The 144,179-nt window shown below is 36.5% G+C and overlaps 2 protein-coding genes and 1 long non-coding RNA gene across 3 annotated transcripts; 2 read left to right on the forward strand and 1 right to left on the reverse strand.

The window, feature by feature from the left end:
- Window positions 1–38,037: 38,037 nt before the first annotated feature.
- LOC308654778 lies at window positions 38,038–99,039 on the reverse strand. Its single transcript, XR_014023312.1, has 3 exons — window positions 98,872–99,039; window positions 55,931–56,023; window positions 38,038–38,124 (listed from the first exon to the last, which is right to left on the reverse strand). It is a non-coding gene; the product is annotated as an uncharacterized lncRNA (long non-coding RNA).
- Window positions 45,654–75,087, forward strand: LOC308654777 (alcohol dehydrogenase 1-like; the record flags this gene model as incomplete). The annotated part of the gene is made up of 9 exons (XM_081304426.1): window positions 45,654–45,692; window positions 46,714–46,815; window positions 59,140–59,278; window positions 60,681–60,768; window positions 61,192–61,411; window positions 61,613–61,873; window positions 62,588–62,723; window positions 66,203–66,341; window positions 75,063–75,087. 9 exons carry the CDS (start codon window positions 45,654–45,656, stop codon window positions 75,085–75,087), a joined length of 1,149 nt encoding a protein of 382 aa, XP_081160552.1.
- A 28,300-nt stretch (window positions 99,040–127,339) lies between the features above and the next one.
- LOC308654854 (all-trans-retinol dehydrogenase [NAD(+)] ADH4-like) lies at window positions 127,340–141,579 on the forward strand. The gene is made up of 9 exons (XM_081304546.1): window positions 127,340–127,416; window positions 128,789–128,890; window positions 130,031–130,172; window positions 130,622–130,709; window positions 132,305–132,536; window positions 134,324–134,584; window positions 137,405–137,540; window positions 138,898–139,036; window positions 141,181–141,579. Exons 1-9 carry the CDS (start codon window positions 127,399–127,401, stop codon window positions 141,203–141,205), a joined length of 1,143 nt encoding a protein of 380 aa, XP_081160672.1. The 5' UTR covers window positions 127,340–127,398; the 3' UTR covers window positions 141,206–141,579.
- The last annotated feature ends 2,600 nt before the right edge of the window (window positions 141,580–144,179 follow it).

Genomic DNA, 144,179 nt, shown 5'->3' on the forward strand with positions numbered 1-144,179 from the left:
GTTTATTAAAAAAAATGAAATTGATAAATCCTTAGCCGTGCTAACAAAGAAAAAGAAAACACAAATTACTAAAATTCATGATTAAAAAGGAAATATCACAACAGAAACTACTGAAATATAGAATAAAATCAGAAAATACTTTGAAAATTTGTACTCCAATAAAGTGGAAAATCTTTATGACATTGACAAATTTCTAGAGATATATGACCTACCCAAACTGAATCAGAAGGATACACAGAATTTAAAAAGATCAATCTCAAGCAATGAAATAGAAAAAAGACACCATCAAAAGCCTATCAAGAAAACCCCAGGACCAGACAGTTTCTCAGCTGAGTTCCACAAGACAAATGAAATAGAAAGGAGGGGGGGACCCTCCAAACTCATTCTATGAAGTTAGCATCACCCTGATATCAAAACAAAACAAAGACACATTAAAGAAAGACATTCAGACCAATTTTGCTAATGAACATCGGTGCAAAAATCTCAATAAAATCCTGACAAATAACATGCAAAAACATATTAAAAAGATAATGCACCATGATCAAGTGGGGTTCATCCCAGGGAGGCAAGTTTGGTTCAACATATGGAAATCAATAAATGCAATTCATCACATCAATAGACTTAATGGCAAAAATCATATGATCATCTCAATAGATGCAGAGAAAGCATTTGACAAAATACAGCACCGTTTCGTGTTCAAACAGTAGAAAAACTAGGGATAGTAGGAACATACCTCAACATTACAAAAGGTATAAATGCTAAACCCAAGGCCAACATCATTCTAAATGGAGAATAATTGAAAACATTCCCTCTAAGAACTGGAACAAGACAAGAATGCCCTCTTTCACCACTCCTATTCAATATATTTCTTGAGACTTTAGCCAGAACAATTACGTAGAAAAAATAAATTAAAGGGATACAAATAGGGAAAGAAGAACTAACACTAATTGCTGATGATTTAAAAGATCCAAAAAAATCCACCAGAAAATTTCTAGAACTAATAAATGAATTCAGCAAAGTAGCAGGATATAAAATTGACACCATAAACCTCATGCATTTCCATACATCAGTGATGAATACACTGAAAAAGAAACTAGGAAAACTACCCACATTCACAAAACTCTTAAAAAATATTTAGGAATCAATTTAACAAAAGTGGTGAAAGAACTCTACAATGGAAACTAAAGAAAGAAATTGAAGAAGACCTCAGAAGATGGAAAGATCTCCCATGTTCTTGAATAGGCAGAATTAACATTGTCAAAATGGCCATACTACCAAAAGCATTATAAAGATTTAATGAAATTCCTATTAAAATTCTAATGAGATTTTTCATAGAAATGGAAATAGCAATCATGAAATTTATTTGGAAAAATAAGAGACCCAGAATAGCCAAAGCAATTCTTAGCAAGAAAAGTGAAGAAGGAGGCATCACAATACCAGAACCTAAATTATAATACAGAGCAATAGTAACAAAAACAGCATGGTATTGGCACCAAAACTGATACATAGATCAATGGTGCAGAAAGAAGACATAGAGACAAACCCACATAGAATTATTTCATACTACACAAAGGCACCAAAAATATTCATGGGACAAAAGACAGCCTCTTCAACAAACGGTGCTGGGAAAACTGGAAATCCATTTGTAACAAAATTAAATTAAAACACTATCTCTCACCCTGCACAAAACTCACTCAAAGTGGATCAAATACTTAGGCACTAGAACAGAGACCTTGTGTCTACTAGAAGAAAAAGTAGGCTCAAATCTCCACCATGTAAGCTTAGGAACTGATTTCCTTAACAAGACTCCTAAAGCCCAAGAAGTGAAATCATGAATCAATAAATGAGGGGCTGAGGCTGTAGCTCAGTGGCAGAGTACTTACTTAGCATGTGTGAGGCCCTAGATTTGCTCATTGGCACCACATGAAATTAAACAAATAAAACAGGGGCATTCCGTTCATCTAAAACTACAAAAAAAATTAAAGAATCAATAAATGGGATAAAATTAAACTAAAAAGCTTCTTCACAGCACAGGAAACAATCAAGAATGTGAAGAAAAAGCATACAGAATGGGAGAAAATCTTTACTACACACACCTCAGGATAAAGCATTAATCTCCAGGATATACAAAGGGAACAAAAAAACTTAACACCAAAAAAAAAAAAACAAAATAATCCAATCAATAAATAAATAAATGGGCTAAGGAACTGAACAGACATTTCACAGAAGAAGAAATACGAATGGTCAAATAAATATATTAAGGAAATGTTCAACATCTCTAGCAATTAGAGAAATGTAAAAACTACACTGAGATTCCATCTCACTCCTTTGGGAATGGCAGTTATCAAGAATACAAGCAACAAAAAATGTTGTCAAAGATGCGGGGGTTGAGGCACACTCATACATTGCTGGTGGGACTGCAAATTGGTGCAACCACTATGAAAACCAGTGTAGATTCCTCAGAAAACTTGAAATGGAACCACATTTTCACCCACTCATCCCACTCCCAGTTTTATACCCAAAGGACATAAAATAAACATACTACAGTGAAGGCAGCCAAATCAATGTTTACAGTAGCTCAATTCACAATAGCTAAACAATGAAATCAATCTAGGTGCCCTTCAACAGATGAATGGATAAATAAAATGTGCTATGTATACACAATGGAATATTATTCAGCCTTAAATAAAAATGAAATTATGACATTTGCCAGAAAATGGATGATGGAGCTGGAGAATGTAATGCTAAGTGAAATAAGACAATTCCAAAGAACCAAAGGCCAAATGGTCTTGGTGATATGCAGATGCTAATATACAAAACATAGGGGAGGGATAAAGGTACTTTGGACTAGACAGGGGGGAGTGAAAAGGGAGGAGGAATATAGGATAAGGAATGATAGTAGAATGAATGGAACATTATTACACTATGTGCATACATGATTACACAACTGTGTACTCTACATGATGTACAACCAGAGAATGAAAAGTTATACTCCATTTATGTACAATGTGTCAAAATGCATTCTACTATCATGTATGACTAACTACAACAAATTTTTAAAATTTTAAAAAAGAAACTCTCAACAAATAAAGAATGTAAGGGAATTTCCTCAAACTGAAAATTTATCTATGAAAAACCTAGAGTTAACACTACACTTAATAGTAAAAGACTATGCTTTTTCCATCAGATGAGGAGCAAGACAAAGTTGTATAATTTGCTCCTTTTATTCAATACTTCCTGGAGGTTCTATCCAGTGCAATTAGTCAGGAAAATGAAATAAAAGACTTTGGACTGGAAAGGAAGAATTAAAATTATTTATATTTAACATGAAATGATTCTGCATACAGATAATCCAAATGAATTCACTTAAAAAACTATTAGAACTAACAAGGTGGTAAAAAAAAGTTGAAAGATATATAATCACTATGCAAAAATCAGTTGTGCTTCTTTACACTTGCAATTAAAAGTCTGTAAGAAAATTGAGACAATAATTCCATTTACAATAGCAACCAAAACTAACATTTTAGAAATTAACAAAAGAAGTGCAAAATTTATTAACTGAAACTACAAAGGATGCTTTAAAGATACTAAACATATATGTAAGTTGAAAGGGACTGGAGGTATAGCTCAGGGGTAATGTACTTGGCTAGCATATGCAAGGCTTGGGTTCTATCCCCAGAACCACTAAATATATACATACTTATATGCATACACACAAACATAAAAAATAACAGCCCATAATTAATGCAACAAAAACTTTGAGGCTTGTTTTTTTTTTCCAAGATAGAATCTCTGTTTCTCAGGCTGATCTCAGGCTTAAGCAATCACCTTGCCTCATTTATACCTTTTGATTGAGAAGTTTCATGTCCTTAAGTATTACATAACTTTCTTATACACAGTACATAGTTGTGCCTTTGAAATAAAGGCCATTCAGCCAATTTACACTTTTTAAGTGAAAAGTTTCATGTATTTACTGTTAAAATAATTATTGATGGGGATTTTTGTGTCATTTAAAATTTATTTCCTATTTTGTACTTCTTATGTTTTCTTTTTGTACTTTGTGATTTAAGGATTATTTTTTGTAATGACATGCTTTAATTCTTTCCTCTTTATCTTTTGTATATCTACTATGATTTTACTTTTGCAATTACTATGGGGCTCACATCAAATATTTTAAGTTGATAAAAACTTCACTTCAAGCTGGGCATGGTGGTACATGCCTCACCTCCATCATCATACAAAGAAATCGCAAGCCAACTCCACCATTGTACAAAGAAAGGAAATTGTTATCAGGAACTGAAATCCTGAAGAGCACCTGGTTCAACATGAAACAGTGACCACCTCAAAAAATGGAGGTGATGACCACAAGGACCCTTCCCTGACAATCCCCAAGAAACAACTTAACATAAAAAATGTCTCCCACTCCCTCAGGCCCCTGTATCTACCTCAGGCTGTAAGCGGAAGATGGGTGTCAGTCTCCACTGGGTCTTCCTCTGCAGGTTTGTTCCAAATAAACCTGTGTTACTGTTGAGCTGCCTCTCCTACTTCTTTCACTGGATATGTTTTTTGCAGCACAGACTAGTGTTTACCCCAACATATGATAAAATTATCCATGTGCACAATCATGGAACAACCCAGGAGGGCCCATTGACCACAACCAATAACCTTGTTTACCTACTAATTAAGCAATTTTGGAAGTTGGAGCTGCAGCAGGAAGGAAAGAGATAAATGCCCTGGAGTCTGTATATCTCCAGGCAGCTATGGGAACTTCCCCATCACTCCAACTGTAGTTTCAACTTGTTGCGAGAACATCTCAGCTCTGAATTCTTTTCTCCTTAGAGATCATTGCCAGATTGAGCAAGGATAGGACAATGTTCCTGGCTAGAACTCAACAAAACTATTACCATGCAATGCCAACACCACCCTGGGAGATGAAGGATTGGCTAGAGCATTTGCTGCTCCAGAAATATTCTGAGTCAAATTGGCAGAAAAATATGTTTTATTCAAAGCCAGCTTTCGAGGAAGACTGAAGAAATTTAATTATGTCTAAGGTTCAATTTCAAAAAGCTCTGGGATGAGGAAAGCTTTTAAAATGGGAAAGGCAAATCCATTTCAACGTTTCTAAGGAATCTTCATATTGCTTTCCATAGTGGTTGAAACAATTTGCAGCCATACCAGTAATGTATGCCTGTATCTTTTTTTCCACATCCATGCCCACATTTATTGTTACTTGTATTCTTGATCATTGCTATTCTGACTAAAGTGAGATGAAATCTCAGTGCTGTTTTAATTTGCATTTCTGTAAGAGCTAGAGATGCTGAACATTTTTTTACATAAATTTGTTGACCATTCATATCTCTTCTGTGAAATGCCTGTTCAGTTCCTTTGCCCATTTATTGATTGGGTTGGCGGGGGAGGCGTTGTGTTAAGTTTTTTGAGTTCATTGTATATCCTGGAGATGAATGATTTATTAGAGATGCAGATGGTAAAGATTTTCTCCCAATCTGTAGGCTCTCTCTTACTTTCTTGATTGGTTCCTTTGCTGTGAAGTAGCTTTTCAGTTTGATACCATCCATTTATTGATTCTTGATTTTACTTCTTGTGCTTTAGGAGTCATGTTGAGAAAGTTGGTTCCTAAGCCAACAACATGGACAGTTGGGCCTACTTTTTCTTCTAGTAGGCACAGGGTCTCTGGTCTAATGCCTAGGTCCTTGATCCACCTTGAGTTGAGTTTTGTGCAGGGTGAGAGATAGGGGTTCAGTTTCATTCTACCACATATGGATTTCCAGTTTACCTGCACCATTTGTTGAAGAGGTCATCTTTTCTTCAATGTGTATGTTTATAGCACCTTTGTCTACTATGAGATAACTCTATTTATGTGGGTATGTTTTTGTGTCTTCTGTTCTGTTCCATAGGTCATCATGTCTGTTTTTGTGCCAATACCATGCCATTTTTGTTACTAAATCTCTGTAGTATAATTTAGTGTCTGGTATTTTGATGCCTCTGCATCACTTTTCTAACTAAGGATTGTTTTGGCTACTCTGAGCCTCTTATTTTTCCAAGACTTCTTTTTTCATGGCTTCTTTTTCTATTTCTATGAAGAAAGTCATTGGGATTTTAATAGGAATTACATTAAATATATATATATATATATATATATATATATATATATATATATATATAGCACTTTTGGTAGTATTCCCATTTCAACAATGTTAATTCTGCCTATCCAAGAACATGAAAGATCTTTCCATTTGACCCAGTTATCCCACTCCTCAGTTTATACCCAAAGGACTTAAAATCAGCATACTACAGTGATGAAGCCACATCAATGTTTATAGCAGCTCAATTCACAATAACTAAGCTATGGAACCAACCTAGGTGCCCTTCAAAAGATAATTGGATTTTCTAAAATTGTGGTATATATAAACACAATGGAATAGCCATAAAGAAGAATGAAATGATGGTGTTTGCCAGTAAATGGATGGAACTGGAGACTATCATACAAAGTAAAAATAAGCCAATCCCCGAAACAATAAAAGCCAAATGTTTTCTCTATATGTGGGTACTTACAATAAAAAGAGACAGGGAGAGAAGAATAGAAGTTCATTGAATTAGACAAAGAGGAATGAAGGGAAGGGGGGATGGGAATAGGAAAGACAGTAGAATGAATCACACAAATGTTCAGATCCTAATTAGAGTAAGTTAGAGTACATGGATGTATAATATGTCAAAATGCACTCTAAAAAGAACAAATAAAAAGGGGTAGGGTGCATTCGGGGGAAAAAAGGCAGAGTTTCATAGGTTTTGCTTCCTTCCAAGACCATGGAGCCTCCTTATCACATTAAAAGGAGCTACAAATTCCTAGTGATTGCATCTGAATCTTCCTTTTAGATAAAAATGTTATCTTTTAAACTGAGAAGAGGAAAAAGTATTAAAGAGGACTTTCTTTAGGATTTAAAATACCAAAAACAGGGATTTTAGAGATGGAGGAATAGATTGAAGAAACAGTTGGGAAGGAAGAAGGCCATCTGTCCAAAAAAAATTAATTTTATTAAAGAAAAAATGGGCCTCCCTAAACTGCTCTGTTACAAGACTTGCTTATTTATTTCTGTCCAACAAGAACTGTCAGCAACTGCAGATATTCCTGCCTGTTTAGCTAGGAGGTTGCAATTTTACCATCTCATATTCCAGGAATGGTAAAATTAAAACAAAGTGTGCTAACTATAAGAAACATCACTAGTACAATTTGAACACTTGGAAATGGGAGTTTTGAGATAAAACTAGATTCCCCACTTCTGCCAGCAGATGGTGTTTGTGCGGGCTGCAGGCCTTGCCAATTCCTTCTGCATTCACAAATTTGACAAAGAAACTCCATGGACAATAACGAGAGGGAGTAGAACTGAGTAAATGGAGTAGAATTTATTCAAGTGAGAAGAGATAGAATTCCTGTGATGTGTCAGGGGACCTGATAGTGCTATAGGTCTGGGTGGGGGGTTCCAGGAGACCGAAACTGCATGAATAACCCTTCTTCAAACTTCAATTCTTGTGATCAAGTCAGAAAGATTTCAGGCTTATTGCTCAGAGAAATAGGTGTCAACCTATTAAGAAATGGGAAAATGGAAAAGGGGACGCTCTCAAGGGAGAAAATGGGTCCTCTCAGAGAGGAGAGGGATAGTGTGCCTCTCATGCACTCCAGTTTTGTTTTCAGAGAGTTCTGCCCAGATTCACCTCTTAACTTTTGACTGACAGCAGGATGACATAGACTTTCAAGTCCCCACTGCCATGACTAGGTCACTTTGGCCCACACTGACAGGTTCTAAGTGGATTCTTAGCTATAAATTCTTACAGATTTTATGGGTAGGAGGAATTATCCTTCTCTCCCTGAGTTTCAGAATCTGGTCTTGAAAGGGTCACAAAAGTCTTCCCCTGCAGGGTCACTTGGATTTCTCTTATCAACATTATTTTGCACCTGCATTTCACTTGCAGGTAATAGTAGTTTGTTGAGGAGTGTGACATATTCTGTCCACTTAAGCCCAGAGGGCTGCAGGTAGATTGCTTCTTGGAAAAGAAAGCATGTGGTAGCCAAGACGTGGAGCCAGAATAATCACATAGGCTCCTTGTGAATTTGTTTTGTTGAAAATTTGAAAAGGAATCTCAAATTGAAAGTTTTAAAACTTGGAGGCCAAGGCAAAGCAAACTTCAGACTTTATTTGTAGTATTTAATATCTTCAGGTTCATGAGCCTGCCAGGAAGTGACAGTTTTTAATCACTCACTCTAAGATTGGGAAACCTTGAAGCCAGGTATTCAATGTAAATTCTCAAATATGATGTTCCAGTCAAAGCCAATAATTCCAGTTATATACTGTTATAAAAGAGCAGATTTTTATTTGCCATAAAAATAAGAATATTAATTAATAGTTTCCAAATTCTGGAGAGATCCATTTTCCCAAATTACTTTAAATAATAGATTTTTAAAGTTTTCTTAAATTGGAAAACAAAATATTAAAAGAACCAGCACAAAGGGGAAGAAATGGGAGGAAGGGGAATAGGAAAAAGAAGACAGCAGAATGAATCTGAAATAATTTTCCTAAGTACTTATATGAATACAACATAGTAAATCATGTACACCCATAAGAATGGGGTCCTATCTAGAATAAGATTCATTCCATGCTTGTACAATTGTATGGAAATGAATTATACTGTCATGTATAAATACAAAGAACCAAAAAAAAAAAAGAACCAGCAATGTATAAATTAAAATGCTGCAAATAAACAGAATTCTTTTGTATCATTTTCTTCAGCCTATGCAATTAATTTTTATTCTGCCTGATCTCGGCCAGCAATTTCATAAATCCATCAGTTTTATTTTTTTTTTATTGGTTGTTCAAAACATTACAAAGCTCTTGACATAGCATATTTCTTACATAAGCTTTGAGTGAGTTATGAGCTCCCATTTTTACCCCCAACGCAGATTTCAAAATCATATCAGTTACATATCCCCATTTTTACAAAATGCCATATTAGTAACTGTATTAGAATACATATTGAAAACATATTCATACACAGCTACTCTAGTACTTTAGCTTTTGCTAAAGTAGTAGAGAAAACTATCTAGTATCCTCCTAATCCCTAAATTGCAGCAGATGTTCAGAAAAACAAAAGTTTTGCTCAAGAGACAAAGATGAGCATCTCTGCATTTGAAAAACAATAAAAGGGAAACAATATATTCTGTTAGAAATTTTAAACTTGGATCCCAGCACAGAGGCCCATTCCTATAATCCCATCGGCTCAGGAGGCTGAGTCAGGAGGATCCAACCTCAGTAAAAGTGAGGTGCTTAACAACTCAGTGAGATCCTGTCTCTAAATAAAATACAAAATAGGGCTGGGATGTGGCACAGTGGTTGAGGGCCCCTGAGTTCAATCCCCAGTACCAAAACAAAAAGAAAGAAAGAAAGAAATTTTAAAATTTAAACTTCAACAGACTGGATACTACAAGGAGGAGCTCCTGATTAACAGGAGGGTGGGGAATCCTGTGCACAATTTCACCTTCTGTGCTCTTTCACTCAGCTAAGATTATTTTATGTTACACGTAGGTACCTTCCTCAAGCATCAGGAAAGTCTGAGTTTCCCGAAAATGTGAAACAACCTGGCCTAGTAATTACCTGACTGCACATAAAACTCAGAATCCAGCCTCTTGATCTGCCCATTACTCACATACCTTTGTGTTTGACACATTAAGAATTATGACCAGAACCTTCCATTCTTAATATTTTCATTGTGGCAAGAGCACAAGGAAGTTATCATAACTACAATAGTTAGGGTATGTTTTCAGGGTTTGTGTCAATTTGTGTGCTTACTTCTTCACCAGCACCTCATCACCTATTAGTCTCTAGGCTTCCACATTTGGGAGGCTATTTAATCTGAGTGCTACCTGTAAAAGCTCAATCTGCTTACTGCACAACTGAAAACACACGGCAGTGAAGAGGCAAGGTGGTGGTAAAGAACTGTGTTGGCATGAGCTAGCTGATTGGAACATGGGGGGTTACAAAAGCTATCTTGGCTAACAACCACAAGCAAAGGGCTTCTATGGGAAATATAAGGAAGTATATTTTTAGCCACAGACAGGTGGACACCAGAGTAATCATTAGTCCTAAAGTGATCCATTTCTTTGATGTGCATTCTGAGGTTATCTGAAGGTCATCAAATGTTCTGGGTTCTATAAGTCTAAAGAAAGATTATTGATTAGGAGGTCTTATGATTAATGTTTCTTGTGTTCCTTTTTCCTGGAATAGCTGGCTCTGCTAGCTAGTATCATAATCATTCATGTGCATCTTTCCTTTAGACTTTAGAATGCCAGGCAAAGGTAAAGAAAACAAAAAGCAAACTTGCAAAGGACAATTTGCTAGGGACAAGTTAACCCATGAGGTTGCTTCATTAGGACCTCTCCCTCTCTTTTCCCTTTTCTTTTCTTCCCTTTATTTGATTTGCCTTTCCTCTTATTTTTTAACGCCTTTGGTAGTAAAGTTCAAGACTTATATCAGATTTTCCAGAGTCAAAGTTATCCCCTCCTTCAAAGATCTCACAAGGCAGATAATTTAAAATATGCAAAGAGAGTAAAACAGAGCAAGATGGGATCCTCAAGAAAGACATTTAACTTGGGTTGTTTCCCAGAGGAAGTGATAACTAATGAAACTCCTAAGAAAAAAGAATTCACCAGGCAAAAGAGGAAAGGAATGTGCAGGCAGGATGAAAAAAAAAAAAGGACAGGTGAGGAAAAAATCCCATTTGATAATTTCCAGAATGTTCTTTGTGGCTGGGGAGTAAACTCTGAGGCAGAAAGTGACAGGAAATATGTTTGGAGAGACTAACACATAGGGGATCAATGATATTATGGATCCTATTAAGCAATTGATAGCAAAATCATTTTTAGATAGATTAGCATGATTAAGATTATATTTCAGATGGCAATGATTGATAAGGGAGAGGGGATTCAAAGGTGATGGCACTGAGCCAGGGGAATCAGAAAGCTTTTTCAATAGCTCAGGTGGTATTTAGTAGGAAAGGAGAAGACGGGACAGATTCCAGAAAAATTAGGCCGAGTGGTTGAGGGACAGAGAAAAATTAAATCTACTTCCTAAATTTCTATCTTGGATGAATGAATAGATTTTCTGACTTTTTCCAAGAAAACAGAGGGAAAAGCAGATATGTGTTTTGTTCTCTGGAGGGTAAGGACAGAGGGAAGATGGGAGAAAGAAATAATGGTGTGTTCACATTTTAACAGGTTGAGTTTCAGATGCCTCTGGGACATTCAAATAGCAGGTGAATATGTGAGTCCAAGGCTTCAGGAGAAATCTGACTGATATCTATGGGCTGTGAAAATCTTCAACATAAAGACAGTGGCTGAATCTATAAAAATAGGTGAGTCCACACAGAAAGATAATTTACAATAAGAACAATGATAAGTTGAAATCAGACTCTCTAAGAACTACTTGCCATCAATTACTTTTCCAACCTCAGTCTCCAATGACCACCATCTGATAATTGCCACTACTAGATGATCTCCATTCCTTGCTCCATAACTCACATCACCATCTCCAAACTAATTCTTACACCTAGTGTCACCAAAGAATCCCACACTGTGCTATGGTATTCCATTCCTGAAACAGCCACCAGCCAACTTCATTCATAGCAACATCAAAAGTATGACATCTATTCTCTTGGATGCATTCCTTTTTTTAACATATGACTGATCATTGCAAAACTAATTTGAATACAGAGACTGACAAGACAAGAAAATTGTATTGGGGTTGGAGAGACTACTTTGATCATATATTTATTTATTTTGTGTTTGATTTTGTAGTGTAGAAGAAATGAACATTTTCTAGTTAGTAATCATTAAGATTTTCCAACTCACAAGCCTCATAAGTTTCCCTTCCTTATCCAGGTTTTTTCCCTTCTCAGGTAATCAGATGCAAAGCAGTACTACTCTGGAAACCTGATACACCACTTGCCTGAGGAGATAGAAGTGGCCTTACCAAAGGCAAAGATATTTCACATAAAGGTTTTTTTAAAAAAAAAGGTCCACATTTCCCCATCTAAACCTAGAGAGGTTCACTGTGAGATATGTAATTTTTTTTGGAACATTCAATTCAGAAAGAAACTACATACTCATATATTTCTTCTTCATTAAATGTTTTCATTAGTCTTTAAACCAAACCACAGAAAAGGTCAGGGAGATATAGCACTTGTTCACACAGCTGAGTAGAATAGAATACAGACTTGTACAGTTTTTCTCAGCTTGGGTTACATATTTGGAAATACTTAGGAGCTATGGAAAATGTTGAAAACTGAATCCTATTGCCAAAAATCTGAAATTATGATTTAATTGGTTTGGGATGCAGCCTAGGCATAGAAAATCTTTAAATCTTCTCCAGATAATTCTAATGGGCCCCATACATTAGAACTTAGTACACCCAATTTATAGTCTAGGTTTTTAAATTATTTTAATTACAACAAGGAAGAATAAGTACCACTTATTAATGGATTACAAAGAGAGAATTACTTCTAAGTCACCTTAGTGACACAGCTCATACCTCATACCCTCTTCCCAGAGAGCCTTCTCTGGTCTCTATCCTCTATGGATTGAGCAGTGGACCATTTGACTATCCCCATCTCTGCACCACCTACAGGGTCACTACCCATACAACCAAGTTTGAACACTGATTTAAAGGCATTCAATCATAATGTGACAATCAACAAAACTGAATCTCTATGTATTTGAACCAAGATACAGAGATACTAGCAAGACACTGGAGAGGTTGAATGGACTCAGGACCTGGTAGCCATTTTTAATCATGTGATCATGATAAATAAATGGAGAAAGAATTTCTGCAGAGTACTATAAGACAACACAGTTATGACCATGTTGAATCAAAGTGGAGAGATGAACAGAATGGTGGATTATTTGGTGTATTTCTAGCTCCATGAGATCTGACTGAACTTTTCTACAATTGAGTTGCAAGCAACTTATGCTATTCTTCTAAGAATCCCCTTTTATATTTGATGTTCAAAGTTCAATAGGTTTTCTTTCATTCTTTCTTTCTTTATTTATTTTTATTGTTGGTTGTTCAAAACATTACATAGGTCTTGACATATCATATTTCACATTTTGATTCAAGTGGGTTATGAACTCCCATTTTTACCCCATATACAGATTGCAGAATCACATCAGTTACACTTCCATTGATTTACATATTGCCATACTAGTGTCTGTCGTATTCTGCTGCCTTTCCTATCCTCTACTATCCCCCCTCCCCTCCCCTCCCCTCCCCTCTTCTCTCTCTACCCCCTCTACTGTAATTCATTTCTCCCCCTTGTATTATTTTTCCCTTTCCCCTCACTTCCTCTTGTATGTAATTTTGTATAACCATGAGGGTCTCCTTCCATTTCCATGCAATTTCCCTTCCCTCTCGCTTTCCCTCCCACCTCTTATCCCTATTTAATGTTAATCTTCTTCTCATGCTCTTCACCCCTACTCTGTTCTTAGTTACTATCCTTATATCAAAGAAGACATTTGGCATTTGTTTTTTAGGGATTGGCTGGCTTCACTTAGCATAATCTGCTCTAATGCCATCCATTTCCCTCCAAATTCTATGATTTTGTTATTTTTTAATGCAGAGTAATACTCCATTGTGTATAGATGCCACATTTTTTTTATCCATTCATCTATTGAAGGGCATCTACGTTGGTTCCACAGTCTTGCTATTGTGAATTGTGCTGCTATGAACATCGATGTAGCAGTGTCCCTGTAGCATGCTCTTTTGAGGTCTTTAGGGAATAGACCGAGAAGGGGAATAGCTGGGTCAAATGGTGGTTCCATTCCCAGCTTTCCAAGAAATCTCCATACTGCTTTCCAAATTGGCTGCACCAATTTGCAGTCCCACCAACAATGAGCAAGTGTACCCTTTTCCCCAAATCCTCACCAGCACTTGTTGTTGTTTGACTTCCTAATGGCTGCCAATCTTACTGGACTGAGATGGTATCTTAGGGTGGTTTTGATTTGCATTTCTCTGACTGCTAGAGATGGTGAGCATTTTTTCATGTGCTTGTTGATTGATAGTATGTCCTCCACTGAGAATTGTCTGTTCAGGTCCTTGGCCCATCTGTTGATTGGGTTATTTGTTATCTTATTGTCTAATTTTTTGAGTTCTTTGTATACTCTGGATATTAGGGCTCTATCTAAAGTGTGAGGAGTAAAGATTTGTTCCCAGGACGTAGGCTCCCTATTTACCTCTCTTATTGTTTCTTTTGCTGAGAAAAAACTTGTTAGTTTGAGTAAGTCCCATTTGTTGATTCTAGTTATTAACTCTTGTGCGATGGGTGTCCTATTGAGCAATTTGGGGCCCGACCCCACAGTATGTAGATCGTAGCCAACTTTTTCTTCTATCAGATGCTGTGTCTCTGATTTAATATCAAGCTCCTTGATCCATTTTGAGTTAACTTTTGTGCATGGCGAGAGAAAGGGATTCAGTTTCATTTTGATGCATATGAATTTCCAGTTTTCCTAGCACCATTTGTTGAAGATGCTATCCTTCCTCCATTGCATGCTTTTAGCCCCTATATCAAATATAAGATAGTTGTAGTTTTGTGGATTGGTTTCTGTGTCCTCTATTCTGTACCATTGGTCCACCCGCCTGTTTTGGTACCAGTACCATGCTGTTTTTGTTACTATTGCTCTGTAGCATAGTTTGAAGTCTGGTATTGCTATACCGCCTGATTCACACTTCCTGCTTAGCATTGTTTTTGCTATTCTGGGTCTTTTGTTTTTCCATATGAATTTCATAATTGCTTTATCTCTTTCTACAAGAAATGCCGTTGGGATTTTGATTGGCATTGCATTAAACCTATAGAGAACTTTTGGTAATATCGCCATTTTGATGATGTTAGTTCTGCCTATCCATGAACAGGGTATATATTTCCAATTTCTAAGATCTTCTTCTGTTTCTCTCTTTAGGGTTCTGTAGTTTTCATTGTATAAGTCTTTCGCCTCTTTTGTTAGGTTGATTCCCAAGTATTTTATTTTTTTTTTTTTGAGGATATTGTGAATGGAGTATTTTTCCTCATTTCCATTTCAGAGGATTTGTCGCTGATATACAGGAATGCCTTTGATTTATGCGTGTTGATTTTATACCCTGCCATTTTGCTAAATTCATTTATTAGCTCTAATACTTTCTTTGTAGACCATTTTGGGTCTGCTAGGTATAGTATTATGTCATCTGCAAATAGTGATAATGTAAGTTCTTCTTTTCCTATTTTTATGCCTTTAATTTCTTTCGTCTGTCTAATTGCTCTGGCCAGTGTTTCGAGAACTATGTTGAACAGAAGTGGTGAGAGAGGGCATCCCTGTCTTGTTCCAGATTTTAGAGGGAATGCCTTCAATTTTTCTCCATTCTGAATGATGCTAGCCTGAGGCTTAGCATAGATAGCTTTTACAATATTATGTATGCTACTGTTATCCCTAGTTTTTCTAGAGTTTTGAACATAAAGGGATGCTGTACTTTGTCGAATGCTTTTTCTGCATCTATTGAGATGATCATATGGTTCTTATCTTTAAGTCTATTGATGTGGTGAATAACATTTATTGATTTCCGTATATTGAACCAGCCTTGCATCCCAGGGATGAATCCTACTTGATCATGATGTACCATCTTTTTGATATGCTTCTGTATCCGATTTGCCAGAATTTTATTGAGGATTTTTGCATCTATGTTCATTACAGATATTGGTCTGTAGTTTTCTTTCTTTGAATTGTCTTTGTCTGGTTTAGGAATCAGGGTGATGTTGGCCTCGTAGAATGAATTTGGAAGTTCTCCCTCTTTTTCTATTTCCTGAAATAGCTTGAAAAGTATTGGTATTAGTTCTTCTTTAAAGGTTTTGTAAAACTCTGCTGTATACCCATCCGGTCCTGGGCTTTTCTTAGTTGGTAGTCTTTTGATGGTTTCTTCAATTGATATTGGTCTGTTTAGGTTGTCTATATCCTCCTGACTCAATCTGGGCAGATCATATGACTTAAGAAATTTATTGATGCCTTCACTATCTTCTATTTTATTGGAGTATAAGGATTCAAAATAATTTCTGATTATCTTCTGTATTTCTGAAGTGTCTGTTGTGATGTTGCCTTTTTCATCCCGTATGCTAGTATTTTGAGTTCTCTCTCTTCTTCTCTTTGTTAGCATGGCTAAGGGTCTATCGATTTTATTTATTTTTTCAAAGAACCAACTTTTAGTTTTGTCAATTTTTTCAATTGTTTCTTTTATTTCGATTTCATTAATTTCAGCTCTGATTTTAATTATTACTTGCCTTCTACTTCTTTTGCTGTTGTTTTGCTCTTCTTTTTTAATATTTTTAGATGAAGTATGAGATCATTTATTTGTTGGTTTTTTCTTTTTTTAAGGAATGAACTCCAAGCAATGAATTTTCCTCTTAGAACTGCTTTCAATGTGTCCCATAGATTCCGATATGTTGTGTCTGTGTTTTCATTTATCTCTAAGAATTTTTTAATTTCCTCCTTGATGTTTTCTATGACCCATTGATCATTCAGTAACCTATTGTTCATTCTCCAAGTGATGCATGATTTTTCCTTCCTTTTTTTATCGTTGATTTTCAGTTTTATTCCATTATGATCAGATAAGATGCATGGTATTATCTCTACTCCTTTATATTGTCTAAGAGTTGCCCTGTGACATAATATATGATCTATTTTTGAGAAGGATCCATGTGCTGCTGAGAAAAAAAATGTAACTGCTTGATGTTGGGTGGTATATTCTATATATGTCAATTAAGTCTAGGTTGTTAATTGTGTTATTGAGTTCTACAGTTTCCTTATTCAACTTTTGTTTGGAAGATCTGTCCAGTGGTGAGAGAGGTGTGTTGAAGTCTCCCATGATTTTTCTATGCTGGTCTATTAGACTCTTGAACTTGAGAAGAGTTTGCTTGATGAACATAGCTGCTCCATTGTTTGGGGCATATATATTTATGATTGTTATGTCTTGTTGGTGTATGGTTCCCTTGAGCAGTATGTAGTGTCCCTCTTTATCCCTTTTGATTAACTTTGGCTTGAAATCTATTTTATTTGATATGAGTATGGACACTCCTGCTTGTTTCCGCAGTCCATATGAGTGATATAATTTTTCCCAACCTTTCACCTTCAGTCTATGTATATCTTTTCCTATCAAATGCGTCTCCTGTAGGCAGCATATTGTTGGGTCTTGTTTTGTGATCCATTCTACTAGCCTGTGTCTCTTAATTGGTGAGTTTAAGCCATTAACATTTAGGGTTATTATTGAGATATGGTTTGTTCTTCCAGCCATATTTGTTTATTTATGTTACTAAACATGGTTTGTTTTCCTCTTTGATTATTTTCCCCCCTTTACTGTCCTACCTCCCACTGTTGGTTTTCATTGTTGTTTTCCATTTCCTCTTCCTGAAATGTTTTGCCAAGGATGTTTTGAAGAGATGGTTTTCTAGCTGCAAATTCTTTTAAGTTTTGTTTTTTGTGGAAGGTTTTAATTTCATCTTCCATCCTGAAGCTTAATTTCGCTGGATACATGATTCTTGGTTGGAACCCATTTTCTTTCAGAGTTTGAAATATGTTATTCCAGGATCTTCTAGCTTTCAGAGTCTGTGTTGAGAGATCAGCTGTTATCCTGATTGGTTTACCCCTAAACGTAATCTGCTTCCTTTCTCTTGTAGCTTTTAAAATTCTCTCCTTATTCTGTATGCTGGGCATCTTCATTATAATGTGTCTAGGTGTGGATCTCTTATGATTTTGCACATTTGGCGTCCTGTAGGCTTCTAGGATTTGGGATTCTGTCTCATTCTTCAAGTCTGGGAAGTTTTCTCGTATTATTTCATTGAATAGATTGCTCATTCCTTTGGTTTGGACATCTATACCTTCCTGTATCCCAATGACTCTTAAGTTTGGTCTCTTTATGTTGTCCCATATTTCTTGAATGTTCTGCTCATGGTTCCTTAACAGTCTTGCTGAGCTGTCTATGTTCTTTTCAAGTTGAAATACTTTGTCTTCATTGTCTGATGTTCTATCTTCTAAGTATTCTACTATGCTGGTAGTATTCTCAATTGAGTTTTTAAGTTGGTTTATTGATTCCTGCATTTCTAGGATTTCTGTTTGTTTGTTTTTTATTACCTCTATCTCCCTGTATAGTTGATCTTTTGCTTCTTGGATTTGTTTATGTAATTCATTGTTGAAGTGATCTTTCATTGACTGATTTTGCTGTCTCATGTCTTCCTAGAGACTCCAGATCATCTGAAGCATGTATGTCCTGAATTCTTTATCTGACATTCCATCTGCTGCAGATATTACCTCTTCTAACGTTGAGTTGACCTGCATTGCTTGTGGTCCTTTCTTTCCTTGTCGTTTCATAATGCTCGCGTTTCTTTCTGCTTGGTGAAACTGTTGTGTTTTTGAAATTTTCCCCCTATATATTTATATTACTCTTGTATAGTTGAAAAGTTTCCCTTGCAGGGCGGGCAGCAGCTGTGCTCCTCCTCCAGTTGGTGTGACGTGTCTACCATGCCCGCGGACCCCTGGGGCTGTTCTGTTGGTCGCAGGTCTGCCTACCTTGCAGGCGTGGGCGGCGGCTCTGCTCTGCCCTTACACCAATTGGGGTGAAGTGTCTACCATGCCGGGGGGTCGCTGGGCCTGTTCCAGACGCGGGAGGCGGCTCTGCTCTGCCCCTACTCCAATTGGTGTGACGTGTCTACCACACCCGTGGGTCGCTGTGCCTGTTCCAGGCGTGGGCGGCGGCTCTGCTCTACCCCTACTCCAATTGTTGTGATGTAACTACCACACCGGCGGGCCACTGGGCATGTTCAGGGTGCGGGCAGCGGCTCTGGTCTGCCCCTACTCCAATTGGTGTGACATGTCTGCCACGCCGGCAGGCCGCTGGGCCTGTCCTGCCGATCGGTCGCAGGTCTGCCTACCTTGCGGGCTCGGGCGGCAGCTCTGCTCGGCCCCTACTGCAGTTGGGATGAAGTGATACCACGAAGGCGGGTCGCTAGGCCTGTTCCGGGCGTGGGCGGCAGCTCTGCTCTGCCCCTACTCCAATTGGTGGGATGTGTCTACCACGCCAGCAGGCCGCTGGGCCTGTCCCACTGGTCGGTCGCAGGTCTGCCTACCTTGCGGGCTCGGGCAGCAGCTCTGCTCGGCCCCCACTGCAGTTGGGGTGAAGCGATACCACGCCGGCGGGTCACTAGGCCCACTCCGGGCGCGGGCCACGGCCCTGCTCTGCCCCTACTCCCATTGGTGTGACGTGTCTACCACGCTGGCAGGCCGCTGGGCCCGTTCTGCCGATCAGCCGGTGGTCTGCCTATCTTGTGGGCTCGGGCGGCAGCTCTGCTCAGCCCTCACCGCAGTTGGGGTGAAGTGATACCACGCCGGCGGGTCGCTGGGGCTGTTCCGGACGTGGGCTGCAGCTCTGCTCTGCCCCTCTGGCCCCCACAGCACTCAGCAGGATCCGGACCGAGAAGCAGTCTCCGCGGGTTCCTCAGCCCTGGGTCAGAGCAGCTCCGGGAGCCAGAACTCGGCCACTCTGGGCTCCGTGCATGCTCTGATAGGAGCAGGCTCCAAGAAGCAGCCTCTGCGGGCTCCTTAGCCCTGGGCCAGAGCAGTTCCGGGAGCCAGAATTCGGCCGCCCCAGGCTCCGTGTATGTTCTGATAGGAGCAGGCCCCAAGAAGCAGTTTCCACGGGTTCTTTAACACTGCGCCTGAGTAATTTGTCTGCAAGACGCAGGAGAATGGCAGCCTAAAATTACCTGTTCTATGGTTGAATGAACTGCGATCAGTCGAAAACAGGGATGATGACGTCAACTCTCCAAGATGGTGGCCACTGGCTTCCTCTGTGGTCTGACGAGTGAAGAACTGAACTGGACCGCTTCCTTCCCCCGTCTCAATCCCAGAATTCAGCACTGTGTATTGTGATTGCACAGCTGACAGGAGCCCACAGAATCCACAACGCTGTGTCCTTGCGTTGCTATCTCTTGCTTCCCAGCGCGTGCCGCAGATTCTAGCCACGGGGCAATTTGCTGAATAAGCAGCGTGACCCTCCGTACGGACAAATCGCTCGTGTTTGAGCCCCTTTAGCTGATCCTCGTGCGATGAAAATCCTTCCACTAGGTTTTGGAGCACCCCAGTTTTGCTAGAAATTCCTAACAACATAGTTTTTAGCTGTTCTAACTCATCATTCTTCCGAACAGTGACACGGTACATGGGAGTGATGCACTCCCTTCACTGCCATCTTCTCCCTCCCTCAATAGGTTTTCTTTCTTAATCAAGGTATGTGTGTGTGTATATGTGTGAGTCTCTCATCCATTTTGGAAATGAAGCTGAGACTCACAAGGAATTACTTACACCTAAGTCACACACACAAAAAAAGGAGAAGAGCAAGAATCTCAGCTTTAAACTCTCAAACACTGCTTTAGAGTTCCTTCATTTTAAATTGTCTGGCTGACTTACAGTGAAGCAGGATTATGATTTGTACTCACAACACTATAAATCTTGCTCATGAAATAAATTAAAGCTTTGCTTATTCTAAAAAATATTACTCCTTTCTCCATGGCATTCCAGTCCTTTATTTCTATAATTCATCTTCCTCCTCCACCATTACCCAACAGCTCAGTGAAGAACTATGTAAGGCCTTTGACATCACACTATGACTTTACAAATTCCAACCTACTTCCACCCTCCCTAATAAGTCTTAAATCATTGTCGCTCTGAAATGAGCTAATGAAAAACATTGCCTTCCTATAAACAAATTATTGATATTTTTCTAGAATATATAGATATTTCTAATAGAAAATAAACACACTGTGTTAGCAGAGCTTGTCAAACTCACAAGAAGGCTTCAAACACTAAAACACCTTTATCAGAGACAGAGGAAGCCCTAGTAGAACTCTCCACAGATGTGGCCACAGGCCTTTAAGGTTCAGACATAAAGAAGTTGGAAGACAAAAGCCCCATTTTCATTTTATCCCATGATTTTAGGCCATGAAAGGACTGAAATGATTCACAGCATGGGAGAAAGAGTGAGCACAGTGAAAACAATTAAGAATTGACACCTGGGCTTGGGAAATAGCAACAACTTGGAGCTTACAACAGGAAAATAAGGTATGCCTTATAATGAGAGTATGTCTTAAATACGTTAGGACCAAGTGAAACAAAGGGTGAAATACTGACCATTTCTTAGAAAATAGGAGATAATTATTTGTAAGTTACACTAGATCTGAAAAAGTAAAAGTGAGAAAAAAAAATTTAAAGGTAAACTAGGGCCAACATTTGAAATTATTTCAATAAAGCATATTATTAAAAAGTCAAACATATTAGTAAAACCAAATAGAGGAGTTCAGAATTGTGTTAATATCTATGTAGGAACTTAGTGCACAATCAGGTTTGTCTTTCATATTTAATGATGGGAACATAGATCTTCCAATAACTGGCACTGAAACAATTGCATAGTCATCTGAACTGAAAAACAAACTTGAATTGCTATCTCCTTTGTACAGAAGCAAGTTGTACATAAATCTAAGAATTAAATGTAAAAGTTGAAACTATACAAGTACTATAAAATAACATGAGAGAACATTGTTTTATCTCAAAGAAGGGATGGAAACATTAATTAATAAAATCCAAAGACATAAACAATATATGGAAAAATCTGATTTTTTTGTAATATCAGGGTTTGAATCCAGGGCCTCACATGAACTAGACAAGGGTTCCACCACTAAGGTACATCATAGCCCCCTTTTTTTTTTATTTTGAGACAAGATCTTACTAAGTTTGTAGCTAGATTTGTAGAACCAGACTCTGCATAATTTTCTTAAATTTTGCATATAGAAAAACAAAACCATCAGCCAAGCATGGTGGCTCACACCTGTAATCCAGGCTACTCGTGAGACTGAGGCAGGAAAATCACAAGTTTGAGGCCAGCCCAAGCAACATAGAGAGAAATCAAATCAATCAATAAGTAAATAAGGTATAAAGTTTCAACTTCACAGGAGTAATCCATTTTTTAGATCTATTATACAGTACAATGACTAAAGCTAACATGTATTATATCTTTCAAAATTGCTAAAAGTATAATTTTAAATGTTCTAATTACAAAACAAGATAATTATTCACCAGCTAAATAATCCAGTAGAATCTCCCTATTTTAATGTCAATTAATAACTAACCTTAATTACATCAACAAAGCCCTACTTTCCATGTAATATAACATACTCCCAGTACTGTATCTCAATTTATTCCATTTCCAGGGATTAGGCTGGGACACCTTTGCAAGGATTTTGTTTGTTTGTTTTTTATATCTGCCTACCACAGTCCACATATCCACAAAATATTCACTGCGGTATCATTTGTAGTGTTGGGGGACAAAAAGAAACAAAAACAAGAAAGAAAATCTATCAGTTTTCAGGATATTGGTTAAATAAATTATGATATGTCCATACAATGAAACACTATGTAACCATTCAATCAAATGGAGTACTGTATGTACTAAAATGAGAAATCTACAAAATGTATATTGTTAAGTGAAAAAGTAAATCCCAAAACAGAGTACATAGTATGCTAGCCCTTGCATGTTTTAAGGGAGTTATATATGTAAGACATTCAAGGACCCCCATGGGGGCAAAAGACCAGGATAATTAAATGAATCTCTGGTACAGTAAGCTATTCTCTAGTATGGCATGTTTTTCTCCTCTGGCCCCTGTGTTCCTTCAACAAACCTGTCATGAGACCCTAATAAAACTGCAGAAGCAGAATGTTTGCACAAGATAAAATTGTTACTGAGGAAAAACCTAAATAAACACTCTAAATTTGCTCATTCTTAGTCTACTTAAAAACCACTAATTTTTAAGGTCACACAGCTGGGCAATGTGTTCTTAGTTTCCCACTAGGAAAACACTGATGTGTAGGTTAGTGTTGAGAGCCACAGCAGAAGGGGCCCAGCAAACTTCCAGCTGCCAGGAAACTTCCAGCTGCCAGCTGATGATTGGCTCACAGCGGCCCCAGCAAATTTCTAGCTGCCAACTGATTGGCTCCTCTGCGGTGATGCTCATTGGGTTGTTTCCCCGCCCTTTAAGACCATGGAGCTGCTCATTGGGGGACTTTTTTTGGCTCTGCCCACGTGACCCAGCCAATCTGCCTCAAGAGAAGGAGGAGTGGGGGAGGTGGAGAGGCTTGTGGGAAGCCGGTGTTGGCAGTTGGGCTCTGAGGGTTTTCCTGAAGAGCTGTGTGGTGCAGTGTGTGTGTTCTAAAAATAAAGTTCGTTTCTTTTGACAAATGGCTCCTGAATTATGCCCAGCCAGACTGCGGCATTTGGTGGCCTGCACGGGGAAAAATTGAGGGTAAGTGAGAAGGTAAACTGCTCACCCCTGAGGGCAGGGCAAGAGGATGGGTAGCCATTTTAAGATTCTTTTTTTGTTTTGTTTTGCTTTTGTTTTAAGTTGCCTGTCCCTGGAGATGAGTGAGACGGAAGAAAAACTGCTCACATCTGAGGAAAAACTATTTGCGTCTGAGGAACAGATAGGGAGAAAGGACGGATGGACATTTCAGGAGGATAGAAAGGCTGATATAATAATTTTGTGTTGTTCCATTTTTGTTTCATTCTGTCTCGGTTTTTTTTAGCATCATCTTGTTGGGTTGTATTATAGTAGAAATATGGGATCAGAAATTAGTAAAAAAAACAAACTGAAAGAGTTTTAAGTAATTTATTAGAGGAAGGAGGCATCTCAGTAAAATCAAGAACAGTGAGGGCACACGTTGATACAATACAAAAATGTAGCCCATGGCTTTTTAAGGAGGAGTTGTTAAATATATCACAATGGAACCATCACGGTGAAGATTTAAAAAGAATAGAAAAGAAAAGCCCAGGAACTCTGCCAGTTGGCACATTGCCATTGTGGACGTTCGTATCTTGTTTGTTTAGTCCAAAGCCTTCAGTTCAGACATTGGTAGAGGAAGGAGAAGACATATTGATTCAAGTAAAAGAGAAGGTCTCTCAAGTTAGACAGAGGAAAAGATTCATGTAAAAGAGAAGGTCTCTCGAGCTAGTCAGACATAGGAAGAAAGTTTAGAGAAGAAAAAGCCATTTGGGGAAAAGTTACAACAGGAGACTGCTACTAACACCTTTCTATCACCAGAGGACATAACTGTCCAACCAACAGCGCCACCTCCATGTGCTGGGAGGCCCCCAACCCTCGCAATTGATAGTTGGGATCCTGAGACAGGATCTCAAATATTAACATGCCCTGTATTTGAGCAGGCAGGAGGGCAGAGAATTCACCATGCTTTAAATTTCAAAAAAGTGAAGCAGCTAAAAGAGGCTGTAACAACCTATGGTCCTCAAGCACCCTTCACTGTAAGCATGGTCTAATCCATTACCAACTTGAACATGATGCCAGCAGATTGGGCTAATATGTGTAAAGCTGTGCTAAATGAAGGACAATACCTGTTATTATTGGAAGGTTGCCAATGAGGAATTTTGCGAGGAGTCAGCTAGGCGAAATGCAGCAGCTGGTTATCCTCAGAGAAATCTAGATATGTTGTTAGCAAAGGGACCTTATGAGGATCAGCAGCAACAAATTTCATGTGATCCTGGTGTATACTTACAAATTACTGTAGATACGGTTAGGGCATGGAAGACGTTACAAGGACATGGAGGTTTACAAGGTCAATTATCTAAGGTAATACAAGGAACTAATGAACCTTATGCTGAATTTTTAGATAGGCTTATTCAAACAGCTACCAGAGTTTTGGGGAATACAGAACAAGCAATGCCATTGATAAAACAACTGGCTTATGAGCAAGCGAATCATTGGTGCAGAGAAGTCATTAGACCATGGAAACATGAAGATTTAAACACATATATTAAATTATATAGAGACATTAATGAACAAGGGCAAGTCGTGGCAGCTGCAGTACAATAGGTTTTAGATGCCAGGCCAAAAACATGCTACAATTGTGAACAAACAGGACATTTTAAAAGGAATTGCCCCATAGGAGTAGGGTTTAACAAAACTAGGTTTCAAAGGAGTAGAATACCGGGTGTTTGCCCACGATGCCATAGAAGGAGACATTGGGCTAATGAATGCCATTCTCAAACCACCATAGAGGGTACTCCATTATCAAAAAACAAACAAGGACCAGGTGTTTATCCATGATATCGTGGAGAAAGGCTCCATTGCCAAAAAGTGGATGGGGGGGCCCAATGCTCCGGGGCCCAAGACCACAAATATACGGAGCACTGGAGGAACCCAGCAACCCCATCAGGGTAGTGCCCAGGACACATTGTCCATTAAATCCCTCATCAGACAAACCAGAGGAAGTGCAGGATTGGACATCTGTGCCTCCGCTAGAACAGTACTAACTCCAGAGATGGGAGTTCAAATCATTCCCACAGGGGTAAAAGGACCTCTTCCCAAAGGAACAGAGGCTTATTATTGGGACACAGTTCTTCTACTCTAAAAGGACTTATGATAAGTCCTGGGGTAATTGATCCTGATTATGAAGGTGAATTAAAAATTATAGCCAGTTCTCCAAAGGGTATATCAGTAATTTCACCAGGAGATAGAATAGCACAGTTACTAATAATACCCAGCCTACATGATAAATTTTCCAGTTGTAATGTAGAAAGAGGTTCCAGGGGATTAGGCTCCACAAGTGTAGATTGGGCTATGCTTTCTTTAAATTTAGATTCTCGCCCCATGCTAAAACTAAATATTCAAGGACATGAATTTAATGGGCTACTGGATACAGGTACAGACCTTAGCATCATCTCTCATCAAGAATGGCCAAAATATTGGCCATTACAACAAGCCACTCAAATGCTTCGAGGAGTGGCAACTAATACCCATAGAAGTGCAATGGTATTAGATTGGAAGGATCCTGAAGGATGTGAAGGAACTATACAACCATATGTATTGGATCATCTTCCCGTAAATTTATGGGGATGAGATGTCCTAGATCAATTAGGTTTGACATTAACAAATAACATCAATCCAAATGTGCCCACTATTAGGTCTATACAAGGTTTTGGGAAAGAAAAAAGATTATAAGAACAAGAATAAGGTATAGCAGCACCAATACAAATAGATCAAGGAACGGACAGACATGGGTTGGATTTTCAGTAGGGGTCACTGAGACAATCAAAATTACTTGGAAATCAGAAGACCAGTATGGGTTCCTCAGTGGCCCCTGACTAAAGAAAGGACGCAAACAGCCCATGACCTGGTCAAACAACAATTAGCGGAAGGACATATACAACCTTCTGTATCACCCCATAATACTCCGATTTTTGTCATCAAAAAGAAATCTGATAAATGGAGATTATTGCAAGATTTAAGAGCCATTAATAATGAGATGGTTATTATGGGACCTGTTCACTCAGGGATTCCTCAATTGTCTGCTTTGCCAAAAACCTGGTATGTTTTAGTTATAGAAATAAAGATTGTTTTTTTTTTCAATTCCAATTTATCCTGAGGATGTCCACGTTTGCATTTACTATCCCTGCACTGAATCATGAAGGTCCTGATCAGAGATATGAATGGAAAGTACTCGCTCAAGGGATGGCTAACAGCCCAACTATGTGTCAAATTTATGTTAATAAAGCAATCCAGCCACACATTGCTAGAATGTTATGCCACACTTACAAATTTATTAAAAAATTATAATCTAGAGATAGCAATAGATAAAGTACAATGAAATTTTCCAATTAATTATTTCGGAGTTCTATTATCCTCAACCATGGTCCGTCCACCAAAAATTCAAATATGAGTAGATCAACTCAAATCACTTAATGACTTTCAAAAGTTATTAGGAGACATAAATTATCTAGGTACACCAACAGGAGAGTTGGGACCTTTATTTGATATCCTAAAAGGTCCATCAGATCCAAATTCACCCAAATGTTAACATCTGAAGCAAGAAAGGCATTAAAAATCATTGAAACATATATGGAAAATATGCATTGGATAGAATTGATATAAGTTTGCCTTTATTATTTATTGTACTACCAACAAAAAATATTCCTACTGGAGTATTTTGGCAAGAAGGTCCATTATTATGGATACATTTATCTTATTCTCCTAACACTACTCTTACTAGGTATCCCAAGGCTGTAGGACAATTAATACTCAAAGGAATAAAAGCAGCAAAGGGAGTGTTTGGAATTTCTCCCAATAAAATTATTACTCCATCTACTATGGATCAAATTGATGAGTTAGCTAATGAGTTAAATACTTGGGCAATAATCATGTGCAAATCTAATGTTTCATTTGATAACCACTTACCATCTAATCCTTTATTGTCTTTTGGGTCATTGCATCCTGTAGCTTTTCCAAAAATGACAAGAAAAACACCTATCATGAATGCTCCAAATATATTCACTGATGGGTCAAATAATGGTACAGCAGCAATAGTTACACCTGATCAAAATTTTACATTTTTAGTACCCAAACAATCAGCTCAAAAGGTAGAGCTTAATGCAGTATTACAAGCTTTTATGATGTTTAAAGATTCTGTATTTAATTTATTTTCCCATAGTCAGTATATAGTTAATGCTATAGTATCCCTTGAAGATGCTGGTAGGATTTCCCCTTCCTCTACTGTTTTCTCTTTGCTTTCCACTATACAAAGTCTAATCTGGGACAGAAAATATCTATTCTTTATAGGACATATCAGGGCACATACAGGATTGCCTGGAGCCCTTAGTTTAGGCAATGATTTAGCAGATAAAACTACACATGACATACATATTTTCTCTACACTAGAAGAAGCTACAAATTTCATAAAAAGTTCCATGTCAATGCTAGTACTTTACAAAAGTGTTTTAAAATAACTAAGGAACAATCTAGACAAATAATAAAACAATGTCAAAATTGTGTGACCTTTTTACCACAAGTTAATCTTGGAGTCAATCCTAAAGGACTGATTCCTAACCATATTTGGCAGATGGACATCACACCCTTGCCAGAATTTGGAAAATTAAAATATTTGCATGTTACAGTTGATACTTCTTCTGGATTTTTGATGGGCTCCCTTCATGCCGGAGAAAAAACTAAAGATGTTATAGCTCATTGCTTACAAAATTTTGCCACTGTGGGCATTCCAAAACAGTAAAAAACATATAATGCCCCTGGTTATACTTCTACCTCTTTTAAACAATTTTGCTCATCATTTGGCATTACTCATATAACAGGAATCCCATACAATCCACAGGGACAAGGCATAGTTGAAAGAGCTCATCAAACTATTAAAATGTACTTATTAAAGCAAAAAGAGGGAATTGGGAAGGGGTATATATTCCCCAAAGATAAACTTAAAATAACCCTTTTTACTCTAAACTTTTTAAATTTGGATTCATCAGGACTTAGTGCTGTGGAAAGGCATATGTGTCCAAAAAATGTACATAAGCCCAAGGTACTTTGGAAGGATATTCTAACAGGACAATGGAAAGGTCCTGACCCAGTAATTGTCTGGAGTCGGGGGTCTGTTTGTGTGTTTCCACAGGGAGAACAGCAGACGATTTGGATTCCAGAGAAATTAACTAAAGTGAATTCTACAGACCAAAAAGAAGATGATTTGGCTCAAATCCATAACAGCTGATATCCAGAACTCCAGTTTGGCTACCCTTACATCTGCGACAGAACCAGGATGCTTTTGTCAATATCTATTTTATTATTGCCCTTTCCCACATCATAAAGTTCTATTTTGTTTTTTGAGCTCACACAGACCTAGGTTAATGTTTTGCTGATCAGTTCTATTTTTTTGACTATAGAGTTTTTAAACATTGCAATGGAGATTTCACCTGTAAAAAGTTATAAGGCCTTTACTATTATGTTATGTGTTGTATGTATTATATTATGTGTGCACACTTGTGTTTTGTGTTGTGTGTTTGTATGTACATATGTATGTATATATGTCCATATCATATATGATGAGCACTCATGAAAAAATGGATCCAAATATTTTTTTATTCACGTGATTTAAATAGTTTAATTTAAATTGGGTAAACAGCTGTTGAGGATTGTTTTAATATGTGAACAAAAAAGGAGGTTAACAAATCTGTTTGTTTACTTTCACTTTTCCTTTTCATTATATTTAATAATTCTGTTCAAGATAATGTAAATTGTTCAGAAAATTGTTTTCTTTTAGTCCCTTCTGAAATGTTACATAATTTTTTATTTAGCCATTATTGCCAGAATTCCTATCTTCATCCCACTGCCGGTGAAGACAAAGATAAAACCAATCTACAGCTTCTGCAATAGCTATCACTGAACTGCTTGCAGAACTTGCCTGGACTATGTATCACTTGTATGCATTGTGAACTCACTTGTATGCATTGTGAACTGTCTGTTGGTGCAGCGACTTGTGGTAGTGTTGGGATATTTTTGCTAATGGTGTCATCGATGGTACAATTTTTCCAAAAGGAAACGTCAATTGGCTTGGTGTATCCTCCTCCCTTCTGCTTGTGATGGTAGTTCAGCTAAAATTTGGGGGCCAACAGAGGTGAGGCAAAGAACCTCACTCCCCCGCTGGTACAAAGACCTATCCACAGGTGTGGCTGTATGCTGGACCAGTAGCCAATGACAGGTAAGATCCAATTGCAATGGTACCAACCTAAGACCGAAGGCTGACGCCTTGAGGTCAGCTCATCCGATGACGGGTAGGGACCATATGTAGTATTGGGCAACCTAAGGCAGGCACGGTCCCTAAGCCACATGTTTGTTGTTTAAACAGAGAGGGGGAGATGTTGAGAGCCACAGCAGAAGGGGCCCCAGCAAACTTCCAGCTGCCAGCACCAGCTGCCAGCTGATGATTGGCTCCCAGTGACCCCAGCCAAAGGGGCCCCAGCAAACTTCCAGCTGCCAGCAAACTTCCAGCTGCCAGCTGATGATTGGCTCACAGCGGCCCCAGCAAACTTCTAGCTGTCAACTGATTGGCTCCTCTGCGGTGATGCTCATTGGGTTGATTCCGCGCCCTTTCAGACCACAGAGCTGCTCACTGGGGGACATTTTTGGCTCCGCCCACATGACCCAGCCAATCCGCCTCAAGAGCAGGAGGAGTGGGGGAGGTGGAGAGGCTTGTGGGAAGCCGGTGGTGGCAGTTGGGCTCTGAGGGTTTTCCTGAAGAGCTGTGTGGTGTGGTGTGTGTGTTCTAAAAATAAAGTTCATTTTTTTTGACAAGTGGCTCCTGAATTGTGCCCAACCAGACTGTGGCAGGTTAGAATGATAACAGTTGCCTAGGGTACTCTTCAGGGACCTGAAAGACACTTTTGCTGAAACACTGGCTCTTCACTTGGGCCTGTAGATGGCTGATGAATAACAGGAATGGGATGGAAAAGCTTGGCATTTCTGTCTTTATATTGCGTGTGTCCCCTTCGCGGCCTTAACCTTCAGGTCAGATTCTACTCAGCTCTGCGTGTAGACTGCTTGGCTTGATTGCCCACTGGAGCTAGAGTTGTTTCCTTCCTTCCCCTCCCCCTGCTCTCAGCATCTGTAGCAGCCCAAACATCTTAAGTCTTTCAGCCCCATCACAAGATTTTGGTGCCAGCTGCAAGAGTAGCTCAGCAGATTCTAGGACAAGCTGACTATGTCTTCATTAGCCTGTATCTTGCATCAGAGGGAAAACGTCTTGAGACTATGGCCATGGCCAGTAAAAACTCACCACTTCAGCACACCCCAGCAAATCAATAAAAGCTTGCTTTTCCCTTTGTTGGGAGAGCAGACTTTTCACTCTCTCAGTTGGTGCTATCTCCCTTCCACTCTCAGTGAAGCCCCCAATTAATGCTTACCTATGTGTTCATAATTCTCCACTCGGCCCCATTTCTATCATTTTCAAGTGGAAACATCCCATCTCTGATAGCAAAAGCTACCACAGACACTGGTCAGAATAATATCTCTAGGGTGGGGCACTGGGAAACTGGAGAGTTAAGATGACAATTTTCACTTTTGTGCAGTTTAAATTTTTACCATCTGTGTTATTTTTTTTTTTTAAATGAGAATATAAAAAACAGAAGGGTCTAAATAATTTTCTTTTTAATTTATGGCATATTTTTATTTGTATAAATACATATAAACACATTGAAAACATATACACTGAATGTCATGTATTAACTCCTTTAGATTCAGACATGGAGCCTAGGACTGAAAACAGATGCTGAAAATAGGCACTTTATATTCTTTCCTTCCTTTCTCCTTCCTTCCTTCCTTCCTTGCATCCTTCCTTGCTTCCTTCCTTCCTTCCCTCTGGACTTCCTTCCATCCTTCCTTCCTTCCAAATACCGGGATTACATGCTAGGATTAGACTCAGGGCCTCACACATGTTAGGTGAGAGTTCTACCATTAGCTACATACCCAGCCTTTTTTATTTTTTATTTTGAGACAGGGTCTCTCTAAGTTGCTGAGGCTAGCCTCAAACTTGTGATCCTCCTGCCTTAACCTCCTGAGAAGTTGGATATCAGCTCTTTTGGGAACCATTCAATATTCTTCATAGTATGGTGCACAGTTAAATGTAGAAATAATTCTCAGTTATCCTACCTTTTTGCTATTGAAATCCTAAGATACAGATATAGCTCTGCCTTAAAAAATAATGTCTAGGACTGCAAATTGGTGCAACCACTATAGAAAGCAGTATGCAGATTCCTCAGAAAATTGGGAATGGAACCACCATTTGACCCAGCTATCCCACTTCTTTGTTTATACCCAAAAGACTTAAAATCAGCATACTATTGTGACACAGCCACATCAATGTTTATAGCAGCTCAATTCACAATAGCCAAACTATGGAACCAACCTAAGTGTCCATCAATGAATGAATGGATAAAGAAAATGTGGTGTATATACACAATAGAGTTTTACTTGGCCATAAAAAAACTGAAATTACAGCATTTGCAGGAAAAACAGATGGAACTAGAGACCATCCATTTTTCCTGCAAATGAAGTTGTGTAAAAGAAAAGTCAAACTCAGAAGATCAAGGGTCATATGTTTTCTCTCATATGCAAAAGCTAGAGAGGAAAAAGAAAAAGAAATGTGGGCTAAATCTCCTGAAAATCAAAGTGAGATCAGGAAAGGTAAGGGACCAAGGGTTGGAGGTAGGGAAATGTCCCTAGGACTCCCAATAAAAATGGAGGGGGAAGTGCTGGGGAGTGATATTGGTCAAATTATATTGTGTGCATGTACAAATATGTAACAATTCATCGAATCATATCATTATGTACAATTATAATACACCAATTAAAAAATAGGAAAAAAAACTAATGTCTTTATAAGAAATAATTTTGCTCTCCTAGGTGATAGTTATCATACATGCTCTGCCACAATGTGGACAGTATGCCATTTGCCTAAATTTGGGGGATAAAATTTATATACAATACAAGCAAGTCTTTACTAATATTTTTTTCTAATTCAAAATAAAATTTTCCCTTGTTTTTGTCTGTGAAAGACTGTCAAATACCCACCTGATGTCAATGGTACCAGTAGGTTAACCGGCCAGGGAAAATCAGTATATCACTTTGTAATCATAAGCACCTTCTCTGAATTCACAATAATTAGGGAAATGTCAGTTGCCAAGATTGATGGCAGTTGCACCTCTGGAAAGTATGCTTAATTAAGTCATGTTTTTCCTAGAAGATTTGGTGCTGCATTAGATAGTGCAAAAGTGAATGGCATTATTCCCATGTAATGCAATATGGATAAGGAGTTGAAAAACCATGCATCTGGTTCATGGCTGATCATAATGCATGAGGAAAAAATTGTAAAACTACCTCCAAACACCTTTGAGTTCTCTTATACCTGCCCAGTCATCCCATGCCCCATTCAACATCTTTTCCATTCCCTCCTGCTCAGTAGTAAATGACCAGGAAAGACTGGATGCCATTCACAGATAGAAATGAGGAATTCCTGGAAACATAACACTGTTTTAGTATGACTGTGTCTCCTACATTCCAGCATATTCTTTCTTTCATTCAACAAACATCTATGGAGCCATTCACTGTTCCAGGTGCTGGAACTCTGCTGCTATCACAAATCACCAAGCTTACATTCTACCGCATAATATGTAGAGGATAACTTAACAATTTCCATGATTTTTGTTATTAAGTTTTGGTTGGTTTGATTGTTCTCATGTTATTATTGCAAACTTTTTGTTTTGCAGGTTATAAATCCAGAGATTGTGTTCCCTGAATAGTGACTGATTACTTATAAAACAATATTAATATAGACCCATTATATTATTAACAAAATAATATTAATATAATCCATTAGTATTAATATAGATCCATTACTAATGGATCTATATTAATATTATTTTATAAGTAATCAGCTACCTTTTGAACGACTTCACAAAGCCTTGAGTTGTAGCACGCTGGGAAAATGTGGGTATTTTATTTGATGATCTCCTGTACACTGATAACGTTCAGTGAAAATGACTTTGAAGATTTCTAAGTGATTTGTAAGAAAGAGATGGCTACTTGGACCTTTAATATATTTTACACACTTAACCATGTTTCTACAGTCACCAGGATAATAAAATGTTTTACCTGTGGGTCTCTCTTTGGGAAAAGTCCACTCAACCTATTTGAGAGAGATATTCAAGAATTCATTGTAACAATGAGAATAATCCTATTCCACCTTATTCCATCATATACTATTTTTTATTATAGAAATTATCTAAAACAAATGAGTTGACATTTCTGGAATCAAAAAAAAACTTGCAAGAACTCTTAGAGATAGAGGTTTAGAATTCTACCGAGGGCATAAATCCTTGTAGAACATTTTTAAAAATTGGTTTTCCTGCTTCTGACAGCACATGATCAGGGATGGAGCATTCACTCAGTAAGTGCTAATTTATTTGCATATTCTTTGAAAACATAGGTATTGATGGTGCACTGTTTGCCAAGACTGTCCTGAGTGCTGGAGATACAGTAGAGACCAAGAAATGAGCAATAAGCAAATACTCATAATTGTAAAGGATGCTTTAATTTTATTCATTCTGATTCCAGGCAAGATTCCCTTTCACATTCTCCCCCCCACACCCTGCAACTTTACATGCTTGATTTGCTCTGTGATTTTTTTTAATATATAGATCTATAGATTTTTCCATTATTCCTTGTTGTGTTTGACCTAGCACAACAGCCCATTTAAGTTAGGAACGAAATGTCAAGAAATCCGATCTGGAATTTTAGGAAGATTATTGGGCATAGGATACGGGAGGGCATCCAATCGGCAGTGGACACTCGGTAAAAGAAAACAAACGCATTTTTCTCCCCATGCAGAAGCTGGGAAAGATTTTGGAACTGAAAGAAGATGATCAGAAGCTGCAGCAGAGGGTTGACTGTCTCTGTGGTCATGCAGCCAGAGGAATGGTGCTCAAAGATGAGGCCTTCCTTTTATGGCTGAGGCTGGCTTCTAAACTGGACATGAGTTAGATGATAATAGTTCACCAGGTAAATAAGGGTGAAGGTGGAGCCAGGGATGGGGACTGGTAGGTGACACAGTTTCTCAGGAAACAGTGCATGTTTTTTAACTGAAGTCACTATTTCCCAGGCAATTCTATCATTTCATTAGCATAATCTTATATTTCATTATCCAGTGTGTTGCGCTGTTCTTTTTTTTATTGGTTGTTCACAACATTACAAAGCTCTTGACATATCATATTTCATACATTAGATTGAAGTGGGTTATGAACTCCCAATTTTACCCCAAATGCAGATTGCAGAATCACGTCGGTTACACATCCACAATTTTACATAATGCCCTATTAGTAATTGTTGTATTCTGCTACCTTTCCTATCCCCTACTATCCCCCCTCCCCTCCCCTCCCATCTTCTCTCTCTACCCCACCTACTGTAATTCATTTCTCTCCTTGTTTATTTTCCCATTCCCCTCACAACCTCTTATATGTAATTTTGTATAGCAATGAGGGTCTCCCTTCATTTCCATGCAATTTCCCTTTTCTCTCCCTTTCCCTCCCATCTCATGTCTCTGTTTAATGTTAATCTTTTCTTCCTGCTCTTCCTCCCTGTTCTGTTCATAGTTGCTCTCATTATATCAAAGAAGACATTTGGTATTTATTTTTTAGGGATTGGCTAGCTTCACTAAGCATAATCTGCTCTAGTGCCATCCATTTCCCTGCAAATTCTATGATTTTGTCATTTTTTATTGCTGCATACTACTCCATTGTGTATAGATGTGTTGCACTGTTCCGAGGTCTCAGTTGATAAGAAGTGCAAGGGCATCCTGAAAGGCTTCCTTCCTTTTCTGCTTCACCTCCCTCATTTTTCCAGAACAGTGGAAACAAAAGCACCAGAGATGAATGCAGTATAACTGTTCAAAATGAAATAAGTGCCTCTTAAATGTACAGATAATAAAATAAGCACTGAGAACTAATGCCATGTAACTCGTTCTGTGATGTTAAAAATAGAAATTGTGGAATTTAATTCATTATAACACTGATATGTCCATAAAATTGACCTCTGTCATCTATGAAAATTGCCACCAAGTGATCCCTTGTGCCCATCCTCAGGGTACCTTCATATTTAGCAGATTTCTCTGCATCTTTCATACAACTCTAGATTTGATGTGATGATTTTTCTGCTTTTCCAACATGTGAGGGTGTCATTGTTGTGGTGTAAATAATCAATAAAATCAGTAAGAGCATAAGTTATAGTTTATAGATTAGTAAAAAATAGAGATTATAGATATAAGATTTGTTAAGTGAGATAAGACAATTATAAAGCAAGAGCTGTCATAGACTCCATTTTGCTGCCTTCTGTAAAAAAAAAAATAAAACTGTTGCACAACTCATTTCTGAGAGACAGAAACAAAAGCCATCTTCTTATTAAAATTTGTTTTTCTGAACTTTGTACCCCACAGAATGTACCCAACTCAGGATATGTTGGTGGTCCTGGTGAGCTACATCCTGAGTTTGAGTACATTTATGGGTCTACATGACTTTCAAATAGATTCTCGCCCCTACTCAGCTGAAACTCAGGATACAGTAGACTAACACTTATTGAGACCAAGATGTGGTTAAGCTAACTGCTTTTTTTAGCTTCTGTAACTTGCTTGCTTGCATGATGATGAGAAAAGCTCCTGAGTTATAGTTTTCATCCTTAAATTCCCAAGACACAATCTAGGAAATTGCTATTCTCCCACAGAACTTCAGTCTCTACAGGTGGGTAACAGTCCCTGGCCAGGTAAATAAAGCTCTCTTTGATTTGAATCAGACTTAGAGTACTTTCTGAAGTGGCTTCTCAAAACATCATAAATCTTCACAAGTCTAAGGACATAGTAAGTCATTTTTTGTCCCAGGAGGTTCATGCATCCTTTGGTGAGGCATTATCCCTGTCTGTTTTCAAAGCCACAAGCCTATTGGGGAAATTTTGCCAACTCCACTCTGAGAAAAAGTATAGGGACCTCTAAGAGGGACTCATCCATATCTACTCCCTCATCGATTCTTTTCAAGCCCATTTTCATAACCAAATTCAATATATTCAATTCCTCACTTGGGTTTGAGTGATTAGGAGAAGAGAGAAAATTTATTACCTCTTATTTTGCCTTTTCCCCTCTTATTTTCTATCTCTGCTTCAAGTCAGATGCTTTGAATTTTGAAATACAAAAGCCATAACAAACATACACTGTGTTTCAATGCCAATATTTCGTCCTGAGATTTGAGCCCAAGATGACTTAGTTAAAATTTAATGGGAGATATTCCAAGTATTAAAGAGAAACCATAAAAACAAAACAAAAAGATACTAAAAAGTAATCAAAACCCTCCTCCCACAAACACATAGTCTAGGACCAGGTAGCTTCCTAACTGAATTCTACTAAGCATTCAAAGAAGAATTAACACCAATATTTCTTAAGCTCTTCCAAAAATAGAGCTAAAGTGAATAATTCTAAATACATCTTATGAGGCCAGCATCATCTTAAACCCTAAGCCAGACAAATATGTCACATGAAAAGAAAACTACAGGTCAATCTTTCCAGTTAACAGTGATGAAAAATCCTTAATAAAGCACGAGCAATCTGAGTCCAATAACATGTCAAAAAATATAGATCATGATCAAATGGAACTTATTCCTGACATGCAAGACTGTTTTAACATATTCAAATCAATTTATGTGACACATCACATTAACAAACATCATAATGGGGAAAATAAGCAATTTAGAAAAAAAACATAGCTGACATTCTAATCAATGGGAAAACAAAAACTAAAAGATTTCCCAGTGAGATTTGTACAAGGCCCACTCTTGGCACCTCTCTCCAACATAGTACTGGAAGTACTAGAAAGAGCAACAAACAAAAAGAAAATAGAAAAGAAAGAAAGAAAAAGCTTTAATATTTAAAAGGAAAAAGTAATATTATCCTAATTTGTAAGTGACATGATCCTATAGATGAAAGGAACCCAAAGATTCCACCAAAAGAAACCTGTTAAAACTAATAAGTTAATTTGGTAAAATTGCAGGACACAAAATCAGCATACAAAAATCAGCATCATTTTTATATAATGATCTAATAAAAAATCAAGAAAATTATCCTTTTTATAAGAGCATCAGAAAAAAATGAGGTATTTAGGAACAAATATCACCATGGAAGGTAAAAGATCTGTATATTTAAAATTATAAAACATTAATTAAAGAAATTAAACAAGGCAAAAATAGATTACATATCCTGTGTTTGTGAATTAGCAGAATTAGCATTGTTAAATTGTCCATTCTACTCAAAATATTATGCAGATTCAGAGCAATCCCAATTGCATTTGCACAGTGACAGAAAAAAACCTTTCTAAAATTCATATACAACCACAAAAGATCCCAAATAGCCAAAACAATTCTGAGAAAGAAAAAATAAAGTTGGAGCCTGTGGGTACAAGTGCATGGAGGACTCCATACATGGCAAAGGTTAAGGGCATCTGATTGGCAGGCCACTCCCCGTGTCCTAGGCACATGAGCAGCAGGCCACTTACCCCATAGGCACAGTCCTGGGTGTGAGGCCATGTGTTGCAGTCCCTGTGCTTGCTCCACAGCCCACGCCTCGATTGGTCGCTGTAAGGACAGTTAGCAGAAATTGATTTGGTGGCTGCCTGTAATCTGTTTAGCTACTACTACCTGAGTATATATACATGGTAACTGCACAATAAAATCAAAACTGCTTCCTGCTTGGTCTCCGGAGGTCTTGATTAGCGACTCTGCAGCCACACTCTCCTCTACCCTGGACCTCTGAACTGGACGAGAGACAGCCCAAACAGGAGCCATCATATTTTCTGATTTAAAATTATGTTATAGCCAGGCACGGTAGCATATACTTGTAATCCGAGCAACTCGTGAAGCTGAGGCTGGGGGATCTCAAGTTCAAATCCAGCCTCAGCAAAAGTGAGGCACTAAGCAACTCACTGAGACCTTGTCTCTAAATAAAATACAAAATAGAGCTAGGGATGTGGCTCAGGGGTTGAGTATCTCTGAGTTAAATCCCTGGTACCTCCCCCCCAAAAATAATAAAAAATAAACTCATATTATCAAAAACAAAACAACATAAGAATTGGCATAAAAACAGACATCTAGACAAGTGTAATAGAATGGAGAGACCAGAAACCAATCCAAACATAAACAGATCATTTTTGACAGAAGTAGCAAGAAGACACAATGGGAGAAGGATAGTCTCTTCAATAAATGGTGCTAAGAAAATAGGATTGCCATATTTAAGTCTTCTTTACACCATACATAAAATCAACTTAAGATATATAAAGCCACAGAAAGTAAAAAACTCCTGAAAGAGAATATAGGGGGAAAGTTCATGGCTATAGGCATTGGCAATGATTTTTTGGATATCTCACCAAGAGCTCAGGCCACAAAAGCAAAAATAATTGAGACTACATCAAACTAAAGAGCTTTTACATAGCAAAGAAAATAAGCAACAAAATGAAACAGCAGCCTAATGATTGAGAAAAATATATTTGCAAGCCATATATTGGATAAAATGTTAATATTCGAAGAGAATGTGTAATTCAATTTAGAAAAACAAACCAGTAAAAAAAAATGGACAAAGGACCTGAATAAGTCACTCTCAAAATAAATAAGTAAATAAAAATCACTGACAGATATATGAAAATGTGCATCATTAATCATCAGAGCAATGCAAATCAAGACCACATGAAGTACCACCTCATACCAACCATAGAATGTCTATTATGGAAAAAGTCACAAGATAACAAATATTGGTGAGCATATGGAGAAAAGAGAACTCTTTTACCCTACTGGTGGAAATGTACAATGGTAAAACTAGCAGGAAAAACAGGATGGAGGTTTCAAAAGAAATGGAAAAGAGAATTACCAGATGACCCAGAAATTTCTCTTCTGGTTATATATCCAAAGAAAGAAAATCACCACCTTGTAAAGATATCTGCACTATGGTGGGGAGCCGCCCTGGATGAACACGCCTTTAAGTCTTGATGCCCCAGGGCACTGAACAATTATTGCTTTCAAGTAACTTGGGCATTACCCAAACTCAGATTACAAGGTGTGGCTCCAGGTGTAGGTGTCACCCACTGGGGTTGAGTTACACTCACAAGCTCCTTTGTAATCCTACCCCTTCTGCCCTCATTGCATAGAATGTTCTAGTAAATAGCATCCTCCCAAATAAAAGCCCACTTCTGAATATGCTTGCGCGCGCTCTCTCTCTCTCTCTCTCTCTCTCTCTCTCTCTCTCTCTCTCTCTCTCATCAGTCTCTGTGACCTTCTCTTGCCCCCCTTTGGGGAGCCTGAGGCTGGAAGCTGTCCTAAAGCTCATATAAAAGGTATTTTGTGTCTGTGTCCTATTTTGCGTCACCCCAAATTCACATGAGTGATTTTATATTTTTTTTTTAAAGAGAGAGTGAGAGAGGAGAGAGAGAGAGAGAGAGAGAATTTTTAATATTTATTTTTTTAGTTCTCGGCGGACACAACATCTTTGTTGGTATGTGGTGCTGAGGATCGAACCCGGGCCGCATGCATGCCAGGCGAGCGCGCTACCGCTTGAGCCACATCCCCAGCCCTCACATGAGTGATTTTAATTCAGCCGCCCTAGCTGGACGGGGGCTACATACTAACATCTTCAATGCAGCATTATTTGCTATAGCCAACATATGAAAACAACCTGTTTCTGTCAATGGACCAATGGATAAAGAAATTCAGGTGCACATACACATTGCAATACCATTCAGCCCTCAAAAGGAACAAGTTCTTGTCATTTGCCATAGAATGGATGAGACTGGAGGACATGATGCAGAAAGAAAAAAATGGTCTGACATATGGTCTGACTTCACTTATATGTGGAATATTTTTAAAAATTCAAATATATATAGAGAAAGAAAACAAAACAGTGGTCACTAGGGTTTGGGGCTGGTGAAAGGAAATGTAGAAATATAGGCAAGAGGACACAAAGTAGCAGATACATAGGATGAATGAGTCTAGAGAGCTAAGACACACATGAGGATTATAGGTAGTGAAATTGTTGAGATTCATGCTAAATGAGATTTTAACAGCTCTTCCCCCTCCAAAAAAAGGAGGGGGGCAACTGTGAAATGATGAATAATTTGCTTTGCTATAGTAACCTTTTTAGTGTCTATGTGCATCCTATATCATTGTGTTGTATAACTTAAATATACACAATAAAATTCAGTTTTTAAAAAGCTTCCACAGGAAAAAAAATCAACTTTTAAAAACAGGCTGGCCTCACATTTCTTATCAGCTATATTAGCATTACTAAAAAATTACTTCAAAATTCTGATAATATTTTGAACCATTTTCTATACCAAAATGTATCTACACTGAAAGAAAGACAGGAGTCTAGGAGATATTCAAGATCCAGAAAGTGGATCCTATACCAAGGAGCATATTACCAACAGCTCTGACATGTGAATGTCCCTAGTATATATCTGATATTAAGTTATTCCCTTTTTCCCCTGAATATTCTTCATCATTATTAGTCAATTCTTACTTTTTGTTCAGCCATACCTGCGTATTTTAACTAGAATCCAAGATGTAGATGTTTGCAGTTTGAGGCTGCCTAGAAAATATTCGTCACTCATATGTGATAATGCATCAGCCCCAATACTTCTTTACAGTAACACACCCTTCAACACCCTCTTAAGTCATAGGGAGTTCTAGTTTCGGACCTGAGCTAAGCTCATGAAATGTAATCAAAGGAGCTCTGCTGGTTTCTGGGGACAGGTAAGCTAATTCTCTGAGAGGTGCCAAGTTGGTAGAACATCACTGTGCAAATTCTGGCAATAAAAATGACTAACCCAAGAGCAAAACCAACACACAGGAAAAGCAATTCTAGATGGAGACCACCTGCATCCAAATAAAATGACTCTTGACGTACATACTGGACCTAGCATGCACCTGGTACATCGAGTTACTGAGGGGAAGTGTGACTTGATTGCTGACAAAACCTAAACTTACTGTAATTAATGATACACTTGATTTTACTTCTTTATTAATTTTTTTATTCTAATTTTTATTTTTTTAGTTGTTGATAGACCTTTTTTTATTTGTATGTGGTACTGAGAATCAAACCCAGTGCCTCACACATGCTAGGCAAGCACGAGACTGCTGAGCCACAGCCACAACCCCTTCTTCATTAATTTTATGTTGCCTTTTCCTTATTAATTTATTCCCTTACATCTTTTGGATAAACTACTTCACAACATCTATTTCCTAACTCCTAGGATATAAGTTATGTCAAAAATTTTAGAATGCACACTTATAAACTATATTTATCATTCTCAGATTAATAGAGGTAACCCATAAGTATAAGTCACCCAGCTTTCCCATCTCTGATCTATATGATTAAGAGACCTTTTCTCTACCAAGAAATATAATAAACTACTAAGTCCTTAAGGCCATGCACCATGGATAGAAGACCTACATTCAATATTTATAGTGGCTTTCACTAACTGAATGTCTTGAGGTATTACACACAATGCTAAGTGTTTTAGACATTTCCACTTATCCTGATAAAGGGCTTATGATCTAAGCTATATCCATTCTGTACACGAAGAAACAGAACCACTGGAAGTTAAGTATTTACTAAAGATCAATCAACTAGCTAATAAGAGACACAGGTATCAAACCCAAGCTTTTCTTTTTGCTAAATCTATGCTTCTAACACTGAACTAGATTGCTAAGTGAAAACATTGTTAGAGAACATATTCATTTATTCAGGATATTTAGCACCTTTCACATGCTAAATAGGTACAGGCAATACAATAATGGACAAAGCCTACATAGGGCCTACTCATATGCCACAAAGATTTTTTCCACAAACATTGATATTACTCTTGGATATAGTTTTCCAGGAGCACAGGAAGGATCATTACTCAAAGATCATTTACTCAAAATACCACCTTTTTTCATAATTAGAAATTTTATTTAAATCTATTTTTATTTAAATGTATTGGTCTAGATTAATCTTAAATTAGCAATGATGATTAAATTATCATGTTATTATAATCTTAAAAACTAATAGATAAGGTACACTATATAGAATTTATTTATAACTTTTCTAAATTCATGTAGTTAGATAAGTTATTAATTTCATGAATCCCTTCAAACTGATAGTAATCTCCCATTTATCTATTTTTGTTTATCTGATAATATTCTCATGTTCTTTTTTTAATGATACAGATTATACTTTCTATTTCAATTCCAAGAGTGACTTTTGCTAAAAGTTGTTTCTTGCTTTGACAATTTCTCACCAATTTGCTTACTTCAGCACAATCATTTCCCTAAAGCTAAGTTGTCTTATTTATCTCTTATCACTGTGTTTCTATGCCATTACAGAAAAATAAACACCATTTCTTCTGGAGAAACTGAATGGAAATGGCAGCTTTTATCTTCAGAAGAAGATTTTTCATGCTTTTTATGGCACAAGAATGTTTGCAGAATATATAATCTAATGTGTGATGGCAAGGGTAAAAATTTGTGCTATAGACTCCTTTGAATGAGGAGTCTATTCACACCTATGATGAGGTGTGAATTGACGATATGCTACCAGGTGATTGTTAACTCAGTAAGGAGAAAACATGCCTGACCATTTCAGACACTACCTACAAGATCAAAAAAAGGGATTATCAGGTAAGGTGGTGGTGGCTTAACTGATGCCAAAGGTCCATCCAGCAACAGATGTTGAATGCTCAGGTCACAGCATGTCTTACCTGTGTCACTAGTGCACATGGAGGATTTGGCTCAGCCTTCATCTTGATGTGCAGGGCAGCTAGCATTTCCCCTGGGATAAGCAGTACTGACTCCAGTGAAATTTTCCCAGGTGAAAGATTTAAGGGATTGCATCAATGAAATACTACCAAATTGAATTCAACTGTACATTAAAGGATCATACAACATGCCTGAGTTGGATTTTAGCCTGGAATACAAGTATGGTTCAACACATGTAAATCAATAAATTTGACATACCACATTAACAGAAGGAAAGACAAAAATCACATGATCATCTTAGTTGATACAGAAAAGCATTTGACAAAATTTATTGTTCTTTCATGATAAAAGTATTCAACAAACTAGAAACAGAAGATTATCTAAGCATTAAAAAGATTATATATGAAAAGTCTATGGCTATTATACTGAATGGTGTATCTCAAGTTTTCCTCTATATCAGTAATAAGACAAATTTTTCCATTCTTGTGATTTCTATTCAACAAAATACTAGAAATCCTAGAGAGAGAAAATAGGCACAAAAATATTTATACATGGCTTCCAAATTGAAAAATAAGTTAAATTATTTGCTGGCCAATAACATATTCACATATATCCTAAAGAAAACCTTTTGGGATTAATAAATGAATTCAGTACGCTTTCAGGATACAAATCAGTAGATAAAAGTCAGTGGCATTTCTCTACACTAATAAAACCTAGGCAAAGAAAAAAAATCACTTCAAGTCAAGATGGAATAAAAGAGACCATATTTTTTTTCTCTCACCATCTGAAATAACTGAAAGATGTAAAATTTACTACAAAGATACAATAAAGACAGTTTCAGACATAGAAATGGACATGGAAATCAATAAAATAGCAACAGATTTCAGAAATAAACCCATATACTTATGGCTAATTGATTTTTGACAAGGATGCCAAGACCATTCAATATTTTTTCAAGAAATGAGACTGAAATAACTGGTTATCCATATACAAAAGAAGTTTGATCCCTACCTCATACCATACACAAAGATTGAATCAAAATAAATCAAGGACCTAGATTTAAAAGCGAAAACGATGAAAATATCTGAAGAAAACTAAATATAAATCTTCATGCATCGAATAAGTCAATGTGCATGACATTATTATTTGTAATACGCCAAAACTAGAAACAACCCAGGTGTCCATCAATAAATTCAATATAATACTACTTCACAATATAAATGAATGCACTAGCTCCATGTGATGGCACATGCTTGTAATCTCAGCAACTCAGAGTTGGAAGTTCAAAGCCAGCTTCAGCAATTTAGTAAGGCCCTAAGCAACTTAGTGAGAGATGATTTCTCAAAATAAAAATTAAAAGTGAGAGACGCTGTTTCAAAATAAAAATTAAAATAAACTTAAAAAAAATAAAATAAAAGAACAGAATAAAGTTTTGAAGTAAGTCTACTGAGACAGAAGGGTAAAATTATAAATAGAAAAGCTAGATTAAACAAATGAGTTTTACCATAAAACCAACAGAAACAAGTTTCAGCTAGAGAAGGAGATGAACTATGTCTTATTGACACCATTTTTATTCATCATTATCATCATTACCTGTCAGCAGACGACTGATAACCTGTAATTGTCCATAGAATGAGTGCCAAGGTGAAAAAGCTTGTGCTTGATCTTTCTGTCTCCAAAACCACATGACCAATAAAACTCCTGTTTTGCATTAAACAGTTTGAATTAGGTTTCTGTCTGACTAGTTTAACTCCTTTCAAAATAAGTCTTTAATTTTTTCTTTTCTTGTGATAATTCCTGTTCTTCTACCTTTCACAATCTTTACAATTCTTTCTGAATTTTTCTCACTTCTCAGCATTTTTTATACTTTCTTCATAATTCTTCCCACAAAATCATGGGATTTGAAATTAGAAACCTTATTTGAGCTCTAATTAAAATTAATCTGCAATCATTTCTGAACATTAGTCTCCTCATAAGGAAATTAGTCTAGTTGTCTTGTGAAGGATCAAGTGACATTATGGATGTAGGAGAATTTCCAAACTATATAACACAATATATGCTTTGGGGGAGGTTGCTACTTTCCCTTCATCATTTTTTTCACGTTCTTTTCAAAACCCTTATTTACTTTCCTCTTTTTCCTTCACCAGCTCTCCATTTTTCTCTCCTCAAGATTTGCTCTTCTTCATCCTTCTCCTCAGTTTCATATTTTGCATTTTCTTTCATCCTTTACTCAACCTCTTACTTCTCCCCTTTTCCCTTCCCTCCTCCCTTGGTTGCTATGTAGTAGATGAGTCACTCTCAGGTGGGAGGAAACTCTGAGGCTCCATAAAAGCTGGTGAGAAGAGACAGAGTTCTCACTTCTAAACCAGCCATAAGGAAAGATGGAGCAAGCCAAACTCTTCACAGAAACATCCAACAAAGTAAGTGTTGGTTTGCTTTTCAAATGTAGCTTCATTAATCTTCTTGTCAGTAGATGTACTTTAAGGCTGTTAAAGATACCATGTGAATATCTATACACCATGCTTTACACAGAGGAAGTATTCCTGGTCATTTGTAAATTGATTTTTAAAAAACAAATTCACAATTGTGATAAAGTAAGAACTCTTATCATTTAAAAAACAATTAATCCTTCTGTAAAGTAGAACAAAATCTTTCTAATGCTAAAAGAATCCACCAAATACAGCCACCTACTAATATAGAAAAATCAAAGCTTGAGCTGTGTACAGATTTTAAAATAAAAATGCAGTAAATGAATAAAGATTATAAGGCACAAGAACTATGAAGATAGAATATAATATTCTGCATGATGTTTTATGGAAATGAACTGTGGCTAAAGAAAGAAAATTAACACTATTTCTTTTCCTATTTCCAAAATTAACAATATTTCTTTTCCTATTTCTCTTTTCTTATACTAATCTTTTCACAATAAATTCCAGTTTTCTCTATTTTAAATAGATGATTAGTATTAGAAATTACAATGTAGAAATCTAGATTCAGAAAACTGAACTAGGATCCATAAACCAGTTGGGCAACATTAATATCTCATGACATTTGGAATACAGATGAGAAATCCCCTAAGTATCAATCAGATAACTGGGATAAAACAATTTTGAGACAAAGACTACATATCTATATAGTGATATAAAGATATAGATATATATGTGTACACATATAATTATATATAGATATATGTCTATAGAGATATAGATATACATATATAAATATAGATATAGAGAGAAATCATTTGTCTCCTAATTTATATTATTCTGTATAAAAATATACATGTGATTATTTTCAATGAATGAAGTCTATTATCTATATTTCAAAGTGATAAAGCAGATGACAATTCAGTATTATAAGTGGGAATGTAACTAAATGTCTCACTTGATTTTAAATTAATAGGATTAAGACCACTTTGTCATTTTATCTTTATATACATAGGTTATCACATGCCGGGCAGCCATTGCCTGGACAACAAATGCCCCTCTGTCTATTGAGAAAATTGAAGTTGATCCACCAAAAGCTGGTGAAGTTCGAATTAAGGTAACTATCAATCAGACTTTCAGTAAGCATGAATGCAGATGTGTGTTTATAATTATTTTGCATTTTAGGAGGAAAAAATGACATTTTATATTTAAAGAAAATCAAGAATTCCTATGATTTACACCAGCTCTATATTACTGTATTTAATAGTAAGATCATTGCATTGTGTGAAAATGTCAGAAACATAAGGTACATAAATATTGAAATGTCACTAAATATTGTAAATATACTATTGTTTTTTAAATTTTGAAAATCTACATGAGCAATTGTTGAATCATAAACCTCTTTTATTCACAATTATAAAGGTATTCTGATTATAACTGCTGTGGTTTGATTGCCCCTTCCAAAACTCATGTTGAAATTTAATTGCCAATTTAAGGGTATTGGGAGGTGATACCTTTAAGAGAAAATTAGGTCACGGAGCTATCATCTCATGAATGAATCCAGACTATTGTTGTGGGAGTTGGTTAGTTATCATGGAAGTAGGCTCCTGATAAAAGGGGAAAATCAGTACCCACACCTCTCTCTCTCTGTTTCACACATGCTCACTTAGCCCTCTGCCATATTAAAACACAGAGGGGAGGCCCTTGTGGGGTACCAGATTCCACACTGTTAGATCCAGCCTCCACAACTGTGAGCCAAAAAGAATTCTGTGGTTTACAAGTTATGCAATCTGTGACATTCTGGTGTAGCAGCAGAAAAATGGAGTAAGATAACAACAAGCAGATTCTCTACTCCCAGTGGAATGGATGAGAAAACTGAGACCATTCCCCAGCCCAGCTTCTACCTATGGAGTCTCCACTCTAGATGCATCATTTCTAGGATACCTGGCCCAAATCACCCACCTTCCTCCACAGTGCTCACTAGTAAGGAAGAAGATCACACCAGGCAGGGCAAGATGGGAACTGTATGAACATACTCAAGCTATAATGGAATAGTAGTTCAAACAAGCATTTTTCTCCCAGTTCTGGAGGCTGGAAGTCTACAAGATCAGGGTGTCAGCATGGTTGAGCTCTGGTGATGACTCTGGCTCACAATGACTATCTCTTTGCTGTGTCCTCACATGGTAGAGAAAACAAGCAAGCTGTCTGGTTTCTTTTTATAAGGATAGTAATCTAGCGATGGGTGTCCTACCCTCATGATTTCATTTAAACTTAATTACCTCCCACCAAAATATCCATCTCCAAATACCTCATCACATGGGGGTTAGGGCTTCAATAGAAGTAATGAATTGGACACAACTCAGTCCCTTGCAAGAATTTACCACCTCATAGGGCAAAGGTGTCATTTTAGGTAACAAGTCATTGCCTTCACCCCCAACTTTGTTGCATTAATGTAGAAATTTTAACCACAGAAATAGGCATGAAAGATTCATAATTCTGCAGCCCTGCTAAGGGGGCTAACTTTATTTGGAAAAGAGTATGAAAAGACTCATGTCTGAAGGGATTGTCAAAAATATTAGAGATTGCCTTAGTGTGTTTTCTCTTGCTATAACAAAATACCTTTAACTGGATACTTTATTTTTAAGAAGAGGCTTATTTAACTCACAGTTTCAGAGGTCAAAGAGCATGGTGCTAACATGATTAGTTTCTAGTGATTAGTTTCTGGTGAGGACAACATGCTGTGTTACAACATGGCAGAGAAATAGAAGGAGAAATTCTCTCAATAACTAATCCAGTCCAGCTAGACCTAACTGGTTCCTATGAGACTATAAGTTATTAGTTATTGAGAAAGACATTAATCAATTCATGAGTTTAGTGTCAACATTACCTAATCACCTCACAAAAGAACCCACCACTTAAAATTTTATCACCACTGTTTTAGTCAGCTCTTTCCTGCTGTGACCAAAGACTTGACAAGAACAACTTTAGAGGAGGAAAAGTTTACTTGACTCATGGTTTTAGAGGTCTTAGTCCTTAAGACAGCCAACTCCACTACTCTGTGCCTGAGGGGAGGCAAAACATCATGGCAGAAGGGTGTGACAGAGGAAAGCATCTGAGAACAGAGCTCATAGCTACAGGAAGCAGAGAGAGAACTCTGATCAACAAGGACAAAAAATATATCCAAAAGCGCACCTACAGGGACCCACCTTCTCCAGCCACACCCTACCTGCCTACAGTTACCACCCATTAATCTCTATCAAAGAAGTAATTTACTGATTAGGTTAGAATGCTCATAGCCCAATCAATTCACCTCCAGACTTTCTTGCATTGTCTCACACATGAGCTTTTGAGGACATCTCCTATCTAAACCATAACAACCACCTCTCAATACTATTATATTGAGGACCAAGTTTCAAGCACATGAACCTCAAGGCTACAAAACATATCCAAATCATATCAGAGATCTTAGTGATGAGCAATTAAGAAGACTGAAAGCTCCATGAAACTGGTAGCAGCAAGTTCAATGCAGAGCACCAGCCAAGGATACTAATAAAAGGAGTCCACTAAGATCATGTTCATCCATGGTGGTCCAAAAGACTATGGATAAGCACTAGGCACCTTTCCCTCAGGAAAAACTAAAATGGGCACTTGAAAGCTGCTAATTATTACTAACAGTGGTGAAGAATGGGAAACATTCCTCAAGATGCTGACCCAGGGGAAAATTCTAGGAAGCCAGGTTTAAAAATAAAAATATAGGGGAAAACACTGAAAACCTAAGTCTGATCCTAGATAAAGCACAATGAAAGGACTGGAAGGGGATAGGAAGAAGAGACTAATCAGAATCCAGATGCTATTCTATTATCTAATTATACAGTTTTTGACAAATTCTAAGACATACAAAGAAAAAGTTGTTCATTATACTGGGGGAAAAAGCAAGTAATTTAAGTTGCTTTTCAGAGGTCTCAGAAGTTGGACTTAGTAAAGACTTAAAATCAGCTATTATAAATGTTCAAAGAACTAAATAAAACAATATTGAAGTTATTTTAAATATGACAATGATTCATCTTTAAAGCAACAAAATTGAGCTGAAAAGTATAATCACTGAAATAAAATTTTCATAGGAGGCATTCAGGAGCAGATTTGAGCAAGCAAAAGAAATAATCAGCAAACTTTAATATAGATCCTTTGAGGTTGTATAATCTAAATAACAAAAAAAAATTAACAGACCACCAGAGACCTGTGGAAAATCACAAGCATATCAACGTATGCATGATATATATTTCAGAACAGGAGAGAGAAAAGAGGGCAGATAAAAAACACTAGAAGAAAAAATTGCTACAAATCTTTCCAAATATACTGAAAGAATTAATCTATACATCCAGAAGCTCAATCAACTCTAAGTAGAATAAACTCAGAGATTCATGCCTTGAAACATCACAGTCAAAGGCTATATTGAAAACCAAATAGAGTTACGTCAGCAAAGTGGTAGAGAAGGAAACCTTAGGTCATCCCCATCCTCAAAAAACAAAAACACTAATTGAGCAGCAACAATTCCTGGACAAATTTCCTTTGTGAGAAATCCAGAAAGTAGCAGAAAGTTTTCTGCTTCCATGGAAAATGTGAAATCAGACTCACCCTAAGGAGATTCAGAACATCTTCTTGCCAAAGAGCCTACCTCTGTAGCAGTACCATGCAATTAAGAACACTTACCCCAGCTCCCAGCTTCATCCAGGGGAGGGAATGAGATGATTTACATGTTAAAATCCCCCAGCTTTTCTAAGGAGACTCCTGCAAAGGACTGACTTCTATCTTTCAACCTTGAAGTTTAATGAACCTACCAAAATCAATCTACTTGAAGGGGAATAGAAACAGTATCCAAGGGCTGGAAGATGCTATAGTACCTCCCCTCTGCTCAACACAGGGGAAGTGGATAAAAACAATACCAGCTTTTATATTCCCTCCTAGGAGGGAAAATATGTAACTGTGCCTACAGTGGCTCAACTTCTCTATGCTATCTAAAAAATTAGAATCTGTCTCACCAGTCCTGGATCTCTGACAAGTTCAGAAAAGCCTAGTCTCCTGGAGGGGAACAAAGTTGGCAGCTTGTGCTAATAGATGCCACCAATCTTTCTGCCTGCTCAGTGCAGTGTAAGCAGATAAAAATCACAGTCCCCATCATTGTGAGGAGGAAAAGTTGGCAGAGGCCCTCAGAATATCTTACCCTGATGACTGCTGAGGCTTCTCCTTTACAAGTCCAGTTCATGAAGCCTGGGGAAGGGCCTGTTTTGTCTATCAGGCAGACACCAACACAGAGAGTTAAGGATTATGAATAAAGAAAAGTTGTACCAAATAAAGCAACAAGATCAGTTTCCAGAAATTGACACTTATGAAATGTGGATATATAACTTATAGGAAGAGAACTTAACATATAAAAATGGTCACAAACTTTAAGACAACCATGCATGGACAGAATGAGAACTTCAAAGAAGTGATAGAAAACATAAAATTCACCAAACGAAAATCATAGAGATGAAGAATACCATAACTAACTTAAAATTTTACTAAAGGGGTTCAACAGCAGAATAGACCAAACAGAAGAAATTGACTATGAACTCAGGTTAGAAAAAAACATTCAGTCAAGGAAAAAAAATAAAGGAAGTAAATGATTAAAGAAACTATGGGATATCAATAAGCAGACCAATTTATAGAGTATGGAAATCCTAAACAAAAGAAAGAAAAGATTAGAAAGCTTGCTCAAAGAAATAATGAGTGAAAACTTCTCAAATCCGGGGAAGAAAATGAGCCAAGAAACCCAAATAAGATGAACTCAAAGATCTATACTGAGATATATTTTAATCAAATTGTCAAAATTTAAAGAGAAAATTACCATGAGCAACTAATAAAAAATAAATAAATAAATACATTTATGCTGATTTGAAAAAAAAAAGTGATTAGTCACATACAAGCGAATCTCAAAAAAACTATCTATGGTTTCATAAAAAGAACCAAAAAGATCCTTTCAAAACAAAAATTCCAACAAACAAAAAAATGCTATTTCCCACAAAACTGTCCTCCAAAAAACAGAGAAGAGTAAAGACTTTCACAAACAAAACAAAAGCCAAGAAAATTCATCACCACTAGATGGATCTTATAAATAAATAAATAAGAGATCTTTGAATTGAAACAAAAAGATGCTAAATAGGGATTTCAAGGTGGTTTTCAAGAGATAACTAGCCCTAGTTTGCTTCTCCAGGGGATGGAAATAAAGTAACAATAAGTGTGTAACTATTTGAGGAGGAGAGGGACTATAGGTGAGCCCTGGAAGTTGATGGCACAGTCTAAAAACCTCTGGAGAGAATATGAGCATTGCAAACGTTCCTTAACCTGTTTTGTGAGAAAAGTGGAGCACAGCCTGCTTTCATCCCAACTCATTTGGTGACAACTGAGAGGCATGACAACAAGCAGAAGCTTCAACCAATAACCCTGCCCACCATACCTGGCAGATTCCAATCTTAAAGAACAAGTGAGAGATGTTTCCAAGAACCTTGGCTAAGAAGAATTTTTTTGACCCATTTTCTTTCCTCCATGTGTTCTTTCATCATTACTTTTTATATCTCACCATTTTCTCTTACTTTTGTCTTATTCTGTGTTTATTCTTTAATTGGATTTTTCTTTTTTCTATTTTTCCCTCTTGACTTATATTTATATAATTTTTCCTTTTTTGTTCTGCTTTTTATTTCATCTATATTCCTCCTCCTCCTCCTCCTCCTCCTCCTCCTCCACCACCTCCTCCTCTCTTTTTCTCTCACAACAATATGGTATTGGCATAAAGTAGATATATGAGCCAATGAAATAGACTACAAATAAACTTACACAGAAACAATAAACTTTGATGAGTATGCCAAGAATACACAATGGGGAAAAGATAGTCTCTTTAACAAATAATGTTGGGAAAATTGAATATCCACATTCAAAAGGTTGAAAATGGAAATTTTCTCATGCTGTACACAAAAATGAATTCAAATTGATTAAAGACTTAAACATGAGACCTGAAACTACAAAACTACTATAATAAAACATAGAGGGAATATTTATGACATTGGTCTTGGTAATGACTTTGTGGACATGAAGAAATGAAAGGAAACAAGTACCAGAATGAAAAGGCAACCAATAGAATGAGAGGAAAATATTTTCAGACCATATAAATAATAAGGGGTAAATATCTAAACTACATAAGGAACTTCTATTAACTCAATAGCACAAAAAGAATTTAATGGGCAAAGGACCTAAATATGCATTTTTCCAAAGCAAACATACAATTGGTCAATGTGTTTATCAAAAAATGCTCAATGTTTACCAAAATTGCTAATTATTAGGAAAATGCATATCAAAACTGCAATGTGGTATTACCTCATACCTGTTAGGTTATCTATTATCAAAAAACAAAAGATATCAACTCTTAGCAAGAATATAGAGAAATTAGAACTCTTGCTTGCTGTTGATGGGCATTCAAATTGTGGTACCCATAATAAAAATAATATGGAGATTTCTTCAAGAAATTAAATAATAGAATAACCACATAAGGCAGCCCCTGGATATTTATCCAAGAGATTGAAATCAGTATGTAAATACTGCTGATACAACTCTCCCACACTTATATCAGCACTAGTCATAATAGCCTAGATATGGAAACAACCTAACAGATGAATCCATCAGCAGATGAATATAGAAGTTTATCCACCAACAGATGAATAAAGAAAATGTGCTTTATGCATACATGGGAATACTACTTGGTTTTTATAAAGAAGGAAACTCTGCAATCTGTGATAATATATATGAACCTTGAGAACATTATGCTGCAAAATAAATGCATTTCAGGATGACAAATAATATATGACTCTACTGATATCAAATATCTAAAATAGATTCATAGAACCAAAGACTAATGTGGTGGTTTCTAGAACTGGGAGAAAGAGGGAAACGGAGAGTTACTAATCAGTAAGAATAAAGTTTCAGTTAAACAAGTCAACATCATTTATTAGAGAGACTGTCTTTTCTCCTCTGCGTATTCACCCTTCAGTTGAGTTCAAAAAAAATTTAAGATCTGTTGTACTACATTGTACTTCTAGTCAACAATAATGTATTGTACACTTAAAATTTCATCAAGCATGTAGAAATCATATTAAGTTTTTTTAACATAATAAGATAAAAAGGCAAAGAGAAAATCTTAAAAGCACAAGAGAAAAAGAACAAATCACAGAAAAGGTAACCTCAATAAGACTAACAATTGATTTAACATCAGAAACAATAGAGTTCAGAGAGCAATGTGATAACACACTCAAAGTATTTGAAGGAAAAAAAACTGTCAACCAAGAAGAATCCAGCAAAACTATCTTTCAAAAATAAAGGCAAAATAAAGACACTCTCACATATATATTTTAAAAGAGTAAGATAAATTCTTCCTGATGTACCTGACTTTAAAAAGATACTCAAGGTAAATTATTTAGTCTGAATTATACAAATTAATAATTCCTTAAGTGCAAATTTTACTTTGTACACAAAATATTTAGCTATCTCCAAATTATCTCTTCAAAACTACTAAATGCCTTTAAAAGGGCATTTAGTCTTTTTTATAGATTTTTTGTTTTAAAACTAAATACAAATTGAGAAAATAAAATATCCATTAGTGGGAAATATTAATAATTACCTAGATTCAATCATTTGATGCTTCACTTATATTAAAATTCATCTATAATACATAATTTACTTCAAGCATCAAATACACTGGGTAGCTCCTATTTGTTAGTAATGACTGAACCTATATTCTGACATTTTTTAAAATGTGTTTATATGATTAACAAACATAAGAACGATTTGAGAGTCTACTTTTAGTCTCTAGTTTCTGCATCTTTCAACATTCTGGCTGTAAGAGAGCTTTGCCCCATCTAGGATTCTTCTGCTAGGTTTCAGAAAATAATAATACATCTTGTCCTACCATGGCCAAGACTATCTGCACTGGATTGCCAGTTCCTGCTTCCAAATCTTTATTATTAATCATAGTAAGTTTTTAGACTTTCAGTTTGCACTTGTTTAAAGTAGAGCATTTTGTAGAACAATCAATTTCCGATTATTACCTGCAGAAAAATTTACACATACCTGATACATGATGTGGAAATTTGGTTCCTGTTTTACCTATTAACTAGGGGAAATCATTTCTTAATATTTCTCCTCTGAATACTCTTTTTTTTTCTCATTGGCATCTTTTTCTCTATCATGGTCATTGGCAATGAATAAACCATCTTAAACACATTTTGATGTAAAACACTTTCTGATAGAGTCAGATTTGACCCTGATAGGGTTAGACACTACCTATCTGGTAAAATAGTTTTTACCACTGATATTAGAATGCTTTCTATGTAATTCACTAAAAGTTCTCAGTAGCAACATTTAAGGGATTTTAATGCCTTTTTATTTTATTCCTGTTAGCTATGGAGAGTCAATATCTTCTTTCCTTCATTAAATAAACAGAGGCAAAATTCATAACATTTTTTATGTCTGATGGCACCTTTTATGTCCCAATTAAGAAATCATTCCCTGGCCCAAGATCAGGAAGATAATTTCCTTGTTTTTGTCTAGAATCTTAATTGGTTTACACTTCGCATTCAGATCTACAAGTAAAAAATGCCTGGCAATAATTCTTTTGTGTTTGCTGTGAGGTAGAAGTCCAAGATTAACTTTCTTCCTCCTTATATAACAAATTAACCTACTTATTTGAAAATTCTGCCTTTACCCCTACACTTTAGTGCCACTTTTTCTCTAAATCAAATGGCTAGTATGTCTGGGTCTATTTCTTAATTTTAATTCTGCTCCATTAACCTATTGGTACATTTATCATTGTACCAAAACCAAATGCTTGCATTATCATAGTTTTATATTATCATTCAGAATAAGTCCTATAATTTGTTCTTCAAAATTTCTTGGCCTTGTTCACTATTTCATTGAAATGACCCAAAATGTTATAATTAATATAATTAATTATAATTATATAATTATAATTATTGTTATAATTAATATCATTGTACCAAAACCAAATGCTTGCATTATCATAGTTTTGTATTATCATTCAGAATAAGTCCTATAATTTTGTTCTTCAAAATTTCTTGGCCTTGTTCACTATTTCATTGAAATGACCCAAAATGTTATAATTCATCACAAATTTTTATCAGAATTACCAGTAGACTTAAGCACTGAATCCTCCTCTTCCATTTTACATCTCATCTTCAAAGAATTTTCACCTTGTACCATCAGACATATTTGAATAAAATCTAAAATAGAAGGACAAAATATATTTTTAAAGAAATTTTCCATTTATTTTGTAAGAAACTGCTAGTCAGCTTTTAATCATTATGACCACAATACCAAAAAGACCAACTTAAGAGGAGGAAAAGTTTATGTTGGATCATGGTTGTAGAGGACTCAATCCATGATGAGTTAAAACAATTGATCAGGTCCTGGGGTGACATAAAACATCATGGTGGAAGGGCATGGCAGAGGACAGGTGCTCAGCTCAGGGTAGCCAGGAAATCGAGAAAGAGTTAGTGTCAGGGACAGATATTGTCCTAAAGCCATGCCTCAATGAACTACTTCCAGCCATGACCCACCTGCCTATAGTTTTTCATCACTTCCCAGTAAATTCATTCAAATTATTAATCCATCAAATAAGTTAATGCACTAATAGGATCACATGCTTCATAATCCAATCGTTTCATCTCTGAATATTACTGCATTGACTAACACATGAGCTTCTAGGGGCAATATTCCAGATCCAAATCATAACATTCCATCCATGGGACCCCAAAATCTCATGACTACCTCACAATGCAAAATTCATTTTTGTCCATCTGCAAGAGTACCCATAATTTCCATAGTTCCAGCATTGTTCTAAAATCTAAGTCCATAGTCACCTACAAGACTCAAGGCAAACCCTTAGCTGTCAGCTCCTATAAAAATTATAAAGCAATTTACATGCTTCCAATATACAAGGCACAGAGGAAACACACTTACATTATCTCACACATGAGCTTTTGGGGGACACCTCACATCTAAACTATAACACTATGTCATTCTGCAAGACAATTAACTTCTTTTTAGTGGTGGTAGTCTCTTCAACAAACCTACTTCCTTGACCCCAGTTTTAGTGCTTTGTCTGGCTAGACTGCAAGAAAACCACCACATATTTCCGTTTCTGGACATCGAGTTCTGGGACTTAACATATGCCCCACTGGGTTTCGATTTTGTTTTGGTCCAATTCCTTCTTGCCCCTATTCCTCCCTTTTGGATGGGTGTTTTCTCTGTGCTATTGTATATTGGAAGCATGTAAATTGCTTTATAATTTTTACAGCTCACAGCTGAGAGGTTGCCTTGAATCTTGGAGGTGGCTTTGGGCCCAGAACAGAAAGAAGAAGCAAGGGAGGGGCCACAGGGGCAATGGATCCTTTCAGGGCACACCCCAGTGATCCATCTCTTCCAATCATGCCTCATCTGCTTACAGTTACCACGCAGTGCAGTTTGTAGGTTCAAACTAGGATGAACTGATTGGGTTATAGCTTTCATAAGCCAATTCTTTACCTCTGGATATTGTTGCATTTACACAGGAGCTCTTGGGGATACTTTATACCCAAACCATAACAGAGGGTTGATCTTTTCCACAGCCCCTCTCTCTCTTACCTTCCCAGCTGCCATGAGTTGAACAGTCTTCCTCTGCCTCATCCTTCCATTATGGTGTTTCTGCCTTGAAGGCAGCTGACCAATGGCTGAATCCTCTGAGACCATGAATCAAAACAAATCCTTCCTACTCCAAGTTGCTCTTGTCAGACATTTTGTTTACAGTGACACAAAGGTGACTAACAAATTCTATTCAGTTTATTTCATGGGAGATCTCCCAGTTAGATTCAGGTTATACATTTCTGTAGGATGTCACCGAATTAACGTTACATTCAATCAGTTGAAACTCAATTTGAATTTATTTCATGGCTTGTCATCTGTTGCATATATGGTGCCCAGCTTTTTTACTTATCCTTGGAAAGTTGAATCTGGAAAAGCCTTGCTTGCCACAACTGAAAGCTGAACTACTCTATGTAGAATTTCCCAGTTATACTTGAAATTAATCTTGCTAGTTAAGTTCTAATTTCATAAATAAGGTGCTTGGTTTCAAATTTTATTTTGAACTAGTTGATGCAGTGTGCCAAAGCCTAGCTACTAGAAAACCAGGGACATTTCAAATAGCTCACTGAAATTTGGGGGAGAGGGATAGACCATAAAGTTCATTCAAAGTACAAAAGATAGAGAATAGCCTAAAGTAATTTGAAAAACAAACAAAAGAGTGAAAAGGAAGATTACTTTTATTTGTAGAGAAACCTAGCAGATTGTTTTTCTGATAGAATCGGGATTGAATATCAAGATGCATGATTAATCAGAGATTTCCTGCAGACAAAATTCAAGGCAGAGAGACATGAGCTTGCAGGACAGTTATGCAAGCAAAAAGCCTGAGCAAACACTTGCAGAACCCATAGAAATAAATATTTTCAACCTCCAAAGATAAAAAAGGAATAAGAAAATAAGTCATCATAGAACTGAGCAATCAGATTTGCAAAAAGTACCAAAGCTCCAGGGTCAGTGACTGTTGAGTAGAGAAAAAATAGTGAAGAGAATATCTAAATGGAAATAGTGCCTTATGAGTGTACCAAGTGAAATGTGCAATGAGAGGCTAACCTTTGATTTACCACCAACTCATTTCAGCTGTGAAATCTCATTACCCTGGGGGAAAACCAACTTACCTTTGTTACTAGAATAGCTGGATAAAGAGACTGATTACAAAGAGAAAAAGGAAAGAAAACTGTGCACCAAAGCAGAATATTGGGGAAAAGGGGGGCGCTTTTCGCCTATTCTTTGGGATAGTAACTGCTTGTCATGAACTAGCATGCCAAGATCTGGGTGGGGACTTAACATGAAAAGCCTTGTGTTTTAGCTTCTTCTACTGGCAGGTAGAGGGCAAGTCAGGGAGAACAGCATAAATATTATCACCCAGGGTTTCTTCCATTAGAGTGTATGTATCAAAACAGACGCTCAAGTTTGGGTTGTGTGCTTCATCAAATCTCACAGAATGCATAGCTCCTCTTGACAAAGAGCCAGAAAATAATTCAGTGGTGTTTATGATGTTAAAGAGGTCTAGGGGAAATTATATAGACTGATAAACCAAATGCTTTGGTCCTTTTCCTGAAACATCTCTATTATAGGGACACAATCAATAATGCCTCAAATGTGTAGCCCAAGTTTTAAAGAATATATTCTGCCTCTAAAGTTGGAAATATTGCATTTTTATGAAAGACTCAATCATTTTATGATAAGGCATTTTATCTCCAATCACGTAATCACCTTTCAGATTATATCCTCTGGGACCTGTGGTACAGATAAGCACATCCTGGAAGGAAAAGACAAAGTACCATTTCCTGCAATTTTGGGTCATGAGGGAGCTGGGATCGTGGAGAGTATTGGAGAAGGTGTAACCAGTGTGAAACCAGGTAAGTAAGGACCAGATATGGTATCATCTCCTGTTCAAATTAGCTTTTAAATTATTCCCCAACAGCACTGTGAAATACGGAATCCATAATACTTTCACAAAAACATTAAAATGCATTCACATACAAGATACAGTGCACGATATAAGTAACCTAAAATTCAGAATCTTCCAGTTTGGGTTTGGGTAGCTGAGACAGGAGGATCGCGAGTTCAAAGCCAGCCTCAGTAACTTAGGAAGGCGCTAAGCAACTCAGTGAGACCCTGTCTCTAAATAAAATGCAAAATAGAGCTGGGGATGTGGCTCAATGGTTGAGTGTCCCTGAGTCCATCCGTGGTACCCTCCCTCCCCTCCCCCCCCCAAAAAAAACCAGAATCTACTCATTTGCATACAGATTATGGCAAATCTATATACCCAAAATTAAACTAAGAATTGAAAATATACACAAAGTATTGAAACACCAGCAAATTTAAAATATATATGATTGACAATTTTTTCTACACACACACACAAAACACACACAATAATCTTATAAATTGTCTGGAATATGTATCATTTATAAAAGTTTCTTTCAGGCTTTGTATTTGCATTTTCATACTGTTCATGTTTCAAAAACTTTACTATGATATATATTATTCTACCAATATACACAGAGATATTTTAAAACCACTTTGTGAGTAAATAGAAGCCTTGGCAAGATAATCATTTTGTTAATTTAGCTGCTTAATGGCAGAGTAAGGATTAAGGACACAGGAAGCCTTCCCTCAAATTTTAGACTCTTGTTCAGTAATAAAATATTTCATAATGAATATTAATTCTTGTATTAATATTGGAGAATTAACTCATTGTTTCAACAAATATCAAGTATACATTAAATGCAAACTTGATCTTTCTCCTGGGATAGAACACTACCAAATAAGTCAGGCACTTTGGCACATACCTGTAATCCCAGCTACCTGGGAGGCTGAGGCAGGAGGATGGAAGTTCAAGGTAAGCCTAAGTAACTTAGCAAGATCCGGACTCAAAATAAAACATAAAAAGCGTGGAGGATGTATCTCAGTGGTAGAGTACCCAGGAGTAATTCAATCTCCAGTACAAAAAAAAAAAATGCTGTCAAAATAGAGGAGCCTCATACCATATATTGATGCCACTGTCTTACCTTTGAATCCAATTTTATGAGACATAAATTCCCCCATTTTTTTCTACTTTGAAGATCGATTTGCATTAAAATTGATTTTTTCTATTCCAAAATGAAATTATGAATAACTTCAAAGATAATGATAACTTTCATTACAACCAATCACGAATATTTACTATGAATAACATCTTATAGATAAAGGTGGGGTTTATTACATTCCACGTCTCCACCCAAGTTGGTAATCATTTTCTTTGTTCTTTTTCCTTAGGAGATAAAGTCTTAATGTTCCCTCTACCAGAGTGCAGAGAATGTAGTTCTTGCTTGCACCCCAAGAGCAACTTCTGCTTGAAGCAAAGGTTAGTTTTAACTTGTTTGACTTTCTGATGAGAGCCATGGCCAGGTCAAGATGGTGCCTGGCATTTTGCCAGAAGGAGCGGTTCCAGCTGCCTCAGGTGCCCGCATTTTTGAGCTCTCCCAGAGTTCCTAGAGAGTTCACATGGGTCGGATGACTTCCAGTTGGGCGAGTTCCCAGAGAGTTCGGGTGGGTGGAGTTGCTCTGTTGAGTTCTGGTTGAGTGCTCGCAAAGTTCCCGAAGTTCAGGTGTGCTGAGTGGGTTCTGAAAAAAGTTTGTTCCTGCTTGAATCTTCTAGTGGCTCGTGAATTGTGCCCAGCCAGACTGCGGGAACTTTCTTTCACCCCATTTGCTTTCGTTGGTACAGTTATCGACTTAGAGCTAAATCCTTTATTTCTCTTTTTGTCACTATGTATCTGTGGAACAGTATTCTTCCTCCAACTGGATTAATGTTAGATGGAACCAGCAGATTTACCTGTAGAGGAAGGAAAATTTATCATCTTTATGGCACAAGCACATTCACTGAATATACTGTGGTACATGAAATTGCAGTGGGGAAAATTGATGATGATGCTCCCATGGATACAGTCTGTATCCTAAGCTGTGAGGTCCCTACAGGCTTTGGAGCTGTATTTAACATTGCAAAGGTAAGAATGTGCTTCTGTGTTGTTTTCAGTGACACTGTCTATATAACATCAAATTGAACTCCGTCATTTAAACTTCTCTGAACTTCTTCCATCACAGATAAAGCCAAAGAGGCCTTTTCTTTCCTCAGGAGAGGAAACTTCTTTCAACACAAGAGCATCGGCTTTGGATGCCTAATTATATTCTATCCTCTGAATTTGCAGGTCACCCCAGGTTCCACCTGTGTGGTTTTTGGACTTGGAGGAATTGGCTCAGCTGTCGTCATGGCCTGCAAAGCCTCTGGTGCTTCTAGGATCATTGGGGTGGACATCAAGGAGGAGAAGTTTCCTCGGGCAAGAGCGTTAGGAGTCACTGATTGCCTTAATCCTCAAAAACTCAAGAAACCTGTCCAGGAGGTGGTGGTAGAAATGACTGGCAAAGGTGCTGACTTTGCCTTCGAGGCCATTGGACTTATTGATACCATGGTAAGTGATCTTGAAGCACTGCCTGTCAATATGAGTGTACACATTAACTTCATGAAGACATTACTATAATTACTTCAGGAAGACATTACTATAATTTTGGTTTTGCTTTGCCTATTTTTTTTTTTTTTTTTTTTTTTGGTGTGGGCATGTTGAATTTGTTTGGGTGCTAGGGATTGAAGTCGGAAACATGCTAACCATGCACTCTACCTCAGCCCTGATAAAATTATTATTATTATCTCTGTTTTTATTTTGGAACTGGGGATTGAATTAAAGGCACTTTAGCACTGAGTTACATCCCCAGGCCTTTTTTTTATTTTATCTTGAGACAGAGTCTCACTAAGTTACTGGGACTGACCTTGAAATTGCAGGCATGTACAACAGTACCTCCCCCAACCAAAAAAAAAAAATACTATAACTAAAAAAAAAATGAACACATCTTTCATAATTTGTACTGTGCCAAGTAATTTATATATTTTATCTCATTTAATCTGTATATCATTTTTACTAGCTAAGTAGTAACATTATCCTCATTTTAAAGATTGAAAAACTTAATCATAATGAATTTAAGAAATTTGTTCAAATCATAGTGAGTGTCCTGCATACTGTCCTACTCTATATGATTTCTCCCATAATCCTCCCTGAGAACACGTTCTGCAATTGTGAGTTGAAGATGTAGGGCTGCTGAGAAGCTAATCCATCCATCTCTGAAATTAGGTCGCAACTTTGGAATCCTGCCACCCAAGCTATGGAGTGGGTGTGATTATTGGATTAGCACCCACAAATTCACAACTCATTTTTGACCCAACGCTGCTTCTCTCTGGGAGAACCCTGAAAGGTGGTGTTTTGGGAAGTGAGTATTTTACTTTCATTTTGCCTTTTCCAGAAACCTACACATCCTGTGTGCTCGTTGGCAAGCAGTGGAGGAGAAGGAACATAGGAAAAATAATCCTCTTTGAAAGGAAATAGAAGACAATGTACCAAAAATAGGAAAGTACACCTTCACCTCCCCACACTCGTATTTATTACTTAGAGGAGCAAAAGGAGATGAGCTTAACATCATTGATAAGATACAGAAGAGTCACATCTTAGGGTGCTCATTGGCACCCTCACATTCTGTAATTGGTGAAGAGCTACAATATTTTTCTGAACCACTCCCCAGTACAGAATAAGACTAGAAGAAAATCTTGCTCTGTTGACCCTCAGTTCTCCCCTCAACAATCACCCTAAGTGTCTTCTTCAGAACAAAATAGGCAACTCCAATGTGGAGTCATACTTGGTTATCTCTTCTCCAAATGTCTCCAATTTCCCCTGTACAACACCATAGTTGGATTGTTTCTACTCCCTTGAAACCTCACACTAGGGAGTAAATTTCAATATGTGAACCCTTGAGGGGCATACTAAAATCATATCTAAATTATATTATTATCCTTGATTATATGGAGGAATTTATTCACTTTTTCTGACATTCATATCTTCCATATCTCCTTCCCTCACACAATATATAAACACACTAAGGAAAATCACAACAAAATTCTCATTCTGGATGCAAAAATGTGAAATGGTCTTTTCCTTTTACTCACTTTCATTTGGTAGATTTCTTAGTTACCAAAAATCTTGCATACCAATAATGTTATAACCCAACATTTTAGTCCAATTGAACTATTGCTATGGTTTAGAAGTTGAATGTCCCTCAATGATCTATGTGTACAAGGCAGGTGCTATGGAGCTTTAAAGAGGTGGGGCCTTCTGGGAGGTCTTTAGGTCTTTGGGGGCATACCCTTAAAAGGGACTCTGGTGGGACTCCATTCTCTTTCTCCCCTGCTTCCTGACTCATGATGTAAGCAGGTTTTTTTCTAACTCATGTTCCCCATCTAGTGCAGTCTTAGAGGCCCAAAGTAATGTCCTACCCCTCTCCAATCTTGAACTGAAACCTCCAGAAATATGATAACTTTTAAGTTAATTATCTCAGGCATAGTATTGGGAATCTGGTTAATACACTTATTAAAAAACAGAAAATTTTTGTAGCTTGGGGACTAATAAAGAATACGCTGGCTATCTCTTTTTTTAAAAGAGTTCAAGTTTTCCTTTTAATCCCATTTTCCCCCAACCCCACATTTTTTATTGGTGCATTATAATTGTACATATTGATGAGATATTTTATTACATATTCCTACATACACACAATACAAAATATAACAATATAATTTGGCCAATATCACTCTCCAGCACTCTCCCTCTCCCTCCCTGCCTCCCACCCCTTGGTCTCTTTTCTCTACTGATCTCCCTTTGATTTACATGAGCTCCAACCCCAACTGTATTTTCCTTTCTCCTCTCTAGCTTTCACATAAGAGAGGAAAGAGGACCCTTAACCTTCCGAATTTGAATTATTTAACCCTTTTGTGGGGGGGATGGGGTACTGGATTGAACTCAGGGATGCTTAACCACTGAGCCATATCTCCTGCCCCTTTTTATACTTTATGTAGAGACAGAGTCTACTTAGGGCCTTGCTAAATTGCTGAGGCTGGCTTTGAACTCCTGATCCTCCTGCCTCAGCCTCCTTAGGGGCCGTGTGCCACTGCACCCTGCTAACCTCATCTTAATTAACATTTCATAATAGTCCTAAATAAATTCTAAATGGCTATAAAGAACTGTGCTAGGAATATAAAGACCTGGATTCTAGGTTTAACTTTATGCTTTCTAGATGTACATTAGTGTTGTAAAATATACCTCCATCCCCAGGATTTGTTTTAATCAACTAGCATAAGAAGACACACACATAGATAATTGCCTTGAAAGAAGAGTATATTACCTCAGTTCTTAAGAGAATGGGGCACTTCACTCCATACAGGGCCATACAAGGAAGCACTAGGCCCAATCAGGAGACAGAAATTGAAAATCAGGATCAGGTCCTCGTTTCCCTGTTATTGAAGATTAAACACCCAAGAAATGCCAACGCAAGAAAACAAGTTTTATTTAAGGGATAGAACAGACACAGACTTCTCTAAAAGGGAGAAGGAGACCCAGAGCTGGTATCCATGGAAGTGGGGGGTATCCTGCCTCTTTATAGGTTTTAGGTTTCCTTTCTTCTCATGCCTTCTCCTCTTCTCATCTTGACTATATGAGCAAAAGACAGGAAAAGATCAGTCCAGGGGCTCATTGCTTAAGTTAGAAAATGCCTCCTTCCCCTGCCTGGGGGAGGTGTTAGCGAACAGTTAATGGGAAAGTGCTATCTACCCACTTCCTTTTCTTTGATAATCAGCTACCTATCCTTTGCTGAGGTCTCAAAATGACATGGGAATCGGGGGTCACTGTCTTTATTGTAATATTTACTGAAAGGAACAGAAGACAGAGTAAGAAAACTCAGAAATTTTAGAATTAACTTGAAATCATTTCAATGGTTTCTGAGCTACAGGGTGTTCTCTAGTTATCTGGTAACTGGCCCTGGGGTAATTCAGGACAGGGGTATACTGTCCCACTGTGAAGCCTGATACAAGGGGAGGGGAGGGACAGGGCTTAATGGCTTGGGCTGGTTGGTGAGCATGTCAGGCAAGTTGTTTACTTTCCCTTGAAACTAATTAACCTCGGAAGGAATGGTTCTTCCCCAGGTCCCCAAGCCCCCAGTATGTCAAAGCATTTTAAAATATGGAAAATTTTAAAAATATATATTAATATAATCAGTGAAACATATTTAAACTCTCTAAACTTTAGTCCTCATAGTTATAAAAATGGAGAAAACAATCCCTGCATCTGCCTTGCTCCTGGTGATTATAGTAAATGGGATCTAGGCAGGATTCCAACATCACCTGACACAGCTACTCTACTTCCCTGCCCTCGAACGCCACTACACAATTAGGTTTATTTCAAAGATTGAAATGTTAGGTTTGTGAACTTTGTTTATATATATATATATATATACATACACATACACACACAAAGATATATATATCTCCTTCAGTGGTGGGAAACTGTGGTAACTGAAATTGAACCAGCTAGAAATTAAATTGGTATAGAAAAAATTAGTGTCCTGATGACATGGCAGAGCTGGGGGCCATGACAGCATTGTGTCTGCTCTGCCAGTCCACTAGGCTTACCTATACAGGGCTCCTCGATGACTCTGAATGATCTTAACACTCCTGAACAGCACCCAGATGTGGAGGATCTAGAATAAATTGCCTTTGCTTTTGATGCCAAGATAAAGGATCAAAAGGTGAATGGCTGACTACTTCCCATGAATGCTTTTGCCAGTTTTATACACAAATAGTTCATTGGTTTCTTTGATTCGTTTTGTTATTTTTCAGGTATTGCTATTTTTCTCCTTTCCTTCTACAGAGTATAAAACCAGAAGCTGTATTCCTAAAATGGTAACTGACTACCTTCAAAAGAAAATCAACATAGACCCACTTATAACCCATAAATTGCCTTTTGAAAGTATCAATAAGGCATTTGAATTGCTCCAAGGTGGACATTGGTGAGTATTTGTGTGTGTGCATGCACATGCACACATACATACATCTGTGTGTCTGTTTCTGTGTATCTTACACATGCAACTTTTACCCAAAATTTTATAAAACAAGAGGGAATGCATAGATCAAGTGTGAAAGTGGGCAATTGTGAGAAATGGTTTAGGGGTCAGCAATAAATAAATTTAAAAGAGCTGTGAGTCTGTTTTGAAGAGCTCAGGCCTCCATTCAGTCACTATGTAGCCCAAATGGCTGCCTTGGCCTGTGCCACTGCTCCTGTTTACAAAATGGGGATTATGGTTCCTGCTCTCTTGAGAGACCACATGAAGAACAAATGTAAAAATAAAAATGATCAGTGAAAGAAAAAGCACTGTGAAAATAAGCTTTCATTGTTTTCAGTTTAAGTGCTAGCATATATATGACAAAGAGATTAAAGTGTAACTTGATTACCAAACTGAAAAGCCCAAAGATTTAAAATGACCTTTCAGCATAAAATTAAGTAGCTACAAAAAAACCCTGCTTTAATGGGTTTATTTTCAATCACAGTTTACTATTTGACATTTCAGAAATATTTCCAATCTGCATACATTCATGAAACACCTAAGAGTTTGTGCTAGACACACTGGCAAATCTAATCACTGCCTTTAGGCCACTGCCCATTTGGCCCTTGAATGCAGCATGCTGAATATATGAATAACTGCAGCGTGGAGCTAGATGTGATGTCTGGCCAAAAATTCAAAACTCAAGATTCAGGGGAAAGAGATCTCATTTCTTATAAATAGAATAGGATGATCCCTCAGGAAGAAGGTATCCATTGGCCTTGGGAACTTGTAGGTCTATAACAAGAAGAATCATCAGAGTACAAGGCATCATAGAAATTGGGACTGTATACAAGAACCCAAATAGTGAAAAAGCCAACACGCAAGGAAGAGTTTGTTCTTGTATAGAGTAGTAAATATAAAGATTTTGATTACAAAAATATATTCCTTATAAAAAATTAAAATGCAAGAACTTTTACACCTGAAGAGAACCAGATTTCCTTAGGATATTACCTTGCCTTTCCTGAACCTGTCTATATGATATTGCTGTGAAATCCCACCTTACAGTTTTTTTTAAATAAACCAATAATAAAGTTTGGTTGAAATTATTAAAAGTGCATTGACTAGATTGACTAGAATTAACTCAGATCTAAAAATCTGAAAAACACAGATGATGGGTTGTGTCACCTTGAAGACAATTTCCAGCTCTATGATGCCACCTGTGACTTTATGTATATTGAGATCAAAGCAACTGAGACAAGAGCTATATTTCCTATAACAATGTGACCCAAACAGATTCACAGAATTTTTAAATTGACCCTTAGTTAGCAAAACATTGTTTGTGGAATGTTTTAGCTAAATATTCCACTTCTATACTCAGATACTATTCAAATAAATGCATTTCATTGGTCACCAATAGTGAAAGAGTATACAGAGTAAAAATAGGAGTTCATAACCCACTTGAATCAAATGTATGAAATATGGTATGTCAAGAGCTTTGTAATGTTTTGAACAACTCATAAAAAAGTGAAAGAGTATTAAAATCCAATTACCATTTATCCTAGAGAAATAGAAGGTTGTTACATAATACACAGACTTTCAGGCATATTTAGTTTGTGTTCTCAAAAATATTAAAGACCCAAGTCACCCAACTTGTAGCAGATGGAATTGCATAATGCCATCTGATTTTTTAAAGAAATGCGATAGTCATTTTGCTAATATACAGAGCATGTTTTTATTTATAGGATGACCACTTTTTCATAGTTTGCAAGCATAAAAAGAACAGAAAAGTTGCCACTTCTGCCCTTCCCATTGATTCTGAAGGTGGTTACTACAAATAAGCCCCATATATTAATTTTAAAGAGTTTTCCTCCCCAATTTGAAGCTTACTTCCAGAACTTCATCCTGGAAGAAGGCATTTCATTACCATCTTAATAAAGACCTCAAGCAATTTACATTGCTCAAGTGGCCTATCAGGAAATGTTACCTCTCTTTACATTTAACTTTTTTAGAATTGACTTGATAAGTATTTACAAAACAGAAACATTAGACCTTGTCATAAATCGTTAAAAAAAACTAACATTCTTCTTCTTAACATATGCAGTGTGTGCATGGTAGCAGAATAAAATGTGGTATGAGGCTCTGAATGAACTTTCCAGAGGAAAGAAGATATAGATCAAGCCTCTGTTGCTTATACAGACTTCTAGGCTAGAGCACTGCTGACAAACCTCAATCCCACGAACAAGCCATTTGTAGAAACTTTTGTGCAAAGGGACCTCTTGAGCTTTGACTTTATAAGTTCATGGAACCTCTGAGGACACTTCACTGTCACCCTCATTTATGGAGAATAAAACTAAGAACCAAAGAGTATAATGTCTTTCCAGGATCATGTAGTCAGTTAGAAATGAGCAGATTCTCCTGGATTTTTGCTACTCCTTCCTCTAAATGAATCTTCCATGTTATGCTCACATTTCAACATTTTACCCACACATTTGATGCTTCAGTCAACTTAAGGTTTTTGATCCTTCTCCCAAACCCTGGCCCTCAAAGAATGATGTCAGAGTTGCCTGTCTCTGAAATTTCATACATGAAGTTCTTCATACTAGCACCCATCCATGCCCATACCCATCCCAACCAAAATCCATGTCTCCAACTCCTGGACATTGTCCAAATCACAGTGCAGCAAGGCCTCCAAGCTCCCAGAATTCTAATCTACATATATTTTCTCTGCTCCCATTCTGCCTTTTATTTCCTCCATGATACCATGTAAAATACTACATTATAATTATATGAATAGTTATTCATCTGATGAATTCTTTTTAAATTTTTTTTGTAGTTGTAGATGGACAGTATGCCTTTATTTTATTTTATTTTTCATTTTCTTATGCGGTGCTAAGGACTGAACCCATTTTCTCACAAGGGCTAGGCAAGGACTCTGCCACTGAGCTATAGCCCAAGCCCCTCTGATGAATTCTTGAATATCACATTTCTAATTATAACCCCGAAATCAGATACAATGCTTTAAATGTGAAAGTTGCTCAGTTTTTTAAAAAATTGTTTAAATGAATTAATAAATAAAAACATGGAATAATAAACAAAATCCCTAATACATATGCAATAGAATAGTGGATTAAGAATACTGTACACTTTTTTTGAGAAAATAACTCCAAGAAATGAATTTCCCTCTTAAAACTGCTTTCATTGTGTCCCATAGATTTTGGTATATTGTGTCTGTATTGTCATTTGTCTCTAAGAATTTTTTTTATCTCCTCCTTTATGTCTTCTGTAACCCATTGATCATTCAGTAACATATTGTTCATTTTCCATGTGATGTAGGATTTTTCCTTCCTTCTTTTATCATTGATTTCCAGTTTCATTCCATTATGATCAGATATGGTGCATGGTATTATCTCCACGCCTTTATATTTACTAAGAGTTGCCCTATGGCATACTATATGGTCTATCTTTGAGTAGGATCCATGTGCTGCTGAGAAGAATGTGTATCCACTTGATGATGGTTGATATATTCTATATATGTCGGTTAAGTCTAGGTTATTGATTGTGCTATTGAGTTCTATAGTTTCTTTATTCAGCTTTTGTCTAGAGGATCTGTCTAATGGCGAGAGAGGTGTGTTGAAGTCACCCATAATTATTGTGTTGTGGTCTATCTGACTCTTGAACTTGAGGAGAGTTTGTTTTATGAACGTTGCAGCACCATTGTTTGGAGCATACAAATTGATAATTGTTATGTCTTGTTGGTGGATGGTTCCTTTTAACAGTATATAGTGTCCTTCTTTATCCCTTTTGATTAACTTAGGTTTGAAGTTGATTTTATTTGATATGAGTATGGCCACTCCTGCTTGCTTCCGAGGGCTATGTGAGTGGTATGATTTTTCCCAACCTTTTCCCTTCAGCCTGTGTATGTCTTTTCCTATCATATGAGTCTCCTGAAGGCAGCATATTGTTGGATTTGTTTTTTTGATCCAGGTTACTAGCCTATGTCTCTTGATTGGTGAGTTTAGGCCATTAACATTTAATGTTACAATTGAAATATGGTTTGTACTTCCAGTCATGTTTATTTATTTATTTATTTTAGTTTGGCTAGTTTTTATTTTTTGGTTATTTTCCTCCCCCTTTACTGAGATACCTCCCGCTGTTAGTTTTGGGCACTATTTTTCAATTCCTCTTCTTGTAGTATTTTGCTCAAAATGCTTTGCAGTGCTGGTTTTCTGGCTGCGAATTCTTTTAGCTTTTGTTTATCGTGAAAGATTTTAATTTCATTGTCAAATCTGAAGCTTAATTTTTCTGGATACAGTATTCTTGGTTGGAATCCATTATTTTTCAGCATTTGAAATACATTCTTCCAGGATCTTCTCGCTTTCAAAGTCTGTGATGAAAAAACAGTCGTTAACCTAATTGATTTACCCCTGAATGTAATCTGCCTCCTTTCTCTCGTAGCTTTTAATATTCTCTCCAACAAATAAATGAACTCACACTACACCTCAAAAACCTAGAAAAAGAAGAACAAAACAACAGCAAATGTAGTAGAAGACAAGAAATAATTAAAATTAGAGCAGAAATCAATGAAATTGAAACCAAAAAAACCACTGAAAAAATTGATAAAACTAAAAGTTGGTTCTTTGAAAAAATAAATAAGATCGACAGACCCTTAGCCATGCTAACAAAGAGAAGAAGAGAGAGAACTCAAATTACTAACATATGGGATGAAAAAGGCAATATCACAACAGACACTACAGAAATACAGAAGATAATTAGAAAGTATTTTGAAACCCTATATTCCAATAAAATAGAAGATAGTGAAGATATCGACAAATTTCTTAAGTCATATGATCTGCACAGATTGAGTCAAGAAGACACACACAATTTAAACAGACCAATAACAAAGGAAGAAATAGAAGAAGCCATCAAAAGACTAGCAACCAAAAAAAGCCCTGGACCAGATGGGTATACAGCGGAATTTTACAAAACCTTCAAAGAAGAATTAATACCAATACTTTTCAAGCTATTTCAAGAAATAGAAAAAGAAGGAGCTCTTCCAAATTCATTCTATGAGGCCAACATCACCCTGATCCCAAAACCAGACAAAATACTTCAAAGAAAGAAAACTGCAGACCAATATCTCTAATGAACTTGGATGCAAAAATTCTCAATAAAATTCTGGCGAATCGAATACAAAAACATAGGATAGGAAAGGCAGCAGAATACAACAGACACTAGAATGGCAATGTGTAAATCGATGGAAGTGTAAATGATGTGATTCAGCAATCTGTATATGGGGTAAAAATGGGAGTTCATAACCCACTTGAATCAAACTGTGAAATATGATATATCAAGAACTATGTAATGTTTTGAACGACCAACAATAAAAAAAGGAAAAAAAAAAGAAAACTACAGACAAATATCTCTAATGAACTTGGATGCAAAAATTCTCAATAAAATCCTGTCGAATGGAATACAAAAGCATATCAAAAAAATTGTGCACCATGATCAAGTAGGATTCATCCCTGAGATGCAAGGCTGGTTCAATATACAGAAATCAATAAATGTTATTCACCACATCAATAGCTTAAAGACAAGAACCATATGATCATCTTGAAAGATACAGAAAAAGCATTCGACAAAGTACAGCATCCCTTTATGTTCAAAACACTAGAAAAACTAGGTATAACAGGAACTTACCTCAACATTGTAAAAGCTATATATGCTAAGCCTCAGGCTAGAATCATCCTAAATGGAGAAAAACTGAAGGCATTCCCTCTAAAATCTGGAACAAGACAGAGATGCCCTCTATCACCACTTCTATTCAATTTAGTTCTTGAAATACTAGCCAGAGCAATTAGACAGACAAAAGAATCTAAAGGCATAAAAATAGGAAAAGAAGAACTTAAATTATCGCTATTTGCGGTTGACATGATAATATATTTAACAGACCCAAAAAAGTCTACAAAGAAACTGCTAGAGTTAATAAATGAATTCAGCAAAGTGGCAGGATATAAAATCAACACGCATAAATCAAAGGCATTCCTGTATACCAGCAACAAAACTTCTGAAATGGAAATGAGGAAAGCCACTCCATTCACAATATCCTCAAAGAAAATAAGATACTTGGGAATCAACCTAACAAAAGAGGTGAAAGATTTATACAATGAAAACTACAGAACCCTAAAGAGAGAGATAGAAAAAGATCTCAGAAGATGGAAAAATGTACCCTGTTCATGGATAGGCAGAACTAACATCATCAAAATGGCGATATTACCCAAAGTTCTCTACAGGTTTAATGCGATGCCAATCAAAATGCCAATGGCATTTCTTGTAGGAATAGATAAAGCTATCATGAAATTCATATGGAAAAACAAAAGACCCAGAATACCAAAAGCAATTCTAAGCAGGAAGTGTGAATCTGGAGGTATAGCGATACCAGAGTTCAAACTGTACTACAAAGCAATAATAGCAAAAACAGCATGGTACTGGTACCAAAACAGGCAGGTGGACCAATGGTACAGAATAGAGGACACAGAAACAAATCCACAAAATTACAACTTTCTTATATTTGATAAAGGGGCTAAAAGCATGAAATGGAGGAAGGATAGCATCTTCAACAAATGGTGCTGGGAAAATTGGAAATCCATATGCAACAAAATGAAACTGAATCCCTTTCTCTCACCATGGACAAAAGTTAACTCAAAATGGATCAAGGAGCTAGATATCAAATCAGAGACACTGTGTCTGATAGAAGAAAAAGTTGGCTATGATCTACATAATGTGGGGTCAGGTTCCAAATTCATTAATAGGATGCCCATAGCCCAAGAGATAATAACATGAATCAACAAATGGGACTTACTTAAACTAAAAAGTTTTTTTTCTCAGCAAGAGAAACAATAAGAGAGGTAAATAGAGAGCCTACAACCTGGGAACAAATTTTTACCCCTCACACTTCAGATAGAGCCCTAATATCCAGAATATACAAAGAACTCAAAAAATTAAACAATAAGATAACAAATAACCCAATCAACAAATGGGCCAAGGACCTGAACAGACACTTCAAAGAGGAGGACATACAATCAATCAACAAGTACATGAAAAAATGCTCACCATCTCTAGCAGTCAGAGAAATGCAAATCAAAACCACCCTAAGATATCATCTCACTCCAGTAAGATTGGCAGCCGTTATGAAGTCAAACAACAACAAGTGCTGGCGAGGATGTGGGGAAAAGGGTACACTTGTACATTGCTGGTGGGACTGCAAATTGGTTCGGCCAATTTGGAAAGCAGTATGGAGATTCCTGGGAAAGCTTGGAATGGATCCACCATTTGACCCAGCTATCGCCCTTCTCGGACTATTCCCTGAGGATCTTAAAAGAGCGTACTACAGGGATACTTCCACATCAATGATCATAGCAACACAATTCACAATAGCTAGACTGTGGAACCAACCTAGATGCCCTTCAATAGATGAATGGATAAAAAAAATATATGGCATCTATACATAATGGAGTATTATGCAGCACTAAAAAATGACAAAATCATGGAATTTGCAGGGAAATTGATGGCATTGGAGCAGATTATGCTAAGGGAAGCTAGCCAATCCTTAAAAAACAAATGCCAAATGTCTTCTTTGATATAAATAGAGCAAATAAGAACAGAACAGGGAGGAAGAGCATGAGGAAAAGATTAACATTAAACAGAGATGAGTGGGGGAAGAGAAAGGGAGAGAGAAGGGAAAGCATATAGAAATGGTAGGAGACCCTCAATGTTACACAAAATTACACATAAGAGGTTGTGAGGGGAAGGGGGGGAACAAGGGAGAGAATTGAACAACAGCAGATGAGGTAGAGAGGGAAGATGGGAGGGGAGGGGAGGGGAGGGGGGATAGTAGGGGATAGGAAAGGTAGCAGAATACAACAGTCACTAATACACCATTATGTAAAAATGTGAGTGTGTAACTGATGTGATTCTGTAATTTGTATTTGGGGTAAAAATGGGAGTTCATAACCCACTTGAGTCAAATGTATGAAAGATGATATATCATGAGCTCTGTAATGTTTTGAACAACCAATAAAAAAATTTAAAAAAGGATAAAAAAAAGAATACACATCTAGGGAATTTTCCAAAATACAATGCATAACGTATTTTGTATTCCCTGACAGAGAGTAGTTTGACAGCTAATAAAGTAAGGACATAATACCACAAGAGATGAGAACCAAAAGAAAGACGTTGACATATGAATTGGAATATAGTGATTATCCTCATGTAGCCATTTACAATTAGAAAATGGCCAGGAGCCATGGGAATCCTCCATTTCCCACCAAACCAACAAGTAGCCTGCTAAAGATTTCATAGCAATATCATATAGTTAGACTTAAAGTCACAGAGTGAAATGAACTCTGCAACTGTAGGTCCAAAGGAGATAACTACTCAAAGTCATCTCTTGCCTTATTGTCTCTACTTCTCATTACTAAAATCAGATCACATGGTTACTAGTCACCCACTGGACTTAATTCCAGAGATGTTTTCTGATGTCTTTAAGGGGAGGGGAGAAAATAATATAGAGATAAGAAATGGGGATGAGTGGAAAACTCTATTTAAATGCACAACTTACAACTAGTTTTTACTACCTGTATTTGCATGGGCAAGTTGGTCAATTCAATATTTTAATTCTTTGTGTTTCAGCATCCGCTGTGTCCTCTTGTTTTGAGATCCCAGATAACGAAGATGGAGTATGAGCACCCTCAACAATGTTCCTTTGTGCTTCTTCACCTCTTTGATTATTTACTTGCAATATATAAAGAGAAAAATTGAAAGAGGGTACTTCTAGAATTTTAATGAAACTATTATAAATTAATGATTTTGAAATTGATGTCTATATTTCTATCTAAATCTTGAAGAAAAGACATGAACTGATTATTAATAATAAAAAAGATCTTCTCTCCATGCTAACAATCTCACTTTAAATTTGTCTTATTTTTCATGGGCCACAAGTCACCTTATATTTTTTAAAATCCCACTTATACTATGGAATGCTTCCCACCATTCCATATGTTGCTCAGTTGACTTGATTCAGAAAGAACTAAATTGATGGTCTGCCTTCTTGGACAAGTACTGGGAAGAGAAATGGCTAATTGTTTTGAGTTTGAGCTTAACATACATTGGGACAGATTTTTCCAGTTAGGGTGGTGGGGAGGGTGATTGCTTTAACAGTGGTAAAACTTCCAGACACTCAGTCTTTTACAAACAGAAATGAATCTTTTTCATTTTTCTTTAATATGCTGTTCTTCCATGAGCAGTGAACCTAAACCATCTCCTTTCTCTGTAGCATTTCCTCTGCTTGAATAGATAAATGTCACTTTGATCACTAATGTCATTTTGTCACAAACTGGGTACAGTTGGGGTGTGGTAATACTGTAAACTGAAAACTATGAAATTAAAGAAGGATAATTGGCAGAATTCAGGTAAAAAAAATCACCACTCAATATTTAACGATATTACAAACACAAGGATAACAAAGAAATGGATCTTTGGATCTACTTTTAGCCAAAAACTACATTACATGAAAAGCATTTCTGATAGGAAACTCCTAGAAATATAAAATAATATACAACAAAAAATCCTTTTAAATGAATGTTTGAACTAGAAGAAAAGTCTGTTTATTCTAGTCCAAGTAGTCAAAGAACTAGAATAAAGGAAGTCTAGCAAGACAGAAATAAATCTTTTAAACAATAATCATTCTATTCTCACAAAACACGTGGTCGCGCACCCGCGCACGCGCACACACACACACACACACACACACACACTCCATTCCTTTCCATGGTAGCAAAGTCTGACAGGGAGCTTAGACATCCACTTATGCCAGACTGTAAAAAGGCACCAATTGTCACCCCCACACTAGGCTGCTGTCAGAGAAAGACAAGGAGTGATGTGAAAATTACAACCCCACCACGTGGCAATGAGCCCTATCATTGGGAAGTTTGGACTTCCTTGTCCAGGTACCCAGCCCTTCCATGTCCAACACAAGATATCAACAAAATTAACAAATTTTAAGCTAGATTGACCAAGAAAGGAGAATCATGTTACAAGTTTCAAAAATAAAAGAGAGAACATTATCAACAACCTCATAGAAGCTAAAATAATTACGAAGGAACAATATAGGCTATAGTATGTCAATGAGTGTAGATGGTGTTTTAGTTAGCTTTTTCATCACTATAACCAAAAGACCTGATAAGAACAATTAGTGGAGGAAAAGTTTATTTGGGGCTCATGGTTTTACTCAGTCCATAGACAGCCAACTTCATTGCTCTGGGCCTGAAGTGAGGCAGAACATCGTGGCAGAAGAGTGTGGTAGAAGACAGCATGTCAGGACATGGCAACCAAGAAGCAGAGGGAAACTCCACAGGCCAGGGACAAAATATATCCCAAAGACATGCCTCCAATGACTTATCTCCTTCAGCCATACCCTACTTGCCTTCAGTTACCAGCCAGTTAATCTCTAATAGGGATTAATTCACTGATTGGGTTATGGCTCTCATAACCCAATCATTTGACCTCTAAACATTCTTGCACTTTCTCACACAAAAGTTTTGGGGAGATTCCTCATATCTAAACCATTACAGATGAAATGAGGAAATCCCTAGAAAGACAAAAGCTACCAAAACAAATGTAAAAAGAAATAGAAAATAGACCTGTAACAAGCAAAGAGACTGAATTAGTAATCAAGAACATGACATAAAGAAGCCCATGTCCAATGGCTTCACTGGTGAGTTCAAACATTTAAAGAAAGTTTAAACTTATTCCCACAAACACTTCCAAAAAATAGAACTGAAAATATTTATCAACCCATTCCATGAGGCCACTATGAGCCTAATGCAAAATGAAATAAAGACTTTATGAGAAAGAAATATAACAGGTTTATATTTCTTATGAATACAGACTTCAAAATCTTACACAAAACATTAGTAAATTAAATCCACAAAGATATTTTAAAAAGTATACACCATGACCCAATATGATTTTACCCCACATACTCAAGACTGGTTTAATGTCCACTAATTCAATGTCATCCCATATCTGCAGAAGCATCTCATCATCTTAGTGGAGACAGAAAAAATAACAAAATACAACACTCTTTCATGTTAAAAACTCTCAACAGATTCAAAATAATGCAATAGAGGAGGTCATGTTCCTGGCTGCTCCGTGGCATGGAACCAATAAAGCAGACAGGCAGTTTCTCTGCAAGGTGGATGAATAAAACAAAATGCTGGGGGAACTTTACTGGAACTTATAACTGGACATTCAAAGCAGACTAGGGACTGAGGAGGTTGGATAAAATAAAATAAGGAAAAAAAATCCCCAGTTGCACAGCAGCTGCTGGAGCTGGGCAGAAAGCACCAGCCAGAGGTTCCTCCATGGGCATAATAGAGGGATAAGGGAAGTAATGGAACCCACATTTTTGTCAGGACTGAGGAATGTCTGAGTATGGAGCGTTTAGAGACCAAGTACGTTGCCCGACAAACCTGAAAGATGTGCTGCATGATATCTGTGTGTGGAGAAAGAAGCCACCATAGAAAGGAACCATTTTGCAGCCACAGTTAAGGGCCCAGCCGCTGAGGATGCCAATTCCAGGAAAACCCAAGTATGGCCTGAAATTCAGTCCCACTAAACACACACTGCATGACATAAGAGTGTGCTTAAATGAACAGGAGAAAATCAAACATGGAGAGAGGTTTACACAGGAGATAACTGTCCTTGAAACCCACCTGTCTCTATCCCTACCCCTCCAACACAACTGCTTAAAGGACCTGCTGGTAGAGACTCATCTAGATGGGAACTCAGAAGGGTGGGGGTGAGAGAGATTCTTTGGAGACTGAATCCAAGAACAGGAAATGTGGGGTCACAGATAATGTAGGGGACTAAGAATCAGGTCCCCCACTACACAAGTATCACCCAGGGGAGATCCCTGGGATAAATTCTTCCAGCATGGACCAGCAAGTACTGGTTACTGCAAGTGCACTGATTTAAAATCTCCAGGCCAACTGGCATTCAGCAAAGAGCCTGGAGCCCACCTAAACTTAAACCCTACCTCCAGGAACTTGGACTACAGCATTACAACTCTTACTCTGGCAATCCACAGGGTGGAGCATCACGTTCCAGATGACCCCAACTAAAACTGCTGAGATGAAAACCTGAGAATTTTTTGAACTCCAATAGAAAGGACTCTTTAACTTCTCATCAAGATTTACTTTTTCTTTTCTTTTTTTATTTTTATTTATTTTTTATTTGTTGTTCACAACATTACATAGCTCTTGACATATCATATTTCATACATTAGATTGAAGTGGGTTATGAACCCCCAATTTTACCCCAAATGCAGATTGCAGAACCATGTCGGTTACACATCCACAATTTTACATAATGCCTTATTAGTAACTGTTGTATTCTGCTACCTTTCCTATCCCCTACTATCCCCCCTCCCCTCCCCTCCCATCTTCTCTTTCTACCCCATCTACTGTAATTCATTTCTCTCCTTTTTATTTTCCCATTCCCGTCACAACCTCTTATATGTAATTTTGTATAGCAATGAGGGTCTCCCTTCATTTCCATGCAATATTCCTTTTCTCTCACTTTCCCTACTATCTCATGTCTCTGTTTAAAGTTAATCTTTTCTTCCTGCTCTTCCTCCCTGCTCTGTTCATAGTTGCTCTCATTATATCAGAGAAGACATTTGGTATTTGTTTTTTAGGGATTGGCTAGCTTCACTAAGCATAATCTGCTCTAGTGCCATCCATTTCTCTGCAAATTCTATGATTTTGTCATTTTTTATTGCTGCATAGTACTCCATTGTGTATAGATGCCACATTTTTTTTATCCATTCATCTATTGAAGGGCATCTGGGTTGGTTCCACAGTCCAGCTATTGTGAATTGTGCTGCTATGAACATCGATGTGGCAGTATCCCTGTAGCATGCTCTTTTAAGGTCTTCAGGGAATAGTCCGAGAAGGGCAATAGCTGGGTCAAATGGTGGTTCCATTCCCAGCTTTCCCAGGAATCTCCAAACTGCTTTCCAAATTGGCCGCACCAATTTGCAGCCCCACCAGCAATGTACAAGTGTACCCTTTTCTCCACATCCTCGCCAGCACTTGTTGTTGTTTGACTTCATAGTGGCTGCCAATCTTACTGGAGTGAGATGGTATCTTAGGGTGGTTTTGATTTGCATTTCTCTGACTGCTAGAGATGGTGAGCATTTTTTCATGTACTTGTTGATTGATTGTATATCCTCCTCTGAGAAGTGTCTGTTCAGGTCCTTGGCCCATTTGTTGATTGGGTTATTTGTTACCTTATTGTCTAATTTTTTGAGTTCTTTGTATACTCTGGATATTAGGGCTCTATCTGAAGTGTGAGGAGTAAAAATTTGTTCCCAGGATGTAGGCTCCCTATTTACCTCTCTTATTGTTTCTCTTGCTGAGAAAAAACTTTTTAGTTTAAGTAAGTCCCATTTGTTGATTCTTGTTATTAACTCTTGTGCTATGGATGTCCTATTATGTTGAGAGCCACAGCCAAAGGGGCCCCAGCAAACTTCCAGCTGCCAGCAACCAGCTGCCAGCTGATGATTGGCTCACAGCGGCCCCAGCAACATCTAGCTGATTGGCTCCTCCACGGAGCTGCTCATTGGAGGACTTCTTTGGCTCCGCCCACGCAACCCAGCCAATCGGCCTCAAGAACAGGAGGATTGTGGGAGGTGGTGAGGTTTGTGTGGGGGTGAGAGGCTTGTGGGAAGCCGGTGGTGGCAGTTGGGCTCTGAGGGGTTTTCCCTGAGGAGCTGTTTTGTTTGGCGTTTGTAGTTCTAAAAATAAAGTTAGTTTCTTTTGACAAGTGGCTCCTGAATTGTGCCCAGCCCGACTGCGGCACTATTAAGGAATTTGGAGCCCAACCCCACAATATGTAGATCAGAGCCAACTTTTTCCTCTATTAGACGCAGAGTCTCTGATTTGATATCAAGCTCCTTGATCCATTTTGAGTTGACTTTTGTGCATGGCGAGAGAAAGGGATTCAGTTTCATTTTGTTGCATATGGATTTCCAGTTTTCCCAACACCATTTGTTGAAGATGCTATCCTTCCTCCATTGCATGCTTTTAGCCCCTTTATCAAATATAAGATAGTTGTAACTTTGTGGATTAGTCTCTGTGTCCTCTATTCTATACCATTGGTCCACCCGCCTGTTTTGGTACCGTACCATGCTGTTTTTGTTACTATTGCTCTGTAATATAGTTTGAAATCTGGTATCGCTATACCACCTGATTCACACTTCCTGCTTAGAATTGTTTTTGCTATTCTGGGTCTTTTATTTTTCCATATGAATTTCACGTTTGCTTTATCTATTTCTATAAGAAATGCCATTGGGATTTTGATTGGCATTGCATTAAACCTATAGAGAACTTTTGGTAATATCGCCATTTTGATGATGTTAGTTCTGCCTATCCATAAACAAGGTATATTTTTCCATCTTCTAAGATCTTCTCCTACTTCTCTCTTTAGGGTTCTGTAGTTTTCATTGTATAAATCTTTCACCTCTTTTGTTAGGTTGATTCCCAAGTATTTTATTTTTTTTGAGGATATTGTGAATGGAGTGTTTTTCCTCGTTTCTCTTTCAGAAGTTTTGTCGCTGATATACAGAAATGCCTTTGATTTATGCATGTTGATTTTATATCCTGCCACTTTGCTGAATTCATTTATTAGTTCTAGTAGTTTCTTTGTAGAACCTTTTGGGTCTTCTAGGTATAGAATCATGTCATCCGCAAATAGTGATAATTGAAGTTCTTCTTTTCCTATTTTTATGCCTTTAATTTCTTTCGTCTGTCTAATTGCTCTGGCCAGTGTTTCGAGAACTATATTGAATAGAAGTGGTGATAGAGGGCATCCCTGTCTTGTTCCAGATTTTACAGGGAATGCCTTCAACTTTTGTCCATTCAGAATGATGCTAGCCTGAGGCTTAGCATAGATAGCTTTTACAATGTCAAGGTAAGTTCCTGTTATCCCTAGTTTTTCTAATGTTTTGAACATGAATGCATGCTGTACTTTGTCAAATGCTTTCTCTGCGTCTATCGAGATGATCATATGGTTCTTATCTTTAAGTCTATTGATGTGGTGAATAACATTTATTGATTTCCGTATATTGAACCATCCTTGCATCCCAGGGATGAATCCTACTTGATCATGGTGCACAATTTTTTTGATGTGTTTTTGTATTCGATTCGCCAGAATTTTATTGAGGATTTTTGAATCTATGTTCATTAGAGATATTGGTCTGTAGTTTTCTTTCTTTGAGGTGTCTTTGTCTGGTTTCGGAATCAGGGTGATGTTGGCCTCATAGAATGAATTTGGAAGAGCTCCCTCTTTTTCTATTTCCTGAAATAACTTGAAAAGTATTGGTATTTATTCTTCTTTAAAGGTTTTGTAAAACTCCGCTGTATACCCATCCAGTCCTGGGCTTTTCTTGGTTGGTAGTCTTTTGATGGCTTCTTCAATTTCATCCATTGATATTGGTCTGTTCAAATTGTGTGTATCCTCCTGACTCAGTCTGGGCAAATAATATGACTTAAGAAATTTATCGATGTCTTCACTATCTTCTATTTTATTGGAATATAGGTTTTCAAAATAATTTCTAATTGTCTTCTATATTTCTGTAGCATCTGTTGTGATATTGCCTTTTTTATCCCGTATGTTAGTAATTTGAGTTCTCTCTCTTCTTCTCTTCGTTAGCATGGCTAAAGGTCTGTTGATCTTATTTATTTTTTCGAAGAACCAACTTTTAGTTTTGTTAATTTTTTCAATAGTTTCTTTTGTTTCAATTTCATTGATTTCCGCTCTGATTTTAATTATTTCTTGCCTTCTGCTACATTTGCTGTTGTTTTGCTCTTCCTTTTCTAGGGCTTTGAGATGAAGTGTGAGCTCATTTATTTGTTGGTTTTTTCTTTTTTTGAGGAATGACCACCAGGCGATGAATTTTCCTCTTAAAACTGCTTTCATTGTGTCCCATAGATTCCGATATGTTGTGTCTGTATTTTCGTTTATCTCTAAGAATTTTTTGATTTCCTCCTTTATGTCTTCTGTAACCCATTGATCATTCATTAACATATTGTTCATTTTCCATGTGATGTAGGATTTTTCCTTCCTTCTTTTATCATTGATTTCCAGTTTCATTCCATTATGATCAGATAAAATGCATGGTATTATCTCCACCCCTTTATATTTACTGAGGGTTGCCCTATGGCATAATATATGGTCTATTTTTGAGAAGGATCCATGTGCTGCTGAGAAAAAAGTATATCCATTTGATGATGGTTGATATATTCTATATATGTTAGTTAAGTCTAGGTTATTGATTGTGATATTGAGTTCTATAGTTTCTTTATTCAACTTTTGTTTGGAGGATCTGTCCAATGGTGAGAGAGGTGTGTTGAAGTCACCCATAATTACTCTGTTGTGGTCTATTTGATTCTTGAACTTGAGGAGAATTTGTTTTATGAATGTCGCAGCACCATTATTTGGTTCATAAATATTGATAATTGTTATGTCTTGTTGGTGAATGGTTCCTTTTAACAGTATATAATGTCCTTCTTTATCCCTTTTGATTAACTTAGTCTTGAAGTCGATTTTATTCGATATGAGGATGGCCACCCTTGCTTGCTTACGAGGACCGTGTGCGTGTTATATTTTTTCCCATCTTTTCACCTTCAGCCTGTGTATGTCTTTTCCAATCAGATGTGTCTCCTGGAGGCAGCATATTGTTGGATTTGTTTTTTTAATCCATGATACCAGCCTATGTTGCTTTATTGGAGAGTTTAAGCCATTAACATTCAGAGTTACTATTGATATATGGTTTGTACTTCCATCCATGTTTGATTATTTATCCTTTTTAAAAAAAAATTTAGTTTGTTTCTCCATGATTATCTTTCCCCTCGCCCTCTGTCTTTACCGAGGCACTTCCCACTGATGGTTTTGGTTATTGTTTTTCATTTCTTCCTCGTGTAGTGTTTTGCTCAAAATGCTTTGCAATGCTGGTTTTCTGGCTGCAAATTATTTTAACTTTTGTTTATAATGAAAGATTTTTATTTCATTGTCATACCTGAAGCTTAATTTTGCTGGATACAGAATTCTTGGTTGGCATCCATTGTCTTTCAGTGTTTGAAATACATTGTTCCATGACCTTCTTGCTTTCCGTGTCTGTGATGAAAACTCCGTTGTTAATCTTATTGGTTTACCCCTGAATGTAATCTGTCTCCTTTCTCTTGTAGCTTTTAATATTTTCTCTTTGTTCTGCGTATTGGATATCTTCATAACAATGTGTCTTGGCGTTGTTCTACTGTGATTTTGTGTGCTCGGTGTCCTGTATGCATCTTCAATTTGTATATCTGTTTCCTTTTTTATTTCTGGAAAGTTTTCTGTAATTATTTCATTCAGGAGCTTACTCATTCCCTTGGTTTGAATCTCTGTACCTTCTTCTATCCCGATGACTCGTAAGTTTGGTTTTTTTATGTTATCCCATATCTCTTGGATGTTTTTCTCGTGATTTTTTACCAATCTTTCTGAGTTGGCTAGACTCTTTTCAAGATGATATATTTTGTCTTCATTATCTGACTTCTGGCTTCTACTTGCTCCACTCTGTTAGTGATACTCTCAATTGAGTTTTTAATTTGGTTTATCGTTACCGTTATTTCTAGAATTATTGTTTGATTATTTTTTATAATCTCTATCTCCTGATAGAGATGCTTAACTTCTTCTTTTATCTGTTTATGTAATTCATTCTCAATGTGTTCTTTCGCTGCTTGAATTTGCTGTCTTGTATCCTCTTTAAGGTTCCATTCCATCTGTCTAAGGTGTTCCTTGAGTTCTTTATATGACCATTTTTCTGATAACTCTAGGTCCTCCTGAATATTTAGGCTGTCCTGCATTATTTGTACTCCTTTTCTTCCTTGCTTTTTGAAGCTGCTCATGTTACTTCTTGTTCTGTTTGACTGCTGAGTTACTGTTTACTCCTATAAATTTATTTGATGCTGTAGCCGCAGGTTTCAATGAAGTTATCTCCTCCGCCGCAGTCTGATGACGTCAGTTCTCTGCCATGGTGGTATCTCTTGCAAATGGCGACAGTTCATTTCCCTTTGCTGGGCAACCAATGCAATGGGTGGGTCCTTACTGTCTCTCCCAAGCCCCGTTTCAAACCTGTGGCCACTACCTATGAAGCTCGGTATGCATTTACCTCCGTAGGATCAGAAGGGCTGACCAGTTGTTTCAGCCGGATGGATTAGTGCTGAGTCACAGCTGTTTGTCTGTGGGAAGCTGGCGAACGGGAGCTTGAATTCAGCCGATCCGGGCTCAGTGTGTGTTCTGAGAGGCCCAGACTGTTCGCCCCAGATCCACGTCAGCTCAGCATTGCCTAGTGATCCATTTCTTGGCTCTCAGGGTTCTCAGCATTCTCCCTGTGGTTTGTTTTCAGATTCTGTATAGCACAGACACCTGGGCTCCGGATCCAGGACAGAAGTCTTTCACTAAGCGCAGCTTAGCCTGCTTCCTTCTGCCTGGATATGTCCGGGGCTCTGGGAGCTCAGTCGCCCTCCGCAGGTGGCTCCCCCTCGCTGCCCCTGTTATACTCTTCCACAGCCTCCTATGCCGCAATCCTTTTCTTTTCTTTTTTTCTTTCTTTTTTTTAAATTCTTTTTCTCTGTTGAATTTTGACCTTCACATAAACATTTATACAGTTTCTTTTTTATCATTCCTAGCAATTTTGAAGCCAGTTATTTTACCAGGATTAGTATTTTTGTGAACTAGGATGTCTTATTAGTATATTTTAGTTTTGTATTCTTTTATTTATATTTTTAATTTTTTAAAATTTTTCTTTACACATTTTTCCTGTTTCCTTTGATTCTCTCTTCTGCTAAGAGCCAATCTCTATTCTTCTCTTTTTCACTCTTTCTTTAAACTTTTATTTATGTTTTCTTTCCTTCTCCCTCAAAATCATCACATCCTATATTACTTCTATTCTCTCCCTGTCTACCATTTGAAATTGTAAACACTTTTGCAAACTTGCTGTTTTATTATAGGCAATAACTAATCATTTCATTTCTGTTTATTGTGATAATTAACACTTTAGACATCATAATAAGAATTATTTGATTTACTGCTACATATTACTTGCATTGATGGTGGTTATTATTTGTCTCCCCCTAAACAGTGAGGTACTAGAAACCATTAGGTACAATATAAGTCCACAGGGTAGAAACTCTACTGCCTCAGATCTATTCCGTTAGATGGATAGACACACAAACAAGAAAAGTGAAGGGAAAAAAATCTCTCAAACAAACCAAAATACACCAATAACAGAATCCATTGACACAACCATGGGAGAAATGTCCGATGTGTTTAGAATGTACATAGTTAATCTGATCTGTGAAGTAGACGATAGTATAAGGTAGAGGAAGGTATGAGGAGTGAAATCAAAGAGAAAATACAGGAAGTGAAAGACCAAAAAAGAGGCAGAGATTCTGAAAAATAAATAAGCAGAAATCCTCAAAATGCAGGAATCAATAAGCCAAATTAAAAATTCAAAGAAAACATCAACAACAGATGAGACTATTTGGAGGGCAGAAGTCAGGGATGAAGACAAAATGTATAATCTTGAAAATAGAGTTGACCATGGAGAGAAGATGTTAAGAAACCATGAGCAGATCACAAGAATTATGGGATACAATTGAAAGACCAAATTTAATATTTATCAGGATATATGAAGGCATGGAGTTACAAACCAAAGGAATGCACAATATAGTCAGTGAAATAATATCAGAAAATTTCCCAAATATACAGAATGAAATGGAAAATCAAATACAAGAGGATTACAGGACCCCAAACATACAAAAAAATGAAAAACATAGAGTCACATTATAACAAAAATGGTTAGCATACAGAATAAGGATAGAATGTTAAAGGCTGTGAGAAAAAAGTATCAGTATACATACAGGGGGAAGCCAATTTGGATCTCAGCTGATTTCTCAACCCAGATCTTCAAAGCTAGGAGGTTCTGGAATAACATATACCAAGCTCTGAAAGAAAATGGATGCCAACCAAGAATTATAGGTCCAACAAAATTAAGCTTCAGATTTGAAGAACAAATAAAAGCCTTCCACGATAAACAATAATTATTATGAGAATTCACAAATAGAAAGCCTGCTATACAGAATATTCTCAACAAAATATTCCATGAAGATGAAATGAAAAAAAAAAGAAAAAAGAAAACAAATGAAGAGAGGAACTACACTAAAGGAAAAGTCAATCAAAGGAGAAATTAATTTAAATTAAAAACTAGAAATAATCCCAAATGAGAACATAAATCATACCACAATAATAACCTTGAATATTCATGGCCTAAACTCATCAATCACAAAACATACAGTGGCAGATTGTATTAAAAAAACAAGACCCAATAATATGCTGTCTCCAAGAGACTCACCCCATAGGCAATGACATCCACAGACTGAAGGTGAAAGATTGGGAAAAAATATATCACTCACATAGATGGTGTAAACAAACAGGGTTTTCTATCTTTGCATCAGATAGAGTGAACTTCAGAGAGGAGAAAGAAAGCTATTTTATACTGCTTAAGGGAATTATACATTAACAAGACATAACAATCATAAATTTATATGCCCCAAATAATGAAGCATCTACATACATCAAACAAATCCTTCTCAATTTTAAGAATCAAATAGACCATAACAAAATAATACTGGGTGATTTTAACACACCTCTCTTGCCACTGGATATATCTTCCAAACAAAAACTAAACAAAGAAACATAGAATCAAATAATCAATCAATAATTTAGACTTATGGACATATATAGAGTATTTCATCCAATCAATGAGCAAATACACATTCTTCCCAGCAGGACATGGATCCTTCTCTAAAATAGATCATATGTTATTCTACAAAGCAACTCTTAGCAAATACAAAAAAAATAGATACAGTAATCTGTATTCTTACCATATCATAATGGAATGAAACTAAAATCAACAATAGAATAAAAAGTACAATGTACTCTAACACCTGGATATTAAATAATATGCTATTGAATGACAAATGGATAGAAGAAGAAATCAGAGATGAAATTTAAAAAATACTTAGAGATAAATGAGAATAGTGATACAACATATCAAAATCTAAGACACTATGTAGGAAGTGCTAAGAAGAAAGTTTATTGCATTGAGCTCATTCATTAAAAGAATAAAAAGTCAACAAATAAATGACCTAACTTTACATCTCAAACCCCTAGATAAAGATCAACGAATCAACACCAAAAACAGTAGAAGACAGAAAATAATTAAAACCAGAGCTGAAATCAATGAAATTCAAACAAAAGAAACAATTTATAGTCTAGGTTTTTAAATTATTTTAATTACAACAAGGAAGAATAAGTACCACTTATTAATGGATTACAAAGAGAGAATTACTTCTAAGTCACCTTAGTGACACAGCTCATACCCTCTTCCCAGAGAGCCTTCTCTGGTCTCTATCCTCAATGGATCTAGCAATGGACCATTTGACTATCCCCATCTCTGCACCACCCACAGGGTCACAACCCAAACAACCAAGATTGAACACCGATTTAAAGGCATTCAATCATAATCTGACAGGCAACAAAATTGAATCTCTATGTATTTGAACCAAGATACAGAGATACTAGCAAGACACTAGAGAGGTTGAGTGGACTCAGGACCTGGTAGCCATTTTTAATCATGTGATCATGATAAATAAATGGAGAAAGTCTTTCTGCAGAGTACTATAAGACAACACAGTTATGACCATGTTGAATCAACATGGAGAGATGAACAGAATGGTGGATTATTTGGTGTATTTCTAGCTCCGTGAGATCTGACTGAACTTTACTACAATTGAGTTGCAAGCAACTTATGCTATTCTTCTAAGAATCCCCTTTTACATTAGATGTTCAAAGTTCAATAGGTTTTCTTTCTTAATCAAGGTATGTGTGTGTGTATATGTGTGAGTCTCTCATCCATTTTGGAAATGAAGCTGAGACTCATAAGGAATTACACCTAAGTCACACACACACACACACACAAAAAAAAAAAAAAGGAAGGGGAAGAGCAAGAATCTCAGCTTTAAACTCTCAACCACTGTTTTAGAGTTCCTTCATTTTAAATTGTCTGGCTGACTTACAATGAAGCAGGATTATGACTTGCACTCACAACACTATAAATCTTGCTCATGAAATAAATTAAAGCTTCGCTTATAGTAAAAAATATTACTCCTTTCTCCATGGCATTCCAGTCCTTTATTTCTATAATTCATCTTTATCCTCCACCATTACCCAACAGCTCAGTGAAGGACCGTGTAAGGCCTTTGACATCACACTATGACTTTACAAATTCCAACCTACTTCCACCCTCCCTGATAAGTCTTAAATCATTGTCGCTCTGAAATGAGCTAATAAAAACATTGCCTTCCTATAAACAAATTATTGATGTTTTTTTCTAGAATATATAGATATTTCTAATAGAAAATAAACACACTGTGTTAGCAGAGCTTGTCAAACTCACAAGAAGGCTTCAAACACTAAAACACCTTTATCAGAGACAGAGGAAGCCCTAGTAGAACTCTCCACAGATGTGGCCACAGGCCTCTAAGGTTCAGACATAAAGAAGTTGGAAGACAAAAGCCCCATTTTCACTTTATCCCATGATTTTAGGCCATGAAAGGACTGAAATGATTCACAGCATGGGAGAAAGAGTGAGCACAGTGAAAACAATTAAGAATTGACACCTGGGCTTGGGAAATAGCAACAACTTGGATCTTACAACAGGAAAATAAGGTATGCCTTATAATGAGAGTATGTCTTAAATACGTTAGGACCAAGTAAAACAAAGAGTGAAATACTGACCATTTCTTAGAAAATAGGAGATAATTATTTGTAAGTTACACTAGATCTGAAAGAAAGTAAAAGTGAGAAAAAAATTTAAAGGTAAACTAGGGCCAACATTTGAAATTATTTCAATAAAGCATATTATTGAAAAGTCAAACATATTAGTAAAACCAAATAGAGGAGTTCAGAATTGTGTTCATATCTATGTAGGAACTTAGTGCACAATTAGGTTTGTCTTACATACTTAATGATGGGAACATAGATCTTCCAATAACTGGCACTGAAACAATTGCATAGTCATCTGAACTGAAAAACAAACTTGAATTGTTATCTCCCTTGTACAGAAGCAAGTTGTACATAAATCTAAGAATTAAATGTAAAAGTTGAAACTATACAAGTACTATAAAATAACATGAGAGAACATTGTTTTATCTCAGAGAAGGGATGGAAACATTAATTAATAAAATCCACAAGACATAAACAATATATAGATAAATCTGATTTTTTGTAATATCAGGGTTTGAATCCAGGGCCTCACATGAACTAGACAAGGGCTTCACCACTAAGGTACATCATAGCCCCTTTTTATTTTTTATTTTGAGACAAGATCTTACTAAGTTTGTAGCTAGATTTGTAGAACCAGACCCTGCATAATTTTCTTAAATTTTGCATATAGAAAAACAAAACCATCAGCCAAGCATGGTGGCTCACACCTGTAATCCAGGCTACTCGTGAGACTGAGGCAGGAAAATCACAAGTTTGAGGCCAGCCCAAGCAACATAGAGAGAATTCAAATTAATCAATAAGTAAATAAGGTATAAAGTTTCAACTGCACAGGAGTAATCCATTTTTTAGATCTAAGATCTATTTTACAGTACAATGACTATAGCTAATATGTATTATATCTTTCAAAATTGCTAAAAGCATAATTTTTAAATGTTCTCATTACAAAACAAGATAATTATTCACCAGCTAAATAATCCAGTAGAATCTCCCTATTTTAATGTCAATTAATAACTAACCTTAATTACATCAACAAAGCCCTAATTGCCATGTAATATAACATACTCCCAGTACGGTATCTCAATTTATTCTGTTTCCAGGGATTAGGCTGGGACACCTTTGCAAGGATTTTGTTTGTGTGTTTCTTAATTCTGCCTACCACAGTCCACATGTCCACAAAATATGCAGAATCATTTGTAGTGTTGGGGGAAAAAAAGAAACAAAAACAGAAAAAAATCTAAAAGTGTTCAGGGGATTGGTTAAATAAATTATGATATGTCCATACAATGAAACACTACGTAACCATTCAACCAAATGGAGTACTGTATGTACTAAAATGAGAAATCTACAAACTATATATTGTTAAGTGAAAAAGTAAGACCCAAAACAGAGTAGATAGTATGCTAGCCCTTGCATGTTTTAAGGGAGATATATACGTAAGACATTCAGGGACCCCCATGGGGGCAAAAGACCAGGATAATTAAATGAATCTCTGGGTACAGTAAGCTATTCTCTAGTATGGCATGTTTTTCTCCTCTGGCCCCTGTGTTCCTTCAACAAACCTGTCATGAGACCCTAATAAAACTGCAGAAGCAGAATGTTTGCACAAGATAAAATTGTTACTGAGGAAAAACCTAAATAAACCCTCTAGCTTTGCTCATTCTTAGTCTACTTAAAAACCACTAATTTTTAAGGTCACACAGCTGGGCAATGCGTTCTTAGTTTCCCACTAAGAAAACACTGATGTGTAGGTTAGAATGATAACAGTTGCCTAGGTTACTCTTCAGGGACCTGAAAGACACTTTTGCTGAAACACTGGCTCTTCACTTGGGCCTGTAGATGGCTGATGAATAACAGGAATGGGATGGAAAAGCTTGGCATTTCTGTCTTCATATTGCGAGTGTCCCCTTTGGGGCCTTAACCTTCAGGTCAGATTCTACTCAGCTCTGCGTGTAGACTGCTTGGCTTGATTGCCCACTGGAGCTCGAGTTGTCTCCTTCCTTCCCCTCCCCCTGCTCTCAGCAGCTGTAGCAGCCCGAGCATCTTAGGTCTTTCAGCCCCATCACAAGATTTTGGTGCCAGCTGCAAGAGTAGCTCAGCAGATTCTAGGACAAGCTGACTATGTCTTCATTAGTCTGTTTCTTGCAACAGAGGGAAAATGTCTTGAGACTATGCCCAAGGCCAGTGAAAACTCACCACTTCAGCACACCCCAGCAAATCAATAAAAGCTTGCTTTTCCCTTTGTTGGGAGAGCAGACTTTTCACTCTCTCAGTTGGTGCTATCTCCCTTCCACTCTCAGTGAAGCCCCCAATTAATGTTTACCTATGTGTTCATAATTCTCTACTCGGCCCCATTTCTATCATTTTCAAGTGGAAACAGCCCATCTCTGATAGCAAAAGCTACCACAGACACTGGTCAGAATAATATCTCTAGGGTGGGGCACTGGGAAACTGGAGAGTTAAGATGACAATTTTCACTTTTTTTGCAGTTTAAATTTTGCCATCTGTTATTTTTTAAAAAACTGAGAACATATAAAACAGAAGAGTCTAAATAATTTCCTTTTTAATTTATGGCATATATTTATTTGTACAAACATATATAAACACATTGAAAACATATACACTGAATGTCATGTATTAACTCCTTTAGATTCAGACATGGAGCCCAGGACTGGAAACAGATGCTGAAAATAGCCACTTTATCATCCATCCTTCCTTCCTTCCTTCCTTCCTTCCTTCCTTCCTTCCCTCCCTCCCTCCCAATACTGGGATTAGATGCTAGGATTAGACTCAGGGCCTCACACATGTTAGGGGAGAGTTCTACCATTAGCTACATACCCAGCCTTTTTTATTTTTTATTTTGAGACAGGGTCTCTCTAAGTTGCTGAGGCTAGCCTCAAACTTGTGATCCTTCTGCCTTAACCTCCTGAGAATTTGGATTTCAGCTCTTTGGGGAACTATTCAATATTCTTCATAGTATGACACACAGTTAAATGTAGAAATAATTCTCAGTTATCTACCTTTTTGCTATTGAAATCCTGAGATACAGATATAGCTCTGCTTTAAAATATAATGTCTAGGACTGCAAATTGGTGCAACCACTATAGAAAGCAGTATGCAAATTCCTCAGAAAATTGGGAATGGAACCACCATTTGACCCGGCTATCCCACTTCTTGGTTTATACCCAAAAGACTTAAAATCAGCATACTATTGTGACACAGCCACATCAATGTTTATAGCAGCTCAATTCACAATAGCCAAACTATGGAACCAACCTAAGTGTACATCAATGAATGAATGCATAAAGAAAATGTGGTGTATATACACAATGGAGTTTTATTTGGCCATAAAAAACTGAAATTTCAGCATTTTCAGGAAAAACAGATGGAACTAGAGACCATCCATTTTTCCTGCAAATGAAGTTAAGTAAAAAAAGTCATACTCAGAAGGTCAAGGGTCATATGTTTTCTCTCATATGTGAAAGCTAGAAAGGAAAAAGAAAAAGAAATGTGGGCTGGATCTCCTAAAAATCAAAGGGAGATCAGGAAAGGTAAGGGACCAAGGGTTGGAGGTAGGGAAATGTCCCTAGGACTCCCAATAAAAATGGAGGGGGGAGTGCTATAGAGTGATATTGGTCAAATTATATTGTGTGCATGTACAAATATATAACAATTCATCGAATCCCATCATTATGTACAATTATAATACACAAATTAAAAAATAGGGAAAAAATAATGTCTTTATAAGAAATAATTTTGCTCTCCGCCACAATGTGGACGGTAGGCCATATGCCTAAATTTGGGGGATCAATTTTTATATACAAGCAAGACTTTACTAATATTTTCTTCTAATTCAAAATAAAATTTTCGCTTGTTTTTGTCTGTGAAAGACTGTCAAATACCCACCTTATGTCAATGGTGCCAGTAGGTTAACCTGCCAGGGAAAATCAGTATATAACTTTGTAACTATAAGCTCCTTCTCTGAATTCACAGTAATTAGGGAAATGTCAGTTGCCAAGATTGATGCAGTTGCACCTCTGGACACAGTATTAATTAAGTCGTGTTTTTCCTAGCAGATTTGGTGCTGCATTAGATAGTGCAAAAGTGAATGGCATTATTCGCATTTGTAATGGATAAGGGGTTGAAATACCATGCATCTGGGTCATGGCTGATCATAATGCATGAGGAAAAAATTGTAAAACTACCTCCAAACACCTTTGAGTTCTCTTCTACCTGCCCAGTCATCCCATGCCCCATTCAACATCTTTTCCATTCCCTCTTGCTCAGTAGTAAATGACCAGTAAAGACTGGGTGCCATTCACAGATAGACATGAGGAATTCCTGGAAACATAACACTGTTTTAGTATGACTGTGTCTCCTACATTCCAGTATATTCTTTCTTTCATTTAACAAACATCTGTGGAGCCATTCACTGTTCCAGGTGTTGGAACTCTGCTGCTGTCAGAACTCATCAAGCTTACATTCTACTGCATAATATTTAGGTAGTGATAAATGCTAATAAAGAGAAAGGAGAGGGGATAAAGATGTAGCTTAGTGGTAGGACACTTGCCTCACATGCACAAGGCCCCAGTATCCTCTTCAAGGGCACTAACTTCCTTCCAGTAGGCCACACACCCCAAAGGTCCCACCCCTTCCCAGTAGTATCATGGGCTGCAGATTAATCCTTTATTATGATGAGACATTTAAGATCCAAACTATAACAAGGTAGAAGGAGTTAAATTTTGTTAGTTCCATGTTGCATGGTACTCAACTAAAAATAAGACTTGGCCTTCATAAGGCATTGACCCTGTAAGTAATGGAAAGTTTACAGATACAGCCCCCCACCCCAAAAGAGAGAGAGAGAGAGAGAGAGAGAGAGAGAGAGAGAGAGAGAGAGAAAGAGAGAGAGAGAGAGAGAAAGAAAGAGAGAGAAAGGAAATGTTGCAGGAACATGAAGAAAGTTTTGAAGAACTCAAAAGCATCTGGAATTAAATCAGTATCTCTGTCCAAGAAGTCTGAAGATTCAATGAAATTTCACTAAACTAATCTACTCATGATAATTTCTTCCTGGAACTTGAAATTTTACACTTTCTCCTGTGCAAGAGTACCTCATATCTAGAAATATCCTAAGAAATCAACATATTTTATTTGAAAACCCCTTTGCTTATGTCTCACAAAAAGTGGACACAGACTTGGCCTTCTCAACTTAGTAAAATATATATGGGGCTGGAGATGTAGCTCAGTGATAAAGTGTTTGCTCAGTGTGCATGAGGCCCAAGGTTCAATCCACAGCACCATAAATGAAAACATAAATAAATAAATAAATGGGGTGTACATGCTCTTTTGCTTTTGTTTTCTGGGCTTTTTGTCTGTTTGTTCCCGGATGACTCCAGTCTCTACCTGTGTCCCTCTGTCATGTTTGACCTTGGAGCAGTTGGCCTGTCTGTTATCATGGGCTGCTGAGCAACAGGAGCACCCAGGATCATTAGGGTAGATGTCAACAAAGTCAATTTTAAGATGATAAAGAAAGGAGTTTTATTTGATATGATAGGTTCTGGTGCAGAATTTTGTTTTGAGGTCATTAGAAGATCAAACACCATGGGGTGATCTCTGGAATGAAAGTTATCAGTATTTATACCAGTTGTTTTAGAATTTAATTGAATAAACATTCTTAAATTCCCTCCATATTCCTCTATTTAAATTTCTCTGTGCCCCATGACATCTCAGCTGGTGCCCTCAGCCCAAGCCTACAGATTCACTCACTAACCTAGACACTGAACCTAGAACTCTCATAATGAATTTTCTTTCCCCTCCCTTCTCCTTCACATTTCCTTCCACATAAACAGACATCCTCTGATAGGCACCTTGGTAAAGAATTATTGCTCAATTATTCCATAACAAGAATCATTCTTTTCAAGCCAGAAGATCTAAGTAAGATTCTTTTAAAGTTCAACAAATAATCCTAAAACACTATAAGCATCTTACTTTCAGTAAAATTATGTTAGATCTGAGATATATTTCCAAGGAAAATATTTACTATTCTTGATTAGATGGGTTCATTTCAAAAAGAAGGGAAAAATCCTGTTTTTCTGGTTAAACATAGTTTATATAAGATTAAGGAACTTGAGAGGAAGTTATTTTAGAATCTGAGACTTGCTTTCATTGGAGTTTTGGAGATATAATATGTTATTAGGTTATAGGGCTCTATCTTCCAGTCAGCTATATGAAACTCAGAGAATAGTCTCTTCAACTCGGGCCCTTTTCTGATTATGTGTTTGTAGTTATTTATTTTCTGATGATTCCCTCTTGGTGTGTAGCAATACTATTTATTTTCTGAATGTTGATTTTATTTCTTGCAACTATGCTGAATATATTAGTTCTTGTAGTTTGGGGTGAGAGTTTTGCTTATTTAGTGTACAATGATCAAAGTTTCATGTCCAGATCTATATGGTGCAGGAGAGACACAGGTACAAGGAAATATAGATCCAAAGACAGAGGCAACTAAAAATAGGAGCATTTTGGGTAATTTTGTCCAAAGACTCTGATGATATTGTATGTATAAATACATATATATATATATATATATATATATATATATATATTCAGTGTAAATAAATTCTCTTATCTACAAAAGGATACAGCAAAACCTTTCTCACAGTCTTGTTCTGAGAAATAGACTTTGGAAATAACTAATGAGAAGATGTCTGATTATGACTTCGTTAGCATGTTATATAATGCAAATATCTAACTGTTGCTTTTGATGTCTAAAACAAAATGTTGGTTTTAACCAACCAGCTCTGTCAGTAATGGTTCTTACAAAAATTATTACTATTTTTACAACCATTACTTTTACTGTTTTTATTTTATTTCCATTTTTTGAGTCATAAAATGCCAGGTACTATAATAGGCAGTAACAATGCCTTATCTGTTTCATAACATCCTTATAAGATAATGTTATTTCAAAGTAGGATAGAGACAATTATAAAAGAAAGCACAAGCTGAAAAGAAGGCTCAGATCCAACCCTCCAGTCCCTCTGTTAACCCCTACACTGCCTTGCATTTCTTTACAGCAGGCAGCTGCCTGCCCTCCTGCCATGAGAGTCATGGGGTCTGTGTGACTGTTGAGTGGATGACTGCAGGTGCTCAACTCAATACTAATGGCCAGTTAGTGTCAGAACGTTCTTTCCATGGGTCTGTTTCGGAAGGTGTGGATGAAGCAGGGAAGGGTGGAAGTACCTCAGGGGTTGGAAATGGAAAAATAGAAAAATGTACCAGAAAAACTTAGGAAAAGATATAAAAACAAGAGTTTTAGATTACAGTGTTTGTTTCAATTTACAAATACCCAAGGTAAGAGAATGCATAGTGGTTATAACCAGTGCATCTTGGTAAGTTTGTCTCATGCAAAGGGAGAGAACAAATTATCAATAACTATAACTATACATACCTCAGTTAAGTTATATAAACACTGATTGAAATTCTTTAGAGAATATAGTTAACCATTATTAGTCATTGTAAAAAGATTGCAAAACCTTATTCCAAACAAACGAATTGTCATTATATCAACCCCAAAATGTGGATTTATGTTTTTAAAGAAATATTGTGATAAAAAAACAAGAATGACTTTTCTGGAGAAATTTTTTTTCATAGAATCCTTTAATTTTCCATTGTATAAACCTGTCTTGGAACTTATTTTTAAAATACTTTATAAGAGTCTTCTTTTAAGAAAATTTAAATAAATCTTTCTAGAATTCTGAGGTCATTAAGAAAATAACCTGATATTTAAGAAGAAATGTGTTTATCCAGAGACTGGGCAATCTAATTTCTTGGGGAAAAGAGATCAGAATTTGGAATTGTCTGAATTATTTTCACTAGGGAGCTGTAGTTCCCAAATTATCTATAGCAGTATTTTATTACAGATATTAGGCATCTCCCCCAATTCATTTATTAAAAAACAGATAAATAGCTGGGCATGGTGGCACATGCTTGTAACCCCACCTACTCAGAAGGCTGAAGCAGGAGGTTTGAAGAAAACCTGGGCAATTTACTGAGAGCCTGTCTCCAAAAAAAGGGGAAAAAAGCTGGGGATGTAGCACAGTGGTAGAGCACCAGTGGGTTCAATCCCTAGTCTCGGGTGAGGGAGTAGATAAATGGCAGAACCAGCAAAGAAAAAAAGTAAGAATCTAGCTTACACTGTAATTTCAGTTCCTCTGTTTGGGATCATTGGATATTCCCACTGCCATTTCTCTCTATTGTATTTACACATGAAAATGTTTATATAAAATACACATAGCTAAATATTGTAAAGATCAGTAATATCTTAGCCCTCATAAAGAGCCTAATTCACTAGCCACTTAAGCATTCATATAGTGATTGTTGATGCAAGTTAATTCCTGTCACAAATGGCATAATCCTCTGGTTCAGTGTTTTCCAATCAGGATAGCAATTAATGAGTGTTGGGCAAGCCTGCTAACCCCCTACAAGGTGCACAGTGAAGAGTTCACTAAAAATGCCATTACTGCCCTTTTGAAAAACACTGCCTACTGTAAGCCTGCAATCTTCCGTCTTAAACCGTGAGGCTAAAGAAGGAAATAAAAATGAAAGTCTTTGTTTTCAAAAGTATAAAAATACTTTTAACAGATCATCAATTAAAATGTGAAAACTGCCATCCATTTTCCTCCAAATTCTATAATTTTGTCATTTTTTAATGCAGAGTAATACTCCATTGTGTATAAATGCCACATTTTTTTAGAGCAGATTATGCTAAGTGAAGCTAGCCAATCCCTAAAAAACAAATGCCAAATGTCTTCTTTGATATAAGGAGAGTAACTAAGAACAGAGTAGGGAAGAAGAGCATGAGAAGATGACTAACATTAAACAGGGATGAGAGGTGGGAGGGACAGGGAGAGAGAAGGGAAATTGCTTGGAAATGGAAGGAGACCCTTAGGGTTATACAAAATTACATACAAGAGGAAGTGAGGGGAAAGGGAAAAATAATACAAGGGGGAGAAATGAATTACAGTAGAGGGGGTAGAGAGAGAAGAGGGGAGGGGAGGGGAGGGGAGGGGGGATAGTAGAGGATAGGAAAGGCAGCAGAATACAACAGACATGAGTATGTCAATATGTAAATCAGTGGAAGTGTAACTGATGTGACTCTGCAATCTGTATACGGGGTAAAAATGGGAGTTCATAACCTACTTGAATCAAAGTGTGAAATATGATATATCAAGAACTATGTAATGTTTTGAACAACCAATAAAAAAAATAAAATAAAATAAAATGTGAAAACTAATAGAAAAATGTGCCAGCCCTTTGTACCATGACATAAAACACTATTTAAAATTCTTCATTATGTATAATAGAAAACAACTTAAAAAATGAATTCACTGGAAGAGTTTGGAGTGGTTTTGAGAACAAGTAGAAAGTTGAGAGAACACAACCCAAGCAGGGATCAAGAAAAACAAGTAATTTCCAAGATCCTATCACAGAATAATATATGCACAGGGCACTAGCAGACTATGGAACATCACACCTTACACACTCACACCATACTCACCTTTCCCAGAAGTGAGGATGCCAGGAGATTCTGTGTGGTAACTCATTGATCATGGCATTGATCACAGTGCTAAATTTAATCTATTTCTTAAAAACATCAAGAAAACTGAGAAAATACAATGCTAGGTTTATGTTACTTTAGCTGACCCCCTCTTTCTTTTGCAATCCTTAATGCTAGATGACATATTTTATTGTTTGTACACATTCCTTTTCCAGAAGTTTTCCTCGGAATTACTGCCATGGTGAGAACTCAACTCTTTCCTTACGTCATTTGGCTCATTCTTGAAATTACACATCATAAAACACATGTGCACATCAAATCGGCTATTTCTAAACAGTTTAATTGTTTCATTTTGTGATTCCCAAGACCTCAGCTGTTGTTATACATTAGAAATGGGTAAACTGCTCCACGGAGATTATAACCTAACACCAAAAACATCTTAAGAGGTTTATGTTCACCTGCTTTGAATTATTTCTCCTCTGTAGTATCAGGGGCCTCTCTCAGGAACACAACCCTGTACCTGAGCTATGAGGTTAGGGTAGGCATTCTCCTCATGAAGAAGGTGATAGGACAGACCTAGATTTCCTCAGTCAAAGCCCACATTTCCAGCAGTTGCTTTGGATAACTTTTCTTTAATAATGAAGCCTCATGCATAAAGTCTGAAATTAATTTGTGTATTACCTTGCTGGAAGAGCATGGAGCATATTCCTAAATTGGTTTCCGATTATATGGCAGGGAAGTTTAATATAGACCCACTAATTACCCATACTCTGAATCCTGAAAGGATCAATGAAGCAGTCAAAATAATGAAAACGTGGAAATTAAGTCACTCACATAATTTTTATGTCTGTGTATTTGGGACTAAGATAAAGGCTGCCTGGGTGTGAGTACAGAAGGAAAGTCATGCTGCAGAAGCTACAGACAGCTAATTGAAGATGCTTTCAGGAACTTTGAAATTAACTCCTTCCCCCCGTATTTTGTTTTATTCCCAAATTACAAAATATATGATCCTGAAAGTACTGAGCTCAGATACACTTAACATTCACATTTTATTTTCAATGTGACATTTTTTACACAGTACATTAACTAATGAAGTCAGTTCATAAACATTACAGTCCAAGTTTAAGAACATAGTTTACAAAAAGCTCATTGTTATCTTTACTTTTGTTGTTCTATTTCAAGATGTAAATTATTCATAAAATTCCCAATTCTGACATATATCATTTCTCACTACTCCCTGCTTTCCCACTGCAAAAAAAAGAAAGAAAGAAAAGAAAAACAGAAACTAGACAAAAATAACACTGACATCTCTATACGAATATAAGCTTGCCTACCTCCTTCTTACACTTGGAGTTTCATGTTATTTTTTAAAATTTTTTCACATCTTGCTTAATCTTCCCTAACCTAAAAGGAAGGGAATCTTATTTACTGGTCAATAAAGTGAGAATTAGAATTTCAAAACATAAATTTTGCTTTGGAAGTGTCTCAACTTTTTCTCTCCTCTCCCTCTCCCTGTCTTCTCTTTCCCTCCTCCTTCTTTTAGTATCCACTATGTCCTGTTATTTTAAGTACAATGTGATTTATGCAAGATCTGCAACATATTAGAGCAACTGTATTATATCCTATATAATCTTGTGTTTTAGAAGAATTATGCAAACAAAGATATTTCTAATTTTTTGCCTTTGATCACTCCACAGTGAATTCATATCTGGCTTCTACCCTTACCACTTCATCACATAAGAAAGATTTTTAATCTCTACAATGAAAACTATGAAACACTGATGAAAGAAACTGGAGAGGACACACCACACAACACACACACACACACACACACACACGAAAAGACATTTCATGTTCATGGATTGGAAGAATTAGTATCGCTAAAATGTTCATACCACCCAAAATGATCTATAGATTCAATGCAATCCTTATCAAAATACCAATGGCATTCTTCACAGAACTAAAAAAGAAAAATCCTAAAATTTATATGAAATCACAAAACAATACAAATAGCCAAAGCAATATTGAGCAAAAAGAACCAAGCAGGAGGCTTTATACAGCCTGATTTCAAAATATACTAAAGGGAGACAGGAGGAGGAAGCCCAGCCCGGCCCCGCCGCACCAGACCGGAGGAAGCCCATTAACCCTTAAAACCCATCAACCAGGGGCATGGCTACCAGCACGATTCTGTGGCTGATCCAGGTACCCGGTTTCCAACTCCCCCACCCTTAGCTGCAATAACTCAAAATATTTCCCACAAGCTTTTGGGGGGTCTAGCTATCAATGCAAAACAACAACTGTACAGGCACCTGGTTTCCACCTCAGAGACTAGAGTAGGGAGGATACAGATGGAAGCTCATGTCCTTTCACACTGGTTACATCCACCACCCTGAACACAGAGGCTCAAGCTAGGAATAGACAATGCCACCTACTGGAAGAAAGGAAAACAGTTCTGAGAGACTTTTTTTTTTTTTTTGCTCTTTTCTTCTCTCTCTTTCACAACCTCAACATATGTGAAAACAAGAACTGTGCAAGAAATAAGACTTTAACAACTGAATCACCAAAATAATATAATATAGAGGAATTGCATATGCCCCACCTTCCCCCCTTTTTTCTTTTTTCTTCCTTATCTTTTCCCTCTCTCTTTTTTCTCTTTTCTTCCTTGTTATTTATTTTCTCTTCATTCCTACTCCCTCTATCCCAATTTCAACCCCCTAACCTTTACTATCTATACATTGGGTAACTTTCTAAATACAGATAGGAGGTTGAATGTATACATTCTTCCATAAATTACCAGTATATTGGTTAGAGTTCTCCAAAGTTGCTAAGTTAGATTAACCTCATACCCTCACTCCTTTCCCCCAAGCATAACATCCTTCATCTGAAATTCAGTTTTCTATATGCCACCAGAAATGGTATGCCTTTTATGAAACTAATGACTATATTTTTAAATAATAATTGAAAAACCAATATCTGTAGACTTAGAGTCTAACTATAAATGTATTAATAATGAAAACTTGTGCTTAGATGATGTACTATTGATACTGGGAACTGTTAACATTGTCTTTCTCCACAAAAGAGGGATTTTGGAGCTATACAAGAGGAATATAAATATATAAGGGGAAAATCATTAACACAATGGTTTCACAAAGCTGGAAAGAAACATGAGCAGTATGAAAAGACAAGGAAAGAAAGGACCACAAACAATGCAGGTCAATTCAATATTAGAAGAGGTAATATCTGCAGCAGATAGAATGTCAGATAAAGAGTTCAGGATATACATGCTTCAGATGATCTGGAGTCTCAAGGAAGACATTAGACAGCAAAATCAGACAATGAAAGATCACTTTGACAATGAATTACATAAACAAATCCAAAAAGCAAAAGATCAACTCTACAGGGAGATAGAGGTTATAAAAAAAAACAAACCAGAAATCCTGGAAATGAAGGAAAAAATAAACCAAATTAAAAACTCAAATGAGAGTATTACCAACAGAGTAGAACACTTGGAAGATAGAACATCAATCAAAGAAGAGAATGTATTTCAACTTGAAAAGAACATAGACAGCTCAGCAAGAATGGTAAGAAACCATGAGCAGAACATCCAAGAAATATGGGATAACATAAAGAAACCAAACTTAAGAGTTATTGGGATACAAGAGGGTATAGAGGTCCAATCCAAAGGAATGAGCAATCTGTTCAATGAAATAATACTAGAAAACTTCCCAGGCTTGAAGAATGAAACAGAAATCCAAATCCTAGATGCATACAGGATGCCAAATGTACAAAATCATAAGAGATCCACACCAAGACACATTATAATGCAGATGGCCAACATACAGAATAAGGAGAGAATCTTAAAAGCCACAAGAAAGAGGAAGCAGATTACATTTAGGGGTAAACCAACCAGGATAATGGCTGATCTTTCAACACAGACTGTGAAAGCTAGAAGGTCCTGGAACAATATATTACAAACACTGAAAGAAAATGTGTTCCAACCAAGAATCATGTATTCAGCAAAATTAAGCTTCAGAATTGAAGATGAAATAAAAATATTCCATGATAAACAAAAGTTAAAAGAATTTGCAGTTAGAAAACCAGCACTGCAAAACATCCTTGGCAAAACATTACTGGAAGAGGAAATGAAAAATAACAATGAAAACCAATAGCGGGAGGTAGTACAGTAAAGCAAAAACTAATCAAAGAGGAAAAACAAATCATGTTAAGTAACATAAATAAACAAATATGGCTGGAAGTACAAACCATATCTCAATAGTAACCTTAAATGTTAATGGCTTAAATGCACCAATCAAAAGACATAGGCTAGTATACTGGATTTAAAAAAAAAAAAAAGATCCAACAATATGCTGCCTACAGGAAACTCATCTGATAGGAAAAGATATACAGAATGAATGTGAAAGGTTGGGAAAAATCATACCACTCATATGGACCTCAGAAGCAAGCAGGGGTGTCCATACTCATATCGAATAAAATAGACTTCAAGCCAAAGTTAATAAAAAAAAAAAAATAAAGCAGGACAGTACATGTTACTCAAGGGAACACAAGACTTAATGATCATTAATATATATGCCCCGAACAATGGTACAGCTACGTTCATCAAACAAACTCTTCTCAAGTTCAAGAGTCAAATAGACCACAACACAATAATCATGGGAGACTTTAACACACCTCTCTCACCACTGGACAGATCTTCCAAACAAAAGTTGAATAAAGAAACTATAGAGCACAATAATACAATTAATAACTTAGACTTAATTGACATATACAGAATATACCACCCAACATCAAGTGGATACACTCTTTTCTCAGCAGCACATGGATCCTTCTCAAAAATAGACCATATATTATGTCACAGGGCAAATCTTAGCAAATACAAAGGAGTAGAGATATTAACATGCATTTTATCTGATCATAATGGAATGAAATTGGAGATCAATGATAAAATAAGAAAGAAAAATTCCTACATCACATGGAGAATAAACAATATGCTACTGAATGAACAAAGGGTTACAGAAGACATCAAAGAGGAAATTTAAAAATTCTTAGAGGTAAATGAAAACTCAGACACAACATATCGAAATCTCTGGGACACTATGAAAGTAGTACTAAGAGGAAAATTCATTTCAGGGAGTTCATTCCTTAAAAGAAGGAAAAGCCAACAAATAAATGACTTCACACTACATCTCGAAGCCCTAGAAAAAGAATAACAAATCACTAGCAAATACAGTAGAAGGCAACAAATAATTAAATCAGAGCTGAAATCAATGAAATTGACACAAAAGAAACAATCAAAAAAATTGACAAAACTAAAAGTTGGTTCTTTGAAAAAATAAATAAGATTGATAGACCACTAGCCATGCTAACAAAGAGAAGAAGAGAGAGAACCCAAATTACTAGCTTATGGGATGAAAAATGCCACATCACAACAGACATTTCAGAAATATAGAAGATAATTAGAAATTATTTTGAAACCTGATACTCTAATAAAATAGAGGATAGTGAAGGCATCGATAAATTCCTTAAGGTATATGAGCTATCCAGATTGAGTCAGGATGATATAAACAACCTAAACAGACCAATATCAAGTAAGGAAATAGAAGAAGCCATCAAAAGATCACCATCCAAGAAAAGCCCAGGACTGGACGGATATACAGCAGAGTTTTACAAGAACTTTAAAGAAGAACTAATACCAGTACTCTTCAATCTACTTCAGGAAATAGAAAAAGAGGGAGTACTTCCAAATTCATTCTACGAGGCCAACATCACCCTGATTCCAAAACCAGATAAAGACACTTCAAAGAAAGAAAACTTCAGACCAATAACCCTAATGAATATAGATGCAAAAATCCTCAATAAAATTCTGGCGAATCGGATACAAAAACATATCAAAAAGATCGTGCACCATGACCAAGTGGGATTCATCCCCGGGATGCAAGGCTGGTTCAATATACGGAAATCAATAAATGTAATTCACCACATCAAGACTTAAAGATAAGAACCATATGATCATCTCAATAGATGCAGAAAAAGCATTTGACAAAATACAGAATCCCTTTATGTTCAAAACACTAGAAAAATTAGGGATAACAGGAAATTACCTCAACATGGTAAAAGCTATATACACTAAGCCTCAGGCCAGCATCATTCTAAATGGAGAAAAATTAAAGGCATTCCCTCTAAAATCTGGAACAGGACAGGGATTGCCCTCTCTCACCACTTCTATTCAACATAGTTCTTGAAACACTAGACAGAGCAATTAGACAGATGAAAGAAATTAAAGGCATAAATATAGAAAAACAAGAACTTAAATTAGCACTATTTGATGATGACATGATCCTATACCTAGCAGACCCAAAAATTTCAACCAAGAAACTTCTAGAACTAGTAAATGAATTCAGCAAAGTGGCAGGTTATAAAATCAATACCTATAAATCAAAGGCATTCCTGTATATCAGTGACAAATTCTCTGAAATGGAAATGAGGACAACTACCCCATTCACAATATCCTCAAAAAAAATAAAATACCTGGAAATCAACCTAACAAAAGAGGTGAAAGATCTATACAATGAAAACTACAGAACCCTAAAGAAAGAAATAGAAGAAGATCTTAGAAGATGGAAGGATTTACCTTGCTCATGGATAGGTAGAATTAATATTATTAAAGTGGCCATATTACCAAAAGCACTTTACATATTCAATGCAATTCCCATCAAAATTCCAATGGCATTCCTTACAGAAATAGAAAAAGCAATCATGAAATTCATCTGGAAAAATAAGAGACCCAGAAGAGCTAAAGTAATTCTAAGCAGGAAGAGTAAAACTGGTGTTATCGCAATTCCAGATTTTAAACTATACTATAGAGCAATAGTAACAAAAACAGCATGGTACTGGCACCAAAACAGGCTGGTAGACCAATGGTACAGAATAGAGGACACAGAGACAAATCCACAAAATTACAACTACCTTATATTAGACAAAGGTGCTAAAGGCATGCAAAGGAGAAAGGATAGCATTTTCCACAAATGGTGCTGAGAGAACTGGAAATCCATATGCAACAAAATAAAATTGAATCCCTTTCTCTCTCCACACACAAAAAATCAACTCAAAATGGATCGAGGAGCTAGGAATCAAACCAGAGACTCTGCGTCTAATAGAAGATAAAGTTGACCCTAATCTTTGTCATGTGGGGTCAGGCCCCAAATTCCTTAATAAGACACCTATAGCACAAGAGTTAAAACCAAGAATCAACAAATGGGACGAATTCAAACTAAAATGTTTTTTCTCAGCAAGAGAAATAATATGTGAAGTGAATAGGGAGCCTACATCCTGGGAACAAATTTTTACCCCTCAAACATCAGATAGAGCTCTAATCTCTAGAGTATACAAAGAACTCAAAAAGTTAAACAACAAAAAAAAACAAATAACCCAATCAACAAATGGGCCAAGGACCTGAACAGACACTTCTCAGAAGAGAATATACAATCAATCAACAAATACATGAAAAAATGCTCACCATCTCTAGCAATCAGAGAAATGCAAATTAAAACACTCTAAGATACCATCTCACTCTACTAAGAATGGCAGCCATTATGAAGTCAAACAATAATAAGTGCTGATGAGGATGTGGGGGAAAAGATACACTCATACATTGCTGGTGGGACTGCAAATTGGTGCAGTCAATTTGGAAAGCAGTATGGATATTCCTTGGAAAGCTGGGAATGGAACCACCATTTGACCCAGCTATTCCCCTTCTAGAACTATACCCAAAAAACCTAAAAAGAGCATACTACAGGGACACAGCCACATCAATGTTTATAGCAGCACAATTCACAATAGCTAGACTGTGGAACCAACCTAGATGCCCTTCAATAGATGAATGGATTAAAAAATGTGGCATTTATACACAATGGAATATTACTCAGCACTAAAAAATAACAAGATCATGGCATTTGCAGGGAAATGGATGGCATTAGAGCAGGTTATGCTAAGTGAAGTTAGCCAGTCCCTAAAAAACAAATGCCGAATGTCTTCTCTGATATAAGGGGGGTGACTCAAAATGGGATAGGAAGGAAGAGAATGAGAAGAAGATTACAACTAAATAGGGAAGAGAGGAGGGAGGGAAAAGGAGGGAGAAGGGGAGTTGCACGGAAGATGGAAGGAGACCCTCATTGTTATACAGAATACATGTATGATGTTGTGAGGATTAAAAGCAAAAGCAAAAAGTGTGTCACATTAGATTGGATAGAGAGAAATGATATTCAGTAACCTATTGTTCATTTTCCATGTGATGTAGGATTTTTCCTTCCTTCTTTTATCATTGATTTCCAGTTTCATTCCATTATGATCAGATAAAAGGCAAGGTATTATCTCCACCCCTTTATATTTACTGAGGGTTGCCCTATGGCATAATATATGGTCTATTTTTGAGAAGGATCCATGTGCTGCTGAGAAAAAAGTATATCCAGTTGATGATCGTTGATATATTCTATATATGTCAGTTAAGTCTAGGTTATTGATTGTGATATTGAGTTCTATAGTTTCTTTATTCAACTTTTGTTTGGAGGATCTGTCCAATGGTGAGAGAGGTGTGTTGAAGTCACCCATAATTATTGTGTTGTGGTCTATTTGATTCTTGAACTTGAGGAGAATTTGTTTTATGAATGTCGCAGCACCATTATTTGGTGCATAAATATTGATAATTGTTATGTCTTGTTGGTGAATGGTTCCTTTTAACAATATATAATGTCCTTCTTTATCCCTTTTGATTAACTTAGTCTTGAAGTCGATTTTATTCGATATGAGGATGGCCACCCCTGCTTGCTTACGAGGACTGTGTGCATGGTATATTTTTTCCCATCCTTTCACCTTCAGCCTGTGTATGTCTTTTCCAATCAGATGTGTCTCCTGGAGGCAGCATATTGTTGGATTTGTTTTTTTAATCCATGATACCAGCCTATGTCGCTTTATTGGAGAGTTTAAGCCATTAACATTCAGAGTTACTATTGATATATGGTTTGTACTTCCATCCATGCTTGATTATTTATCCTTTTTAAAAAAAAATTTAGTTTGTTTCTCCATGATTATCTTTCCCCTCGCCCTCTGTCTTTACCGAGGCACTTCCTACTGATGGTTTTGGTTATTGTTTTTCATTTCTTCCTCATGTAGTGTTTTGCTCAAAATGCTTTGCAATGCTGGTTTTCTGGCTGCAAATTATTTTAACTTTTGTTTATCATGAAAGATTTTTATTTCGTTGTCATACCTGAAACTGAATTTTGCTGGATACAGAATTCTTGGTTGGCATCCATTGTCTTTCAGTGTTTGAAATACATTGTTCCATGACCTTCTTGCTTTCAGTGTCTGTGATGAAAATTCCGTTGTTAATCTTATTGGTTTACCCCTGAATGTAATCTGTCTCCTTTCTCTTGTAGCTTTTAATATTTTCTCTTTGCTCTGTATATTGGATATCTTAATAACAATGTGTCTTGGCATTGGTCTACTGTGATTTTGGGTGCTCGGTGTCCTGTATGCATCTTCAATTTGTATATCTGTTTCCTTTTTTATTTCTGGAAAGTTTTCTGTAATTATTTCATTCAGCAGGTTACTCATTCCCTTGATTTGAATCTCTGTACCTTCTTCTATCCCGATGACTCGTAAGTTTGGTTTTTTTATGTTATCCCATAACTCTTGGATGTTTTTCTCGTGATTTTTTACCAGCCTTTCTGAGTTGGCTAGACTCTTTTCAAGATGATATATTTTGTCTTCATTATCTGACGTTCTGGCTTCTACTTGCTCCACTCTGTTAGTGATACTCTCAATTGAGTTTTTAATTTGGTTTATTGTTTCCTTCATTTCTAGAATTATTGTTTGATTATTTTTTATAATCTCTATCTCCTGATAAAGATGCTTAACTTCTTCTTTTATCTGTTTATGTAATTCATTCTCAATGTGTTCTTTCGCTGCTTGAATTTGCTGTCTTGTATCCTCTTTAAGGTTCTATTCCATCTGTCTAAGGTGTTCCTTGAGTTCTTTATATGACCATTTTTCTGATGACTCTAGGTCCTCCTGAATATTTAGGCTGTCCTGCATTATTTGTACTCCTTTTCTTCCTTGCTTTTTGAAGGTGCTCATGTTACTTCTTGTTCTGTTTGACTGATGAGTTACTGTTTACTCCTATAAATTTATTAGATGCTTGGGAGGAAAGATATTAGAAGGGAAGGGAAGAAGTCATTAAAGAGAATGAGAGTAAGCAGGTAGAATTCAAGGAAGGGGGGATAAGATAATGAAAAGAAATGAAAAGACATAAGAAGAAAAAATAGGAAATAAAAAAAGAAAAAAAATTTAAAAAAAAATAATAAAAAAAATTAAAATTAAAATTAGAAGAAAAAAAATTTTAAAAAATTGTAAAAAAAAATTTAAAAAAACAAGAAAGAAAAATGAAAATGAAAGAAAAACCCAAATCAAAAAAAAAAGAGAGAAAAGAAAAAAAAGAAAAAAACTAATAAATGCAGTCTTCGAGTTTGATTAACTTCTCTTCCAGTAGGTGGCGCTGTGCCCCCAGGCCAAGTTTCTCCTGTCAATACGCGGGAACCAATCACTGTGCAGCAGCTCCTCCCAGACTGGGCGAGTCTCCAATCCTGAGTGCCTAGGGCCTCCTCTTGTGTCTAGTCACTTCCCACTTTTCCTCTAGCCAGGCCCCTCTCACGGGTGCCGCTCACCACAATACTGGCTACACACCAGGTCTGCTGCTCCCGGGAGCCCTGTTTTCATGAACGACTGGGCACACTCTTCCAGTTTGCCATTCCCTCAGACCCTAAGTTTGTAGAGCTTGGGGCTGAGAATCCTCAGCGAATTTTACTTGCCCTCCGGTAGCCACTCCCCCGGTAGCTGATGCAAGAGACCTCAGCTGTCAGCACTGGTGGCAGCGGTAGTCCCGCACCACCTCTGATTCCCTCGGTCTGACTATTGTGCTCACTGGAGAGCTGGGAGGGGCCCTTAAGGTTTCCCCGATGTGTGGAGAGGGAAGGCTAGGGGATTACACACCTATTTCAATGAAGTTATCTCCTCTGCCGCAGTCTGGTGATGTCAGTTCTCTGCCATGGTGGTATCTCTTGCAAATGGCGACAGTTCGTTTCCCTTTGCCGGGCGACCAATGCAACGGGTGGGTCCTTACTGTCTCTCCCAAGCCCCATTTCAAACCTGTGGCCACTACCTATGAAGGCTCGGTATGCATTTACCTCCGTAGGATCAGAAGGGCTGACCAGTTGTTTCAGCCGGATGGATTAGTGCTGAGTCACAGCTGTTTGTCTGCGGGAAGCAGGTGAACGGGAGCTTGAGTTCAGCCGATCCGGGCTCAGAGTGTGTTCTGAGAGGCCCAGACTGTTCCCCCCAGATCCACGTCAGCTCAGCATTGCCTAGTGATCCTGAGCAAACAGATTTAGGTTGTTTACGACTCCCTATGCCTGCACAGCTGAAGAGGTCAGAGACTTGATCTCTCTGCGCCCACCGCCATGTTGGAATCCTGTTTTTATTTCTCATTTCATTTTTCTAACAATTGATTTCTATTGTATTTTACACAAAAGTTTTAGTCTGTGATAGATTGGAAATAAAAACAAAGCAAAAATCATCCTTCACTTTGGGTATCATAAAAACTCTATCCTAAATTAAAACTTGCTGTGAATTGAATAGAAGATCCATGAACATACAAGACTTGACCCCTAAGGAGAGTCAGTTCTATTTGCATGATGACACAGGGAGCTTCCTCGGGGAAGATAATAACTAGACAAGATTAGGCCAATGGACTTACTCTAGCACCAGAAGACAACAGCATCTCTGTCTAGGCACTCTTATAAAAGGAGAAGCAACTGAATCTGAGAAGGGATATCAAAGTGCCCTACTGGCAAACATGGTGCCACACAGCTGCTCCATCAGGAAATCTCCTAGCAACTACTTGACACCTTCAAGTGTTCGCAACCACTGTTTGCCATGAACACCCTGATGACCTCAAACACCAGGGACATAGGTTTTGTAAAGTGTGCCCTCTGCCATATCCTAGATTTTTCTCCTGGTATTCTGATATCTAAAATGCTAAATATGATCCAGAACAAAACATACGTACCAGGAAAAGAAGATTGAAGAATGTGAAGGGCCATTATCAAAAGACGATGGTAATTTACCCAGTGAAAGATAGATTTAACAACAAAGGTGTTATTTTTATAATCCCTAAAAACAAAACAAAAACAAAAACTTCTAATAACTTAGGTCTTTAAAACTCTCCAACAGCATACTATTCTCAGTATCCACAATCTTGAGGCATCTTATCACTGTTTTCCAGACAGAATTCAAATTCCTCCTTCTCTGGTCCTGAAGCATCCCTCCCTCAGTATGATCTCTTCAGTGGCAATTGTTTTCAACAATCCTGCAGACATTCTTATTTCCTCTCTAAATGCATGGATCCAGCCTTTGGGGGTTTCTAGTAGTCTCACAAACAATTAAACCCTGAATCAGTCATGGATCTGCAAAATGCATGACTAAACACACAACTAAGATTTAAACTGTTTAACAAGATAGGATTGTTAATAAGTAAAGTTGTGTGAGTATGTGTGTGTGTAAGTGTGTGTGTGTGTGTGTGTGTGTGTGTTTAACAGCATTCACAATCATGCTACAGAAGTCAAACTTGACCTTTCAATATTTAAAGATGGTTTTGTAAGCAACTGTTCCTGACCCTAGTCATTTAACATTAATCATATAGGCTGTAGAATGACTTCAGGACAGGTACTCTTATTAGGAAGGTACTCCTCACCTTTACAGAGCTTACAGACTTAGAAGAGGAATGACATTAAACACATAAACACAAAAATAAATAATAACAAATTGTGATAAATAATAGAAAAATAAGATTACTGGCTGCTCCAAACCAGAATAAAAAGATAAACTTATTTTAGATTAAAAGGCAGGCTTTAGATAATGAGCTGACTGGTAAATGCAGCAATGTTTGTACATAAGAGGCTTAGACATGAGGTTTGTGTTCATATTTAGCCTTTTAGAAAAAGTGGCATTGTCTTTGGAGGTGTGCTCTGTGATCCTGGCTTTTTTTGCTTGTTTTGACAACTGTACTTTGCTTCTAACATTAACAGAATATGAAGGTGATTGCTCATTTTGTATTTCATTAGTATTAAATAATGCATATGTGATATTTAATGGTTCAGTATTTCTTTCTACGGTCTCTTCAAGACTCTGACCTTCATTTTCCCTTAAGGAAAAACCCATGATGTTGACCCTGCTTCTGGGCAGCTCAGATCCATTCTGTGGATGTTCCCCTGATACAGCCTGTGACAAACCTAGAGTTTGTATTCTCAGCCAATGATACAGAATTCCTGAAAGACCATTTAAATCCTTTCCACCATACTCAGCCTAAAGAACACACCAAATTTGTAAGTAATAATAATCAAAATTATTAATAATCAAAAGAACCATGAAGGAAACGTAATACACGGACCTTGTAACACAAGGGACCCTGGCCTTGTTCAAGAGCTTTGGGGAGGGTTATCCTGGAGAAGTGACGTTTAATGTGAAATCTGAATAATAAAAAACATATTTACCTGGCATCCTAGTACTAAAATAACTATGTATTAATATGAATTGTTATCTTAAAGATACTCATCTAAAAATGAAAAAGAAATTCCCTACATTTTGTCTAGGACCTAGAGTAATAATATCATCAGGTAATTATTAACTTACAATAGTAAAAGCAAACTGAAGTATATCCCTGAGTTCAAACTTCTATTTACAGATAATATCAAGAGACAGGAAATTACAGAAGTCAAACCACCTGAAACTTGTCCTAGTAGCAGCTTGGTAACAAACATGAACTTTGAAATCAAACAGATTTCACCTGAGCACAGAGGTGCATGCCTGAAATTCCAGCAGCTCAGGAGGCTGAGGTAGGAGGATCACAGATTCAAAGGCAACCTCAGCAATTTAGCAAGGCTCTAAACAACTTAAAAATATTTAAATAAATAAAATAAAAAGGGCTGGGGATGTGGCTTCATGGTTAAGTGCTCCTGGGTGAATTCCTGATATCACAAAAAAAAAAAAAATCAGACTTCAAATCTAACCTCTTCTCCCCTAAACAACGGAGTGGTATTAAACAAGGTAACTATGCTACCTTATTTGTCAATTGGGAACATAATATCTCTTCACAGGATTGTGATAAGGATTAAATTGATAATGTATGCAAAATGCCTGATATTCACTAGACACTCCATGAGGGATAGTTAATTTCCACTAAATAAAACCTAACAAAAATTTTCTCTGAGATAATCTAAATAGCAACCAGTTTATAACAGGAAAATTTTTATAATAAACATTAATCTGTCAAAGAGACAAGGCTTCTCCTTTCTTTTCCACTCCCTATAATGACTACTACAGAGACAAAGTTCCCTTGGCTAGGAATTTGAGTCCTTGCCAGATCTCAAAGTCTCTTTTCGGGAAATCAAAGAATCGCCATCCAAGGGTCAATTGACTCCATTATTATTGCTCTGGCTGGCCCACAGAAGAACTTCACTCAGCCTGAATGGAATGATATAGACTTGTGTAAGCTTCATAGTTACCTTATGCTAATTGTGTGGCAGTTTAAGTTCTCCTTTCTCCCTTTGCTCAGTGTAGTCTTAGACCACATGTTCTCTGAGAATTCATATTTATTCTTGGGATATAGGTTTATGTACATTGCATATACATGCTAAACAATAGGTTTACAAGTGAAAAAAAAAGAATATTATTCTTTAGACCAGCAGAAATATTACCCAGAAGAACCAGCATGAGGCCCCAGGCCCACCCTTAATCTGGGACTCTAAAGCTGCTATACCACAAATTGTCCTGTGGGAAGTAGCTAGAGCGATGGATAGAATTTAATATTAGACTCTGCTCCTTAATCCTGGAATTCTAAAGCTATTTCAACTGGAACTTTGGGGATACCACCAGAATTGCAAACCAAGTGACAGAGACCGAGTGATTTTAAGAGAAAATAGGTAGATCCAAGGAGTTTTCAAGAATTTCTCATGGGTGCTGGCATATTGCTACCAAAAATGCTTGAGAAAGGCATAAGGGAAGGCAGGTACAGATGAGGAATTGCAGGAAATCAGGATAGGAACTGAAGAGCCTCTATAAAGAGATATTCATGAAGAGCCTTCCCTTTGTCTACTAAAGTATTTTTTTATTTCTTCATATTTTCTTAATACTTCTGGAAATATTTTGTACAAAAAAATATCTTAAATAATTTGAGTTCCCCTTGGACTAAACAAAAATCCAAATTTTCTTTTGACTTACTGAGAGCCAACTGAATTGTCTGATCTCTGAATTCTAGTTTGAGTTTCACAAATGGACCTTTCTACCAGCAACAATGTGGCCTTTGCAGGAGGCCACCACTGCTCTGACAATGGTTATGAGTTTTTGACAGACCTTGTATATCATTACAAACTAAATATTTGATATTACAGTGTACACTCACCTATAGTTTAATTATGTCTCCTTTATCGGAAATATATTAAAACATTCCTGTTTATGAATCTTAAAAATCAATATGCAATCAGTGTGAGTTACTGAATAAATAAGCTAGTAATATCCCTAACAGAAAATTAAAACTGGGTATCCTGGGGAAAGTAAAAATTCATCTAACCATTGATAGATCTATTTATTTTGTGATAGACCTATCACTAAAGTAACAGAATAATCAAGTTTGGGGTTTTGTTTTGTTTTGTTTTGGGGGGTTGGCTTTTTGTTTTGTTGGGTTTTTGTTGTTGTTGTTTGGGTTTTGGTTGGGGTTTTTTTATTTGTTTGTTTGGTTGGGTTTTTTTTTTTTTTTTTTGAGAAAACCTTGAAAACTCCTTGGATCTACCTATTTTCTCTTAAAATCATTCTTGTAAGTCTCTGTCACTTGGTTTGCAATTCTGGTGATATTTTCAAAGTTCCAGTTGAAATAGCATTAGAATTTCATGACTAAGGAGCAGAGTCTAATATTAAATTATATCCGTCTCTCTAGCTATCTTCCATGGGACAATTTGTGGTTTAGTAGCTTTAGAGTCCCAGATCAAGGGTGGGCCTGGGATCTCCATGCTGGTTCTTCTGGGTAATATTTCTGCTGGTCTAAAGAGTAATCTTTCTTTTTTTCACTTGTAAACCAGGGGCACTCAACCACTGAGCTACATCCCCAGTCCTTTTTATTTTGAGAAAGGGTATCCCTAAGTTGCCCAAGTTGACCTCAAACTAGCAATTCTCCTGCTTCAGCTTCCCAAGTAGCTGAGATTACAGGTGTGCACCACCATGCTCTGCTAAGAATATTTAAAACCAGTATTAGAAACAGTTTCCAATATAGCAAAATGGATATGATTGTTGAATACAGGAATTTTAAATGTCCTATGAAATACAAGTTTAATTTTAGATAAATGAATTACTTGTTTTGTTTACAATGTTTTTTGAATTGGTTTTTTAAATCATTGATGTTTTATATTATTTGAATTTATTTTCCTAGTCAAATTTGTTTTTGCAGAGAAATTATTAGTTATGCATCTATGGTTTTTTCTATTTATATCATTTAATGAGCTATGAAAAATAGTATTTTAAAGTGTGTAAAATATAAATTTTTTATTCAAGAAAAGAAAATGAGCACCTTAAAAAATAAAATAAGTAATAAGTCACAGACTAGATTTTGTAATTTTTGAAACCCTATGGGATGTTATATGAATACATTAATATGAGCTTCAAAATATGCTTTAAAAATGATGAATCATATAAACTTAAAGTCTAAATAATAATCTCAAGCAATATACAGTTTATCAATTTTCAGTAATTTATGTTAACTACTAATTATTCAACCCCACTTACTTGACTTTAAAGTGATACTTTAAAGTATCAGAAGGGAATTCTGACCTCAGAAGAGAATTCTTCTAGTCCAAACTCTAACCACCTCAGATTAGAAGTATCTTTCTTTTTACTGAATAGCCTCAAGAGTATAACATACAGAGAGTAAGTACAGAAATAGAGAGTATCGTTGGTCTGGGGCTGTGTGAGAGCCTGCTGGACCCTCCTAGTCTCCCCCTGGGAAGAGAACCACAGGGAAACATTGAACCGGCTCATCTCATTGGCCAGATCTGCCATCCTTAGGCATCCTTAGGCAAAGTCACCCTTTAAGGCAAAATTGCTCTAATCATCTGCAACTGCTCTATGCCCTCATTATTAAGTCATTGTCACTGATATAAAACTGAAATTTCTTTAAAAAGTATCATCATGAACAAGTTTTCTCTGTAAAATTCTTTGGGGAATTCTACAAGTCCAGGAATGTCAATGATGGTCAGCAAACCACCAGAAGCTAGGGGAGAGTCACAGAACAGATTCCTCCTCACAGAAGGAACAAACCCTGCTGAATAATAAAAAACTTATATTTAACTGGCATCCTAGTACTAAAATAACTATGTATTAATATGAATTGTTATCTTAAAGATACTCATTTAAAAATGAAAAAGAAATTGAGAAATATTTCTCAATCTCTCAATTCCAGACTCCTAGACTCCAGAACTGTGAGACAATAAACTTTTGTTCTTTAAGGGAGAGAAAGATAAAAAAGAAGGAAAATAAGAAAGAGGAGGAGAAGGAGGAAGAAGGAGAAGAGAAGAAGAAGGAGGAGGATGAGGAGGAGAAGGAGAAGAAGAAGTAATTCTTCCATGAAAAGAGGCTTATTGAACAACATAGGTCATTGAATTTTTAGGTTGCTTAACAGATGACATTGAAAAAGCAGGTAAATATAATCAAATCAATTTGATAAGATTTGCCAAACTTCATTTGTGACTAGGTTTACCAGAGAAACTCTTTCCTCTATTTTGCTCTGACTCTCCCAAATAATACTATCCTTTAAAGTAAATTTCAGATCAACTTCTAGAAATGTTTCTTGATTCTGCCCACCACTTTTCTAACTCACAGCATGATTCCTCCTTTTCAAGGCAAGTGATGAACACAGCCTAATTCCATCTTAAGATTGGGAGCCATCTTGTCACAAAGTCATGAAAAAATAATTTCTGTTTTACTGTAAATTACTGCGATTTCTAAACCTGTTTGGAAAGCCTGCCTGTGCCTTGAACTCACCCATGCCTGGCTTTCCCTGACCAGATAACAACACTATCTGAAACCCTAATGGCACCTCATAAATTCTGATGTTGGCAACTAAATTTACTCCCTCAGTGCTGAACCATTTAGACCCTTAACCTACCTGCCTTTGTATTATGTTTGTCAAAATCCTGCTATCTGTAAGTTCTCAAGACATCTCCCTTTTTGCAACTTTTTGTGCTATAAAACCGCTCCTAGAGACCTGGAGTACTGTTTTCTAACCCAAGGATTTCAAGAGACAGTCCTGGCCGGTCAGAATTACAAGCTTGCTTTAATTTGATTTAAAATTGGAGTCAGTGGTCTTTCCTTTGCATTGTGGTTTAACACAAGTTTAAAATTATTAAATTCATAAATGCATATTTCTACAAATTATGTATTGTCACTACTGTCTCTTCTAGTGATTGAAAGTAGGAAATTTATTTTCTCTAAAGTATAAGCAAAGAGGCTCCTATCACACAGCACACAATATCTCAGGAAGATTCATCCAATACATGCAGAACTATTGAATGATTTCAAACCCCAAATTAGTTAATAATTATTAGATATCTTGTATTTGCAAGGCGCTACAGGGACACAAGTTTAGTATGTTTTTGTTCTTAAGAAAGATGGTCAAGAAAACACAAAACCTTTCAGATTACAAAACAGTAAGATGGCAATAAAATAATACACTAATTTCTCTAGATGATGTAACGATGGACGAATCTGGAGAAATTCCATGTGATCTTGAATAAAAAGTAATATTTCCTTACCAAATACAGAGGTAACACTAATTTTTTTAAAAACTGTTTTACAGATATGAGATGGCATTAGATATCTTAACTCCAGCTCAAGAGGACACCTGTGCCATTATAAAATCTAAATGTTTTGTTGTTGCAAAGAACTCAAGCGCAGGTCAGCATGAGCAAGGAAGAAGAAGAAGAAGAAGAAGAAGAAGAAGAAGAAGAAGAAGAAGAAGAAGAAGAGGAGGAGGAGAAGGAGGAGGAGGGGGGAGGAGGAGGAGGAGGAGGAGGAGGAGGAGGAGGAGGAGGAAGCTTCTTTATTGAATACAGCAGTCTTTTTATAGTATTGTGAACAAAGAAGGAAGCATTCCAACAGCAATGACTCAGGTCTATAAGCTTACAAAACATTGTGTGCAGAAGTAACTTGCTGATCATGTCTGAATCTACTTTTGGGCTGGAGAATTCTGAGCTCTGTTCCTTAAGAACAGATAAACATTCTTGTTTGTAAGTAATGTTCTTTTCTCAGAGTCCTTCCAGCGCACTTGGCAGAACATCCTGTTTGCAGGCAAGCTCCACCAAGGACCCACAAAGCGTCTTGTTTGCAAGCACGCATGCAGTCATCCTATCTAATTCTCTACATTTTGTCTATGTTTTCTTAGCAACTCTGCTGCTATTTCTAAAGCTTTAAATGGTCTCCATTCACAAATCAATGGCTTGTTAGACCCCACCCTAAACTTTAATAAGTAAACTTTAAACCAAGTTTTCATGGTTTTCAGGAACTGGTTGATAATATTGTTTTGTGCTACTTGTTTAGAAAAAATAACACTTTACAAAAAATAACACATTGTTGTTCTATATGATCCCTACCTTACACATATGTATACACCTTGTCCCGTCACACTCATCCACTGCCACCACGATCCTCTGGACTGCCCTGACACACGTGATACCCAAACTACAGATGACCCTACAAATAAAAAAAATTAAACCTCTCATCTACTTAGATAGGCCTCTGTAAAGGATACTAACCACTATTCCCCAACCAATGCCTCTTTCCAGTTTGAAGTAGCCAGAGCAGTCATCACCACTGTCCCTAATGGCAGCTAGAGCCACTTCTTCAAAAGGGGGATATGAATAGATAGGATAGACACACAGCAAAACAGGCAGAAAGTTAGGGTAACTGGCTTCCAAAAGGCTTTTAAATGTAAAGGTAACTCCATGAAATTAACCTGTAGAAACATTGCAAACATCCCAGTCAACTCCTTTGTCCTAGAGTGGCATGAAAAGGGAAGCAAGGCAGATCTAAGTGAAGGTTACAGGCTCAAGGGCTAAAAGGGCACCAGTAATCAGGATGTCATGGGTAAACTAATAGCCTTGGGATTTTCCAATATCTAATTAACATTGATATTGATCAATGCCACTACCCAGTGGCTACATTGACCCTTAGACTAGTACACTTAGTTGGGAACCTGCTATGGGACCCTCTATTGCTTTCCACTGCTTTTCTTCTCATTTTAATAAATCTTAAATCCTAGTCTCTAATGCTGAAAAAAAAAAGTAGAATTTCCACCTGTAGATGTGAATGTATAGGTAGGGAAACAAATTAACAAAGACAAGTAAAGGGACAATATGTGGTATTTTCAAGTGACAATGAATTTTTCAGGTTTACTGAAATATTATCATAGTGAGGGAGTGAAATAACATCCTGGCAAACTAATATGGATACATGTTTAAATTACCTGAGTTCTTCGACACAACTTCATACCTAATTTGACAGTTGTGAAATCAGTGAAGATTTTTTTAATGGGAAGCTATATAATTTTAGCTTTTCTTTGGAAAAGCTTTCCTTTGGGGTTTAAATGAATTGAAGTGGGAAGAGACAAGAAGGCAAAGAGGAAGTAACTATTTAAAAAAAACAGTAAGGAATTCCACTGAGGATGCACTTGGATAGCTATACTGGTGCAAAGAGGCAACATAAAAAGGAATGACAATCTGATGCATATTATGACAGAAATAAAGATTAAAAACATTATGCTAAGTGAAAGAAGCTAGTCACAAAATGACAAATATTGTATGATTCCATTCAGAAATGTCCAGAACCGGCAAATCAATAGAGACAATTAGTGGTTGCCACTAATCTAGGAAGGAAGTTCTTTACATATTTAAATAGTTAACATGGTGAACTTCATGTTAAGTGAATTGTTTAAAAATAATAAAAAAGAAATAATAATGAAATGAATTACAAGGAATTATGAATAAAACAAATAAGGATAATTTTTTAAGTGTTACAATCTATATGTTCTTACAACTATTATATTTCATAGGGGCGAAGATGCCATCAATTGTCAGATATATATTAATTTAGTATAAGTCTAAGAAAGAAAAGTATTGCCAATTAAACTATAATGTGCCATCTGTTAGCACAAAAAGACCACCGAACACAGACTTCACAAATCAGCTCAGCACTCTATTCAGGAACAAATTTTCACACAAAAGCAGGGAAAGGAGGGACAAATGACCCCATGGTGGGACCCACTTTCCTAGTGGAAAATAAGCCCCTTAACCAAGAAAGGGCCTGGGCTTATACAGGTTATTCTGAGAGGTAATCTGATGAGCATATCAATTTTCTTCGGGCACCCAGGAATTTGGAGTTTCTTCTAACAATCAATGAAGGGGTCAGTTTTAGTACTTAGAAAAGTGGGGTCTGTTTTACGGGGCAAAATGGGAGGGAGTCTAGGGTCAGTGGTCAGTTTCTGGCATTTATTGTACTGGACCTAATGGAGGACCTGGGGTCAGTGGCTGGTAACTGGAAAGGATTTATTTAGAGAAGGTTTAATGCTTTGGCTTCTTCCCAGGGACTGCCTTTCCAGATTTGACGGACACCTCTTCTTCGGGGTTTGTTTTATCATGGGAGAGAATGTATTGGGAAAGGATCAATGCTCTCAATGTATGGCTTTCCTTCTCACTCCTCTTTTTCTGGGTCTCACTACTTTGGGGGTTTGTCATTTTCCCTATCTAATACCATCGATGATATCAGAGTTTAATATGTAAAGAAAAAATGCCTTTGAATCACAGAAATGTGCAATTAGATGTAGAAAATAAAGGAAACAAGTATTTTAGAAATAAGAAAAAGAGCTTATTGGCAGAAAACATAGTAGATCTAGTTTGGAATAACTGAGTCTCAATGGGTAGTTTGAATATTCTTATTGAAATTGATGAAGTATTACATAGTCTTATTTATAGTATGTAATGGGAGGTAGACTATATTTTTAAAGACATATATAACATTGGTAATTTTGAGAACACCTCCAAGACTGAAAATCAGTAGTCATAAAAGATAAAACCATTCCCCTAGGAAGAAGCTATGATTTAAAAAAAAATATTAGAAGAATGTGTTAGGTAAATAAACAAATATGGCTGGAAATACAAACCATATCTCAATAGTAACCCTAAATGTTAATGGCTTAAACTCACCAATCAAGAGACACAGGCTAGTAGAATGGATCAAAAAAAAGATCCAACAATATGCTGCCTACAGAAAACACATTTGTAGGAAAAGACATACATAGACTGAAGGTGAAAGGTTGGGAAAAATCATATCACTCATATGGACTTCGGAAACAAGCAGGAGTGTCCATACTCATATCAAATAAAATAGACTTCAAGCCAAAGTTAATCAAAACGGATAAAGAAGGACACTACATACTGCTCAAGGGAACCACACACCAACAAGACATAACAATCATAAATATATATACACCCCAAACAATGGTGCAGCTATGTTCATCAAACAAACTCTTCAAGAGTCAAATAGACCACCATACAATAATTATGAGAGACTTCAACACACCTCTCTCACCACTGGACAGATCTTCCAAACAAAAGTTGAATAAAGAAACTATAGAACTCAATAATACAATTAATAACCTAGACTTAATTGACATATATAGAATATACCACCCAACATCAAGCAGTTACACTTTTTTCTCAGCAGCACATGGATTCTTCTCAAAAATAGATCATATATTATGTCACAGGGCAGCTCTTAGAAATTATAAAGGAGTAGAGATAATACCATGCATCCTATCTGATCATAATGGAATGAAACTGGAAATCAACGATAAAAGAAGGAAGGAAAAATCATGCATCACTTGGAGAATGAACAATAGGTTACTGAATGATCAATGGGTTACAGAAGACATCAAGGAGGAAATTAAAAAATTCTTAGAGATAAATGAAAACACAGACACAACATATCGCAATCTATGGGATACAATGAAAGCAGTTCTAAGAGGAAAATTCATTGCTTGGAGTTCATTCCTTAAAAAAAGAAAAAAACAACAAATAAATGATCTCACACTTCATCTCAAAACCCTAGAAAAGAAGAGCAAAACAACAGCAAATGTAGCAGAAGGCAAGAAATAATTAAAATCAGAGCTGAAATCAATGAAATTGAAACAAAAGAAACAATTGAAAAAATTGACAAAACTAAAAGTTGGTTCTTTGAAAAAATAAATAAGATCGACAGCCCCTTAGCCATGCTAACAAAGAGGAGAAGAGAGAGAACTCAAATTACTAGCATACAGGATGAAAAAGGCAATATCACAACAGACACTTCAGAAATACAGAAGATAATTAGAAATTATTTTGAATCCTTATACTCCAATAAAATAGAAGATAGTGAAGGCATCGATAAATTTTTTAAGTCATATGATCTGCCCAGATTGAGTCAGGAGGATATAGACAACCTAAACAGACCAATATCAATTGAGGAAATAGAAGAAGCCATCAAAAGACTATCAACTAAGAAAAGTCCAGGACTGGATGGGTATACAGCAGAGTTTTACAAAACCTTTAAAGAAGAACTAATACCAATACTTTTCAAGCTATTTTAGGAAACAGAAAAAGAGGGAGAACTTCCAAATTCATTCTACGAGGCCAACATCACCCTGATTCCTAAACCAGACAAAGACACTTCAAAGAAAGAAAACTACAGACCAATATCTCTAATGAACATAGATGCAAAAATCCTCAATAAAATTCTGGCGAATCGGATTCAAAATCATATCAAAAAAATTATACACCATGATCAAGTAGGATTCATCCCTGGGATGCAAGGCTGGTTCAATATACGGAAATCAATAAATGTTATTCACCACATCAATAGACTTAAAGATAAGAACCATATGATCATCTCAATAGATGCAGAAAAAGCATTCGACAAAGTACAGCATCCCTTTATGTTCAAAACTCTAGAAAAACTAGGGATAACAGGAACATACCTAAATATTGTAAAAGCTATCTATGCTAAGCCTCAGGCTAGCATCATTCTGAATGGACAAAAATTGAAGGCATTCCCTCTAAAATCTGGAAGAAGATAGGAATGCCCTCTCTCACCACTTCTGTTCAACATAGTTCTTGAAACACTGGCCAGAGCAATTACACAGACAAAAGAAATTAAAGGCATAAAAATAGGAAAAGAAGAACTTAAATTATCACTATTTGCAGATGACATGATTCTATACCTAGAAGACCCAAAAGGGTCTACAAAGAAACTAATAAATGAATTCAGCAAAGTGGCGGGATATAAAATCAACATGCATAAATCAAAGGCATTCCTGTATATCAGCGACAAATCTTCTGAGATGGAAATGAGGACAACCACCCCATTCACAATATCCTCAAAAAAAAAAAAATACTTGGGAATCAACCTAACAAAAGAGGTGAAAGACTCATACAATGAAAACTACAGAACCCTAAAGAGAGAAATAGAAGAAGAACTTAGAAAATGTAAAAATAAACCCTGTTTATGGATAGGCAGAACTAACATCATCAAAATGGCGATATTACCAAAAGTTCTCTATAGATTTAATGCAATGCCAATCAAAATCCCAATGGCATTTCTTGTAGAAATAGATAAAGCAATCATGAAATTCATGTGGAAAAATAAAAGACCCAGAATAGCAAAAACAATTCTAAGCAGGAAGTGTGAATCAGGCGGTATAGCGATACCAGACTTCAAACTATAATACAGAGCAATAGTAACAAAAACAGCATGGTACTGGTACCAAAACAGGCGGGTGGACCAATGGTACAGAATAGAGGACACAGAGACCAATCCACAAAATTAAAACTATCTTATATTTGATAAAGGGGCTAAAAGCATGCAATGGAGGAAGGATAGCATCTTCAACAAATGGTGCTGGGAAAACTGGAAATCCATATGCAACAAAATGAAACTGAATCCCTTTCTCTCGCCATGCACAAAAGTGAACTCAAAATGGATCAGAGAGCTTGATATCAAATCAGAGACTCTGCGCCTGATAGAAGAAAAAGTTGGCTCCAATCTATATATTGTGGGGTCGGGCTCCAAATTCCTTAATAGGACACCCATAGCACAAGAGTTAATAACAAGAATCAACAAATGGGACTTACTCAAACTAAAAAGTTTTTTCTCAGCAAGAGAAACAATAAGAGAAGTAAATAGGGAGCCTACATCCTGGGAACAAATTTTTACTCCTCACACTTCTGACAGAGCCCTAATATCCAGAGTATACAAAGAAGTCAAAAAATTAAACAATAAGAAAACAAATAACCCAATCAACAAATGGGCCAAGGACCTGAACAGACACTTCTCAGAGGAGGACATACTATCAATCAACAAGCACATGAAAAAATGCTCACCATCTCTAGCAGTCAGAGAAATGCAAATCAAAACCACCCTAAGATACCATCTCACTCCAGTAAGATTGGCAGCCATTATGAAGTCAAACAACAACAAGTGCTGGCAAGGATGTGGGGAAAAGGGTACACTTGTACATTGCTGGTGGGACTGCAAATTTTTGCGGCCAATTTGGAAAGCAGTATGAAAAGCAGTATGGAGATTCCTTGGAAAGCTGGGAATGGAACCACCATTTGACCCAGCTATTCCCCTTCTCAGACTATTCCCCAAAGACCTTAAAAGAGCGTACTATAGGGATACTGCTACATCGATGTTCATAGCAGCACAATTCACAATAGCTAGACTGTGGAACCAACCTAGATGCCCTTCAATAGATGAATGGATAAAAAAAAATGTGGCATTTATACACAATGGAGTATTACTCTGCACTAAAAAATGACTAAATCATGGAATTTGCAGGGAAATGGATGGCATTAGAGCAGATTATGCTAAGTGAAGCTAGCCAATCCCTAAAAAACAAATGCCAAACGTCTTCTTTGATATAAGGAGAACAACTAAGAACAGACAGGGAGGAAGAGCATGAGAAGAAGATTAACATTAAACAGGGATGAGAGGTGGGAGGGAAAGGCAGAGAGAAGGGAAATTGCATGGAAATGGAAGGAGACCCTCATTGTTATACAAAATTACATATAAGAGGAAGTGTGGGGAAAGGGGAAAAAACAAGGGGGCGAAATGAATTACAGTAGAGGGGGTAGAGAGAGAAGATGGGAGAGGAGGGGAGGGGAGGGGGGATAGTAGAGGATAGGAAAGGCAACAGAATACATCAGACACTAGTATGTCAATATGTAAAACAGTGGATGTGTAACCAATGTGATTCTGCAATCTGTATACGGCGTAAAAATGGGAGTTCATAACCCACTTGAATCAAATGTATGAAATATGATATGTCAAGAGCTTTGTAATGTTTTGAACAACCAATAATAAAAATTTTTTAAAAAAGAAGAAGAATGTGTTAGGGTTTAGATATTAGGTGTTCCTCAAAAGCTCTTATGTGAGACCAGGGAAGAAGTTTAGAGGTGAAATGACTGGATTAGGAAAACCTTAACCCAGTCAGTGAATTAATCCCCTGATAGAGATTAACTGAGTGGTAACTATAGGCTGGTAGGGTGTGGTTCGAGGAGTGGGTCCCCAGGTCCTGTGTTCAATCCCCAGTACCATTTGGTTAGCTAAACTTAATCTATCTCTGCTTCCTAGCGCTATATTCACAGCTACTTTTCTCCACCACACTCTTTGGTCATGATGTCTGCCTCATCCCAGGCCGTAAGAAATGGAGTCAGCCATCTATGGATTGAGACCTCTAAAAACTTGAACTCCCAAATAAAATTTTCCTCCTCTAAAATTGTTCTTGCTCAGTCTTTTGGTCACAGCAAAGAAAAAGCTTACTGAAACAGAAATCTTCATTTCCAAAAGTTCAAGGATTTACCATTCTGAGGCCTCTTCCAGCACACCACTGGTGCTCTCCTCATTAGGGAAATACAAATTTAGAACACAATTACAGGGGCTGGGGATGTAACTTCAGTGGTAGAGTGTTTGCCTTGTACACCTGAGGTCCTGTGTTCAATCCCCAGTACCATACACACATGCAAAAAAAAAAAAAAAAAAAAAAGACATATACATACTGTTACACACCACCAGAATATCAAAACTTTTAAAGTGTGGTAATTGTAAGCATGGGTGAAGATGTAGAATAATGAGAATTCTCCTATACTGTTGATGGTTAGTGAAGTCACTTTGTAAATCTCTTTGGCCTTGAGTGTCAAAGTTGAAGATCCAATAATTCCACACCTAGTCCAAAGATTTATCCACCAGTACAAGACACCCCATTTCTCATAATAGCCATAAGAGTGGAGTTCCGGGGGAGTTGTGGCCCACATCATGAGTGGTCACAAACCCAGGAGGTCAGAAGGACACTGTGGTTGCAGGAATTATGGTGTTCCTGAGTCAGTCAGAGACCCAGAACTATTGGGGGGTGGGGGGTTTTGATAGTCTCACATGCCAGGAGAAACAATGAGAGCAGCTCCCTAGCAGTGATTAAACAGGGTTCCCCAGATCACAACAGAGGTGGAGGGGATCTTGGTGGTCTGAGGCGATGCCTTTTTAGCAACCTGAACATAAGTATTTTAATATTTTAAGATGGCATCCTTACTAGTATATGTGGGCTGAATATCATCCTAAATTTTCCCTAAGAAAACTCAAATACATGTACAACAGGATACATGAAAAGAATTTTTATGCAACCACTAAGTTATCATAAGCACAAAAATGGAAAGGGGGAAAAAAGCAGAAAAGAAAGCAGATGAATAAATTATGGTCAATTCCTGCAGGGGGGTTTCAACAGTAATGTGAATAAATTACAAGTACAGGCAATGTGAATGAATGTCACAGAGGAAAAAAATACATGAAAGAATACATACATTATTATTCTGTTCATATAATTTTAATAGATAAAACTATTATATAGGGAAGCATAGATATATAGTAAAACCATAAAATAGGCAAGGAAAAGATTATTCAGGTTGTGAAGAAGAATGGGTAAAAGGGAGGTTTCAGGGCAATAGAAAAGTCCTTTATTTAATAATTATTTTTAACTCATCCTTATGTGTTTAATGCATGTTTCTCTATTTTATATTTTGCCATAAAAGAAAAAAGTAACAAACAAATCTTGGACTGTCTAAGAACAACAAATTTACAGCTACAATGTGAGAGCAAAAGTGACTTGGTGAGAGGCAGAGCTAGGAAGCAATAAAATAGAATGAAAATGATTGGAGACTGGAACAGCAGCAAAGATATTTATTCAAAGATTTCATAATACATGGGCACAGAGCGCGCTGGATACAGGTCAAAGTCTTATTAAGTCAGAAAGAAATTTCCAAGGCAAACTTTGCAAGAAAAATGGGCACCAAGGGGAAAGTAAGTAAATAAGCTACATCTTATTTCAGTGTGTGCTTTTTTGTGTCCTTGTATATTTGCTAAAAGAGGCTTCCTTCAGGTATTACTCCCAGAGCACAGCATTTAAAGTTGAATAAAAGAATATGAGTGATTCCTATGCTAGAAATTTATTCTAAGGAAATAACTGATGATTTGCCAAAATGTTTTCTAGAAGGGTACTCAATTCAATATTATTTAAATGCCAGAAAAATTGAAGTTTAAGTAACTATACTATAGCCATAAAACAATATTAATTGGTAGAAGAAAGATTACAAAATACGACATATACTATGAACACAGTTGGGATACTCAAAGGGATTTACATCAAAAGCATAAAGTGAATAATAAAAGTAGAGATTAATTTTTTCCTTTTTTGCATTTTGAAACTTCCTGTAATTAATATATATTTCATTTGTAATAAAATTAATGATGATTATAAACATAATTCTAAGTCATATGAAACTATTGAAAATAGATCTTAAAATGGTCAAAGACTGAGAAAACTATTTTAAAATAGTAGTTAGAATGGAGGATTATAAGTTCATTTCTTTAAATGTTGCTTATATTTGAAATAAAAGTAGAATTTGATGCTAGAAAAAAATTTTAATCCTGGGATTATAGAATCCTAAATGTTTAAATTTCTTTTCAAATGTGTTTACCCAAATTATTGCAAAGAGACAAAATTTTTATTTAACTATAGCCTACTAATAAATTTAGTAATTTTGTGAGCCTCACTTTTCCAATTTTTAATGAATCGCCTAGGGATTTTGTTCAAATGCAGATTTCAATTTAGTAGATTTGGGCAGGACTTTCTTCTCTAAGGAGTTTTCCCAGATAATGTGAATAACTGCTGGTCTTGTGACCACACTTAAGGAATAAACATATAAAACACATCTGTGTTCTAACAATGAAGACTCAGGTAATTCAGAGCAGCTTACAAATGGTTCATTCAACAAATACTTATTGGCTATCTACCAAACATTTTAAAGACTATAAATGTATCTTCTTTGTTAAGGAAAAAAAACAAAAGCATTAGGATTAATCTTAACACACCTGTTTTTTTCAATAAAAAGTGTAATAAGTATAATGTAGAATTTAATATGTTCAATTAAGTTTCCTTGTCTTAAAAATAAAAATAAAATAATTAAATATAATATCCAACCACAAACACCTCAACTGTTTTTCATAAAAATATGGTATCAGCACACTGTTTTTATCCCCACAACATCCTGTGTCTCCTCTCTCTCTCCCTCCCTCCCCCTCCCTCCCTCCCTCCCTCCCTCTCTCTCTCTCTCTCTCTCTCTCTCTCTCTCTCTCTCTCTCTCTCTTTCTCTTCCTCCTTTCTCTCTTTCAGGTTATTAAATGCAAAGCAGCCATTGCCTGGGAAACAGACAAGCCCCTTTGCATTGAAGAGATTGAAGTAGCTCCCCCGAAGGCCCATGAAGTTCGAATTCAGGTGAGTGGGGCCTTTCCCTGCCTGAAAGGGACTCTCAGCACAAAGTGCTCCATTTCTTTCAGTTATGTCCTGTAATGGTATGACTGAGAGTCTTGTTTTCACTGTGGAGGAGTTGTATTTTTTAGGTCCACATAAAAATGGGCATTATCCCCAAGAAGGATAAATTATTGATCATTTTAGTAATTTTTGATGATGACTTAAAATTTAATTGAACAATCTTAATCTTGATTGTCAACCCTTAATAAGACAAAAGAATTTGCTTTGGCTTAGAATTAGTTTACTTTTTATTATTCAATTACCAATCATTGGAAAGTGTTTAAAAAAAAAAAAAACATGAGAGAGAGACCCAAAACAAGGAAGAAGGAAACCCTTGAGAAATGTCCTGGGCATTATGAGAGCCTAGGTGCCCAGAGGAATGGCAGGAATGGGTCATCAGAGAGAAGAACAAAGGACAATGTCACAGTTGGCATAGTTGGACATGGTCTCCATTTTTTTCTCAGGGCCAACACTACTTATGTGAAAATGAATGGGATAGCCTCATGGACAGATCCTAAAGAATTATACAAGATACATTGATAATTAATTATAAAAATGTCTGTCTTTTAACTATAAAAGATTGATTACCTTGAATACAATTTCAACAAAACTTGAACAAGCCATAGAAACCCACATTCCCTCCATTCCCTCTGCCTAATAATTACTTATACCTATTACATTTGCTTTTTCCTCTCCTAGAGACAGTAATTACCAATCCTATCTCTCTCTCTCTCTCTCTTTTTTTTTTTTTTTTGGTGGACTCAATATCTTTATTTTGTTTTTATGTTGTGCTGAGAATCAAACCCAGTGCCTCACGCATGGAGCGTGCTACCACTTGAGCCACATCCCCAGCCCCCAATCCTATCTCTTTTTGTGATCTTTCTGACAACAATGAAAGGTAGAAAATATAAGTGCTTTATAGGAGGAAAAGAATCTAATCTCGTATAGTTTTTATTCATTCTTTTTTCTTAAAATGTAACAGTTTTATTGAGTTATAGTAGTGTTGTAATGCTTCAATATGACATTGGGCTCAAAATCATATATAATATCTAATCCAATAATATAACTGCAGAAACACCACTCAAGTCTGTGATTGCTTTATAGGTAATCGCCACTTCCATATGCCATACTGATGCCCACAATATTGATCCTAAATTTAAGGAGGCTCTTTTTCCAGTGATCCTTGGCCATGAATGTGCAGGAATAGTGGAAAGTGTTGGGCCAGGAGTGACCAACTTCAAAGCAGGTATTTTAATTTCTGATTCCAATTAAATAAAAATATCAGTGTTGTGTGTGTGTGTGTGTGTGTGATAATTTCATGTAGCCCATGTGGTTCAGCTTTTCTGATATACAAGGATGTTCTGTTCCGTGCAGAATATTTGGAAATGTAATAAACAATAGTCATGCTATAGAGAGTTGCACTAAGAGCACCATCTCTGACAGAACTCTGTACCTGATAATACCCATTCGGATTTGTTAGTTGATTCATAAGAACTTTTTTTTAAAAAAAGACAGTATATACAAAACTTAAGAGAGTGCACAATCATGTAAGGTAATAAATATTTTAGCTACCTGTACTTTCAGTTGAATATAAAATTTATACTATAAAAATGGTGTTTTCCACCAATTCATCTGCAGTAAACTATTTCAAGTATCATCTTTAGGCACTATCCAACATGTGGCCTTTCTTTCTAGGTGACAAAGTCATTCCATTCTTTGCACCTCAATGTAAAAAATGCAAGTTCTGTCTGAGTCCTCTCACAAATCTTTGTGGAAAACTCAGGTAAGCTTTATACACTGGTAATGAGAGTATACATTGGCATGAATATTTGGGGCAACACATTGACAACACCCAAATGGAGCTGAAGAGAAGCAATCCTGCCCCCTAATTCCACTTATAGGTATATACAATACACTGTTCCAAATGCATACTAAGAGACATATGCTAGAATGTTCCTTGCAACATTGTTTATAATAGTAATCAACTGAAAGCAGCATGAATGTCCATCAATAAGGTAGTAACACAATGGAATATAATATAAAAATGAAAATGGCAATGGCTGGAGAGTCTAAATCTTTATTACTCTGTTTGTATTTTACTGAGACTATAGAAGGATTCATTTTTCCTTAACGATGATTGAAACTGGTTATTTAAGAAGTTAAAATGATACCACTCTAACAATGTTTTATTGTGCCTTGATTATCTTACCTATAAAATAGGGATGATACTATCAGCTGCTTTGTAAAATTGTTAAAGATATTCAAAGAATTATACTATTTTGCAAAGTTTCGATGAAATAATGGATTTAGACAATGATCATAAATTATAATATCACAAAAAGAGATGATCAGAAATTATGTCCCTCCAGATGAAATGCATTATACCACCTTTGAAGTATTTCCACAAAACTATAAAACCTGAATCCCAACAAGCATTTATATTTTTTTAAATGCTTATTTAGAAAGAAAAACAAAAACAGAGAAAGATGTGAAACCAGATTTCATGAATGTGATCGGCAAAATCCACTAAGAGGAAAATTCTATAGAACAAATGACTCAGTTACAACAAACAAATTGCAAAAAAAAAAAAAGGAGAGGAAAGAATCTACAAATTAAAAGAGATTCAAGATACATGTCAACCAAATGCAATATGTGGACCTAAAAGAATCTGAGAAAAACCAGGAGACATGGCCCATGCCAGTAATTCCAGTAGCTGAGGCAGGAGGATCACAAGTTCAAGGGCAGCCTCAACAACTTAGCAAGAACTCGACTCAAAATTTTAAAAAATAAAAAGAGTTGAGTATGGGGCTCAGCAGTAAGACATCTCTGGATTCAATCCCCAGTACCACCCACACACAAAAAAAGAAAAAATCTCACAAAGAAAGAAAAAAAAAGAATCTTTTAGAGATACATACTGAAATATTTCTATATAGATGAAAATGGTGATGTCTGAGATTTGCTTCAAAATAGTCCACGGCAGGGAGAGAGATACAGATTGTGGAGGGGTAATAGATGTGAATAGATTGCCCTTGAGTTGATAGTCACTGAAGTTGGGAGATGGGTACGTGGGAGTTCAGTATGCTATTCTACTTTCGTATCTATTTGAATTTTCTGTAATAAAAAAATGTATGAGCTAGTATACATACAGCCTTTGCATTTAATGAAAGTTTGTTCTTACCTTTAAAATGCTTCTAACAGACTACATGTTAATTTGAAAAGTGACAAGTTATTTTCTCAATTTTTCCATCTTAACTCCATATAATTGCCATTAACAAATAAAAACACCCAACATTTTTTGTTGGGAAATGGTCCGTCCCATTTAGTTCTCTCTCTCTCTCTCTCTCTCTCTCTCTCTCTCTCTCTCTCTCTCTCTCTCAGGAATTTTGAAACTCCTAATATTGATCAAGAACTAATGGAAGACAAAACCAGCAGGTTTACCTGCAAAGGAAAATCAATTTACCACTTCATGGGAGTCAGTTCATTCTCTCAGTACACGGTGGTGTCAGACGTCAATCTTGCCAAAATAGATGACGATGCAAACTTAGAGAGAGTTTGTCTGATTGGATGTGGATTTTCATCTGGCTATGGGGCTGCAATCAACACTGCCAAGGTAAATTGTTAAACACAGATTGTGTAAAACAGACGTTACAATATGATAGTGTTACATTTTCAGGTCTTAACGTTTTAATCTTTAATTCATTTTGAATTGATATTTGTATATGGTATAAAATAAGGATCTACTCTCATTTTCTATATATGGATATAAGTTTTCCCAGCCCCATTTATTAAATAGACTGTCATTTCCTCGTTGCATAAATTAAAGCAAGTGATGTTTGTCCTCTCTGTTACTTATTTTGTTTCCAACTTAAAAGGTGTTAAGAATTTATCTGGGACATATTTTCTCTTTCTCTCTCTCTCTATTTCTTTTCTTTTTTTTGGAAGGGGGGGCTATGATTTAATCCTAACAGCTTGCCATCCTCTTTGGGAAATATTAATTAAGCATCTCTCTGTATTCAATCTGGTAAGTAGAATAAATATACCAGTTATAGCATCTTTTCTTACCATTTTGTGTATTGCTCATTTAATTCAATTTAACAAGCATTTATTCAAGACTCAACACAGAGAAGACACTCTTAGAAAATAATGGGGAAGATTAAAAAGTCTCTGCCTTTTAAAAAAACTTAGTCTTTAAAGAAACACATATACACATAATTATTCATGGCATATTCAATATAAGTTTTTTTGTGAAAGGAAAAGCAAAAGGATAGGCACTATTTCTAGCTGAAGAATTAAGAAAATTTTCATGAAGAAATATGCTTATATCAGAAATAGAAGTACAGGTTAAGTTTTTGTTGTTGTTGTTGTTGTTTTGGTATGTGTGTGTGATGCTGGGGATTGAACCCAGGGCCTTATGCATGTGAGGAAAGCACTCTACTGAGCTATATCCCCAGCCTAGGAATAGGTTTTAATTAGAGGAAATTAAGATCAAAAGTACATCAGGCTGAAGGAACAGCAGGAAATAAGGCATGAGGAGAGGAAAGTGCAATGATTTGCTGTGGGTGTTGTAATGGGATATCATGGAGATGGAGATGGAATGTAAACAGAGGTCAGAGAGCAAAGATCCTTCAATGCCATGCAAAGATATTTGGACTTCAATTCCATTTAAATGAATTAACAATTTAGAATGATCAAGTGAGTCAATTCACATTTTAAAAAGTATTAGTGATCCTTGAAAACTATAGTGTTAATAAAGCTAAATTAGATTTATTAGAAATATAGATGTCAAATGACCTATAATCCAATTTAAGAAAAAAAAATAAACAGTTTAGAATGTCTGGGGGTTTGAATTTTGTTCTGACAACATTAAAGGAAAAGTAAAACAAGGGAATTATTTCCACTTGGGTTAGTCTCTTATATACTGATAACCTTAATAGATTGTAAATAATTCTCCAAATTTAAGTAGAAATGCATCATTTTCACATTGCCAATTTTTTTTTCTGTTGGCAACATATATACTTTACAACAGGCAGTCTTTTATTTATATGTCTGAACATTCATCTCACCCTCTCCTTCAAAAGAAAAAAAATATAGGACAGCTGCTTTATTTTTATTATTTTTATTATTGTTGTTGTTGTTATTATTATTATTATTATTATTATTATTATTATTATTATTATTATTTACTGGGGATTAAACCAGGGGTGCTTTACCACTTAGCTACATCCCCAGCCATTCTAATTTTTTGAGATGGGGTCTCACTAAGTTACTAAGGGTCTTGTTAAGTTGCTGGGGCTTGCCTCATACTTGTGATCCTCCTGCCTCAGCTATTCAAGTCACTGCGATTACAAGCACCACACGTTGCAGGACTAGCTTCTTTAAAAGTGTCTCTACCTACAGGTCACACCTGGTTCTACTTGTGCTGTTTTTGGCCTAGGAGGTGTAGGTCTTTCTGCTGTAATTGGTTGTAAAATAGCAGGAGCTTCCAGAATCATAGCTATTGACATCAATAGTGAAAAGTTTGCAAAGGCCAAAGCCCTAGGAGCCACTGACTGCCTCAATCCTAGAGACCTGGATAAACCCGTTCAGGAGGTCATCATTGAATTGACCAATGGAGGTGTGGATTTTGCCATTGATTGTGCAGGAGGATCTCAAACTATGGTATGTATATTTTTTTCCTCAGATATATTTAAATTTATAGACACTGAAATTCTTCATATATTACCTGTATGTTCTGGTTGGCTGTTTACCTCATTTTATTTGACTTAATAGTCAAAGAGGGCATTTTTCTTTTCCTTTTTTTTTTCCTTTTTTGGCAGTACTGGTGATTGAATCCAGAGGCTCTCTACCACTCGGCTACATATCCAGCCCTTCTTAAAAACTTTTTATTTTGGAACAAGTTCTCATTCATTTCCCAGGCTAGCCTTGAACCAGAGATCCTCTTGCCTCAGCCTTCCAAGTCACTGGGATTACAGGCATGTGCCACTGTGGCTGGCTGGCTGGGGTAAAGGGCATTTCTTTAGCTAATTAAAAATTAAGAAACCCCCCAAATTATCTTTTAGGAATAAAAAACTGGAATGAGAATGAAATTGGGAAATATTATTTCTAGCCTAATATGTTGAACATTTAAAAGGAAACTCAAAAGAAAAATCAACATCTACAAATAATCAACAAATAATGCTAGTGTGGCTGCTTATCACAAGAGAAAAGTGAACTCACAAAGATAGATAGTATTGGCATTTGGGAAGTGCTGTGGTTTGAATGTGCTGCTCAAGGTTCAAGTGTTGAGAGTTTGGTCCTCTGTGTGAACATGAATTTGATCTTAATGATCTTTAATCCTCTAGTTTAGCCTACATAACCCAATGGAACAATTATAAAGTTATAACAGTTTACAGTTCAAGAAAGTTTTGCCAATTCAACCAAAAATAGTTCTTACCAAAAGTTATCACTGTCTACCAAATGAAACCCTGTATTTGCATATAGTGCCATTTCAACCAAGTCATCATTATAGAGGATAATTCCTTGTTTGGAGCAATGCTCCAAAATGTAGGAAAAGAAATAGGAAAAGCATTAAAAACAGAAACAAAACAAGAGTCAACTTGTAAAAAGTAAACAATTACTTTAAGGTGATAAGTAGTGCCTGTGGTCTTTTCCTCTCTCCATGTGTCTTTTGATACAGTATATGTAAACAAAAATGTTTCTGCCATACAATAAATGCAGAGAGTAGAAGTATTAATCTTTAGAAGCGTTTACAATTATCAAAACAATAAATAAACACATATTCAAATAAAAAAATTCAAAATACTTCCCAAAAGCTCTCATCATTGCATCTTCCATCACTGGTATGAGAGGAAGAAGAGAGAGAGAGATTGATTGCTTCTTTCATACAGTGATCAGTGATGTGAAGGAGCCTGTTACAACATCTATAAAAGTAAAAATTGACCCAAAAGGTCAGAATGAAGTTGACCACAAGCCATGTGGTACAAAGTTTACACTTTTCTTCTATAGGATCAGTCTCAAAAGATTAAAATTGTGTATCTATTTACCTTAGGATTTCTATATGGAATGGTCATTCATAAGTATATATCTTTTTTTTTTTTTTTTTTAACCCTCTGGCTCCACTTCGCTGCGCTTCTCTGTTTTGCGCGTGCGCTGCTTCCTTATCCTGCTGTAGCTCCCCAGCTTCACTCTGGGGGGCGCTCGAGGGCTGGCGCTCTCAAGCCTACCCCCTTCCCTGATTGTCAATGACCCATTTTTTTTTTTTTTTTTGAGAGAGGAGAGAGAGGGAGAGAGGAGAGAGAATTTCTAATATTTATTTTTTAGTTCTCGGCGGACACAACATCTTTGTTGGTATGTGGTGCTGAGGATCGAACCCCGGCGTGCCGCACGCATGCCAGGCGAGCGCGCTACCGCTTGAGCCACCCAGCCCATAAGTATATATCTTTTTGAAGCTTATTTACATGTTCAGTTTTTGGCATTTTAATATTAACTGCAAATTTGCAGTAGGTTAACATAATAACGTTCTCTCTTTCCCTCATGCAAAGATCAATGTATGTCCAAACAACTCTCCTGAGCCACCGTCTTCCATGTGATAACTCAGCAATCAAGGAAATGTAAACTCCTGGCTTCAGTCTCAACTTGAGGCCATCTTCGTTGTTAGAACAAGAGAAAATATGGTTGGCAGGATGCAATCTGCCTGTGAGACGGCTTAAAAAATGTAGGAAAGCAGATGAAATGTTTAATGAACAGAACAGTGTTATTTTCTATTAAGACTTTTGCCCTATGTTTTAAATAGCATTTTTTTTATTTATCCTATCCTTTTTGTTTGTTTGTTTTTTAAGTTGCAGCTGGACAGAATACCTTTATTTTATTTATTTATTTTTTATGTGGTGCTGAGGATCAACCCCAGTGCCTCACACATGCTAGGCAAGCCATCTACCACTGAGCCACAACTGCAGCCCCTATTTATCCTATCTTTAGATCTTCTAAGTACAGAGTGTACACCTCATTTCTTAGGTTCCAGGAAATAACTGATTTTTCATGACTTTTAAAGATTTTGATCCCAGGTCCCTGGAATTGCAGATATTTTAGTAAATGCCCATGGTGGATTATCAAAAACTTGTTGATTAAAGTTTATAACATCTTTTTTAGATCTTTTCTAACTCCGTGTATGTATATGCTTCCCTTGATACCCAATGATTTGTATTGCAGAGTCAATATAACTACTGTATTGTACAGAGTAAAATAATTGTTTTATTTGTTTCTTTTTGGATAAGCTAAGAATTGTATTGAATGTTCTATCTATAACACAACACTACAGCTTCAAGGATCAATCTACAATGATAGTATAACCTCATTAACTTGAATCCCAGTATCTAGTATGCAGAGTTCGATACATTTTCCCTAAATATTGTATATATCAACACTGGAGTTTATGTATTACTTTTCTACTTACTCAGGTAATCTTTGTTTCACTTTCAGAGAGCAGCCCTGGACAGCACAGTAGTAGCTTGGGGATCATGTACTGTGGTTGGAGTAAAGTTTGGTGACAAAGGATTGGAAGTTTCTCCAGTAGAGCTACTATTGGGCCGCAAGATAAATGGAACATTCTTTGGTGGTTAGTTTTGGGTTTTTTTCTTTTCTGTCTTCATAGCTCTTAATTTTCTTCACAGTAGTACAAAAATTCTTAGAATAAAGATTATTGAAAGAAAATTTTAAAAATTATTTAAATAATGAGTACTTAGAATATATGTAAAGAGTACACAAAAACTATTTATTAACTGAAAGTAAGTGGAGCTTATATGAAAACTACAATTGGCAAATTGAAATTTAATTCACTTGATGAGAAGAAATCTTAGACTAGTTTTGATTTGCATTTCTCTAATTGCTAGAGATGTTGAACATTTTTTCATATATTTGTTGAATGATTGCTTATCCTCTTCTGAGAAGTGTCTGTTCAGTTCCTGGCAGCTATTAAGAATACAAACAACAATAAGTGTTGGCGAGGCTGTGGGGGCAAAGACACACTCATATATTGCTGGTGGGACTGCAAATTGGTGCAGCCAATCTGGAAAGCAAATCCTTGGAAAACTGGGAATGGAACCACCATTTGACCCAGCTATCCCACTCCTCAGTTTATACCAAAGGACTTTAAATTAGCACACTTCAGGGACAAAGCCAGAGCAATGTTTATAGCAGCACAATTCACAATAGCTAAATTGTGGAAACAACCCAGATGCCCTTCAGTAAATGAATGGATAGGGAAATTTTGGTATATATATACACAATGGAATATTACTCAGCATTAAAAGAGAATAAAATCATGGCATTTGCAGGTAAATGGATGGAGTTGGAGAATATAATGCTAAGTGAAGTAAGCCAATTCCAAAAAAACCAAAGGCCGAATGTTTTCTTTGATGTGAGGATACTGACTCATAATGGCAATGGTGGTGGAGCATGGGAGGAATGGAGAACTTTAGATAGACAAGGGGAAGGAGGGGAAGGGAGGGGGTAGGAAAGATGGTGGAATGAGTTAGAAACCATTACCATAAGTACATGTATAAAGACACGAATGATGTGAAAATACTTTGAGTACAACCAGTGACTTGAAAAATTGTGCTCTATATGTGTAATATGAAATGAATTGCATTCTGCCGTCATATATAACAAATTAGATTAAATAATTAATTTAATTTAAAAAAAAGAAATTTAATTCACTTTACATGGAAATGAACACAGATGAATAAAAGGTAAACTTTGATTTCATTGAGGAAGTTCCTTATCTAGAATAGAAAATAGTCTTGAATTTTGCTTATGAAGAAAATTTTTGTAAAAGAACAGAAAGTTAAAGATGGAGGGGAAGAGTTTAATCATTTGACCTAATAATTTCATTCATTCAGCAAACACACTGATGAAAACACTTTCTTCATGTCAAGTACATGTATTTATTTATTTGCATTTTGGCCAAATTATAGGTTGGAAAAGTGTAGATTCTGTCCCAAAGCTGGTTAATGACTACAAGAATAAGAAATTTGATCTGGATGCATTGGTGACTCATACCCTGCCTTTTGACAAAATCAATGAGGCATTTGACCTGATGCACCAAGGAAAAAGGTAAATTACCAAATAAATGATTGAGTGTTTAGAAAAACTTTATGATGATTCTATTTTTTTTTAATAATTGGTTTGTCTTTTCTGATTTTCTATGTCATAAATACTAGATTTGCTAGTACTTTTAGCAAATATATTAAATAATGGTCATTAAAAAAAGATAAAGGCTTCTATTTCCATAATATACACTGCTACCACATAGAGTACTGTTATAAATTAACATATTTTTTTCTCTTTCACAAATAAATGTTAACTCAGTTGGGTTGATCCCTGGAAGGAGAGGTTTCTATAGTTTAATGTTAGATCCCTATGATACAATATATTCCTAAATCTGGAAACATTATGTTTGGCAATTTTATACAAAGTGCTTATTCCACACCCTTCATGATCTGTGAAGCCATGGAAATGGGAGAAGAGTGACAGTACAGATACATAATAAATGCTTCAATTCTCTCATTCTCTTGCTTTGTCGTGAGGCTCCTATAGGATACTGACAATTTTAGCTATATTGTGTTGCCTTTTCTTGGAGCCTACGGATTGATTTATAACAATGTCCCAATTGATGAGTTCCTAGGGGTTGGGGTAAGACTAGTATCAATAATTTTAGTTAAAATATCCAAGCAGTCTTGATCTACAGATTCAAAGAGAAAAACACCAAGAGCAATGATATAGAGGAGATGCAGGATAAAGAAGAAATGAAGAGAGAAAACAGCAAAGGGCTGGGAGGCATAGGTCTTTGGTATCAGGACCCAGACTACTTCATGGGAAAGAAACCTGAGAAAATATTCCCACTGACATAACTCCCCAATTTACAAACATGTTATCCACAAAATATCAAAAAGAAGTTCAATTAAAAATAAGAAAATATAAAATGTTTGGGGTTTGTGTTTAGGGAGTTTGGGGGGGGGTTTGTTTTGTTTTGTTTTGTTGTTTTTTCAGTCTTGGGAATTGAACACAGGGACATTCTACCTCTGAGATCCATCCCTAGTCTTTTTAATTTTGAGACAGAGTCTTACTAAGTTGATCAAGTTGGCCTGGAACTTTAGATCCTCCTGCCTCTGCCTCCCAAGACACTGAGATTACAGGCACGCACTACCCTATAAATATTATTTTTTAAAACACCACATAAATTTAGTATATAAGCCCTAAATAGCTTACTTAATCTCAACATGTCCATAGGAATATTCCTCAGGTTAGGAGTTGGGTTGGAGTTTAGAGCCTTAGAATCTGGTGATCAGATCCTCTGCCACAACCCCTTGACCCTGGAGTTCTTGGTCACCGATATACCCACAAACTAAATGAAAATGCTGCATTGCTTTATTAGATGGGCAAGCCTCCCATAGTCTAGTAATTAGTGGCAGAGTAGAAGCCTAGGGATAGATGTGTGAGTGGGCCTTTCTACTCCCTCACTGGCTCCCTGAGGAAACCACCTGACCATCCACACAGATGAAAAGATAGCAACAGGAAAAACAGAAGATGGGCCTTGCCATACATACTTACCATATGGGAACAGGAAGCACCCAAGAGGACAGATTTTCCCAACAAACCAACTGTACAAAAACAAGGGAATGGATAGAAGGGCATGGGGCACGATTAACTGACTAGCCTGCTAAGATGCAGTGAAGCTGCCTCAGAGTGAGGAAAGGACACAGAGGTTCTCCCTCCACAGGTAGATGTAGCCTCCAGTTCCTGGGTGAAAAAAATATTTAGGCATGGTACCCTAATGATTGCCAGAGCTACACAGCTCAGAGTTATGTCTGAGAGAAAGAATTTTCTGTCCTTGAGGTTTATCTCCTTACTTTGTTTCCAAATGTTGGAATTATTAAGGATTGAAAACATTCAGATTCTCAGAAAGTAGCATCTCAATACACCAAGTTCCCCCTTCTTTGATGCCCAACTTGCCCTTGGCAATAGGAGAACCAAGAGCAATGACTATTCCAAGCCTCCCCACTTTCTAATACCATCTATAAAACATTATTAATGCAATGAATGGGAGAAATGACAAAATAGAAGAAATAAGACTTTACAACGTGAATGTTTATAAAAATTAGACCAAATCCTGAAATGAAAAGACAAAAATTATTTGTGGGCTTTGGCTAAATGTTTCATGTAAATTGTACTTAATATTGTTTTATTGTTATTAACAGCATCCGAACAGTCCTGACCTTTTGAAGATGCCAGGAACAATTTGGAATACTATTCAATTGAATCTGAAACTGTCTGATTAATATAGTACCTGATAGGATGGACCAAAGAAAACTATGAGCTGTAAATGCACATTTCTGTTAATGTCTCAACATAAAATAGCTATAAATGGTATGGCATCTACACTCATAAAATGTATTCAAATTTCCTATGTTAAATAATATGATTACTGAAGTATTCATGAATAGAACCATGTGATGTTTAGAAATTGTTTAAAATTAGTTCTGGGGACGTGAGAGTGGGCGATGAAAGAAAAATCATACATTTGTAATTTTTGAAGTTGGTAGACAAACTACAAGGAATTCCACTATACTGTTCTCTCTACTTTTGTCTATGTTAAGAATTTTCTACAATCCACCAATTTTTACTGGAAAAAAATCACTATATATTATATACATATATAAAAAATACTATCAAATAATTTTTGTGTTTGAATAAACTATAAACTACTCTTTTAAATAAGCTGCTAAATAGTTTTTCTTTTCAATATCTGTTAATTTCTTTTCTCTTAGCCCTACTTTATCATTATGTACTATAATCACACTATAGGATATAAGAATCTACATAATGTAGATTTTTTTAGGGGGGTGCTGGGAATTGAACTCAGGGGTACTCAATCACTAATCCACATCCCCAGCCCAATTTTGTATTTTATTTAGAGACTGGGTCTCACTGAGTTGCTTAGCACCTCACTTTTGCTGAGGCTGGCTTTGAACTCACAATCTTTCCATCTTGGCCTCTCTAGCTGGGGGGATTAAAGGCATGTGCCAGCACACCCTGCATATAAAGATTTTTAAAAAGGAAAAAATACATCTACCATCTCAAAGTTCTACCTGAAATAACTGCCATTTAATCTTTAATAATTATCATGACACATAATGTTTAATGCTTTACAGTTCAATGATCTGTAATTTACACTAACTTATGTTATTTTCTATAGTCAGCTAAAGGTAATATGAGCAGTTACTTACATTGCTTACTAATAAAATAATATGAGAAGTAAAAATATTCATAAATTTAACAGTAAGATTTATATTAAAAGTAGCAAAATGGGAGTTTTCAAGCTATCATACTTATAGATACTACAATGGACAGTTACAAAGGATAAGATACATAATATCAAATAAGAAAGACAAGATTCTAATCTGGAATAATTTCTGAAATCTCATTTTCTTTAAAAATTATCTACCACTTGGCCAATGAACTGAGGGAAAAACATCTCTGAAATTTTGGCTGAAGAGGGTAGCAAGATCTCAAAGCAGAAATATATTCCTGCTTATTTTTCTAATTAGAAATAGATGCTGGTTGATTTATCTGTAAATGATTCCTTGGTTGGCAATGTGGGGACTAGGACACACTGCTTGGATGGTTGCTTTTCAGGTGCAATTCCCTTCATCAGTTATCATCTCTCTCCTCCTCCTCTTTTTTGCTTCCTTGAATCCTTCATAGGTTCAGTTTAAGACCCAGCTCCTACTCAGATCTTTGCTGCCACAAAGCTGTTTTTGTTCCCTGATCTCCTTGGGTATTTAGTGTCTTTACTGAAATCTTAACACTCACTGCTTCTGGTTTGTTTTTGTTTTTGTTTCAAACATGCTTTTAATACTCCCTGAAGGCAGAACAAACCTTGAATCCATCCTCTGTCCTTTGCTAAATAAATTGTGTTGCTTGATAACAAAAGCTTAACCTCAGGAGTATCCAAATAGTTTATATTTACTCCTTTTTTGTTTAGGCGGGTATTGTAGGAGATTGAAACTAGGGCCTTACACATGCTAGGTAATCTCTCTACTACTGAGCTACAATCCCAGCCCACGTGTACTCTTTTAAGTGAAATTTTCCTAAAACATTTTTTATATTCATCTTTTTTTCCAAATAAAGAATCCCAAATCTAATCCTAAAAACTCATATTTATTATGATCACTAATTTTTATGCTGAATTGTGAACCAGTGACCTCTCCCTAACACTCCTGTAGTAAGTGTTCATCAATCTTCTAATTTCCATATCTACTTCTGTGATTTGAAAAACATCTTATTTTTCAATAATAAAAGCAGTTAGAAGTTGGATACAGTGATCCTGTTTATAATCCCAGCAATTCAGGAAGCTGAGGCAGGAGGATTGCAAGTTCAAGGCCAGCCTCAGCAGTTTAGTGAGATCCTGTTTCAAAATAAAATATAAAAAGGACTGAAGAGGTCGCTCAGTGGTAAAGCACCTCTGAGTTAAAAAAAATGCTGTTAAAATTATTTGTATAGTCAGTGAAACCCTAGAGTAAGGTGCATAGAGTTTAAGGCTCAACCTTAGTCATTCTTCAGTACATGCACCCAGATGAAACTCCTAGTTGATGTAAGGAGTGTACAATTCTCCAAAATGGATACCTAATGCCCAAGTTACCCAAATATATCTCTCCCAAAAATAAGAATTAATGTTGAATCTTTATATGACACATAGAGGAAAAAAATCAGATACCAATAACACAATTGGCAATATGTAGAAAACTTAAGAATCATACTTCAAAGGCATCAAAAAATATGCAAACTACTAACAATTGACCCCTTTCCTGATTGCTTTCATATTCATTCTTCACTTAAACAAGGTTGCTTTTTTGAAAGACTAGGGGCAATAGAACATTTCTAGAGTGTCAAGCCACTGAAACAAAGAACAGAACTTCACGCCTTCAAAGAAAAAATAAATTAAAAGGGCAATCTACTTTCTCTTGTTCTAAAAACTTTCTCCCCGGATGGGGGTGTAGCACCTGCCTGGCACACGTGAGGTCCTGGCTTCAGTCCCAAGCACTGAAAAAAAAAAAAAAAAAACACTCCCTAAAGAATTTCTCCAGAATTACCTCTACCCTCTTCCAAAAAGCTCTGGTCCAAACATGAAAATCTGTTTAAGGCACACATGTCATGGAACTTCAGGTTATTAAAGATTATTAAATTCTCAGGAAAA

This window comes from Spermophilus citellus (genome assembly GCF_964194105.1).
Source record: "Spermophilus citellus genome assembly, chromosome: 8".
NCBI lineage: Eukaryota > Metazoa > Chordata > Mammalia > Rodentia > Sciuridae > Spermophilus > Spermophilus citellus.

Coding starts and splice junctions, on each gene's coding strand:
- LOC308654854 (XM_081304546.1), top strand. Junction 130,173..130,621: donor AGTGACCAACTTCAAAGCAG/GTATTTTAATTT, acceptor CTTTCTTTCTAG/GTGACAAAGTCATTCCATTC. Junction 137,541..138,897: donor AAATGGAACATTCTTTGGTG/GTTAGTTTTGGG, acceptor GCCAAATTATAG/GTTGGAAAAGTGTAGATTCT.